At 46.0% G+C, this 106,262-nt stretch overlaps 2 protein-coding genes and 1 pseudogene across 2 annotated transcripts; all 3 read right to left on the bottom strand.

The window, feature by feature from the left end:
* Positions 1-5,591: 5,591 nt before the first annotated feature.
* Positions 5,592-36,402, bottom strand: MLKL (mixed lineage kinase domain like pseudokinase). The gene is made up of 11 exons (XM_063112709.1): positions 36,386-36,402; positions 31,377-31,832; positions 26,764-26,838; positions 25,845-26,034; positions 21,373-21,470; positions 19,936-20,071; positions 17,537-17,618; positions 15,524-15,672; positions 15,269-15,318; positions 14,873-15,013; positions 5,592-5,980 (listed from the first exon to the last, which is right to left on the bottom strand). Exons 2-11 carry the CDS (start codon positions 31,828-31,830, stop codon positions 5,946-5,948), a joined length of 1,410 nt encoding a protein of 469 aa, XP_062968779.1. The 5' UTR covers positions 31,831-31,832; positions 36,386-36,402; the 3' UTR covers positions 5,592-5,945.
* Positions 36,403-40,796: 4,394 nt separating this feature from the next.
* LOC134387713 (arginine/serine-rich coiled-coil protein 2-like) lies at positions 40,797-45,208 on the bottom strand (annotated as a pseudogene).
* A 5,703-nt stretch (positions 45,209-50,911) lies between these two features.
* FA2H (fatty acid 2-hydroxylase) lies at positions 50,912-105,968 on the bottom strand. Its single transcript, XM_063113198.1, has 7 exons — positions 105,699-105,968; positions 73,016-73,108; positions 62,365-62,507; positions 61,656-61,762; positions 55,023-55,195; positions 52,381-52,633; positions 50,912-50,991 (listed from the first exon to the last, which is right to left on the bottom strand). Exons 1-7 carry the CDS (start codon positions 105,966-105,968, stop codon positions 50,912-50,914), a joined length of 1,119 nt encoding a protein of 372 aa, XP_062969268.1.
* Between the last annotated feature and the right edge of the window lie 294 nt (positions 105,969-106,262).

Here is a 106,262-nt window from a genome sequence, read left to right as displayed (position 1 = left end):
AGGCGGGAGAAAATTGTAGGAAAAAGATTTTTCTGTCCATTTTGGAATGAAGACGAAAATATTAAAACTGTGGCTTCTGCTGTTTCTCGCTAACGCTTTAGTGTAGGAGCTATCTTTATCCAAATGATAGTAGCTAGTAGAATAATTTCAAAATATCGCCCTCCGAATTCCGGAGCCTGTAAAGAGGTGTGGGACAATCCCGTTCATATATGTCCTCTCAGGGCCGGCCCGTGGCTCACTCGGGAGAGTGCGTTGCTGATAACACCAAGGCCCCGGGTTCGGATCCCATATACGGATGGCCGGTTTGCTCACTGGCTGAGCGTGGTGCTGACAACACCAAGCCAAGGGTTAAGATCCCCTTTACCGGTCATCTTAAAAAAAAAAAAAAAATATATATATATATATATATATGTCCTCTCAGGGGTTAAAGAGCTCATGAGGAAGAATTTGCCTACAGGATTTCTTCAATCTCAAACGACTGCAATAAATTGCCTGCTAATAAACATCGCTAGACAGCAAACATTTTTCTTTTTTTTTTTTTTTAACAGTTATAAATTTTATTTTGTCGATATACATTGTGGTTGATTATTGTTGCCCCTTACCAAAACCTCCCTCTCTCCTCCCTCTCCTCCCTCCCCCCCAACAATGTCCTTTCTGTTGACAGCAAACACTTTTCAAGCATTTTGCAGAAAGAAGAAATCTCCCTTTTCGGAAGAAGACTTAAAAATCACCTCAGGCAGACTATAAAGATCTCAGGCACATTGCCAAAGTTTGTTAACTCAGCTGTCAATTTTCAGTGGAATTGGTAGTAGAGGACAGCATAAATAATTGAAAGTCACAGCTAACCCAGTAAAGCCCTTTCAATATTTTTCTCCTCCAAACCTGTCGCCAGACCCAGTATTAACATACTTTTTCCTTTTCCTGCCTTCTGAGCTATAGAGTGGCAAAGAGGAGGAGAAAGGAATTTTCTGTTATAAACGGAGCTCCTTGTTATTATGTAACTACTTCACGTTCAATGCAGAAAAATTAGACAATGCAGAAAAACAAAAAAGAAAAATGGCCTCTAGCCAGAGATATCATTATTCATTTTGTGTAAAATCTTCATTTATTTAGATATACAAGAATACTTCAAAAAATTCGTGGGAGGATAGAATTGAAAGATAATCAAATTTTTCCGTGAACTTTTTGAAGACCCTTCGTAGATTAAACGGTGTTTAAACATAAAAGATATCTTGAATTGCTTTCCATGTTAATGAATACATAGGTACATCATCAAATACTGAGTCATTTTTTGAGAAAAATTTTAATTAAATTAATAGGTAATATGTCTTATGGTAAAGGAATTTGGACAACAAAAAGCTAGTCAGTGAAAAGTTTGAGGCCGGCCCGTGGCTCACTTGGGAGAGTGTGTTGCTGCTAACACCGAGATAGGGGTTAAGATCCCCTCACCGGTCATCTTTAAAAAAAAGAATAGTTTATAGACAATTTCTAAATGGCTCTGAAAGTATATTCTTGTTGTTTGTTTGTTCGTTTTTTTAAAGATGACCGGTAGGGGGATCTTAACCCTTGTACTTGCTGTTGTCAGTGCCACGCTCTCCAAAGAGAGCGAACCGGCCATCCCTATATAGGGATCCGAACCCGTGGCCTTGGTGTTATCAGCACCACACTCTCCCCAGTGAGCCAGAGGCTGGCCCTTATTCTTGCTTTTTTGTTTTTTGGTGGCTGACTGGTATAGGGATCCGAACCCATGAACATGGTGTCATAACATGAAAGTATATTCATTCACGATCTACTTAATGACCATGTTTGCTAGATAGGAGAGGAAGAGGATAAACACACAAGCCAGAAATTTAGTCTTGTCTCCAAATGATACTGGAGGACAGGGTCTGGGGAGGCCCTGGGACCCACCCTGTCCTCTTACCAGGTTCTTAACTCTGCCATAAGAAAGAGTTGAAGAGCAAAATCACAGTAGAAAGTGAGAACAGGTTCAATATGATGAATAAGGGATATGGATTTCACAGAAAAAGTGTGGCTTAGCTCCAGAGACTGAGCAGGGCCCACACCAAGTTTAATATAAAGGTAAGAAGTACGTATTCACAGACAAAGTGCAGGCTGGCTCTAGATTGAACAGCAGCCTGCTAAAGGCAGGTTTGATACAAAAAATAAGAAATACACATTTCAGGCAAAGTGCAGGCTAGCCCCAAGGAGAGTGAGCAACAGCCCTGCCTCCTATGGGATTCCACTTTTACAGTTTTGCTATTTAATACATATTCATATTATCTAAATAATATTCAACTAAGGGGGTGGTTCCCAGTGATGTAACATAGTCTTGCACATGTTCAGTTGGTCTCCTTTTAGGGCATGTTCATTGGTCAAATTCTATCACACACACCAGACATATTCAAGAATATTCTGTGCTGTTTAGCACCTCCAGTGGAAAGTCATTCAAAGGATAAACTCCCTTCCACTGAGCAGGCTTCATCATTGGGGTCGTGAAAGCATGTAAAATTCCTTTTATTGCTCATGCTCAGCTACTGGATTTGTATAAGTCTACCCCTTGTGGTCTCAATCTCCCCCTGTTGGTGCCAAAAATAGGTCAAACAAGCAACAGTATCTTTCTTCTAGGTGAGGGCCTAGAGGAAAGGCTTGAGACCTTGGGGAGTGGCTTGAAACCCAGAGGTGTGTCCTGAAATACAAACCCATGGAAACCAACCACCTCCTATCTCACAACTTCCAAAAGATATAAATAGTGAGAAGAAATAGGTGTTGGCTGTGTTCCATTTTAGGCATGAAATTCCCATTTACAACTTTATAGGTGATTACTTAAACACCGGCCTCTCTATTGGCTCATTTGTAAAAAAGACTGAAAAAAAAAATGCACTAAGAATCACTTTGTAGAAGAGTTGTTTGGATGGATTTTTTTTCCTTCACCAAAAGACATGACTAAAAAAAAAAAAAGAAAGACTAAAAGATGTTGATTTATGGCTGGCCTGTTAGCTCAATTGGGAGAGCATGATGCTAGTAACAGCAAGGTCACAGGTTCAGATCCTAGCACTGGCTGGCTGCCAAAAAAAAATTTAAAAAGACATCCGTTCATCTATACTACATTATAGTGACTACTTATATGGACCTGAATGCATAATTTAAAATGTAAAATTTGTCCAGGTAATGGAAATTTTTTATTTTATTTTTTTGGCTGCTGGCCGGTAAGGGAATCTAAACCCTTGACCTCGGTATTATCAACACCATGCTCTAACCAACTGAGCTAACTAGCCAGCCTTAAAATAATTTTTTTTAAAAAACATAGAATAAAAAACACTAGAATGCAAACTAGTTTATAGTGATAGAAAGCAGATTAGTGGTTGCCTGAGGGAAGGGGGATAGAGTGACTGTAAAGGCACATGAAGAAAATTTGGGATTGATGGATATGTTTATTATCTTGATCATGTTGATGGTTTCATGGGTGTATACATTTGTTGACACATCAAATTACACACTTTAAATACTTGTAATTTATTGTGCATCAATTACACCTTAAAAATGCTGTTAAAAATCAGAATTGGGGGCCAGCCCGTGGCTCACTTGGGAGAGTGTGGTGCTGATAAAACCAAGGCCACGGGTTTGGATCCCTACATAGGGATGGCTGGTTAGCTCACTTCAGAGAGTGTGGTGCTGACAACACCAAGTCAAGGGTTAAGATCGCCTTATCAGTCATCTTTAAAAAAAAATCAGAATTGTGAGGGAAGAGAATAATTGGCATAATGGAACTTTCTGGTGTGATGATAATGTTCATTATCTTGGTAAGGATAATGTTCATTATCTTATCTAGATTACTCATATGTGTGCATTTGTCAAAACTCATCAAATAGTATATTTAAGATTTATGCCACTTACAACATGGAAAATTTACTTCCTTATCCCCCCAAAAACTTATAAAGAAGTTGAACTCCAGTTAATGGGATAAATACCGAAGTGTTTAGGAATAAAGTGTACTGACGTTTGCAATTTTCTTTTCTTTTTTCTTTTTAGCCACTGGCTGGTACAGGTGTTAGAAGCACCATGCTCTATACAACTGAGCTAACCAGCCAGCCTGCAATTATCTTTTAAATGCATAAAAAATTGGGATGAATTAATGGCTAGAAAGAAGCATAGATAGATGAATATGTATGTGATAAAACAAATATAGTATATTGCTAATTGTAGAATTTAGGTGGTGGGTGTAGGGTGTTCAGAGTACCATTGTACCAACTTTTTTGTGTATCTGAAAATTTTCATAAATAAATATTGAGAAAAAATTAGGTATAGGGCCTTGGAAGGCATCCTGTGAAGTGAAAGGACCTGAAGATTAAGCTTTATTTATTTATTTTTTTTAATTTTTATTTTATTTTTAAAAAGATGACCGGTAAGGGGATCTTAACCCTTGACTTGGTGTTGTTAGCACCACGCTCACCCAGTGGGCAAACCAGCCATCCCTATACGGGATCCGAACCCGTGGCCTTGGTGTTATCAGCACCGCACTCTCCCGAGTGAGCCACAGGCCGGCCCCAAGATTAAGCTTTATTAGTTTCACAGTAAATCCACCTCTACCTGTGGCTCTGCCAAAGTAATAGTTTAGGGGCTGGCCAGTTAGCTCAGTTGGTTAAAGTATGGTATTATAATACCAAGGTCTAATGGTTCAGATCCCTGTACTGGCCAGCTGCAAAAAAAATAAAGAATAGAATCTCTAACTATTTTTTTTTACTGCTGTCTTCTCAGTGATTGGACAATGACTAGCACATTTGCTATTGAATGATTTGGAATGAGTTGTGAAAAAAAAATGCAATATGTAGAGGTGGGGATTAGTATATTGGAGGCAAAGCAAACACATATAAGAAAGGTATAAAAAATTCAGAACTAATGAGCCATGTGCCAGAGACAGGGGGTTAAGTCTGACAGAGATGAAAAATTTGGCAGATCCTATGCTAACATATTTTGTTTATACTAATAGAATTAAAATAATTTTTTTTTAGATGACCAGAAAGGGGATCTTAACCCTTGACTTGTTGTTGTCAGCACCATGCTCTTCCAAGTGAGCTAACCAGCCATCCCCATATAGGGATCCGAACCTGTGGCCTTAGTGTTATCAGCACCACACTCTCCCAAGTGAGCCATGGGCTGGCCCAAGGATTAAAATAATTTTTTAATGAAATGTCAACCTTTATAAATAGGGACACTTAACAGAAAAACCCAAATTTCTAGCTTCTTTTGACAAAATGGAAAATTCTGGAAATATTGATTCCATTCTTACATGATAAAAAATAGACTGGAGTTGAGCAGACGCTGTTCTTCTTAAAGCTCATCTGTTCACTGAACTCCCCTCCATGCTCAACTCACTCATTTAGGTGCCCTCCCAGGTCCTATAGGCATTAGAGACTGGAATCTCTGGCAGGAGAATTCTGCAACCTGATATGGAAAGTCAGGTTGCAGTCAAAAATATAAGGCTATGGGTATCCAAAATGGGGAGTCTGTACTTAGTTCAATGGGCAAGAGGAAGGATTTTACAGTGTTTGCTTAGTTACTACTGTTGTGTAATAAACCACCCCACAACTTAGTGATTTAAGACAAGAATAATTTATTTTGCTCATAATTTTGTGAATGGTCAATTTGGGCTGGGCTCAGCTGGGTGATTCTTGTGGTCTTAACTGGGCTCACTCATGTAACTAGGTCAGCTGCCAGGCTGGCAGGTCTAGTATGACCTCAGCTGGGACAGTTTGCTTCTGCTCCACATGGTCTCTCATCCTCCAGCATGCTAGCCTAACTTGTTCATGGCTTGTAGGGTTCCAAGAGAGGTAGTGGACATTTATAAGGCCTCTTGAGGCATAGGTGTGGAACTAGCACAGTCCCTTCTTCCATTGTGTTTCTCTCAGCTTCTTGTCCGGGGTCTCCTTGGTTTAGGTTTTGATATGCTACTCAGTAAATATAGACAGTTTCTTTAAGATTTCTGTGAATAAATGAACAGAAAGTTAGACAATAGCAGGGAGCTGAGAGCCAAGCTAGAAACATAAAGACAGTTCTACAGTACACAACAATATAGAAACTGCATTCCCCCTGGTCTGGCTGGTGCCTAAATCACCATCTGCATTCATGCCTCTGTGATATGAAGTTTTCCTCTTACTTGATCAACTTTAAAAAACACAAATACTTTGAGGGAGAGTTAAACTCACATGTTAGTGTGAATTAGTCTGTGGTAATAGGTTCTCTAATAATGGGAGGGCCCTGGGTTGTGAGGGAGCCTGAAAGAGGGAGAAAGGAGACAAAGGAGAGTTTGAAGGAGAGGAAGGCACCATGTGAGTTTAAATCACTGTCAGCTTCTTTTTTTTTTTTTTTTTTTTACCTGTTCAAGCATTTTATTTCTAGTCTTTTATTTATTTATTTATTTAAACTTTTATTTTGTCGATATACATTGTGGTTGATTATTGTTGCCCCTTACCAAAACCTCCCTCCCTCCTCCCTCTCCTCCCTCCCCCCCAACAATGTCCTTTCTGTTTGCTTGTCCTATCAACTTCAAGTAATTGTGGTTGTTATATCTCCCCCCCCCCCGGTTTTTTGTTTGTGTGTGTGTGTGTGTGTGTGTGTGAGTTTATATATTAATTTTTAGCTCCCACCAATAAGTGAGAACATGTGGTAGTTCTCTTTCTGTGCCTGACTCGTTTCACTTAATATAATTCTCTCAAGGTCCATCCATGTTGTTGCAAATGGCAGTATTTTATTCGTTTTTATAGCTGAGTAGTATTCCATTGTGTAGATGTACCACATTTTCCGTATCCACTCATCCGATGATGGACATTTGGGCTGGTTACAACTCTTGGCTATTGGAAAGAGTGCTGCGATGAACATTGGGGAACAGGTATACCTTGGACTTGATGATTTCCATTCCTCTGGGTATATTCCCAGCAGTGGGATAGCTGGGTCATATGGTAGATCTATCTGCAATTGTTTGAGGAACCTCCATACCATTTTCCATAGAGGCTGCAGCATTTTGCAGTCCCACCAACAATGTATGAGATTTCCTTTTTCTCCGCAACCTCACCAGCATTTATCGTTCAGAGTCTTTTGGATTTTAGCCATCCTAACTGAGGTGAGAGGGTATCTCAGTGTGGTTTTGATTTGCATTTCCCGGATGCTGAGTGATGTTGAGCATTTTTTCATATGTCTGTTGGCCATTTGTATATCTTCCTTAGAGAACTGCCTGCTTAGCTCTTTTGCCCATTTTTTAATTGGGTTGCTTGTTTTTTTCTTGTAAAGTTGTTTGAGTTCCTTATATATTCTGGATATTGATCTTTTGTCAGATGTATATTTTGCAAATATTTTCTCCCACTCTGTTGGTTGTCTTTTAACTCTGTTAATTGTTTCTTTTGCTGTGCAGAAGCTTTTTAGTTTGATATAATCCCATTTGTTTATTTCTCCTTTGGTTGCCCGTGCTTTTGGGGTCGTATTCATGAGGTCTGTGTCCAGTCCTATTTCCTGAAGTGTTTCTTCTATGTTTTCTTTAAGAAGTTTTATTGTTTCAGGGTGTATATTTAAATCCTTAATCCATTTTGAGTTAATATGGTGAGAGGTATGGGTCTAGTTTCATTCTCCTGCATATGGATATCCAGTTATCCCAGCACCATTTGCTGAAGAGGCAGTCCCTTCCCCAGTGAATAGGCTTGGTGCCTTTGCCAAAGATCAGATGGCAGTAAGTGTGTGGGTTGATTTCTGGATTCTCTATTCTATTCCATTAATCAGTGTGTCTGTTTTTATGCCAGTACCATACTGTTTTGGTTATTATAGCTTTGTAGTATAGCCTAAAGTCGGGTAGTGTTATGCCACCAGCTTTATTTTTTTTGCTCAGCATTGCTTTGGCTACGCGTGGTCTTTTATTATTCCATATAAATGTCTGGATAGTTCTTTCCATTTCTGAGAAAAATGTCTTTGGAATTTTGATGGGGATTGCATTGAATTTGTATATCACTTTGGGTAGTATGGACATTTTCACTATGTTGATTCTTCCAATCCAAGAGCATGGGATATCTTTCCATCTTCTTGTATCCTCTCTAATTTCTCTCAGAAGTGGTTTGTAGTTCTCATTATAGAGATTTTTCACATCCTTGGTTAACTCAATTCCTAAGTATTTTACTTTTTTGGTGGCTATTGTAAATGGGCAGGCTTTCTTGATTTCTCGTTCTGCATGTTCACTATTGGAGAAAAGAAATGCTACTGATTTTTGTGTGTTGATTTTGTATCCTGCTACTGTGCTGAAATCATTTATCAATTCCAAGAGTTTTTTGTAGAGGCTTTAGGCTGTTCGGTATATAGGATCATGTCATCTGCAAACAGGGACAGTTTGACTTCATCTTTTCCAATCTGGATGCCCTTTATTTCCTTCTCTTCTCTGATTGCTCTGGCTAGTACTTCCAACACTATGTTGAATAGGAGTGGTGAGAGTGGGCATCCTTATCTAGTTCCTGTTCTTAAAGGAAAAGCTTTCAGCTTTTCCCCATTCAGGATGATATTGGCAATGAGTTTGTCATACATGGCTTTAATTATGTTGAGATACTTTCCCTCTGTACCTAACTTATAGAGGGTGTTTGTCATGAATGAGTGCTGAATTTTATCAAATGCTTTTTCAGCATCTATAGAGATGATCATATGGTCCTTGTGTTTGACTTTATTAATAGGGTGTATCACATTTATTGATTTGCGTATGTTGACCGAACCTTGCGTCCCTGGGATGAATCCCACTTGATCGTGGTGAATAATTTTATGTATGTGTTGCTGTATTCTGTTTGCTAGTATTTTAGTGAGGATTTTTGCATCTATATTCATCAAGGATATCGGCCTGTAGTTTTCTTTTTTGGTTATATCTTTACCTGGTTTTGGTATCAGGATGATGTTTGCTTCATAGAATGAGTTTGGGAGATTTGCGTCGTTTCAATCTTTTGAAATAGTTTGTAAAGAATCAGTGTCAATTCCTCTTTGAATGTTTGGTAAAATTCTGCTGTGAATCCGTCTGGTCCTGGGCTTTTCTTTGTTGGGAGCCTTCTGATAACAGCTTCAATCTCCTTTATTGTTATTGGTCTGTTCAAATTTTCTACGTCTTCATGGTTCAGTTTTGGGAGCTTGTGTATGTCCAGAAATTTATCCATTTCCTCCAGATTTTCACATTTGTTGGCGTATAGTTGTTTATAGTAGTCTCGAATGATTCCTTGTATTTCAGATGAATCCGTTGTAATATCGCCTTTTTCATTTCTAATTTTTATTATTTGAATCTTCTCTCTTTTTTGTTAGCCATGCTAATGGTTTGTCAATTTTATTTATCTTTTAAAAAAACCAACTTTTTGATTCATTGATCTTTTGTATTGTTTTTTGGGTTTCAATTTCATTCAGTTCTGCTCTGATCTTAATGATTTCTTTCCGTCTGCTAACTTTAGGTTTGGATTGTTCTTGTTTTTCTAGTTCTAAGGTGAAATGTTAGGTTGTTCACTTGCAATCTTTCCATTCTTCTGAGGTGAGCATTTAATGCAATAAATTTCCCCCTCAATACTGCTTTTGCAGTATCCCACAGGTTTTGGTATTATGTATCATTGCTTTCATTAGTTTCAATAAATTTTTTGATTTCCTGCTTGATTTCTTCTTGGACCCATATGTCATTATGTAGAATGCTGTTTAATTTCCACGTGTTTGTATAGTTTCCAGAGTTTCGTTTGTTATTAATTTCTAGTTTTAATCCATTATGGTCTGAGAAAATACATGGGATAATTCCAATTTTTTTGTATTTATTGAGACTTGATTTGTGACCTAATATGTGATCTATCCTGGAGAATGATCCATGTGCTGATGAGAAGAATGAATATTCTGAGGTTGTTTGATGGAATGTTCTGTAGATATCTGCCAATTCCAATTGGTCTAGAGTATTGTTTAGATCTTGTGTTTCTCTACTGATTCTTTGCCTAGATGATCTGTCTAATATTGACAGTGGGGTGTTCAGGTCCCCTGCTATTATAGTATTAGTGTCTATTTCCTTCTTTAGGTCTAATAGAGTTTGTTTTATAAATCAGGCTGCTCCAACATTGAGTGCATACATATTTATGATTGTTATGTCTTCTTGATGGATCAGTCCTTTTATCATTATGTAGTGTCCCTCATTGTCTCTTTATATGGTTTTTAGTTTAAAGTCTATTTGGTCAGATATAAGAATAGCTACTCCAGCTCGTTTTTCTTTTCTGTTTGCATGGTAAAACTTTTTCTATCCTTTCACTCTTAGTCTATGTGAATCTTTATGGGTGAGGTGGGTCTCTTGTAGGCAGCATATAGTTGGGTCCTCCTTTTTAATCCAGTCAGCCAGTCTGTGTCTTTTGATTGGGGAATTTAAGCCTTTTACATTAAGAGTTGTTATTGAGAGGTGTTGATTTATTCCTAGCATTTTATTGGTTGTTTGGTTGTCTTAGGTGTCTTTTATTCCTTGCTTTCTGATTTGCTGTTTGGTTTCTGTGTTTGTTGGTTCCTTAGGTTGTAGATAGTGTTTTTGTTTGTTTGTTTTCTCTTCATGAATGCCATTTTTATTATACTAGTGGGTTTTGTTTTTTCTTGGGTTTTTATGGCAGTGGTAGTTATTTTTCAGGAACCAAACCCAGTACTCCCTGGAGGATTTCTTGTAAGGGTGGTCGTGTGGTAGTGAACTCCTGCAGTTTTTGTTTGTCTGAGAAATATACTATTTGCCCTTCATTTCGGAAGGATAGCCTTGCAGGGTAGAGTATTCTTGGCTGGCAATCTTTGTCTTTTAGTATTTTGAGTATATCATCCCATTCTTTTCTACCTTTTAGGGTTTGTGATGAAAAGTCTGATGTTAGCCTGATTGGGGCTCCCTTATAGGTGATTTGACGCTTCTCTCTTGCAGCTTTTAAGATTCTCTCTTTGTCTCTGAGTTTTGTCAATTTGACTATAACATGTCTTGGAGAGGGCCTTTTTGGGTTGAATACGTTTGGAGATCGTTGAGCTTCCTGGATCTGAAGATCTGTGATTTTTCCTATACCTTGGAAGTTTTCTGTCACTATTTTGTGAATATGTTTTCAATGCAATCTCCATTTTCCTCCCCTTCTGGGATATCCATGACTTGGATATTTGAGCGCTTAAGGTTGTCTGATATCTCTCTCAGATTTTCTTCAATGTCTTTGATTCTTTTTTCTTTTTTGTCTGCTTGTGTTATTTCAAACAGCCCATCTTCAAGTTCAGAGGTTCTCTCTTCAACTTTGACAAGCCTGCTGGTTAAACTCTCCGTTGTGTTTTTTATTTCGCTGAATAACTTCTTCAGTTCAGCAAGTTCTGCTACATTTTTTTTCAGGACATTGATTTCCTTGTACATTTCCTCTTTCAGGTCCTGTATACTTTTCCTTGTTTCATCATGATGTCTAGCTGAGTTTTCTTGTATCTCATTCAGTTTCCTTAGAATTATCGGTCGAAATTCCTTGTCAGTCATTTTAAGGGCTTCTTGTTCGATAGGATCTAGAGTTTGAGATTTATTAACTTTTGGTGGTGTACTTTCTTGATTTTTTGTATTTCTGGTATCTTTTCTTTGATGTTTATTCATTGTGGTGGGGGGTTTCACAGTCCACCGGTTTGAGACTATTGACTAAATAAGATGTTGCTGTGGTTGCCAATTTGGTATGGCTACCTCCGTGACTGCTCAGGTGGCCTCTAGTGCCTTGTGTGTGTGGTTGCCTCGGGTCTTGGGCCTCTCCGGGGAGCCACCTCTCTGGTCAGCTTGGACTCTGCTGGGCTGCTGGATCACAGGGCAGTACCGCAGGGTGTGTGGTCTCTGCTGAGCTTCCACTTCCCGTGCAGGACTTCTCCCTGTTCTGTGCTCTCTGGCCCGGGCTGTTGGATCACGCAGTGGCAACCCCACAGAGTGTGTGGTTTCTGTCGCGTCTTCGCCTCCCTAGCCAGAAGTCTCCCCACTCTGTGCGCACTGGGCTGGGCTGGGATGTGTCTTCTGCAGCCCTCGTCTATTCGCTGGGCCTTCAAGACCCTGCTTGGCACCGCCTTGCCCAGGAAGTCTACCAGGTTTCTGCTAGGTCACTTTGGGTGCCTTTGTAGCACTGTGTAGATCTTTCTCGGGACTTATCACCTTCCTCCTGTTATCGCGGTTATTTGTGTACTTATCTTATCTCCCACACCAGAGCATGAGCTCCTCAGGGGAGGAGGCTGCAGCACACAGTTCACCTTTGAATTCCCCCGGTGTGGACTGAGTCCGGTGCCCGCCCGCAGTCAGCTCTCCAGCAGGTTCAAGCGAATTCGGTAACTCTCCGACCACACTATTCCTAACCAGAAATCGGTTAGGCATTTTTCCGAACTGATGGCCGCAGAGGTGGTATCTGCCTCCCGGTAACAGGAAGTTTACCGGGAGCCGGAGCCTAGGGTATGGTGGAGTGACAGTCGGCCCAGCCCGTACTTCCTTGCCCTCCGGATGGTGGCTGGGGATGCCCCACGCCACCAGCCCCACCAGAGAACCACAGAGGTAGTGGGAGGGGAGGCTGGCCCGCAGGCCCTGGGAAGCCCCTCGCCGTGGCAAGCAAGTGGGAAGGCTCAGTGAGGAGCCAAGCTGGGCGAGGAGGACAGGCTTGGCCGAGCCAGGCCGGAGGCACCACCACCTGAGAAAATGGAGGCAGCCCTGGGGCCAGTGAGTGGCCTGGTGGGGCAGGCGTCCGCCCCCCGAGCAGGGCCGGGCTGGGGGTCACTCACAGGGCTGTGCCGGGTCGGGTGGCTCCCTCTCTGCCTCTGCATCATCACTGTCCCCGTTCTTGGCCGCTGCCGCCTCGGGCTGCTCACTTGGTCCTGTGGCGCGGCTTGGGCGCTCCCAGGAATCTTCTTTTATGCCAGCCTGAAACCTTGAATCCTGAATAGGGCAGCTGGCCACCTTCAGCGCGGCCCTGGCCTCCGGCATCCTGGCAGCATCAACAGCAGCCCTGGCGCCATGTTCCCTGTTTAGAGACTCGCTTTTGCAGCTAAGAAACAGTTCTTTTCCTGCTCCATACTTCAAAGCTGTTGCCTGTAAATGAGGCAGCCTGTGCTGCCAAGGGCAAAGTGGCGGTCAGCCCCCACGACCGGCCACCAGCAGCGGTCCTCCCTTAAGAGACGGCAAGAGGAAGGTCCACAAGTTTCCTGGCTGCCTAAGGCCCAGTGGCCGCCTTTTCCACCTCAGCTACTCCGTGCCAACCGCCGCAGCCACCGCCATCTTAAGATACTCAGTCTTTATTTCTCAAATCACTGTCAGCTTCTTATCTATCTTGAAAGCCAGTTGTTCAGGAAGTGCCATTGTGTCCTCTTTTCTGCTCTGCAGTGGTGAAGAGAAAGTTTCATATATAATCTTGACCATGATTTTGATATTTCACTCGAAAGGTAGGGATGTGGGTGAAGGGAGAGGAAAGATGAGGGATGAGACACCCTCTCAGGTGCTGTTGGTGTTTCTCGATGGACCACATGATAGAAGGCCTTGAAGAACAGTCCTCATGCCAGAGACTTCTGTAAGTAGTGAAGACGCCCTTGGAAACTGCCTCAAAAAGCTGGATGTCTGTCTCTTTAGTTCCTCTTTCGAGGCATTTCATCTTCAATAATCAGCATGCTCCATCCCCAGGTCTATAACTTGAGTAACTCTTGTATGTGTGGCACAGGAGACATGCAAGAGAATGTTCCAAGAGGCAACATTTAAACACGAACAAAGTAATAGACCAGAACAAAGTACTGGAACAACTAAAATATCCACCCCACAATGGAATGGATAAGTAAGGTGCATGGTTATCTAATGGACAGTGAAAATGAGTGAATTGAAACCACCATGTTAACATGGATGAATTTCAAATCATAATGTTGAGCAAATGAAGCAAGTCATGGTAGAATATTGTACGATGTCATTAATATATAGTCTCCAAACATGGGAAACCAAATAATATACTATTTCTAGGTTGTAAAACAATAAAAAATATACGTAAATAAATGTTTACCACAAAAGTTAGAACAGTGGTTACCTCTGGAAGAAAGGAGAGGAATGTGGAAACCAAGACACTCATAGGTGGTTTCTGAGTAAATGGCTATGTTCCATTCTTTAATGAGGGATGGATGTGTGATGTTCTTTTGACATTTTAACTGCACATACATATATTATACACTGCTGTAGTGTCGTACATATCGTGATAAGGATAAGAAAAAAATCATTTTGTGTTTTTCAACTCGCGGCAACTTTAGTGGAAACACTTCGCCAATCCAGGGATGCTGCATGTGAACTCCTCTCTTTTCTGTCTGGCACTTTGTGGAAACTCTGGGAGATTTGGATCTAAGGTGGGAGAGGGAGATGCTCCCAGGGAGGGAGACAGCATAAGGAAGTTACAGAGAAGCAGCTGATGACATGGGGAGATAAAATTCTGAGTCAAGGAAATAATCCCAAGAATATAGAGAAGAGGAAGGAAGAAAAGAAGGAAGGAAAGAAATAGGCTGGAGGAAAGTCATCTGCCCTCCCAATCCATTTAGACTAAACAATGTCCTTACAGTAGAGTTTCTGAAGCCCTGCACTATTGACACTTGGGCTGGATAATTCTTTGTTGTAAGAGGGCTGTCCTATGCATTGTAGAAAGTTGAGTTGCATCTCTGGTCTTTATCCGATAAATGCCAGTAGCAAACCCCACCCTACCTCCTTGGAGTTGTAACAACCCAAAATGTCTTCAGACATTGCCAAATATTTCCTGGAGGGCAAAGTCACCCCTGATTGTGAACTATTGCCTTGAAGCTTGTAAAAAAGAAATCTTTCACAAATGTGAAATAAGCGTGTGGCTCATGCTCTTTACACAAGAAAGAACCCTACCGTCAACATAGGGCCGCCGGGATGGCTCATAGGCCCGGCACTCATCAATGATCTCCTGCAGCTCTAAAGGGCAATGTTCACCCACTGGCTCCTGCTGCCGGTCCACAGTCACCAGTTGGAAGATCTTCTCAGAATTACAGCCTGGCATAGAAACAGGATGAGAGACTTTAAAAATTGCTCTGGCACTCAAACATGTCTCTGGATGCTGGTGGCTGGCATCAGAACTAGGGATTTCAAATATGGAAAAAACAAGGGCTTCCAATGACTCACTGACCAGCACAGGCAGTTCCCACCTTGGAGAACAAAGCTCCTGGGACAGCACCAATGGGAAATTTCTAGACTATTGGAAGGGGACCCAGTCCCAGCACTGGCTGAACCAGCCTTCACATTCATCACCTTCAAATGGAATCTTCCCAGTGGCGATTTCCCAGAGGACGATTCCGAAGCTAAAAGAAAACCAAGAGACTGAACAACCATAACAAGTTTCCCTTTTCCCATTCCCTCTAGCCACTTCCTGAAAACTCAGTGAATTTTCTGATTACCACCCAATTCCATTCACCAGAGTTAAGATGGTCCTTGGAAGAGGAGTTTGACTTGGGCTTTCCCATCCTGTTCATCTGAGTCAGAATCTGCACGAGAACATGAACGAACCTGTATATTTCAGCTTTTATGTCATATTTATGAAACACATTTTCCAGTCCCTGAGGTGAGACATATGCTGCAGAATTGGCAATCTCTGTTTTTTCCTTAGTTTCCCGGCTGATGGAAGTCTGTGTTTTGCTCAGTTCAAATCCTGCAAGCTAGATAGAGACGTGACTTAGAAACAGCAAGATCTCGGGTGGAGGCATAGAGCACAGGGGGTTGGCACTACATACGATTGTCAGGGAATGGTCTTTTACCTTAGGGATTTATTTCCAATAGTGTCTTCTGCCGGTGTGGCTATGCTATTGGCTAACATTATGAATTTAACTTATCACAGAGCATCCACCAAGAGAAAGACAAAGAGATTTCTTCTCTATAAAATGGGGTGATGGCAATGAGGAATTACTTGAGATAATGGTTATAAAGCACCTGTGAGCCTTGGTAAGTTGTAATTGTTGTTAGTATTACTTTCTTAGATACAGAGTTTTCTCAGTTGAAGACTCAACTCCATTCAGTGAGGGGGGAGAGGGGTGCACAGAGCTACCACATGGCTTGCTTTCTCCCAGAAGCAGATAAAAAATGATGCAAGGACATTCCCTCTGTTCTATTTGACCCTATAGGGGATCAGCTTGTTCCTTTGGATTTACTTGATAAGCGTGAGTGATCCCTGCAGACCCTGTACAGTCACATGGTGTTTTGAAAGAAGCCATAGCACAGTTAATGGGAGTGAATGTTCTTGCTCCATGCACACCTGCCATTAGCACCATCAGTGTGCAGAAGTACCACACTCAGCCAGGTATCCAAATCTAGTGGCAAGGTCAGGAGGAGGATAAGACTCTGAGATGGCCCATCCCCCTTTCATTCCTTCATTTGCTCACGTGTTTAGTGAGCACTGACATTCTCTGACATCAAGCACCATGCTAGATATCAGGGATGAAAGGCTGAATAGCACACGTTTCAGTCAGGTGATGAGAGGATCATGAGAGTGCTGCAGACATAGTGCTTCAGGAGTACTTATATCACCATTGGCGAGGGAGAAAGACATCTGAAAGGCAGAAAAGACCTGTCTTTGGTTAACTGAGGGCTGTCCTTGACACTCATAAGACTGGAAGAAAGAAAACCATCTATGGACGACAGAGAAAACTTTCTTTTAGCACTTGGGAAGTGTGGATACCGACCGAGTTAACAAAACCCTTTCTTCCTCCATATGAAAATCTTGTTTTCAGTTAACTTTTTAGCTCTGTTCCCCCTGGAAACCTGATAAAGATAGACTGTCACCTATTCTCTTTAGTGACATTGCTGATAAAAAAAATGACCTCTGATTGGTTAAATTGCTTCCAGACAGGGTGGGGGGAAGGGGACTACACATAGCAGATACGGATGCCGTGCTTTGTGGCAAGCCTTATAACTGGCAGCTGGCACATCCCTGCAGGGACATTGGAAGGTATGCCTGAAGGATTGTTAGAAGAGATATTGACTCTTTCCAGTCATGGGGCCTCTAAGCCTGGATGACCCCACACCCACCTGATGGGAGCCTTTTAATCTAGCATCTGGGGCAGAGACAAAGAGAATATCTGCGGGATGACGGTGGAGACTCACACTGGAGAGAAGGTTTGGTGCTACTGGCATCTGTGTTTTCTTCAGGATACCCTTCTAAGTGACATTGAATGCCAAGTGTGGCCTATGGCAATACTGTGTGTCTGAATACCCTATCGGCTCTAAGAAAATCCCCTGGTGGGTGTTATAGGGATCCAGGCATCTAAGGGGAAATGACTCTTAGCCTCTCCCTGCTAAGCAGGTGGTGAAGGAAGGTGGGCATTAGAATGAGAGGCAAGGATTGATTGAGCCTGTCCTGTGGTGGGCACTGAAAAGCTGTACAGGCAGGGGAAGAGTTGCGCTCAGTACCAAAATTAAAGCAGAGAAACAAGCAGGCGCAGCCTTTCTGAGACCCTTGTGTACCTCTCCCAGCACCAAACAGACATGCAGGTTTGACTCAAAGAGACCCCTGGAAGGCACACTCACCTTCACTTGGTAGCCATTAGTTACCAGGAAGCTTGCGCTGCTGATGTTTCTGTGGAGTTCAGGTGTTTCTGAATGGTGTAGCCTGACATGACCAAAGGCAGAAAATATTAATGACCTTTGCACAGACTTTCTTGGGGTTTTGACAGTCATTACCAGGATAATAAGGCTGGTCAGTACCATGACTTCCTCATGGGTAGCTATCCATGGAGATGGGAAAACTGGGATGCAGAGGTGAGATTTGATCATTGTGTGCTATGAGTATATAGCAGAGCTATGATGCATTGTACAAGCAGGCATGACAGCTCTTGTGGAGTGCATGCAATGTGGCACCTGGCATCACTTTAGGTAGAAAAGGATGAAAGTGCTTTTCCTGGGTGGTGCTAGGCAGACCAAAGTGCTCAAAGGCATGGCTAGATGGTTGGACCATGCCTAGGACTCTTCTGGTTTAAACAGAAGGTGAAGCTGGGGTTCCCACTGACTTACAGGCAAGTGCTTGGGATTAAAGAAGCCTGTGTCCCAGTTCGGGTTGTTGTCATAATGTCTGCCTGAGGTCAGGTTCTCCCTGAAGTAGATTAAGAGCCAAGGATTTGGGTACAAGTGATTTATTAAGAATTATTTATTTATTTTCTCACCCAGGAGAAATGGGAGAGGGAGTGGAGGAAGCAGGATAGGGAAAGAGAAGAAATCAAGCAAGGCTGTGATTTCAGGTAAAGTCGCAATGTCATCCTGATCTCATGGACACCTCTGGAGCACAGTTACACCTTAGGGTTTGTCCCAGGTGAGCTGGTCTTCTGTTCTCACACCAGCCAGTCAGTGGCTACAGATGGTGGGTGGGGCAAGGATGGGTGGATTTTAAACTCCTGGACACTTTCAGCTATCTATGAGGGTGAATGGGTTCCAGTGCCCATGGGTGATCCTCTGAAGATTGCAGCTATGAACTTTTAGCGGCAAAGCATGAGTGGGGGATGAGTACATGGAGCTGGTAAAGAAGCTGGATGACACTAATGATGTCCCCTACAGCATCCAAAATTACTTCTCATAAAACTCACTAGTTTAGGGAGTTGAGAAGAAATAAGCTTTATAATTTCAAATTAATAGCTAAGACAGTATTTCCAAAAGTATGAGATATAGTGGTATGCAAGATCACACACAGAGAAAATTGTTCTCCTTTCAGTTTATTCCGATCTCTCTGAGTACATCAAGGAGAAAGTCTCAGTTTGGTGTCAGGTGTCCTTAACACCTCTCTAAGTCTGCTAATATCTCCTTTGCACAAAGAGAATGTGGTTCTGAATTACAGAGCTCCCGCAGGCAGCTCATCCAGCCAGAACTTAATTACATTGTTTTGGTTTTCTCTGTGGTCACCTATTTGTGGCAAGCCATACTGGTTTTCAATTTATGGTAGTAGTAGAAAAAAAAAACTAAGTTTAGATTTTTAAAAAGTGAGTTAATTTAAAGAAAAATGTTAAGTAAATAATACTGGTGGTATTAAGGATGTGATAAAAGCCCTACAGCTGGTTTTTGAGTGACTGGCCTTTGGGGACCCTTGACTAAAGGAACCATAGATTCTGCATGAGAAAGTAGGTAGATTTGCCAGATGAAATACAGGACACTCAGTTAAATGTGAGTTTCAGATAAGCAATGAATTTTTTTTTTTTTTTTAAAGATGACCGGTAAGGGGATCTTAACCCATGACTTGGTGTTGTCAGCACCCTGAGCTAACGGGCCATCTCTATATGGGATCCAAACCCGTGGCCTTGGTGTTATCAACACCACACTCTCCCGAGTGAGCCACGGGCCGGCCCCAATGAATTTTTTGTTTTTTACAGTATAAGTACACCCCCGAATTGCATGGGACATAGTTATGCTAAAACAATATTTTGTTTATCTTGAATGTGCTATATCCGAAATCTAGTGTGAATATCCCCCATGCAATATTTAGGACATATTTAATACTTTTTTTTTGTTTTGGTGGCTGGCTGGTATGGGGGTCCAAACCCTTGGACTTGGTGTCATAACACCACACTTTAATTGACTGAACTAACTGGCCAGCCCCATACTTATACTAAAAAATTATTCATTACTTATCTGAAATTCAAATTTAACTAGGTATGTTGTATTTTTATTTGCTAAATCTGGCAACCCCAAGTTTAGGGCCTATCCAACTCTAGAAGAGCAGCCTGGACATTTCAGGACATTCAACCTCCAATTCTGCAATCTGGTGCTCACTGGGTTAATCCTCCTTTCTCCCTTCTATCTGTAATCAGAGTAAGTAGTAAAACAGTGTATGAGTGGGAGACTGTCTGGGGCTACTGGCCTGTTCTCTCGTCATCTCTGGGATTAACAGTGGTGTAGACAGACCCGTCCAGTTCTTCTTGGCACCCTTTCACCCCATCTGGTACCTGTTCAAGCCTCTGGCTGCCCCCAGGATTAGGGCGATGCGCACACCGAATGTGAGGTCCTTTTCCTTATCCAACAGCTCCCTCAGGGTCCCAAGTTCACAGTACTCCATGATGATTGAGAATTGAGGTGGACTCACTGATGAGAAGAAGCCAGAGACTATGAAGACCCAACCCCTCTCCGAGCTCCTACTCTTCGCAGCCCACCTCTCCCCATCTTTCTACAGAGATAGACTCGGCTCTGCTGTGAGTACCATTTCCCCCCAGTCTTCCATCCCCATCCCACACAGTTTGCTCCCTGACCTCCTTGAGTCGGTCAAATGCCCCCAGAATTACCACCCTCTTCTTCATGGTATTTGGCATGTTGTAATTCTACATTTGTTGGAGTAATGTCTTCCTCACTCAACTGTAAACCCCAAGAGGGCAGGAAGTGTGTGTATTCTGCTCACATGGTGCTCACAAACAGCTTAGTACATATGTGTGGAGAAATCGCTGATGCACAGGTGCAGGAGCTGGCGAGGGCAATTCAGACAAGAAGTCCAGGTCTCAGTTCACAGGCCTGAGAGGCAAAGCCAATGCACAAAGTATGTTGGCCATCTCAGCTGTCACCCAGGAGAATAAACGTCTCTAAAAGTCTGCTTTTCATTTGGGATTTTAGGGTCTAAAATCAGGATGGCCTGAGGCTGTGGAGAAATTTCCAGAGGGGATAAGATGGGAGTTGCTCTGTGCTCTTTCTAGGCAAGAGCAGCAAAATAAATATGACCAGCAGGAGAAGCCACACCATGAGAGAAAATGCAGCCATGTTAAAAAATAAAAATAAAGAACCTGACACATAAGGTTCTTGGTAAAGGGACAGGTTAATTCAGTTTTTAGACTTGCTCTACACTAATGATGACCAAGGATGGATTCCTTGTTTGGGTCAGGCAGCTTTACAATGTTTTATAGCAGTGAAATACACCCCTCACCCAGGCCAGCATCTGAACAAGCACCCCCTTGGCTCCAGCGGACTGGCAGGGGGAGATGTGGCCACATTATTGCAAACCAATCCTCAAGCTGAAGCCATGCTCTCCTAAAAGAAGATGGGAACTTGCATCTTGGGATGCAAAAAAAAAAAAAAAAAAAAAAAAACTTTTTTTTTTTATGACAATCACACTGTGTAGATTCCACCCTTTCAGCTATTCTTAAAAAATGCAATACGTTGAAACACAGAAGGTATATTTCAGGACATCAAAAGCTTGATCAAGGGCCGGCCCGTGGCTCACTCGGGAGAGTGTGGTGCTGATAACACCAAGGCCCCGGGTTCGGATCCCATATAGGGATGGCCGGTTAGCTCACTGGCTGAGCGTGGTGCTGACAACACCAAGCCAAGGGTGAAGATCCCCTTACCGGTCATCTTTAAAAAAAAAAAAAAAAAAAAAAAAAGCTTGATCAACCCGTTACCTGTTTCATCAATGCAAATCCCAAATATACGCAGGATGTTGGGAGAATCAAATTTCTTCATGGTTCTGATCTCATTATTGAAAGTACGCCTCACTGCTCTACAAAGGTAAAAGAGGAAATTAGGATCTCAAAACTGGAAGGTCCCTTAGGAACATTTGGTCTAGTGACCCTCTGTGATGTGGGGGTGAGGTATGAACATCAACATCTCCTGAGGGTGACGACTGGTGGTTGATGAGCTCAGCTACTGATGGCAGCATGTGGAGCCTCTTGGATGTACTTGGCAGCAGAATTAGGCCCTAAGGGTCTGTGAAGATAATAATGGGGCTTGCTAATCTCTTTTCAGTATTTCAGTCAGCCTAACAGAATTGTATACTTATGACCTATAAGGTTTTACTAGGCAAACTAAAATGTCAAGTTTTTGTTATCATTTTAGGGATGTAATATTTTGTTTAGCATATGTTCTGATAGACTGTGGTGTGTGCCCTCAAATAACAAAATTGAGGAAATTAGGTATTATTAAGTGAAATTTTATAAACAAGACTCCTTCCAAAGCATGGGCCCTCAGGAATGTGGGCAGGTAAATTATTATAGAGGATCATTGGAACTACCAACTCAATCCAATCTGTTCATTCACTCTCAGTATGAGGCTCTAAGAGAAAAAGGGACTTGTCCAAGGTCTGTGAGAGAATCAGGGCAGGTCCTGAGCCTACAAAAATCAATTGTATTTCTATGTGTTAGCAATAAATAATCTGAAAATGAAATTTAGAAAACAATTTCATTTACAATAGCATAAAGAGAATAAAATATGCAGAAACAAATTTAACAAAAGAAGTGCAAATCATACCCTGAAAACCTTGTACCCAAAACATTGTTGAAAGAAATTAAAGAAGATCTAGGGCTGGCTGGTTAGCTCACAGCTGAGCTCAGTTCGTTTGAGCACAGCTGAGCTCAGCTGGTTAGAGCGTAGCCTTACAACACCAAAGCCATGGGTTCAGATCACCATACTGGCCAGCCACCAAAAAGAAAAAGAAAAAGAAAAAGATCTAAATAAATGGAAAGACATCCCATATTCCTGGATAGAAAGACTTAATATTGTTAAGATGGCAGCACTCTCCAAATCAATCTACAGGTTCAATGCAATCCCTATTCAATTCCTAATTGGCTTTTTAAAAAACAAATATTAACAAGAAGATCCTAAAATTTATGTGGAAATGTGAGGAATCCAGGATAGCCAAGACAATCTTGATAAAGAAGAACAAAGTTGAAGGACTCATACTTTTCAATTTCAAAACTTATTACAAGGTTACAGTAGTCAAGACGGTACAGCAGTAGCATAAGGATAGACATATATTGTAGATCAATGAAATAGAATTGGGAGTCCAGAAATAAACTCATACATCTATGACCAATTGATTTTTGACAAGGTTGCCAAGACTATTCAATGGGGAAAAATAGTCTTTTCAGCAAATGGTTCTGAAACAACTTGATATCCACATGTAGAGAAATGAAGTTGAATGACCACTTCACACAATATGCCAGAATTAACTCAAAGTAGATCATAGACCTAAATGTAAGAGCCAAAACTATAAAACTCTTAGGAGAAAACAGAGGAGTACATCTTTGTGATCTTGGGTTAGGTGATTTCTTAGGCATGACATGAAAAGCACAAGCTATAAAAGAGAAGATTTATAAGGTGGACTTCATCAAAATTATCATTTCTTGTGCCTAAAAGTACGCTATCAAGAAAGTGAAAAGACAATCCACACACTGGGAGAAATATTTGCAAATCATATATCTGATAAGGGACTTGTATCCAGAACATATAAAGAACTTTTAGAAGTCAATAGTAAGACAACCCAATTTTAAAAACAAGCAAAAAATTTGAATAGACATTTCTCCAAAGAATTGCCATTAAGCACATTAATCCCGAAGGAGATGCAAATCAAAAGCACAATGAGATACCACTTCATACCCACTAGAATGACTGTACCCCAAAAGTTGGATGATAACAAGTATTGGAAAGGATGTGGACCAATTGAGACTCTTATACTTGCTGGTAGTAATGTAAAATTGTGCAACCACTCTGGAAAACAGTCTGGCAGTTCCTCAAAAAGCTCAATATAGTGTTACCATACGACCCCAGTTATCTACTCAAGACAAATGAAAACATATGTTAGGGCCAGCCCGTGGCTCACTCGGGAGTGTGTGGTGCTGATAACACCAAGGCCGCGGGTTCGGATCCTATATAGGGATGGCTGGTTAGCTCACTGGCTGAGCGTGGTGCTGACAACACCAAGTCAAGGGTTAAGATCCCCTTACCGGTCATCTTTTAAAAAAAAAAAAAAGAAAGAAAGAAAGAAAACATATGTCCATACAAAAACCTGTACGTGAATGTTCTCAGAAGAATTATTCGTAATAACCCAAAAGTAGAAAAAAAACAATGTCCATCAACTGATTAATGGATAAATAAGATATCCATACAATAGAATATTATTCAGCTACAAAAAGAAATGTAGTACTGACTTCTCCTATAACATAGATGAATCTTGAAAAAATCATGTTAAGTGAAAGAAGCCAGACACAAAAGGCCATTTACATTAAATATCCAGAATAGGCAAATCTATAGCGACAGAAAGTAGAGCAGCAGTTGCCTAGTGCTGGAGATTGGGGGGAAGAGGGTGAATGTGGAATGACTGCTAATGTGTATAGGGTTTCTTTGGGGGATGATGAAAATGTTCCGAAATTAGATTATGGTGATGGCTGCACACTCTGTAAATATATTTAAATTCACCAAACTGCACACTTTATATGGGTAAATCTTATGGTAAAATATATATCAATAATGCTGTTAAAAAATACAATCTCAATCAAAGTCTTAATATGTATTTTGAGGAATGTGATAAAACTTCCTCTAACATTTATTTAGTTAAGTCAACCTGAAAAAGAAGAATAAAGATGAGGAGTTGCTTTACCAGATATTGAAACTTACTACAAAGTCACAGAGAAAAAAACAATGCTAGTGTGTTATTGATGCAAAAACAGACCAATTGATCAGTGGAACAGATTAGAAAGATCAGAGTCAGATTCATTTCTACATAGAAGTTTAATATATAATAAATGTGGCACCACAAATCAATGGGGAAAGAACAGATCATTTAATAGATGGTGTAGAGAAAATTGACTCATTATGTGGATAAAAACAAAACTAGACTCTATGTAATATCATATACAAAGGTGGATTCTAGGAAGATTAAAGCCTGAATGTGAAAAACAAAAGTGTAAATTTAAGGGAAAAGAATATACACTTCCTTTAAGATCTAGGGGTGGGAACTTTCCCCCAAGAGCACAAATAATAAGGTAAAATTTTGGTGGATTTGATTGCATCAAAATTAAAACATTTGATGATGGACACTATGGATAAAGTTAAAATATTGATAATGTGATGAGAGAAGACCTGAGCAACACGTAAAGTTGACAAGTGAATAATTTCCACAAATATTCAAGGGTCTCCTACAAACCATAAGACAAAAATAGCAACTGGGACAGAAAAAAGGGCAAAGGATGTGAACAGGCAATTTATAAAAGAGGAAACCCAAGTAGCCAAAGCACATATGAATAAATGTTCAAATTCATTAGGAAACAGATAAATGCAAAGTAAATTAATTATAAGTTACCACTTTATAACTATAAGGCTGAAATAAATTAGAAAGCTGGATAACACCAATGGCTGGTGATGGCTGCTATAGGAGCTTTCATACATTGCCGGTGGGAGTATAGATGTATATACTCCATTGTGAAGAGTCACCTGGTAGTACTTAGTCAATTTAATATATGCATACCCTATGGCCCATCAATTCCTCTTCTGCTATAGAACAACACACACACACCCCCCACCGCCCCCAATTCTTATACAGGTTCATAAGGCATACTAATGACATCACTATTTTTGGTGGAGGAAAGTTGGAAGAGACTAGATTTCATTACTGGAAAAAATAGGTATAATGTGATCTATATCATGCATAATAGACAGAAGGAAAAGACTCTATGTATAGTACATGTTCCATGATGCCGAGTGGAAAAAGTTAGAAAAGTAGGCAACAGACAACACTACCATTTCTGAAAATTAGAAATGCATACACACATAACAACACACATTTTGTAAGAACATGTACAGATAAAACTCACTAGAATTATTGTCTGTGAAGGGGATGGGGAACTGAGAAACAGGAATGGAAGGGAACAAATTTTTAAAAATACATACATACACGAATAAAAGAAAGAAGTCTCTAGAATCGAGGTGGGAAGACATGTGTTTAAGTCTATACTCTGCTCCTTAATGTAAAGGGCAAGTCATTTAACCCTTTGGAGCCCTGGTTCCCCCATCTAAAAGTGGAGACAATATGCCTCTCTCTGTAGGGAGTTATAGAGAGTAAGTATTGATACATACGAGAGAACCATACAAAATGACTTACCCGATGCTTCTGGCCTGGGGTTTGTTGAATACTTTTATGGTCACTGTAGATTCATAATATTTTCCTTTATAAAGTGTGCTGAACTCATTATTCCTTAGCAGGGTCCATTCTGAAATCTGCTGCTTCTTAATCTCCTTGATTTGATATTGTGGGATCTGCTCCACAGGTCTCCGTGTTAAATCCAAACTCACTCCCAGGACAGAAGGAAATAGACAGTCAGTGAGCTAAGCAAGGTGTCCTAAGGGAAGTGGCATCTTTGTGACATGTGAGTGGAAGCTCTACACCATGAACCAGAGCTGACCCTGGCTGGAGCTTGGTTCCAATGCTTCTGAGTGACCGACAGACACAGCTGGACGGTTAACAGAAATGTGTCACACACTTCCTTTCCCTCCTCTTCAAATCCTGCCTATCTCTCCAGTCTTGACCCCTGTCCCAGACCTATCTCTGTCATGTACTCCTACTGCCACACAGCTTGGCACTGGAGCACCTAGCATCTTGTCTGGTCATCTCAGATCTAGTAGTTAGAGATGTGGTTCAAGCTCAGTGACTTCATTGCTGTTATGTGTTCACTATCTCTCCTCTTCCCTTCTCCACCCCAAGGCCATGAACTCCCCAACAATTTAAATTTCTTCCTGGAAATTCAACAGGTCAATTGAAGCTTTGATGCTATTCATAAAGGAAGTTTTGCACTTTGACAGGTGCTAGAGGATATCTTGCTAGTTAGAAGCCCCTTTCAAATGCTGTTTTATGGGCAGAAGCCTAAGACAGCCATGAGTGCATTCCAAGAGCTGTGGGCTACCTCCAGCCATCTGGCACAGAAAATGGATAAGGCAGGGGTGGGGGGAGACTAGAGCTCCTAGTAAATAGATGACTTCTAGTTTGTGGACAGTCAGAAGCATCAGGGCACTTGATAACTTACACTGCCTCAAAGTTTTCTTGACTTCTTCTATGTCGATAGTCATCAGCCTCAGTGAAGCTTCTATCTTTTCACATTCTGCAGGAAAAGCAAAATACAAACAAACAAACAAACAAACAAACAAAAAAACAAAACCCCAGCAAATACTCAAAAGTAGAAATGCTAGTTATAGCAGCATGCTAATGAAAACCAAAATGTTAATTAAAAGCACTAAGACACCACTTTTTACCTATCATATTAATTGTGGTAGGAATTACTACTGCTCACCAATATTCAGCTTTCTACTTCTCTAAGCACACTGGAAACACTTTGAAGTAAAAGAGATGTGTGTCACTTCCCAGTGGAAGCATTTCATTGATGCTGCTCAAAGTCTCACTCAGCTGCTTTGGGAGTAAGGAAAGTCTGTGTCAACATGGAAGATCCATACTATCGAAAGCATTCTGGAAGGAGGACAGCCACCTTGGAGGTCTCCTGGACTTTGCCTGCATGAGAAACAAACTTGTTCCTTTATGATGCTGAGTTGCCGTTTTTTTTTTTTAACCATAGGATAATCTAACCTATCCTGATTTATGCTCAGAAACATGCTTAAAAATTTATAGCACACTATTTACAGTGGACCAACCATCCCAGCTCGCCCAGGACCGAGGAGTTCTGAGGACATGGGACATTCAGTGCTAAAACTGGGAAAGTCTCTAATGGAAAAAGGATGGAGAAACAGATAATCTCATCTATTGTTGGTAGGAGTGATATTTGTACAGCCTCTGTAGAGGGCAATCTGGCAACTTCTATCAAAATTTAAAATGCCCATAGTCTTTGACCTAGTGATTAAACCTAGTGATTCCACTTCCAGGAATTTCTCCTAGAGATATCCCGAAATATATATAAAGATGCTCATTGCAGGACTACTTAAAATAGAAAAAATTGGACACGACTTACATGTCCATCAATAGGGAGCTGCTTAAACACATCTGGTCCATGCATACCAAGGCATACTAGGGAACTCTATGAATATTTATATGGAAGAATACACAAGATTACCCAATGAAAAAAGCAAGAAGCAGAATAATGTGTTTAGTGTGCTGCTGATTGTATACCACCACCAACAAAATATACATACTTAAGTCTCTGGAAATCTGTTCAGGAAACTGGTAGATTGTGAGATTGTGTCTGGGGAAGGAAATGGGCCCTTGAAGTCAAGGAGAGGGAGATTTACTTCCCACTCTTGGCCCTTTTTGTATCTTTTGAATTTTGTACTTCGTAAACATATTATGTAATAAAAAATGTTTTAAAAATGTAAGGGCAAGAGCAGGAAGTAAATCCTGTTGTCCAGGTTTATGACATTCACGTGTCTCCCACCTCCATGAGGAAGTGGATCAACACCTGCTGATGATCAGGAAAGCTGGGAGCCAATCCTGCCCTTCAGCTGGCTCAGCCTCTCTGAGGTTGCTGGGTGTTTGATTGGGGTATTACAAATGCCTTGTTTCCCCCTGTTTCAGAAAAGGACCCAATTGCCGGCAGTCAACCAATTTACGACTATTAAAAAGCAACAACTGCCAAGCTGGGGCCACTAGAGCCCAGGGGAAGAGGAGGAGAGACCTATGGAGGACATGAAGTGAGGAGAAGCCACGATGAGAGAAAGAAAGGACCACTCTGACCATTTTGAGCCCTGGCCGCTTCAAGTCTGGCCCTGGTGAGCACACAGAACAAGAGCTGGCAAAAGCTCCACCTGTGCCCTTCATATGAAGTTGCTTGGAAGTGGCAGGGGAGAAGAGGGCCTTGGTGGCCTCTAGGCCAGCAAGACCACTGACAGGGTTCCTGTGGACCCACATAGGAGCATGGGGTCACAGACAACTGAAAAAAGGAGCCACTCAGAGTCTGGTGAGTCATCGCAAGGGACCAGCACATGGCCCATCCTATGGGAAGTGTTTGGAGTATGGGCAGTGGGGGAGATGGGCCCACAGGGGAAACACTGGGGCACAGCAAGGACAGCCATGCCCTCCAGTCAGCATAGGCCCACTCAGAGGAGACTAGTCAGGAATATAGTACTGCAAGGGGTGCAGTTTACTGAAAAAACTCAAGCCCAGACCAAAGTTTCCACATAACCCCGGTGTACCAGACCTCACAAGACTTGGAAGTGCTGAAACGGTCAACAATTAAAATCTGAGCTGCACAAAAAACCTTCCCCAGAGAATCAGCAGCAAAGCAGCAATTTAGCTTAATCACAGGGCTCAACTGCTGAATCCCACAGGAAGTTCCCCCATTTTAGAAGTAAGCAAAAGACAACAAATTAGTTCCAGTACAGAGTTTAAGTCGTGGGGGTAGCTGATAATCCAACACAGAACTGAAAGAAAAAACAAAAAACCCACAGATCAGACAAAATTTTGATATTAACCAGTAAGGGTCTAACACCACCAAAGAATATCTATAAAACCTAGAAGAACTGGAAGCCCCCTGGGCTCCCAAGCTGGGGTCATGGGGGGTGGACCTGAAGGCCTCAGCCAAGCCCTCTCCACATCTGCATCCAGCCCAGCCATGACCACCATGTTGCTGCTGGAAGTGCCCCTGGGCTCCTGAGCATGGGTGGTGGGGGCTGATGGCTACAGCAATGCCCACCGGAGACTGCACCCAGCCCAGCCATGACCATCGGGCTACTGCTGGAAGCACCCCGGGCTCCCAAGCTGGGGTGCAGGGGGCTGAGGGCCTCAGCCACATCCCCCTGATGTCTGTACCTAGCCCAGCCATGACTGAGCCACCGCATGAAGCCCCCTGGGCTCCTCTGCCAGAATGAATGAAGGGAGTGCTACGGGCCTCCATCATGCACCCCGCTTCCTTGTCCTCCCACCCTATCTCCCTCCCCTTCCTCTTTCCACCTTCACCCCAACTGCTCCATAATAACATTTTAGAATGTAAAATAATAATAATAATAAATAAATTAAAAAAGAAAAAAGTAAAGGACCCGTTTGTCTGCAGGTCTCCTCCAGATCTGATTTGTCCTGCTCGGTTGTGTCCTGCTGACCTGATTGAGGATGAAGCACCCTCCACTTCAAGAGGAGAACACTTATTCCTCTGGGCTTGAGCACCCTGTCCATCACCCTGTCCTCGCTCCTTCTTTTTCCACCCACAATCCCTACAAGAGGGGAGGGTTTGGAATTCATATCACCAGGATCTGCAAAAGTGTAATGAGTAGCATAGGCTCCACTCCCACCCCCCACCTCCAGCTTAACCCATGACTCATCCCTTGAGGGCCTTGTCCTCCCCTAACTCCAACCAGGGCCACCTTAGTTCAAGCCACTGTCATGTCTTACTAGCCTCTAAAGTGTTTTCCTCACTGGGTTCACACTTCCATTCTGGATCCCCAGTGTAGGTTGAATTATTGGTCCCAATTCTTAACTCCCATGTAGCAGTGTTATACATCCACACCCTTGCCATAGCCTAGTAATGGGCAAATTGAATTTCCTGTCTCTTCACGTTAGGCTTGGCCCTGTGACTTGCTTCGGATGTTAGTGAATATGACACAAGTAAAGGCTTGAAATGTGCTAGCACAGTTGGGCTTGCATTCTTGCAATTCTGCCGTGAAACGAACATTCTCCAGGTACTCGCTGCTCCTTCAGCCTGGGCTCCGGAATGAGACACGAAGAATAGAGTCAAATTGAACCTGGTACCTAAAGCCAAGCTCAGCCAAGTCCACCTGAGATCAGGAAAACCCCAACGGATGTTCAGACCCGTGAGCATGAGCATTACGGATTATTGTTTCAAGCCTCTGAGTTTTGGGGTGGTTTGTTACAAAGTATTATCACATCAATATTGACTAATATACCCCACTATAGTACATTTGCCACATGGCAGCTAGAGTGATTTTCTTTTAATACAAATCAAACCATGACAGGCCCACATTTAAGGACCTTCTTTCACTGGCTTCCTTTGACTCTTAGAATAAAATCTTAATTTCTTCTCATGCCTACACAGCCTTGCATGTCCTGGCTCCTGTATGTGCTAGCCTCCTTCCCCACTTTCATCTGGTGCCACTCTCTCCCTTACCTACTACACCAAAGTCACCCTGGCCTTCTGGCTGTTCTTTGCACATGCCATATTTGTTCCCACCTCAGGGCCTTTGCATGTGCTGTTTTCTTGGCCTGGATTGCTGTTCCCCTCATCCTCGTTTGGCTAGCTCCTTCTTGTAATTCAAGGTGTCTATTCAAATGTCACCCCATCAGAGAGTGGTCACCCTGGCCACATAGAACAGTGCCAGACAAACTGTGCTCAATTTGTGTTTGCTTAGTTAATTCTTCCTCTTGGACAGTTTACATCTTAACTTAGGGTCCTGGAAAAACTAAGGCTGGAAGGAGTGAGCTTCTGGAATTCCAGGTAACACATCAAAGAGAGAATGGAGAGGCAAAAGAGACTCATCAGTACCATCTTCCTGCCCTCCTCCCCGTGTTGACTTCCCCAAATTTCACCAGCCCCCACCATATCTAGGCCCAGAGATGTTAGTAGTTCTGAGCTGCATGTATACAGAACTGCTCAAACTTCTCCATCCTTCCTGCTCCTTTGCTGAATCAAAGTGAGACTAAAATGCTCCCAATTGTACCCTCATCCCCCCGAAAAACCCAACTTACCCCTGCTCGGCCTTTGGAAGTCTTCCTCTGCATCCTGCTGATCTTCCTGTGGCCAGGATGCTCCTTGGCTGATGCTTGAAACAAATTTCCACTGATCAGCCTGCAGCAGCAGCAAGAGCTCCTCCCAGACATCTCTCAGCCTCTCGTTCACATCACTAAAGATCATTTTGTTATGACCTGCTTTTATAAACTTGCGGATATTGGATTCATTACTGAACTTTTCTATCTGCCTCTTAGCTTCCTCCAGGGCAGCCTCAAAATGGTTCAGGGCAGAGTTTAATTTCTCTTCTCTGGGAAGGTTCCTCTTTTCTTGGTTTTGGAGCATCTGCAGAGGTTGGAGCAGGCCACGAACACGGTTCCCCAGACGCTGGCACTGTTTCTGGCAGTATTTCATGTCTTCACACTGTTTATAGATGAAGATGCCTAAGGAAATGATGTACTGCAATTTATCCATACCTGGAACAAATGGATGGAATTTAAGTCCCACATTTTCCTGCATATTTACTACTAGAATTGAAGGTGTTTGTGGTCTAAATGCCTGAAGAAGTCTCTCCACTATTTTCAGGTAAGGTAGATGTAATGGTTAATTTTAAGTGTCAAGTTGACTAGGTTAAGGAATTAGTAGAAACCTGGAAAAGCATTATTTTGGGGTGTGTCTGTAGGGGTGTTTCCAGAAGCGATTAGTATATAAGCCTGAGTGGACTGAGTGGGAAAGATCCACCCTCAATATGGGTGGGAACCATCCAATCCACTAAAGGACAGGAGAGAATAAAAATAGAGAAAAAGGCAAATCTCTCTTTCTCTATCCATGGGAGCTGGGATACACTCTTCTCTCCTGTCTGTGGACATGTGAACTTGAGACTCCTCAGCTTTTGGGTTCCAGGGCTTACACGAGTGGCATCTTTGACTCTCGGGCCTTTGGCCATGGACTGAGAATCACACCATTGGCTTCCCTGGTTCTGAGGCTCATGGACTTGAACTAAGCCACAGGCATCCAGTTTGCAGATGGCCTATGGTGGTACTCCTCAGCCTTCACAATCACATGGGCCAATTCCCCTAATAAATCCCTTCTCATATGTTTATATACATATCCTATTGGTTCTGTCTCTCTGGAGAACCCTGACTAATACAGTAGAGACAGCTTGCTGCCCACTGAAATCTGTTCTGCCCTTCCATAATAACAGAGCCATAGCTGGGAAGTGTCGGTACAGCTAGGACTATATCTCCCAGCTTTTCTTGCGGCTTGTCGTGGCCATGTGACTAACTCACCAATGGGGTGTGAGTGACCTGAGCTGCTTTGGGCTGAGGCAGGTTTGTCTCCTCTACACGCTCCCTGTCCCTCTGCCAGCTGGATGCACAGGATGATGTGACTCTAGGGATGGTAGAGCTCCAAGGAAGAAGGATCCTGGGTTCCCAAATCATTGCCTGGAGGAGAGCTGCCCACAGACCTGGAACATCTGCCACAGACTGTTAAGTGAGTGATAAACTTCTCTTGCATGTAAACTTCTATTTTATTGCATGTAAACTTTAATTGCATGTAAAATATATTGCATTATATTTTGAGGTCTTTTGTTTACATCAGTTTACCCTATTCTAACAAATATATCCTGCTAAAGCATAAGGGTTCAGGGGCCAGGCAGGTAACTCAAATGAGTGAAGTGAGCTGATCTAGGAATAGTGTTTACTGCCACAAAGGAATATGTTTCCTCCCATTTTCCTTGAAATATATGGACCCTTCCTTCCTTCCTTTTTTTTTTTTTTTTTTGGTGGCTGGCAGGTACAGGGATCTGAGCTCTTGACCTTGGTGTTACAAGGCTGAACTCTAATCAGCTGAGCTAACCGGCAAGCTGCCAGCTGTAAACTTGTTCTAACCTCCCCCTTGTACTATGCATCAATAAGACTTCATTTTATAAGTGCTGCCCCTCTCAGAAGCATTTACAATGAAAGATTCAGAGATTTTTCAGGTCCAGAGGAATCATGGTGGACATTAGTATTGCCTAGGAAACATCCATTTCTCTATTTCCTATTACTGGCCAAATTTTCAGCAGTTATCTGCTCCTTCCCATTCAGCAATGTGTTTGAGGGGAGCTGACCTTATCCCTGGTTTCATGGGTGAGACTTGATGAGACTAAGCCAGTGGTTGTCAATCAGGGGCAATTATGGCCCCCCCAGGGAACAACTAACAATGTCTGGAGACATATTTAGTTATCACAATTGGGGGATGGGTGCTACTGGCATCTAGCTGGTAGAGGCCAGGGGTGCAACAATGCACAGGACAGCCCCCATAATAAAGAATTACCTAGCTCCAAATGTCAATAGTGCAGGGATTAAGAAACCTTTACTTAGGCATCAAAGAATCCCTAATAGGCCATCACATGATTGGTCCAAAACAATTTGGGTTGAGGGGAATGTTTGATCCTCTAAGAGAACCCAGGAAGCCAGCTTCTTACTCTCAACCTCTCTCTCTCTGTTCTCTGAATACGGGTGAGAAAGCATGGAGCCCTGATCCGAAACGTGGAATAAGACTAACCTGGAGATGGTAGAATGGAAAGAAAGAAAGAATCTGAGTCTTTAATGACAACATCAAGCCACTGGTTTGAATTAACCCCAAAGTCTACCCTATCCCTCAACGACAGATTTTATGAACCGATAACTTTCTTTATTGTTTATGCCAGTTTAAATCGTGTTTGCTCTACTTGCAACAAAAGACAACTGGGTTCAGTAATGAATGATGATAATAACAATGATGACAAATCTGTCTGTTCATATACTACATGCTAAGTGTTTTGGAAGCATGAACTCTCCATGGTTTTCATTCAACAGATGAAGATACTGAGGTTCAGGGAGGTTGTATGCAAATAAGTACAAGACCATGGAAACAGTTTCCAAAGTACTTTAAAACAAAGCTAATCTTCTCAGCTGCTCGATGAATAGGTAGATTAAATATTATCACCATTTTATGGATAAAAAAAAAAGCTTGGAGAAGATGATTGGTCTGGAACCCAAATCTGGCTTTAAAGCATGAGTAAGACACTGGCAGAAGTGAAACCAAATAAGTGAACAATTGATATACCCTTTTGTTTTTGTTGCCTTTGAGTTATACTGATCTAGCAAAGGAGGTAACAGGTGTTAGGGCACTCTTAAAAATTCATAATGGGTCCCAGTTGCTGAGCAGATGTCCTCAAGGCCATTTCTTGGGACTAATGAGGGCGATAGGCTTTACCCCTTCTCTGGTTCACCACGGACAGAAGCAAATACAAAAATGTTGCTAAAGAAATCTTGCGAATTTCAGCTTCCTAGGTCCAAACTTCAATTGTCTTAACACCAGCCCATCAAAAAGCCATATCTCAGCAATAACTAATCAGAAAGGATAATGATGAAAATAAGCCACTCATAGATGTGACAAAAAATCTAAAATAATAAATTTTACAGGAAGGAGGCTGGCATGGTACGAAGAAAACCACACAAAACAAAACTTGAAGAAAAGTATTATATTTCTGGCTGGGAAGATTAAAAATGACAAACCTGGTAATCCTTCCCAAATGTAAATCCAATTTAATGCAATTCCAATAAAACTTCCAATGGTATATTTTGGGATTGAAACCAAATGATCCTAACATTCATTTGAAACAGGAAATTAGTAGAGATAACCAGGATTTTAAAAAAATAAAAATAAGGGGACTTATCTTACCTATGAGATATTAAAATATTTTAAAACCTGCAATAATTAAGAATTGTCTAGGACTTATTAAGTATATATAAGGATGTCAAAGGGATGAAAGGGAATGTAAATAGACATACTTTGACTCAGCAATTTGAATTTCTAAGAATTTATGCTGCAGAAAAGCTAAGATGTTCATTGCAGTGCTATTTATTATATGCAAAACTACCTGAAGAATATGTTCACATGTTACTTGTAGTAAAACTAGGAGGAAAAAAGTTATTAATTTTAAAAGTGAAAAATCTTAAAATGGCAGTAACAATATCAATCTTCTTCCTCCTTCCCTCCAAGCAAAGTTCATCAGGCATTCCTTTTCTGCTAAGACTCATTACATCATGTTAAACTGTGCCCCAGGAAAGGAAGAGGGCATATGTCCCTAAGAACAGAAATAATCTATCTTGCAAATTTCCCCACTAACAACCTGGAGTTGGTCTGTCTAGGGCGGCTTGGACCGGGCTGAGCCGGGATGCAGAGACCCCTGCCTCTTCGCGATGCCACCCCTATTCCTCGTCCGGCTTTGGTAGAAGGTAGCCAGAGATCAGAGCAGACAGCCCCACCACCAGAGCGGAGGAAACGAAACCAACTTGATCCTGAGTTCTAGGAAATCGCACCGTGAGTCACCTCCCCACCCCCACCCCTACCCCCACCCCCGGTTTTTCCGTCACTGTGCCCAGGAATATGGCTGCAGCCCCTCTGCCCCGCCGCCTGCCTTCCGGGACAGCGCGCACGCCTGGACGACCCCAGTCTCACCCTCGTCCCTCCTTCCCTCCCGAGGGACGTGCGTCCGATCTGTCCCGTGCACAGTTCCAGAAAGACCGCTCCTCCGGCTTCTCTCCAACCACTGCCTTCTGCCCACGGGAGCAGGCCGCGGACGCAAAACCCGCGGGGAGGTCCCTGTGCCTCCCTCCCTCGGGTGGCCCGCGCTCTGCGCTCCCGCTGGCCTTGCGGAACTCCACACGGAGCTGGCGGCTGCAGGGCGGTCCCCTTCCCTGCAGACGTGAAATCTCAGCTGCCGCCCTGCGCCTCAGCGCTACCGCCAACCAGCCTGTGCTGGACGGCTGCTTCTGTCCTGCGCTCCCCAGAGGCCACCACCCAGGTCCCTAAGGCTCTGACAATTCTCCTCGGGGCTTCGGACGCGGCTCCAGCTGTCAGCCCTGGTTACCTGGAACCCCTTTCTAGGCAGCTCAGAGCCAAGGCCCCTTCCTTGCTCCTGATACGCTTCTCCTGCCCTTTCCACACTCTCCCACCTTCCCAAACTTCACTCAGGGGCTCTTTGTGGAGTACTCACCTGTGCCGGGCCCTCTGCTTGGGGCTGGGGATTCAGAAAACAGTAAGGTCCCAGGGAACTATTATAACCAGCACGCGGTATGAGAAGGCCTGGAGGTTGAGCAAAAACCTGCAGAAGCTGGAGAGGAAGTTCGTGGGTCTGCTCCTCTGTGCTGGGTGGGGGAGCGGAGGGAGGGCCGGCAGTGAGGGAAGAGACACATCTAAGTAGGAAAAAACCCCACCACTTCCTCTTCTTCTTCTTTTTTTTTTATTGAATCAAAATTGATTATACATATTTGGGGGGTTCAACATTGAGATGTGTTGATCAAATCAATATTACTAGCATATATATTGTTACAAATCGTAATTATTCTTTATGCCCCTTGTCCAATCTCTCCCTATCCCCCCTCCCTCCTCCTTCCCCTCTAATTAACCCTAGATTTCTTCTCTCCTTTTTAAAAATTTAACTTAATTTAATTTTAATTTTTTATTTAATTTTATTTTTTATTGAATCATAATTGATTATACATATTTTTGGGATTCAGTGTTGACACATGTTGATCAAATCAATATTACTAGTATGTATATTGTTACAAATTGTACTTATTTTTTATGCCCCTTGTCCAATCTCTCCCTATCCCCCTCACCCTCCCTCCTCCCACCACTGATAACCCTAGATTTCTTCTCTCCCTCTGAAAGAGGAATGGTTACTCTATTGTTTTGTTGCCTAGATGATCTGCCCAGTGCAGATAGGTATTTTCAGTTCCCCCAATATTATCATAGAGCAGATGCTTCTTCTGTCACTCTGGCATGGGCTTTGTGGAGAGAGACATCCTATTGTTTTCTATGGTCTCTAATGGTGACTCTCCTTGTGTCAATGCACTCCAGTGGCTGGCGGACCATCTGTGTGGTGGTTGTGGTGTCTAGCCGCTTTTGCGGCAGCCATGGTTATTGTGGTGGCTGTGATGGGCCACCCACATGGAGGTGATGTTTTTGGCATGCTCCTTGGCGCTGGTGGTGTGCCTGGTTGTGGGTGTTTCTGGTCCCTGGGCTTCATACCTCAGGTCCTCGGGCGGGCCCTGAGGTGCTGGCATGGTGTGCCTGTTTGTGGGAGGGGGGTCCAGACCCTGGATCCATGCCTCGAGTCTCCAGGTGGGGCCTTGAGTCACTGGTGGTGTGCCTGGTTGTGGGTGGGGGGGTCTGGACCCTGGATCTATGCCTCAAGTCCCTGGGTGTGCCATGAGGTGCTGGCATGGTGTGCCCAGTTGTGGGAGGGGGTCCAGTCCCTTTTTCCATGTCTCGGGTCTCCGGGTGGGCCCCTAGGCATTGGCGCAGTGTGCCTGGTTGTGGGAGAGGGACCGGTCCCCTTATCCATACCCTGGGTCCCTGGGCAGTCCCCAAGATGCTGGTGGTAAACCACTTCCTCTTCTAAGGTCATTGCAAAGCTTTCTGTTATGGTGAGTCGTGTTTTACTAAGGTTGGCTGTGTTGCCAGCTAGGAAGTTTAAGTAATGTTAGTCATTTACTCATCAGACTATTTTCCTCTGAAAGGAGAACTAGATGTATGAAAAGGCTTCGGGTTGGAAAGGCATGGGTAGAGGATGTCTGAAGTCTCTGTTCATTCATTGATTTCCCCATGCTGTTATTCTCTATCTACTGCAACCTCAATTTTCTTGTCCTAGGTCAAGAGATCTGGTGATTTACGGAGGGAAGGCTCTAGGGACTGGGCATAGGATAGGGCAGAGGTGGGGGGGAAGCTAAACAAGGATGCAGCTCAGGGCAATTCTCCAAGGAAGGGGCAGCTATGTGAGCCATTACCCATCAATACTCTCAGCAGCTGCAGGATGGGTGCACTGGCCTGAGAGAAATGGAACCATACAGTGTACAACCTTCTAGAGTGGAACACCAGCCTGAGATAGCTGAAGTGTGGCCTGAGACCAGGAAAGCCATAGGAGTGGAGCTGTCCACTGTGCAGAGGACATCAAACATGGAGTCAAGGTACACGATTCTGAGATTGTTTTTTACAGTCTGTATTAGTCCGTTTGTGTTGCTTATAACAAAGTACCTGGAACTGGGTAATTTATAAGAAAATGAAATTTATTGCTTACAGTTTTTTTTTCTTTAAAGATGACCGGTAAGGGGATCTTAACCCCTGACTTGGTGTTGTCAGCACCACACTCTCCAATTGAGCTAACCGGCCATCCCTATATAGGGATTGAACCCGTGGCATTGGTGTTATCAGTACCACACTTTCCCAAATGAACCACTGGCTGGCCCTATTGCTTACAGTTTCTGAGGCTGGGAAGTCCAAAGTCCATCTGTGACAGTGGCCCAGGGGCCTCACATTGCAAGACGGTGGAAGCAGAAAGAGCAAAGAGAACAAAAGACAGACTCTCCTCTTCTTTTAAAGCCCTCAGAACCACACCCCTGACCACCATTTTTAATCCATTCACTACTCCATGGTCCTATAATCTAATCACCTCTTCAAGGCTCCGCCTTTCAATTACCATAATAGGATTTCTCACCCTCTTAACAATTACAGTGGGGGCTAAGTTTCTAATATGTAAAACCCGGAGGACATAATTCAAGCCTCAGTGAGTTTTGGGGGGACATTATTCAATTCACTGCATTCCATCCCTAGCCCCCCTAAAACTCATGTCCTTTTCACAGGCAAATATATTCATTTCATCCCCAAAGTCTTAACTTGTTTCAATTCAAGAGTCCAAAGTTCAAAATCCCATCTGAGAAATCAATACAAATTATCTACTTCCAAGATACAATGGTGAGACAAACAGGGTACATATTTGCATTCCAAAAGCAAGAAATAGGTCAAAAGAAAGGTGTAATAGGTCCCGAACAAGTCCTAAACCCTGCAGGGCAGGTGTTGAATCTCAAAACTGGCTAATCATGTACCTTGACTCCATGTTCGCCTTCCTCTGCACACTGGTGTGGAGGTTGGGTCCCCAAGTCCTTGGGCAGCTCTGCTCCTATGGCTTTCTTGGTCTCAGGCCACACTTCAGCTCTCTCAGGCTTGTGTTCCACTCTAGAAGCTCCACAGGTCTGGGGTCTCCATCATGGTCCCACTCTCACAGCTCCACTAGGCATGGTGCTGTTGGGGTTTTTCTGCTGCATCTCTGACCCCATGTTTCCACTTGGCATTGCTCTAGTCAAGGCTGTCTGTGGTGACTCTGCCCTGAGACAGATCTCTTCATGGGCCCCCAGACTTTTCCACAGTCCCACCATCAGTGTATGAGATATCCAATTTCTCCACATGCTCACCAGCATTTTGTTTTGTCAGTATTTTTAATTTGAGCTCTTCTAAAGGGTGCGTAGTAATATTTCAAAGTGGTTTTAACTAGTACTTCCTTAGTGTCTAATGATGTTAAACATCTTTTCATGTGCCGTTTGCCATCTGTATAGTCCCTTTGGTGAAATGTTTGCTCATGTCTTTTGTCCATTTTTAATTTTTTTCTGTGTATGAGATTTTATCTCACCTGCAGCTTTTATATATTTGAAAAGTAGAATCCATGAACTAAAAAATATTGTCCTTCTATATTCCTTTGAAGTTTAATGGTAGCAGGTTTAACCAGATTACAGCACTAACACCAGTATCACTGATCTGATATTTACAGAAAAATCATATTTTTCAATAAACTAAGGTAATAGAATACCCATGCAAGCTAGAATGCTAGCTGTTTGATGAACAAGGACTTGATATCAGAACGAGAATTCTACAAAGTCCCAAACTTTAAAAGTGTGATTTTCTCTGCAGCTGGCCAGTTCAGGGATCTGAACCCTTGACCTTGGTTCCTTGGTGCTATCAGCACCGCTGCTCTAACCAAGTGAGAAAAGTGTGATTTTTTTTTTCAAACTGCATCCATTCCTTGCATTGAAGATGTGAAACTCACACCCATTCCTCTTTATGTGTGTGTTTGTGCTCATGCTGAGCACCTAGATTGCTAAATGCTTCTTCCTGCTGCTTCAAAGTCTTGTAACTGTTAGGTTCGGCAAGATGGAGAAGAGAGAGAGAGACCTGAGCCAGGCTCCATTTCAGCCAAAAGCTTTATTCCACTAACGTGGGGGGGAGACTGAGCCAGATCAGTTTCCCTGAACCCAGGAAAGCAGGAGGTTTATAAGACTTCTAGAGAGGATTCTGACAGAGTAATGGGCAATTTCGAAATCAGTAGTATGCAAGGTGACATAGCCCCTGTAGTCTGATAACATCTGGTCAGTTAGGGCACAGGCTCTTGATTAGCTACTATCTCAGTACAAAGCATTGCAGCCCAAAGCCTGCTAAATGCAGCCCACAAGACATTCCTTTGATGATAACAGTAATGTTTACCCCTTCCCAGGAGAGGAGTTCCTGGAGCAGAAAAGGGAAAGGACAGGAGGAGAAGGGGGAAAGTTGCTCAACCTGGCTGTGCTGATGCTAAGCTAGCCATGAGGCCTAATAGTAATTTTCTTCATTGATTGAGCCACATCCAGCATTAATTTGCTAAGTTTGCCATTTTGGTCCTTTTTCCTAAAGCTCAATTTTTCCCATGGTCTCTGCCAAAGCTTTAGCTTGGAGGGCTGCCATTGAGCTGCCATAGCTATCTAGGGAATTACTGGTGTTCCTCGTGCCGATAGGGCAGCAACACTGAGAACAGAACTTCTAGTAGCTGCAGCTGCTGCAGCTATATCTTACTTTTGTTTCTCAGCCATTTCTTTTTCTCACTGTTCTTGTAATTTCTTCGTCCTTTCCAAACTCCTAGCTAAAGCCTCTTGTGCATCCATTTCTGCCTCTGCAGAGAGGTGGACTAGGAGTCCAGCTTAAACTTCTGCTAAGTCTTCTTGGTTTTTCTATTCTCTTCTTTCTATTTCAACTCCTACTCTTTGTCCTACTCCTGATTCTAGTCTTGATCTTGAGTGGGAGCAAGACCTGACCTGACATTTTCTTTTCCTGCTTCAGGATTGTGATTTCTTCCTCTCTCTGCTTCTGGATCGGGCCTTCTTCTGCTTCTTGCTTCTACCACGATAGTGCCTTTCATGAAATCTAGATCTTGAATAACTTCTGCCTCTTGATGACTTTCTTTCTTTGTGTTTGTGTCTGTCCTCATCATTTTCAGATAAATTTAGTTGCTCTTTTCCTTTGGCAGAATGTTCTTTGTCATTATGCTCCTCCGTCTCATGTTTCTTAGAGGATTTATCTTTGGATTCATGTCTTCTTGCCTTTTTTAAGAAGTTGGTTCTTATCAGGAGGTAGGCTTATTATTTTGCTGAGTCTGCAGTGACTTCATGCAGCAGCATGCTCTTTGCTTCTGCTCTGACTCCTGTGTTTTCTTCCTTCATTATCTGACTTCTGTTTTCTTTCTATTGACCTTGATTGTGACCTTGAATAATGATGTTTGGGGGCTCTAGGAGAACAGATACATCTGAGTGCTCTTTTTTTTCTATCTCTACCTGAAGATGTCATTTCTGGGGTAGTCCATCTTGTTCTGAATCACTAGCTGCTGTGGTCCAGAGTCCTGGCCACTAGGGTACCAACTCCACTGGCCACTTTCAACAGTACCAGCCGCCCCAAAGCTTCACCACAGACTGTTTTGTTTTTGTGTTTTTTACTGTGGAGTTTTGCAAGTCAGATATGTGATGTCCAAATGGTGGTGGAGTAACTGGACAAGAAGTGAACTTGACCCACACCTCATACCTTCTGCAAAAGTGAATGTAAATGAATCATAGGCTTAAATGTAAGACGTAAAACTATAACACTTTTAGAAAGTGAAACAAAATGAACAGAATTAAGTAAAGGATTATTTTCCTACTGAAAAAATATAAATTCTTGAAAAAGATTTAAATGATCCTATTTAATAAGAATGGCTATCCATACTAAGAAATATACACTATTCAAAATAATTCCCACTTTCTTTGGGTTTATCTTGGAATTGCCATTTGAAAAAAATCACACACAGAAAAAAAAACTTTCAGAAGAAAACATAGGAGAAAATCTTCAGGACTTAAGGCTAGGTAAAGGATTCTTAGACACGACACTAAAAACATTATCTGTAAAATAAAAAAAATATCAAACTTGATTAAAATTTAAAATTTGCTCTGCAAAGACCCTGTTAAGAGGATGAAAAGACAAGCTATAGACTGAGAGAAAATATTTGGAAACCATGTATCAAATAATGTGCTTCTAAATAATCAATGAGTCAAGGAGGAAATATCCTCAAGGGAAATGAAAATATACCTTGCTCAATAAACTTAAAGAGATCAAAATTATACAAAGTAGCTTCTCTAATCACAACAGAATGAAACTAGAAATCAATAACAGAAGGAAAACTGAAAAATTTACGAATATGTAAAAATTAAACAACACACTCTTAAATAACCAATGGGCCAAAGAAGAAATCACAAGGGACGTTGGAAAATACTTAGAGAAGAATGAAAGCAAAAATACAACAAACCAAAACTTATGGGATGCAGTGAACTCAGGTCTCGGAGGGAAATCTATAGCTGTAAATGCCTACAATTAAAAAAAAGAGAGAGAGAAAGATCTCAAATCAATAACCTAATTCTATACTTTAAGGAACTAGAAAAAGATGAACAAACCAAACCCACAGCTAGTAGAAGGAAGGAAATAATAAAGATAAGAACAGAGATAATCAACAAAACCAAAAGCTGCTTCTTTGAAAAGATTAATAAAATTGACAAATCTTTAGCTAGACTGACTGAAATAAAAGGAGAGAAGATGAAAATAACTAAAATCAATGGGGATGAGAATGGGGACCTTCCTACTGACCTCACAGAAATAGAAAGGACTATCAGAATACTACGAACAACAGATTAGATAACCTAGATGAAATGGACAAATTCCACACAAAAATTACCTAATTGACTCACTGAGAAATAGAAAATCTGAACATTCTTTTAATAAATAAAGAGGTTGAATTAGTAATCAAAACCCTCACAACAAGGAAAAGTCCAAGCCACATGATTTCACTGGTGAATTCTACCAAACATTTAAAAACGAATTAACACCAATTCTTCTCAAATGCTTCCAAAAATAGAAGTGAAGGGAATTCCTCCTAACTCGTTTTATGAGACCAGAGATACTCTGATATCAAAGCCAGACAAACACACAAGAGAACTACAAACAAATATACATTAAGAATATGGTTGCAAAAATCCTCATCTCTATACTAGCAAACATAATCCAAGAGCATATTAAGGGATTATACACTATGACCAAATAGGATTTATTCCAGGAAGGCATGGGTGGTTCAACACATGAAATCAATCAATGTAATATACCACATTAATAGAACAAAGAGAAAAAACTCCACATGATCATCTTAATTGATGCAGAAAAAGAATTTGACAAAATTCAATACCCTTTCATGATGAAGAATGCAGCAAACTAGAATAGAAGGGAACTTCCTCAACATTATAAAGGGCATTTATGAAAAATCCACAGCTAATATCATACTTAATGGTGAAAGCTTTCCCCCTAAGATCAGGAACAAGACAAGGATGCCCATTTTCACCACTGCTATGCAACATTGTACTGGAAGTTCTAGCCAGAGCAATTAGACAAGGAAAAAAAAAATGTGGTGGCAGGGGTGGGGTGGGCATCCAAATTGGAAAGGAAGTAAAACTCTATTTATAGATAACACAATATTATATATTAAAAAAAACCCCAAAGAATCCACAACAAATTTTACCAGAGCTAATAAATGAATTCAGCAAAGTTGCAGGGTACAAGATCAACACACAAAAATTAGTTGTGTTTCTATGCAGCAACAACAAAAAATACAAAAAGAAAATTAAGAAAACAATTCCATTTACAATTTAGTTTATAAGAATAAAATACTCAGGAATAAATGTAACTAAGTAGATGAAAGACTTGTACACTGAAACTACAAAGCATTGCTGAAAGAAATTAAAGAGCTGTGGGAATAAATACCTGGACCTCTTTCTCCTTCACCCTACCAGTCCCTTGCCAGTGCCCTGTATTTGCAGAACAACCGGCAGCCAATAGGCAAAGAAACACCCTGCTGCGGTTCACACAGCTCAGCCTCACAGAGTACCGAGCAGGATGGGGAAAGACGGAGAGAGGATCTGGAGAGCAAATGGAAGCCATCCAGCACGTCTCATAAATCCAATGTCCAATGTCTCTGTGTGTATGTTTCCACTTCATGTTGTTTCTTTTGGTTTCACTCATTGTGCCTTCTTTCCATGTGTGTTTTGTAAATTTTTTATTTTTATTGTCATGAGTTTATAGTCCTTGGAATTTTATCTGTGGGAATTTTTTGAGGCCTGTATCGAAGATGCATTTCTTCATAGAAATTATTTATTTTTATTTATTAAAAATGTTTTATTGTAACACAGTTGACTGTACATATCTGTGGGGTACGGAGTTGAATATTGTTACCCGTCCGTAGAAATTTTTAAGTGCTTCTTCTGAGAACCCTGTGGCTCCACCAGCCAGGGTTATTTTACATTAAATGCTTGACTTGATGTGTTTCACAACACCCAGTTTGCATGAATCCAGGCTTCAGACCTCCACGAGGGCTGTGCTTGTGATCCTATATCCTCAAAAGAGCGTTTACTCACTCCATGCAGGCAATTTTACTTGCGGTGCTCTGGGAGGTGGGCTTCCTCCTGGTTCACTCTTACCTTGAGCATATAACCCATTGGAGTCTGTAGCAGATACATCAGGTGCTCCTAGTCATATTCCCTCTGCCCACCTCTGGTCTTAACCTAAGTGTGGTAGAAGGTTCTGTGTGAACTTGTCTCAGCTTTGGTTTCAGCCACAGGTCTGGTGGATAGTTTCCAGCAAGCTTGCACTCAACTTGTAAAGACAGCATCGCACTTCAAGTGCACACCTCCATCTTCCTGCTTTTGCCTGAGGACATTTGTCAAAGCCAAGGAATCTGCTGGGCTTGCATGCCAGGGAAGCCCATAAGTGAGGGGGAGTCAATGCCCTTGAAGGCAGTCCTCAACCAAAAAGGGTGGAAGCTGGTGAATAAATGTTCTAGCCTCTTGTCCTTTAGGTGGGCAATTCTGGCAGGTATTCTCTATGCTTCCTAAATGCCTTTGGCAATCTATATAAAAACCTCACATACTCATCCTTACAATGCACCCCCCTCCACCTTTCTCTTTCTAAACTTCCCCAATCCTCACTCTTTATTTGTGCAATCACCTCCCAAATAGACTATCTGCATCCATGTCCTTGTTTTAAGTTTTACTTTTCAGGGAAACTAAATGAAGATAGGGTCCCATCTTTATGCTTTAGCCAGGATACGATTTTTTTCTTTCCAGTTTCTTATTTTTCTCTGCTATAGGTGTCTGTGATGGAGTGAAGATGGGAGTACTGGCATTTTCCGAATTTCACATTCATCCTGCAGCATGCTTTATAGATAAAATGTAGTCACTGGGCAAAGCATCTAACTCTAAGGAAAATTCCAGCTGAAATTTTGCAACCATTATAGCTTTTAGAAAATTAGGACTGGAAAGTTTATATACATAGTTCCAGCTTCCTCTTAAAAACAGTAGGAGACAAGAAAGTAAGTCAAGAGAATGGATAAGGTGGAAAAGTGCTGGAATTTTATCTTTTTTGTGACTGGTAAGGGGATCGCAACCCTTGGCTTGGTGTCGAAAGTGCTGGAATTTTAAACATGGTTAACTGCTTCCAAAATTCTCTATGAGAGCAGGGTTGCATGATGCCATCAGAGGGCAGCAGAGGCCAGGGAACAGGTGGAGAGGCACCTCTGGTGAGAGATCTGGAGACAAGTTTAGCATTTACTGGGCCCTATTATAAGTTGGCCATTGTACTGGGCACAATAAAAAAATTGCACAAAGTTCAAAGGCAGAGGTCAGAGACCAGAACCAACAGAGAAGTGGAGTAGAACAGAATTAAGAGGGCAGCCTGGAAACACCTAAAGACAACATGTTTGGAAGCACAATACCAGAAATAAATACAATGGCTATGGGCCTGTCCTTGGCTGGAGCAGCTGAGCCATTACTGGAGAATAAGGTGAGACAAATTGCTAGGATCATCGAGGGTCAGTCAACCTGCATATCTACTTTACACAGATCAGAATTTAAATGGCCCTTCCTCTGAGCAAACATTCAACTTTCTTGATGATTTTTGTGTCTTCTCTTACTGCAGGAATAAACATAATCATGTCATAAGTTCCAGGCTTTTCCCATCATGGTAGATATGTTGGCATTTTGATAATGTCCTGTGCATGCTTTAGCATCTAGTCTTTGACACACTTGGTGATAAAATCTCCAACTCTTCCAGATGGTCACGGATGTGGGGGATGCACCTTGAAGCCAACCAGCTTGAGGTTAAGGGTCTTGTGGCCCTGCCTATATTTTTCTCTTCTGTGAAAATGCAGGCTTTAGACTATTATTGCCTCTGCATGGAAAGTGGGGCTTGCTCTATCTCTGAGGCCTTGTGAACATTCCTGACCCCACTGGAAAGTTATAGCAGGAGCACTGGGGGAATCTGTCAGACGCTCATTGATGGGTCTTGTCATTTTATTTATTTATTAAGTTCATTTGTTAATATATATATTTTTTACATTCTATGATGTTGCAGAGCAGTTGTGGGAGGGGTAGAGGAGAAGGGGGTTGGAAATAGGACGGGAGAAGGAAGGAAGGAGGGGGGCGTGGTTGAGGCCCATGGCACCCCCCTCATTCCTGCAGGGGAGATCAGGAGGCTTCCAGCAGTGGCTCGGTTTTTGCCAGGCTGGATGCAGATGTCAGTGGGTGTGGCTGAAGCCCTCAGTCCCCCACAGCCCCGGCTCAGGAGACCAGGGGGCTTCCAGTACTTCTAGGTTTTATAGGTGTTCTTTGGTGATGTGAAACCTTTACTAGTTAACATAAAACTTTGTCTCTGATCTGTGAGTATTTTGTTTTTCTTTCAGTTTTGTGTTGGATTATCACCTACTCCCACCACTTAAACTCTGCATGGGAACTAATAGGTTGTCCTTTGTTTACTTCTAAAATGGGGGAACTTCCTGTGGGGACCAGCACTTGAGCCCTGTGGTTGAGCTAAATTGCTGCTTTGCTGCTGATTCCCTGGGGAAGGCTTTTTGTGCAGCTCAGGTTTTAATTGTTGACCTTGTAGGTATTTCTGGGTCTTGTGAGATCCAGTACACCTGGGCTGTGTGGAAATTCTGGTCTGGACCTGATTCTTTTCAGCAAACTGCACCCCCTGCTGATCTGTATTCTGACCAGTCTTGACTGAGTGGTCCTATGCTGATTGGGGGGCAGATCATCTGTCCATGCTGTGCCCCAGTGTTCTCCCGGTGGGCCCATCTCCCCTACCACCCATACTCCAAACACTTCCCATGGGACAAGCCATGCCCTGGTCCCTTACAATGACTCAACAGACTCTGAGTGGCTCCTTTTTTCAGTTGTCTGTGGCCCCTCACTCCTATGTGGGTCCATGGGAACCCTGTCAGTGGTCTTGCTGGCCGTAGGGCCACCAAGGCCCTCTTCTCCCCTGTAGCCTCCAACCAACTTCATTCGAAGGCCACAGCTGTGGCTTTTGCCAGCTCTTGCTCCATGTGCTCACCAAGGTCAGCCTTGAAGCAGCCAGGGCTTGAAATGGTGGGAGCGATCCTTTCTTTCTCTCATCATGGCTTCTCCTGCCTTCATGTACTCTGTTGGTCTCTCCTCCTCTTCCCCTGAGCTCTAGCGGCCCCAGCTTGGCTGTTGTTGCTTTTTAATAGTTGTAAATTGGTTGATTTGTGGGAGAGAGTGACGCTGGGGACTGTCTATTCCGCCCTCTACTTCCGGAACAGGTAGTGGAGCCCAGCTTCCCCTTGGAGCCACCCAGTACTCAGGTGGCCCAGCCCTTGGTGGAAGCGCTGGAGAACACGAGGACTCACAGGGCAGCAGGTAACCCTGGAAGAAGACAGCATAGGAGAAGGCATCGGACTCTGTAAGGCTATGCAGCCCGGCCTCTCTACCGCTGCCATGGACGTGCCCCCAAGGCCTCAGAAGTGGCTCTTGGCAAAGGCAGGTGTCTTGCTGTGCATCCCACGGGGCATGTGTGGGGGTGTGGTTGCGGGGCTATGCGGAGTTTTTGAGGCCCGCTGGACGTGCAGGCCATATGTCTTACTTCTGGGTCTTGTCATTAACAGGTTGGCTTGGTTTTGTGTTTTTGCTTTTTAAATAATTTTTTCCTAAATGGTCTCATTACCATGCTACAAACTCACTTATATTCTGGATTTCCTTATCAATTTTGTTTAATTCTTCTTAAAGAAGTTAAAAACAAGGTTTTTTTTGCTAAAACTTGCTCATCTTAGACTTTTCTCTGTGGACTTGCGTGTTTACACCTAGTTGAGCTCTTCATTTGCTTCTCCTCTGTGTCCTTTCCTTCCCCTTGGGTGTGATGCTCTAGGGACAGATTTCCAGTGCTGTAGAGTATATAGGAGGTTGAGATTTCTGCTGTGTGGATGGGCCAGATTCCAGTGGTAGATTCCAGGAACATGAGTGACGGGTGGCTCAGGTGCCACTTATCTTCAGCTGGAAGCTGCAGGGATAAAGCCGCCCTCACGGATGCTGGGGCAGGGAGAGGCAGCGGGGGTGGGGACTCCTGGAGCTCAACATCATTAGCTCGCTTCCACTTCTGTGTCCTCAGGCAGGTGAATCCCGGGCCAACCCTCTTGGACCTATTGAATTAGACTCCGAGTGTGAGGCCTTGGATCTGCACTTTGACAGGTTCCCAGCTAGTTCTGATAACCCACCTGAAAAAGACATCCTGAGAAACTGTCTCACCGAGACTGAACTGGTCTGAAGTTCTACTTTGTTGTTAGAGCTTCTGCCCCTTTGTTGTAGGAAAGTCAACTGGAAGCTCAATTGGGGTTGACTAATTCCAGAAGAGACCACCCCCAGTGGTGTATTAAGCTGATTGATGGGAGCAACCCCCCTCCCCAGGTGCAGGCAGTAAGGGGAGATGCTATCTGCAGAGGATTTTAAAACTGTAATAAAACTGAGCGAGAGAGTAAGAGTCGGTCAGCTTTTTATTATCATCATCATGTCCCAGCAATTCTACATCACCTGGTCAGTGATGAAATACTCCTCCTCCCTGTTGGACCGACCCCTCCTCTACCCCTCCCCACACCCCTGCCCCTTATTAACCACGATGGAGTCTGATGGGTCCCCTGAGTTGTCTGAGCAACTAATCTTTTTTGGTTTCTTTTCAATGTTTTATTTTTCAAAATATACAATTTATTTATCTTTATTTCACAACTGTATATTTATTTTGTATATTCCAAAATCTTTAAATAGCTCCACGGTAAACAGTACAAATCACAAGATCAGTCAACTTGCTTCTCTTAGTCTTTACGCTCAGTGAGTTTTTAAAAAGTTTCAAGTAGTAATGGTGTGTGGGTAAGAATGGAACGATCTTTTACATAAGCTCAACACGTAGCATTAGAAAGCGTTGTCCGACTGGCTACTTGGTCTGGGGTCAGACAGAACGTTTCTATCGTTTATAAATAAGACCCTCTTCAGAGCAGTGAGGGTTTTGGTTACGAGGGGGAAGGGATGGGAACCTCATCTGTGGGGTCTAGGGTGCGGGGAGGGAGGCGGGAAAGCAGAGGGGGAGATAAGGCACTGCATGAAGGCTCCTCGGCTTCAGGAGGCACTTGCTGGGAGGGTCTTGGTGGGGGGGGGTGCCCATCTGTGCCAGGTGGAGGCCAAGAATGGCCAGAGATGGGCTGGGGCTCCTGCCCATGGAGAGGCCTTTTTAGCCTCCTTTGGGGAGCAGCTTTGTGATTCTGGAGGCAGGGGGAATGGCTAGAGCAGCTGGCAGTTCATAAAGAAAGGGGCTGGGGTTCCTGCCAGCCTTGAGATGATGCTAGCCACCCTTGGCCCAACTGCACAGGCAGGCGAAGGCTGCCGTGTGAGCACTGGGTGTATCGGAGCCTGAGGCAGCGGGCAGTACAGCTGGCATTCGTGTTGGCAGGGGACAGAGGGGCTGCCCTGGGGTATGGGGGTGGCCCATGGGAGGCATCATGCTGTCTTTTCTTGTGAGAGCCTTTCATCCACCTCAAAGCCACCAAACCCTCCCGAGGAAGGGCAGGAGGGGGAGACAGAGGAGATGGGGGAGAGACCACGGGCCCCACAGACCATGCTCCTTGCTGTGAATATTGGTAGCTCCACCATGTGAGGAAGATCCTAGGGAGGCGGAGGTGCTAAGGCCTAGTGGGGAAACAGGCATGGCCCCAGGGGTCAGTTTCCTTCATTCCCCATGGGGCTGCTACTGTTGGCCTGGTCCTGTAGCAGTCCTGCGGGCTCAGGCTCTAGGCTGGGATGCTCCAGGAAAGAGCTGGTCCCTGTGGGCTATCTGGCCACCAAGTGGACGTGACCCTCCCTATGGTGGCTCAGGAGGGCAGCCCTGCCAAAGGGTCTTCTCAGCACCCTCCACCAAGCCCCAGGGCTGCCTGGCCAAGCCAACCTTCTTAGCAGGGCCTGGAAGAGGGGTGGGGGTTGGGGGTCGGGCAGGGGCCAGGGCCCAGCTGAGGGCAGGACAGAGGGTCTGGGAGTTGTCACTGGGTCTTCGGGTGGGCTTCATCCAGGATGAGGGTGTGAAAAAAGTGATCCCACAATTTAGTGCTGATGCCAAATCCTAGAGAGGGAGACAAATGGGGAGAAGATGAGAATCTGTGGAAAGAGCAAGGAGAAATGTGCTTGGGAAGGGAACTGGGGTAGGGCTGGCATGAAGGGAAGATTTCAACATCAGTTCCACTGGGCTTCCCAGCTCCCGGGGCCAGCCTGACAGGAGTCAAAGGCGGGGCACCTGTGTTTCTAGTGTCCCCAGGATATAGTTGGAATAAATCCAAATTCCCATCTGGCCTCAGTTCCTGGCCTGATTCCCTGCCTGTCTCTCCCTCCCTCTCACCTCCAGCTTCTTCCCCGTCCTTGAGGAGGCCAAGTTCATTTCTGCCTCAGCTTTGCACCAGTTGCTCTCAGGACACTCTTTCCTCAGACATTGGATGTGGGCTTCTCTTCATTTGGGTCTCAGCTCTAATGGCATCTCTGCAGTGACACCTTCCTGGACCATTTTATCTAGAGCTTTGCTGCCCAACGTGGTAGCCACTAGCCACATGTGGCTATTGAGCACTGGAAATGTGGCTAGAGCCGTGGAGGAACTAAATTTCTAATTTCATTTAATTCTAATTAATTTAAATTTCCATGTAAAAATGGATACTTGATTTGGTTACTGGAAAACTTTTAAGCATGCTGGGAGCAACTTATGTATGTGAATCTACTTTTTTTTTTTTTTTTTTGTCTTTTTGTGACTGGTAAGGGGATCACAACCCTTGGCTTGGTGTCGCCTGAACCACGCTCAGCCAGTGAGCACACCGGCCATTCCTATATAGGATCCGAACCCGTGGCGCTGCGCTCCCAAGAGCTGCACTCTCCCGAGTGCGCCACGGGGCTGGCCCTGTGAATCTACTTTTTTAACTGCACATTTTATAAAGTCTAGATACAGATCCAGTATTTCCAGTGAAAATATAGCATCTGAATTGAGATGTGCTGTAAGTGCAGAATATACCAGAGATTTCAAAGACTTAGTATAAGAGAAAGAATGTAAGATACCTCATTAACATTGTTTTATATTGATTAGATGTTGAAATAAAAATATTTTGGTTATATTGGGTTAAATAAACACATTAAAAATCTTTTCACCTGTTTATGTTTAGTGTGGCCACTAGAAAACTTCAAATCATATATGTGGTCCACATATTTTATTGGACGGTGCTGGACCCCTCCCCCCACCTATGTGGTTCCTTGAATATCACCTTGCTTTATTTTCTTTATGGCATTTTTCACTGTCTGGCATTATCTTTGCCATTTATTGATTTCCTTGTCTGTCTGTCTCTGCACGGCCACCTGCACCAGCAAGCAGGAGGGAGCCCGCTAAGTGCCCGGTGGTCCGTGGAGTCTCAATGGTAGCTGTCAAATAGATCAGTGAACACACAGGGGAGACTGGGGGGTGCCAGCCCGTCCTCACCTGACTTCTGATGTGCAAAGTGATGCTTGACGTGGTGGGCCTTCATGTTGTACAGGTAGGAGCCCTTGTGTGGCGAGCCAAAGTGCAGGTAGTAATGGGTCATGTCGTAGAGGACGTAGCCCAGGAGGCCCCCAGCAAACACAGTGCCCCCCACTGCCTCGGGCAGGATGAGCCGTAAGAGCACATAGAAGAAGGCGATCACCAGAGAAGCTGGCACAGGAGGGAAGACCAGGCGGGAGCCATCGAAGGGTGCCTGCGGATGGAGAGGCTTGTGTGTCAGGACATAGCCCAGAGCCGTGGGGCCTGTCGGTGGCCACAACGTGCCAAGCCAGGGACACTCCCTGCAAATGATGGAGCAGAGCAGCCCAGACATTCTGTGAGAGGGCAGCAATCTGTCATAGGTAAGCTTGGCACCTTTGGTGGCTTTGGGGAGGGCAGGGCACCATACTGAAAGACCTAGAGAGATTGTCCTACTCCCAGTTTCCAAGCTAGGATGGAATGTGGCAAACTGCCCAAGAACACGGGGCTGGGTGTGATGTGGGGCAGGATGCCCGGGTGTGCTGACTTGGCTCTGGAATTTGCTAGGTGCCAGACAAGAGCCCCACTGCCAAATACCATGCCCTTGGCTGGAGGGGCTTTCTGGACACAGGGTACCTAGACGGAGGCCTGATGCTGTCTGGGAGGATAACCCATCGGCAAGCTGAAGTTAATACAGTTTTGCAGGGGGATGATCCTGGAAGTGTTAGTAGAGATGTTCTCCCCACCCACACATCTAAACAGGAGGCCTTCCTTGTTCAGAGGGCATGGTGTCACAGTGACCCAGAAAACAAAAGAGTCAAACCTTTTTGAGCTTCAAGAGCCAATGGCTTGGCAAAGAGGGAAGATTTCAGAGACTGCTTGGTGAGTATTCTGAGAGAGAGAAAGCAGGCCACGTGGATAGTCATGTGGTGGTGTGGGCCGCCCTCCAACAAGACCAGTGGTGAGCTGTAGAACCAGCTCTCAGAAAAGGGAGGGAGGGTGGAAAGGAGGAAGAGTGAGCCTTGATCTGCAGGGTTTTGCTAATTCCTGTGGTGTAAATACTCCCACCATGGCTGATTTCAAGCTACCGATGTGACGTCACTGACAGTGAAGCCAGGAAGGGGTTTGCACTATTTCTCTTGTGCGCTGGTATGAGCCAGCTGCAGGTCAAGACTGGATCAAGACCCTCAGATAGATAGATTCGCAGATCTGAGAGTCGGTGCCTGATTGGAGCTCAGGTGCACCACACAAGCTCCTTGTATCCTCTCGGTGTGGCAGTAGGGGACTGGGTATATTGGTGTGGAAGTGTCTTGGAAGGGGGGGTCTGAGACAGCCCCTGGGATGCAGAGTGGCCTCGAGAAGGTTCTTCTGTCTCCTGAGGATGGGAAAGTTAGTTAATGGGGGGCAGTGGATCTGAAAAGGTATCACAAGTGGGATGAGGTACACGGTGGTGACTCAGCTAGCCCTGGAGAAAAAAGGCCAGATGGGGGCTGAACGTCGACCTGAGAGCCTGGACTGTGGTACCTCTCAGAGCATACCTGAGCAACAAGCTGGCCCAGGACTGGACACCCACCCTGACACTGGCTGCTATGAATGCCCCTGAGAACACAGATCAACTCTGCGGAGAGCTGGGAGGGCAACAAGCCTGACCAATCTGAGGAGTCTCTGAGTCAGCTGATAAAGTCCTGAACTTGGCTGAGCTCCTTCGGACGAACTATTGAGTAGCTGCTGGGAAATGAGGGTGAAATCTAAGTTGAGTATCAGCAACGTGAGGGTCTCTTTTGGTTTTGTTTTCCACATCTGAACTTGTGTCCTGAAAGTGTCAGATCTGCCACATTTTCTCTGATTTACGCCCGGCAGAGAACAGAATTTCGGGGGAAAGTACTCACTTTTGAGGAGATGGGAATGTAAGGAAAGTCAAGAGCATGGGAGCTGAATGAGGGACACTCTAGGACAGGCCAAGGACAGCACAGTGTGGGGACAGAGAAGCTGCTGGGCAGGAGGAGTACAGCTTCCTTTGGGCAGTCTTGTCTTCCAGTCCCAGGTTCTGGGACTGTCATGTAGTCCTTGAAGAGCTCCAGGGTGGCAGGTGGGTGGGTGTGAGCACAGACTCTGGAGTCCACAGAACATCCTGGCTGTGCCAGGTGTGACCTGGGGTGAGTTTCTTAGTTCCTTAATTTCCCCAAGCCTCAGTTCCCTGCTCCGTGAAATGGGGAGAACTGTAGCAACATCTTCAGAAGGAAGGTCCACACAGGCATGGGTTTTTGTCTGTTTTGTTCAGTGATGTCTAGAACAGTGCCCAGCACGTAGTAGGCACTCAATGAACATTTGCTGAATGAATGAAGGAGTTGTTATGAGGATTAAAGATGATGCAGAGTGCCTGGTATTAATAACAATGGTGTGCACGCACACATGCGCACGCACACACACGCGCATGCACGCTCTCTCTGTCCCCACCTGGCTCAGATTAGGATGCCCGACCCAGCCACCCCTCTGAGCAATATCAAACAACCCACGACCAGACTCCCAGGAAGACCCACAGCTCGCGGGAGCTGGTCGTAGCAGCAAGGCCCTGGGGGCAGGTTGCCTGGGGTGGGCCTTGGGGTGGGACCCCGCCCGCTCACCTTGTGGTGCTGGCCGTGCATCACGAAGTGCAGTGTGATGAGGTAATAGCTGTCGCTGGGGGGCTTCATGTGGAACAGGAAGCGGTGGATGAGGTACTCGACGAGGCTCCAGAGGAACATGCCAAGCATGAAGAGGCCGGGGAACACGGACTCAGGCACCACCACCGAGTACTCTGCAGGGGCAGCAGAGAGAGGCAGGTCAGGGCCGACAGGTCCCCATGCGCAGCAATGGCAGTGGCTCCAGACGTCCCCACCTCCCAACCCCGGTCAGCCTGGGAGCTGCAACCCTATGTCCAGTGTCTCTGGGGCCACACTATCGGAGCTCTTGAGTCAAAATGGGAAGGGAGCTGTGAGAATCTGTCCTGGGGGTAGGAGCGTCCTTTGCAGGAACGGTGGAGCTACTGGCCAGAGAACAGATTTTCCTTAGAGGGACTGTTGGAGGAGCAGCTATGGCCAGGCGCCGGATCTTTGCCTGGAAGGGTGACCTTGCCTCAGTGGCATGAGGGAGGAGAAGAGGACAATCCCCATGAAGCCAGGGGGTTACTGATGGAAGACGTGAGCCACCAGGGACTGTGGGGCAGGAAGGACGGGAAGCACCAAGCACGGAAATTATAGTGAATGAGGAAGATTTGGAAAACAGATGATCAGCCTGGATGCAGACCAGAGGCCTGGGGCCGTGGCATCATCGTCACGTGTGAGGCCCCAGTATCCAACCCTCTGATGACAACCCGCAGTCCTTGCAGCTCTCATTTCTTTTCTCCACTTCCTTTGTTCTTTGACTTCATGGGGACTTTGGCTCTTGTCCCTGTTTTTTTCTCTATCTGTCCTCACCCTCTTAGCTTTACTTCTTTCCTCCACGAGCCATTGCTTTGGACATACTCTTTGTCTCTCTCTCTCTCTCTCTCTCTTTTTTGGTGGCTGGCTGATACAGGGATCCAAACCCTTGACCTTGGTGTTATAACACACACTTTAACCAATACTCTCTTTTTAATAACAGTTTTATCAAAATATAATTCTTGTACCATACAATCACCCCTATAAAGTGTACAATTCAATGATTTTTGGTGTATTCACAGAGTTGCATAACCATCACCACAGTCGATTTTATTTTATTATTATTTTTATTTATTTATTTATTTTTTAAAAAGATGACCGGTAAGGGGATCTTAACCCTTGACTTGGTGCTGTCAGCACCACGCTCACCCAGTGAGCAAACCGGTCATCCCTATATGGGATCCGAACCCGCGGCCTTGGTGTTATCAGCACCGCACTCTCCCGAGTGAGCCACAGGCTGGCCATCGATTTTATTTTATTTTTTTAAAAAAGATGACTGGTAAGGGGATCTTAACCCTTGACTTGGTGTTATCAGCACCACACTCTCCCGAGTGAGCCACAGTCCGGCCCTCACCACAGTCAATTTTAGAACATTTTTATCACCCCCTCAAAAAACCCTGTATTCATTAACAGTCACTCCCCGTTTCTTCCCAATTCCTCCCAGCCCTAGGAAATCATTCATCTATTTTCTGTCCATTGGATTTGCCTATACTGGACCTTTCATATGAATGGAATCACACAATATGTAGTCTTTAGTGACTGGCTTCTTTTACTTAATATTTTCAAGATTCATCCATGCTGTCACATGTATCAGAACTTCATTCCCTGTTAAGGCTGAATAATATCCCATTGTATGGCTATACCACATTTTATGTATCCACTCATCAGTCAGTGGACATCGGGGTCGCTTCTCCTTTTTGGCTATTGTGAAGAGTGATGCTATAAACATTCATGGTCAAGTTTTGGTGTGGACAGATGTTTTCATTTCTCTTGGGAACATGCTTAGGAGTGGAATTGCTGGGTCATATGGTAACTGTTTAACCTTTTGAGGAACTGCCAGACTGTTTTCCAAAGCTAGCCATTCTCCTTGGACCTTCATTCCATCTCTCTCACCTGCATCCATGAACCCCCCCCAACTCTGGATCACTACAAGAACCTGCCTCTCCACCCCTCACCCAAGCAGCTGAGCACAGAGGGAGATTCTCACAGCCATGGGTCTGGAGCCTTCAACCTCAGCTGGACCCCAAACCCTTCCTGCTGATCCTTTTATGTCTCCAAGTACAGCTCCCTCTCCACTGCCTTCAAAATTCTCCACTCTTCTCCATCCCCTCTCCTTCCACCCAGCCTCCCACTTCACGGAGAAGAGAGGCCCTGGGTAGATGAGAGGGAGGGAAGAGCTGTTCCCTCCACAGCCTCCCCTCCACCACCAGCCCCCACCCCAGTACGTCCTTCTTGCTCCTCAGGGAAGAGGCATGCACCCGAACACCTCCACGTGGTTGTCCACAGGGTCCCCAAAGTCAGCATCTCCCAGATGAGGCCAGTCATCTCCCACTTCCCTCCTGCCCACCCCAGCACTCCCGGCTGCTCCTCTGGGGTTCCCTCCCTTAATGAGGGGCACTGACCCCCACACATTACCAAAGGAGTCAGGCTCAACCGATCCCTCTCCCCACGTCCAGCCAGTCACAATGCTCTGCCAGCTCCGGCTCCTTGAGATCTCTTGGCAAAGCAGATGAAGCCAGACATAAAAGGCCACAGAATGTGTGATTCCATTTATATGAAATGTCTAGAATAGGTAAATGCATGGAGACAGACAGCAGACGGGTGGTTGCCTGGGACTGGGGGAGAGGCAGATGGGGAGCACGTGCTCAGCAGGTGCAGGGTTTCCTTTTGGGGTGACGAAGATGTTTGGGAACTAGACAGAGGTGGTGGTTGCACAACATTGTCAATGTACTAAATGCTGCTGAATTGCTCCCTTTAAAATGGTTAATTTTATGTTATTGGAATTGCAGCTCAGTTTAAAAAAATATGCATACATTGGGCCAGTTCACTGCTCTCAATCCCATTACCTTATCACCTCTTATCCCCACGGCAGCCATCAGCCTCCAACCCCACTCCCTGCCTCCACATGCTATGAAAACCCTTCCACGGTGCCGCCTGACTTTCAGGCAAAGTCCAAGCCCCACAGCATGGCACCCAAGGTCCCTCAAGACCTGGCCCTGCCAGTCACATCCCTGCCTTTTCTCCCCGTCACCTGTGCTGGGGCCAAAGCAAGCCACTATGTTCCTTAGATCTGCCATGTTCTTCCCCCAGCTCCATAATTTTGCTCTTGCTTCTCTCTCTGGAATTCCCTCCCTGCCTTTGTCCTTGGAGATTCAGCCCCCGCGTGAAGCCTGTGCCGCTCCCCTCACCCCTGCCCAGGTTAGGTTCATGGCTCCTGCTCTGCCACCCCCACCCTGACATCACCCTTTACATGCTAATCTGTGGCTGCCGTTTTGCTCATTTGTTCCCCATGGGCAGGGTCTGGCTCTTCCAGTGCTTAACAGAGCAGGTGCTCTGAGACTTGTTAGGAGAAGAGCAGGTGAAAGAAAACCTCTCTGAAGGGCTGACATGGGTAAGGTTTACTCTGTGCTGCTCTAAGGGCAGAACCAGGCCCAGAGGCAGGCGGCTTCGGGTTCAGTTATGGAAGTCCTTCTGAAGGGCCCAAGCCACATGCATGCTGTGGGCAGGCCCAGGACAGATGGCCATAGATGGCTGCTGAGGAAGGGAGAAAGCCCAAGAAGGCAAGGAGGGGCAGGTGGCCCTCCAGCTCTTTGGGCCATGTTCCAGGCTGAGCCCCATTCCGACACAGGGTTCTAAACAAATCTCTGTGCAATGAAAAGATTTTTCAACCTCACCTGGGAACTAACATGTGATGCAGCCAAGATGCAACCTCTAAAGGCTCCGTCTGTCCCCATCCAGGTTTTAAACTGGTTTGACCCCTCTCATCAGTGGGCCTGCCAAGTCCACATTTGGCACAAGAGGCTTGCCTGACAGCTCTGCTGGCTTTGACTGCACGGGGCCACTGGGCTGGGGCTGGGCTGCTCTGGTTGGTGAGAGGCCCTGCTTGTAGGGACACCCTGACGCCTCTGGGGTCCTTCAGAACACTCTGGTGAAGTGCAGAGAGCATGGGCTTTGGATTTGTAAACTTAGGTTCAGATCCTAGCTCTGCATTAATGATGTGTTATAGTTTTCTCAGGAGTAAAATATCCTGCCATCGTGAAGAGCTCTTGTTAGGAGGCAGGTCATCTAATACGTGATTCTATGGTGAGTATGAATGTTACATATGTATATTTCTTTATTTTTGATTATACATATTTACGGAGTACAGTTGACTATCAGTGTTTGTGTACAGTATGTGATGATCAAATCAGAGTTATTAGCATGTTTATCATTGCAAATCGTAATTACTTTTTGTGTCCCTTACCCAAATACTCCCTAACCCTCTCTCTCCCTCCCCATTTTCCACCTGTAGTAACTATCGGTCTGTTCTCTTTCTGAAAGTTCAATGTTTTATTGTGTTATATGAGTACTTATTCTAATAATATAATACTCCTGATATTTAACAAATAGCTACTATAATTTCTAAACATAATGAGTCAAAATACATCTGTGTTCCAATAGCAGTTCTCCCCTCGATTCTCCTTGCAGAGCTCTAGAGGGTCCCTGGTTGAGGGTGGAAGAGTTTCTCAGCATCCTGCCTCTCCCCCGACTCAGAGCTGCAGTGCCTTTCCTTGCTGCCCAGCTCTTCTGTCGGCAGGGAAAGGACTGGACATACAGGAGCATTCCCTGGCCACAGACTTTGGTCTTGACCTTTGCTGGGGCTCCCACAACACCATCCCATTAGAGGCTGGCATCCTCCTCTAGGATGCCACTCGGCACTCATACAGGCTCCCAGGAACTGCTCTGGGGCCCTCCTGAATTTGCAGAACACCACTGGCTTTTCATAGCATTTTCACATGTGCATCTGGGAATTTCAGCTGGGAACTGGTGTCTCCATCCAGCTCCCACTGCCCCCTGGCACCCTGACTCTCCTGCATTGTTCCAGCCCGTCCTTTGTCCAGCAGCTGCACTGGGACCCCACCGAGTCTTCCCTCGCCTTGCCTTGTGGGTGCTTATGTTCTCTATCTGTGGCTTGTGCCTTGCAAGACCAGCTGTGGGACGAGGGAGGCATGTGGGGGCGTATCTCTCATGCCACCATAATTGGCATCACAGTCACAGGTTTACTAGCTCTCTACACTGGACCTTTATTAGACAGGCACATTTTAGCTGTCTGCAGAGGCATGTGGTGCCGATGGAACCCTCAAATCACCCTCCCTGCTGTGCAGAAAAGTCCCCTCCTATAGGTCAAGCCTCTGCCCGCCTCCTCACCCCAGCATCACCCTTGTCTGTCCATCCAGCTGGAGCTGGCACTGAGTGGCATCTCTGGAGGAATCCAGCAGAGGGACCTGGGCCAAAGCTTCAGCATCCCCTGCCCCCTCCAGCCGCCAGCGCTGGCAGCCCTGCCACTGTTGGTGATTGTTAGGGCAGCTCTGGGTGGACAGTGGGCGATTCAGAGAGCAGGCCTTCTGAGCAACAAGCCCTGTGCTGTGCCTGAGCTATTCAGCGTGGGCAGAAAAGGGTAACCTTGGCTCATGGGGCACACGTGGTGACCCTCAGCGATCAGGCACAGTTCTGGACTGGGTTGAGGGGGTGCTTTCCGCAGCATGCTCATCCCCTGCCCCTTCCTGGGTGAGGTGGATAAACAGAAACTCCCAATGCTGCCGTGGCTATGGCTTCTCTCATCTAAGCAATTCAGGCCCTTGACTGGCTGCTCCCAGGAGAAGTGGGTAGGAGAGAAGCCTGGGAGGGTGGGAAAGAGGAGACGCACCTGGGAGAGCGAGTGGGGCTCAGAAGGCCAGGAGTCAGGAAAGTGGGGTGTGATCAAGAGAGGGAAGCCCCCTAAGAGTCACATTACTCTGGCACTCCCTGAGGCAGGCTGTGCCGGGACAGACCACTTGGGCAGGTGGCATGCACCTGGAGGCCCAAGGTAGACAGTGAGGTGCCCCACTGTCCCCTGCCCCACTACTAGAAGCTGGGGGGCATCTGGTATCCACATGCTCACCATGTGACCATGAATCACTTGCTTGACATCCTTGAGGCTCCATTTTCTCAACTCTAAAAGGGGATAATGATAGTACCTTTCTCATGGTAACCATTTTGCCTGGATGGTTAAATGAGACAGTCCCTGGAAAGCACGTGGCCTAGCGTATGTCCTGGCACATGATAAGTGCTCAGTAGAGGTGAGTGGGTTGTTATTCCCAGTCTGGGGTTCTGCTGCATGGTACTTTGCCTTGGAGACACACTAGGATACTCCCAGATCTTTCTCTGCTAACCTGTGCTATTCATGGATCAGTCCAAGTCCAGCTCTCGGCCATACCATCTGATGAATTGATTTCATTTAGTTTCTTGACAAAGAATCCCAGGTCATACATTTTCTGGAATTAGATTCAGCAAGAAGCCCTCCACCTCTTTATTGATGTGCCACCTGATGAAATCATTTCATTTAGTTTCTGCTGATGTGTTGCTGGTTCTTGTATCCATTTGCGGGGTGGGAGGAGTCTGACAAAATTTTTCTTTGGAAGACTATTTCTACAAACGGGCTTCACTTAAAAATGTCTGTGATGTGGTTTTGGGTCCTGTGTTCTCAGAAAGTCAGGACTGGGGAGAGGTCTCCTGCCTCCAGAATCCATGGGAGCAAGTCAGGAAGGAACCTGGTGTTACCTGTTGTGAATGACGTGAAGAGTCGGACATTGCCCTGGGCGAGGATTCGATAGTAGGACCAGCTGAGATACAGCATCAGGGGCACCCAGATGATGGGGACACTGTACCTGCAGGAGGACCATCAGGATGTGAGAGATACACGCACAGGGGCTCGACAGGGTCCAGCTTCTCTAGAGACACACATCTCGATTAGAGGGGACAAGATAACACCAAAGCACATGCAGAAAGTATATGGAGACCTGGGGCCAAAGGGACACTGGTGTAGGGGGCAGGGGAAGAGGAAAGAGGAGAGAGGGTGTGAGTCCATCTGCCCCTGTCTCTGAGATGTTATTGGCAGAAAAGAACTGTGTCCCCGTGGCTACTGACTCTGTGCTGCTGGACAGGTGCTGATGTCTTGTGGCAGAGGAGTTAACTGCAGGCAAAATCCTTCCCATGGGCATTAGAGGCTGGAAAACCCTCATAAGAGTATGGAATAGAGCAGGGGTGACATTCAAAGTGGTTTCTGGCTACATGTCAGGTTGTCCCCCATTTGGTGGACAAAATCGTGCAGAGGAATGGATTATGCTTATGGTATGTTCCACCCTCCCCAAGAGCTTACAGCACAGGCCTGGGCTCTGGGGAGGGATGCAGTTGTTTCTTTCCCTTCCATATCTGATTGGCATCATCAAGAGAGAGGGACAACCCACCACAGGCTTGGAGCAGGGCTCACCAGACAGTCTTGGAGAGAGCCTCGATGAGGTCTGAGTGGAAGAGGCGGATGGGCCTGGTGACTGGCTGGTGGACCCATTCATCATACTTCTCTCCCAAGTGGCCCACCTGCCACAGGAGAGGCTTCTTCCAGTCTACCAGGTCCTGCAAGAGACAAAGTCAGCACTTGATATTCATGCCCTCCTACATTCATTCTCCCATCTCCTGGTTACAGTGTCCCATTCCCACTCCACCCCCTCCTGTGGTCTGTGTGGGGCTACCCACCCTCCTGCTTCAGTGACCCGGAACTGACCGAGCTGCTCATCACAGCCCCATGGCCTCAGCCATAGGATTCACAACAGGCCCGTGACCTAAGCCGGTGCAATGAACCATCAGGCACCTTCTCTTCCTGCTGCAGTTGCTAAGTTGTCAGGGTGAGCCTGGAGTTGTAGGTAGAGCCTTCCTGAGGATTCAGCTAGCTCAAGCCGAGAGCTAGAGAGACAGATTTCTGGTGATGATATGTGAACACCCAGATTCAGCCATGCCTAAAGTCTTAATCAGGACTCTTTAGGTACAGGAGACAGTACATTCTGTATCAAGAATGAAGTAGACCCTTTCCCTTCCACCACAGACTTTCTCCTTGGTGTTGCCCTGGATAATTCTTTCACTCATCCATTCAAACAATCATTTATTCAACAATCTGTTTAACATTATATATATATGTATATGTGTGTGTACATAATACATATATGTATGTGTGTATTTATTTTATTTCTATGCCAGGTGCTAGGAAGAATCAATGGGAATGTGGGAGATCATCTTTGCTTTGTATAGCTTAGTGCTTAATCAGAGTTCAGAATCTGGGGTTAGGCCAGGGTACAAATCCTGGTTCCACCACTTACTATGTGACCTTGGGAAAATTACATGACTTCTCTGAGCCTCTGTTTCTCCAGTTATAAAATGAAAGTGGTGATAATGGTACCTGCAGTAAGTGCTCAGCAAGATGAGGCATGCTAAGCAAGCTGGTTTAGTGGTGATACAAGGCAGGCTGAGATCCAGAGGCAGAATGTTTGGTACAAATACCCGGGTCCAGGGTAGGTAAGGAGGGCTTTGCAGAAGATCTGGGGTTGGGTTGGAGCTCACACAACATGGAGGATTTGGCAAGGGGGAGAGGGAAGAGAGGAGGGAGATCATGGGCGTAGATGTGGAGTTGAGAACGACTGTGGTCTATTTGGTTCCCTGACACTGCTCTGTGGATAGCAGGAAGAAATCCACTGAGGACTTTAGAAAACAGAACACCCTGTATCAGGCCCAGGAATGATGCTTCATCCTCCAGGCCAGTTGTGTCCAAGGCAGGGACTATGTGTACCCCAGAGGTACTCACAGGCTGATCCCCTGAGGCAGGGAGAAATTAGAGCCCCTCTTTCTATTTGTGGTATATTTATCTCATCTCTAAACCACATTTGAATGTATGTGTTCTAATGCACAGAATAAAAGACTACATCAGCACATGCAAAACTATTATAGATCATTCAAATGGACATATAATGGAGAATGTGCTCAAAAAGTTTTACTCATAGGGATGCAAGATCAAAAAAGTTTAGAGGCCACAGCTCTAGGCAATGGGAAGCCTGTGAAGATTTCTGATGAGTCTGTGTACTGAAGAAGATTAATCTGGACCCAAAACAGTAAAGCACAATGAACTTGGAGTCAGCAGACCACCTTCAAAGTTTGCCTCTGCCAACAGTCAGCTGTGAGATCCTGAGCAGGTGTCCTTACCTTTTGGGGGCCCCCATTTCTCTCATCTGTGAAGCTGGTGGGCCCCACCCCAGCACCCACAATCAGAGTGAGCATGGAGTGTGGCATACAGTGGGGGCTTAATTAATCTCCAGTACAGGGGAGACAGGCGGCCATTGCAGGCAGGCAGGGTAGCAGTGACAGGCAGGAAAGAAGAGGATCAGGAGCTGTAAGTGGAGGAAGAACACACAAAAGCCTGGGAGAAAGAGCCAACAGGGATTCCGAAAGCCTGCTTTCCTGTGGCACTGGCTGGAATCTCGTCCCTGCCCAGGCCTCCTCATCAAAGCTGGCTCAGCCCCAGCAGGCCTCCCAGGAACCAACCTTCATGTGCTCCCAGTCCCTCTGGAGGTGAAGCTAGTCTCACCATCAGCCTTGGAGCAGGGGCATAGGGGGACTGGAGCAAGCAGGCAAGGTCACTGAGCATTCACTCTGTGCTTGTAACCAGGGGGAAAGGCCCAAGGAAGGTTATGGCTCCTGCCATGTGAATTTGGCAGGTCCCAGGTGCTGGCTGCCTTCCTGCAGCAGTAGAGGTCACTTCCTGCTTCTCAGGCTGGAAGACGACCCAGATCTGCCCAGAGCCAACCCACCCTGGCACCAGTTAAATAGGCGATCATAAACCTGCCTAGTTGCTGGTCCCTTCTGACCCCAGTCTCCTTGACCTCATTCCTTGGGTCTAGCAGCAAATGGGTTCATTAGATGTATGCTGTCTCATTCCTTCCATTTGTCTGTCCTAGGTCTCTAAACATACACATGCAGACACGTGCACACGCGCACACACACACACACGTCCCTGCACCACCATCACCAGGAAAAAGAACTGGAGAAACCAGCTAGCAGCTTGTGTTTACACCTTATCTTGCAGCAGCCTGCAGAGCCCCACCTCAGAAAAAGCTGGGCCAGGGTCATGGTGAGAGCTTGAGGCTTTGTCCCAACTGCAGTAACACAAAGAGCTAACACAGAGCATTTGTTGTGTGCCAAGCATGGTTCTAACACATTACATGTATTGAATCATTTGACCCTCACCATACTAGGCAGGTACTATAATTATTGTCATTTTGCAGGTGGGGAAACTGAGGCTGAGGAACTTGCCCAAGGCTGCCCAAGTATGTCTTCGTGGTGAGGTGGCCTCTTTACCATTGGGAAATAGCCATTTTGGTCCCTGGTAATACTCCTTTTCCTGAAGTCCACTTTGATATTAATAGAACCACACCAGCTTCCTGAAACTTGATGTTTGCACAGTCTTTTTCCACTCTTACTTTCAACCTGTATATGTCTTTACATTTAAAGTGCATCTCTTGCAGACAGCATATAGTTAGGTTTTACTTTTTATCTAGTCAGATAATCTCTGCCTTTTAATTGGAGTGTTTAGTCTATTTACATTTAATGTTAGAGTAAGTCTATCCTCTTGCTCTTCTCTCTCTCTCTCTCTCTCTCTCTCTCTCTCTCTCTCTCTCTCTCTCTCTTTTTTTTTTGGCGACTGGCCAGTAGGGGGATCTGAAGCCCTGATCTTGGTGTTATCAGCAGCACACTCTAACCAAGTGACCTTACCGGCCAGCCCTCTCTTGCTGTTTTCTATTTGCCTCCTCTGTTCTTCCTTTCTTGTCTTCTTTGCATTAAGAATTTAAAAATATTCTATATAATCTTCTCTATTGTTTTTTTGGCAATGCCTTTTTGTATTTTTCCCCCAGTTGTTGCTCTAAAGATGACAATATGCTTCCTTAATTTATCACCATTTACCTCGAATGAGACCCCAGATTTTTATAGGTTCCACTTTTGCATGTTACACATGTCACCCCCATGCCTGTGTTTCATTTGTACACTTAATTCAGACTTAGCTACCTTAGACAATGAACATTTCTAGCTGTAGCACAGGGTTGTGGCCAACCAGGTTTCTCTCTCAGCCTAGCAGTGGTTTGGGCAAATTTTTACCTATTGATCCATTTTGCCCTTATATGGCAAAGCAAGCAGAAAACAGCATAGAATTTATAAGTTTAATTCCACTGAGACATAAGAAGAAATGTTTATGTGAGTGGCAAGCAGGGACTCCAGCCTAAATCTCACACCCAATTGTGAAGGAGACAGAACAGAAGGACAGAGCAGGTATGGAAAGCTGGGGTTAGGTTGCCAAAGAGGTGTTTGCAAGTATGGCAGGAACAGAGCCTACTAACACAGGGGTCTGTCATTTGACATCCTGTTGCCCATTTGACATCTGGATATAATTTTGGCTATTTCCTGGGTAGACCAGCGGGCCCTGGCCACCTGTACAAATGGCAGGCTGGCATCTAGAGTCAGTTCCAAGGATGCCTCTGTCTGCCTGTGGCATTGGAGGGCCTTGCACCCCAGCTCTGTGTCTAGCTCACACTGCATCTCCGTATGGCAGCCCAGGGAGGGCCACTTTGCACTGGGGCTGAAGGACTACCCTGGAGGAACCCCAAGAGGGCCTCACTCTCTCCCCTGCAAACATTCTCCTCAGTCATCAAAGGCTAACACCTATAATTTTACCACCGGAGCCTTAGTCCCGCTCTTCCAGGGGAAGTAAAGTGAGCCTTCCACGTAAGTACAGAAATCCAGGCTGCTGACCTTGACCCCTTTTTATGGATGAGAATACTCTTGAGATGGGTTTGTTTGGTCCTGGAGTGGGAACCTCCTTTCTCCCTTCCCTCAGCTTATAGCAGCCTCCACACAATTTCCCAAGAACTGGGACATTCACCCTGTATGCTCTGACTTTGATTTAGATGTTCTACCCACTGACAGAGTGTCCTTTCTAGGTTCTCCTCCAGTCCTAATCACTAAAGGAGAAAGTCTCAGATGGGTGCTGATTGCTTCAATGACTCTCCCTTGCTGGTCAATTCCAACACGGCAGCTGGCTGGAAACTGGTTTTGAGAAAGGAGGATAGCAGGGGAGGACTGCTCGGGACCCAGTGAGATGGGAAGGACTCCAGGTGACCTTCACCTCCTACTCTACCTGGCCAAGGTCCCCTTGGCCTCTGGGCCTTCCCACACAAATGGCTCTTTTCCTCCCAGCTGATTCTGTCCCTGGCCCCTCCCATCCCTTACTTCCTAAGGCTTGGGGGACACAGGGTAGGCATTGGCAAAGTCTGTGGCCTCTCTGGGAGGTTGGATGGGGAAAAGGAGGGGGAACAGGCCACTGATCACGCCTCCAGTGCCTGGGCATCGGGGGCTCCCATGGCTACCCTCACAATAGTAAAGCCTCATTTTGTAACTGTGGAAACTGATGCTCAAAGAGAGCATATCCAGCACTCAAGCCACCCAGCTAAAGCCGGGGTGCGTGGATGGCCGTGAGAATATGCTCAGAAACTGCTCTAGAGAGGCAGCTTGTTGGGGGTTGGGGTGCAGGTCTTTTGGTGATTCAAAAACCTGCGCAATAGGCTGGGTCCCAGGAAGCCGATGCAGGTTGGGCTGAGTTTGGCTGAAGCTCTCGTGCTTCTCCCCACCCAGCTCTGCCCCGGCCCCAGTGAGAAGGGGGAGGGCCTCCCCCGGGCTATGCCAGGAATGCAGTTTGCAGCAGTACCCGGGAGGGGGAGAGGACAGCCTGCTGCCCAGATGGTGGGCAGAAGGGCATGCTGCCAGGGTGGGGAGGGGGCCTCCTCTGCTCTCCCCATCTGCTTCCCAGTCCCCCTCCTCCTGGGCAGCGCAGGGACCGGGTGTTACAGGCCACTTTCCTGGGGCAGGCCCAGCCCCGGAGCAGTGCACTCCAAATCTGCTTCTCCCCAACAGGGCAAATGTGGGGACTGGGGGCAGCTGCTTGGTGCCAGCAGCTCCACCCACCACCAATTGTTTAAAGAAATGTCCAAATGCCCACCCAGCGCACATAGCTCCAGGGCAGTGTTCTGAGCCAGAGAGGAGGAGGACGGGCTTCCAAGCAGCAGGGGCCTGTGGGGAGGGGAGTGGGGACAAGAAGCTCAGCAAGAATCCTGGCTCCATTTTCTGTGCCCTTGTCACTGGCCAGCCTAGGCGTAGGCCTCATGTCCATTAATGTTGAGAGATGGGGACCCTGACCACCTCACTTTACAGATGGGAAGACTGAGAGTCAATGCTCAGCCATAGGTGCCGCAGCAGAGCCTGAGCCCAAGTCCTCACCACCTGGCCAGGAGGCCTCCTGTCAGCTGAGGCAGGACTCCATGCTGTGAATTCCTCAGCATAGAGGCCACGAGGAATCCTCACGCAGTGCCTGGCATGTGCTCGGTGGGGCGGCAAGCAGGGCTCTTTGACTCTGTCCTGCTCAGTCTAACTGGGACAAGCTCAAGTCCACAGCGGTGGCTCTGGACCACCTGCCTCCTCCCTCGAGCCCTGTGACCCTCCCCTCACCCAGGTGACATGGTGGCTAGGAGGTGGCTTCAGGCTCACCCCTGGGAGGGTTCAGGGAGATGAGAGTAGACAGGGAGCAGGGGGTGAGGGGGCCAGAGACACAGGGAAGGAGGAAAGATGGCCCGAGTGCTGTGCAGAAAGCCCATGTGACCTCAGCCCCCGGGACTGGAGACCAGCAAAGAGGGCCAGCCTGTGTTCCCATCCAAAGCCAGGTAGGGTGGCCTTTCACTTGCATCCCACTTTCTGATACCCCTTTGTATGCTCCACTAGATCCTCCCAACAAACCCCATGATCCTGGGCAGCAATAATCTCCTCCGTCTTACTGATGCAGAAACAGACCTGGAGTGTAGATGGTCACCCCGCGCCACCTCTTGGCTCCCAGCCTGCCCCATCCACTGGCCTCCCAGGGATGCAGAGGACAGTGCCTGGCCTACCTGCTTGGTTTCTGCCCTGGGGTACTTTGGGAGCACTGCCAAGCTCTTCTGAAGAGGGGCCAGGAACTCTGGGCAAGGAAACATACCCGGGACTCTGGGGCTCCCTCCAGGCAGCTGGATCCTACAGACACCTGCTCTGGGGGGGAAGGGTTGCCAGGAGAAAGGAAGGGCAAAGGGTTCCAAGGCGACCAGGGAGGCAGAGTGCCTGAGGTGAGCCGGGCCAGCACCCACAGCGTGGAGGTTCATCCTCTTCCTCTTGGGTTGGCTAAGAGGACCCTTGTTCTTTTTTTTTTTTGGCAGCTGGTCGGCATGGGGATCTGAACCCTTGACCTTGGTATTACCAGGCTATGCTCTAGCCAGCTGGGCTAACCGGCCAGCCCCTGAGGGCTCTTGTTCTGATCCAGGTGTTTCCTGAGTTTACCTGAAAGGCTAAGACCCTTATGGCCAACACCAACACTTTTGCCAGGCCCTGGGGACTCTGATGTCAAGGGTTATGTGTGCATGTGTCAAGTGCAGAGACAGGGAGTTTGGGGAGGTGACTTTTGCATTTTGTTTTGTGACACACTTGGCTGGCTGATTCTACCTGTCTCTTGAGGGAAGAGCCTATACCCACGGAAGGCCTGGGAGCTGGAAGGAAGCTGGTTATGCTGGAATCGGGCTTAGCATGAGGCAGGATAGGGAAGAGGCTGTGGCCAGGCTTTGAAGACACTTCTGAGACCTGCTCGGCCTCCTCTCTCCCCTGTGTCGCCCCCTCTCCTAGCCAGGGTCTTATTCTTGGCCAGCTGTCAGGGTGGAAGGGTTCCAGGACACATGATGGGGAGCAGCGGAGGGGAGGGGGCCTCGAAGCACCTGCCAGCTGGCCACTAACCTGCCCACAAGTGACTTTGGGCAGGAGAATTAAACTCTTCCCTAGTTAAATCAGGATAATTTTAATCCTTATCTCCTTGTGTTGTTAGCAGGACTAAATGAGATAATAGGCAATACATGTACAGTGCTGGGCACATGACAAGAGCTCACTAGAAGTGTGAATTTGGGGCTAAATTCACTGCCCAGGGAGATCTGGGCAGGGAACTTCTGCAAACCCCTCAGATCACACTGGTTCCATCTGGTTCCCAGAGGCTGGTCCCCAAAATGAGAAGGGTGGAGAGGGCTCCCAAGGGAGGGCTCTGAAAAGGACACAGTCAAGTGGCACAAAGAGGCACTGGGACAAGTATGGGGCAGATATGCCCAGAAGCCATGAGCAGTGGACAGCTGTGGCCACCTGACCAGAGCAAGCCCCAGGCTGGCTGGGATCCAGAAAATGGGGAGAAATGTTCAGAGTGAGCAGCTACAACCTGGGTTCTTGTCCCACAAGGAAGCCTGGGTCCCATCTCACTGGGTGATGGAAAGGACGATTTAGAAATTGTTCTGGTAAAATTCCATGCAGAGCCCAAAGGTCAGACCATTCCTCACCCCTAAGCAGGGCAGGGTTCCAGGGTTTGCTTCTTGGCCTTTTCTGCTGTCTTTTCAGATCCTTCTACCCTTCTGTCCTTCTACCCCCAGCACCTCCATGCCAGTCTCCCCTCCTCTTTCCATCATGGCCCATTCTGTCCCCCAGCTTCTTGGGCTGGGGAGGCTGGACCCTGGGAGCACAAGACCCCCTTCCTCAGCAGTGCCCAGAATGCAAAGCACACAGGGTTAATTTGGCAAGTCCCTTTGCCCCAGGAGTGGGTGTGCAAATCCTCCCCAGACCTGGGGACCCTAAGTGCAGACAAAGCTCTGCCTCCTTGGCGCCTCTCTATAGCTCCTCAAGGCCCAGACCCCATAGACCTGCCCAAGTTCTCTGGCCTGGGCCGGAAACAGATGCAGGGCCGCTGGCTCTCCCAGCCTCTGTTCCCTCCAAAGAGGCTGGGGATTGGCCAAGCGGAGGATGAGACAGGAGTAGGACTCTTTGTTTTGAAAGTAAAAAAGAAAAAAGGAAAGCACTGTTCACCCTTCCTGGGAAGCCCAGCTCCCCATGCTGGCTTTTCTCAGGGTGCTGGGGGAGGCATCCAAGCAGACCCCAGTGGGGTCTCCACATTCTCTCCTGGGCCATCTCCTGCCCCTCCCTCTCAGACAGGGGCAGCGGAGGAAGGCGGAGGAAAAGAGAAAGTGCATGAAAGAGAGAATGAAAGAGGGAGAGAAGGTGAGTCAGGCTACCTGGAGGTGCTGGCCAGCCCTGGGGAGGAAGCACCCCTCCTCCCCTGGGGTGCAGCCAGTGATGGTGGAACAGCTCCAGCCCTGGGTGCACTCGATCCTCCCCTTGCCTCCTGCAGTGATGGGCTGGGTCAGCCCTGAACCACAGCTCAGGGAGAGGTAGAGGAATCTCCCCCAGAGCAGGGCTGGCCACGTGGGATCTCAGCCTCAGTCCCTAGCCCTCTGTCCTGATGGCTGCCACATTTATCCTGCCCTGGTCAGGTCTCTGTAGAGCATTTCCTTTCCAACATTCAAGCCCTAAGCCAAGCCCACAGATGTCAGCTCCAGGACCCTTCTCTGCTGCTACATTCAGCACGTGCTAAAGCTCCCCCTCTGGTCCGGTCCCCATTCCCCAGACCCTCCTCATTTCCCTCTGAAGCTCCTCCTGCTCCAGGGCAGAGTCCTGACTCCACCAGGCTAGTGGCTCCACCTCCATCTTGCCTACATGCAGAGCAAGCCCAAGTCCCCCAAGGCTTCCAGAGAGGTCTGCCATTTTACCAAGACCCCTGAAATCTCGGTCCCTGGCCTGGGCATCATCCATGCCCCACACTGGCCATGAGCACTGTAGACAAGCTAAGGGTTGAGGCCAGGAAGCCAGGGTCCAGTGAGTTGGTTGGGAGGCCCACTGTGCAGCTGGACAAGGCTTTCCTCTCATTGACCTTCTATTTTCCGTCTGGTTATGTGCCTCTTTGAAGGGGATGGGGCACAGAATAACTTCTTCAGGCCCCTCTAGTTGGATACCCAAAGGTGTCTTTGCAATGGGCCGATGGGTTCTTCCCAAGGCAGTGGCAATTTCACGTGACAGGTGCAATCTCTGAGTTCTTGCAGTTAGGGCCTCAGGAGTCCCAGCCAAAGGGATCCAGCAAACGGCTTTGTGGAGTCCCCCTGCCCCATCTCCTCTGGTCTCCTGTGTTCCTTGGGCATGCTTCCCACATCTCCTCATGTTGTAATAACTGTTTATGGGAGTGGGGAGAGGGGCTACTGTCCTCTCTATCAGGTTGTGAACTCTCAGGGGGTAGGGGCATGTTCTGTTTGTTTCTGTGCCTCCAGTGCCCAGTGTAGGCAGAAGGCATATAAGGTGAGTGCTTATGGACATGTATACTTGTGTCTATTCCAACAAGAAATGGAAACGTGACTTTGGGACAGTCTCATGACCCAAGCTGGAGGGAAACAGCACCAGAGCCTCCTGATTCCCAGGCAACACCACCTCTCCCCCTCCCCACTGAGTTGCTCCATTTCCACCTGTGATTGCTCAGCTCCTCCAGGGCTCACCTCACCAACAAATAGAACCCGCCTTTTTTTTTTTTTTTTTTTTTTTTTTTTGTGATCCTTGTTATAAAGTGGCACAGAAATTGCTGAATTGTGTTCATGTCCTAGTGTTTTGTGTAGGGATCTGCTTAACCATAGCAAGGCACTGTCCTCTAAACAACAAAAGAGGTTTGCTGTAAGGCTCTGCAGACACCTTCAGCTTCTCCCAAACATTGAGGATGCTCCTGCCCTGTCTCCTGCCTGGCCTTAGCAGGCTCCTGTGCCCTTCCTGTATCAGCCAGTGACTCTGAGTGACTGCAGGTGCCTGGGACAGCCCTGCCTTGTACATTGGTCAAACTGGGCATATCTGGGCCTGCTGACTCTCATTGTCCTTTCTCACCTTCAGGGGTCCTGGTGGGAGAGTCGTTCTACAGGGGTGTTTGGGGCCTGGCTCTGTGCAGAGACCTCATGTGCCATTTTTCCCAGCTCCCCCACAATCTCTGCTTGGGTTTGCTGCCCCAAAGTCATGCTTGTGAGCACCTGCTTTCCCATCCTCATCTTCCCTGGGCACATGTCACACATGCCACAGCTTTTGGCTCCTCACCCCTAGTGGCCCCCAATCATGACCCCACTCTATCCTGTGCCAGATACCTTGTCCCAATCCACCACTTTGAACCTTGGTTCAATAGCAGGGTCTGTCTTCTGAGTTTCCGCAGAGGCTACAGCCCCATTCTCCATGGAACCCTGGAAAGAGAAGACATAAGGGGATTACTTACAGCAGATAAGGAAGTGAATGAAGCCCTGAGCTGCCCCAAGATGAGGCAGCCAGGAGTGGCGAGAACCCCTGGGTAGGGCAGGGTGGGTGAAGATCAAGGACACAGCACTTTCGAGAACAGAGTTGCTGGTGTGGGTGTTATTATTCTCTGTACTTTTTTCTCCCTTAAAAAAATTCCTGCAAAAACAAAAGAGGCAGAAAGATCTGGGAGAGGAAGGAAGCTATAGGGGAATGAGAGCGGTTAGTGAGGATTCTCTTGCAAAAGAGGTCCCTTCCAGTCGTCCTCCAGGTCCCTGGAAGGTGTCAGGCAAAGGGAGTCACAGGGTGGCATGAAGGACACCTGGTGGGGCTCACAGTGCCATGCCTGATGACTAGCCCGCCTCCCTCTCTCCCTCCCTGCCACCCTTTCTTGTATTCAATAGAACCCATGAGTCACAGGCTGGGGTTCCCAGGTCCATGTGCCTGCAAGAAAGAAAGGTAGCAGGGAGCAAGAGAGACTGTCCCTCCAGCAACCCCCCTGTGTCGGTCAGCAGCCACATGTGGGGCGGAGTTGGCAGAGCCAGTGGGCTCAAGGTTAAACTGAACTAGCAAAGAGGTAAAGTCAGAAGGAAATGGAATGTGCTGGGAAAATCACACAGCGCCAGCTAGCTCTGATGTCACATGGGGTGAGGCCAGAGAGAGCAGGCTGGCATGTAAGTAAAACCCATGCTTCCCTGAAGGCAGGGCAAGGAGAGTGCTTGCCACCAGTGCTTCCCACTGAGTCCCTGTGACTAAAGGAAACCACAGTGCTGGGCGATGGAGGGGCCCTCGGAAGATGAGTATTGGCAAGAGGCTGAGGAGACTGTTTGAGCAGCCAGTTGGGGTTTCTACTGTCACAATCCTTAGATTAAAAAAATTTTTTTTTCTTCTGAGAAGATAACTCCAAAAAAATTCTTACATTTTTGTTTCCAGATAAACCCAAGAGAGCCTGATGGTGACAGTGACCATGTTGGCATTTTTTGGAAGACCCATATGTAACCCAAATAAAAGTGGGCTTTTGTGGTCCTGTCATGGTATGTATATCTCACTGTTATTTAGTCTGTGTCATCAAGCTAATACCTGAATTTTTTGAACAAAAGCATTCCATGCTCTTGGGAGGACAAAGAGTAGATTTAATAGCACATCACACACAGACAGTCCCTAAATGTCCAATATAAATTTCTTCCCTCTTCCCATGTCGGTAGTTCAATAATAATCTTATTCCTTCCAATACTGTTTTAGCCTCAACATACCCCAGAGTGCCCCCAGTTACTGAACTATTGACCCTCCTCGCTTCTGGATAGTTATTTTCTCCTGGTCACCCCACGTCCTACCTTAACTAGAGTGAGCTACCCCTTCTCTGCACTCCCAACCCCACTCACTGCAGCCCCATCTGCCACTCTCAACAAAACAAAAGGGTCATCTTAGCAGGGAAAGGGTTATTGTGCATATTATCATTTAGTGTTTTTGTCTGTGCTATACTTTTCAGACATCCTGGAGTGGCAGACATAGATCCGCTTTGGGCACATCCACTGGAAGCCTCTCAGCACTGGCCACGAAGCACTCATCTATCCAACTTGGGTTCCCAAGGCTTGGAAAGGTCTCCCTTGTGCTCAGCTGGCTGTCTTCAGGTTTCTCAACATTACTCCTGCTCTTCCCCTCTAGGGCTGCATGGGCCCCTTCTCTCTCACCTGACAGGCCTATAAATATTTAAGATCAGGCAATACTCCCACTCCTGCCGTCTGTTTTTCTCCAGGACCCTCTTGGGACACATGGTCTCTAAGCATGCCAGTTGGTCCATGTTCCTCTTCCAAGGCAGGTGTGATTGGATCAGTGCAGAAGCCATCAGGGCTCGTCCCTCCCTCACATGGAACATCATGTTTCTGATCATGGGAACTGAGCAACCATCAGCTCTTTTGGCCACCACCTTACGCAGCTCATTCACTTAGCCTGTGGCCACCCGAAGCTTTTTTTTTATGGGCTACTGCTGTTGGTGTGTGGGTGCAGGGGGAGATCTCGACCTGTTCACTGGAGGGCCACAAAAGACGTGTGATGAAGACTGGCATGCCCAGCATAGTGGTGAAGGGTGAGCAGTAGGCAGTGAAACCAGGGAGAGCTTGAGAAGTGAGATCATGATGTAGTTTCCAGGGACAGGAAGCCCCGCTGCAGATCAGCCTCTTCCTGAGGGGCTGGTGGTCTCACTGAAGTACCACTATGGCCCGGTCCTCTTCCCTCAACTCTTCCCTCCCAAAAGGATCTCACTGATATCCACTGCTTTCATCACTCACACTGACACACACGTCTGAGGATCCCCAATGTGCTAGAAGCATCAGGTCAGAAGACTCTCGAATGTCCCTCTCTCTGACACTGGCCTCGCTCCTTGCCGCTGGAGAATGTTTCCAACTTCCCACATCACAGTCTAACCTGAAAGCCCTGCTGTCACCTCTAATACAACATTCCCCAAAGTGTCATCCTCAGCAAATCAGCTTATCCATGATTTCCCTAGATGAGGGTACTTCAGAAAGTTCATGGAAAAATAGAATTAAAAGATAACACAAATATTTCTGTGAACTTTCTGAAGTATCCTCATATTTAAAGACTTTCCCCTATATTTCCAAACTCCTCTCCTGTTACGCCCTTGGATTAACCCTATTTTTTTCTTCCAGCCAGAAGGGACAACTTGCCATTTTCTAAACATGCCTTACATTTTTCTTCTCACATGTCACCCTGCCAGGATGAGGACAGAGGTTAGCACTGCATGAATGCTTACTATATGCCCAGCCCTTTATTCTTCCTAACACGATGCAGTGGGCACAGTTACTATTATCTTTTGGCAGATGAGGGAACCTATGCATGGAGCCGTCTCACAGCTAGTGAGGGGTCAAGCCAGCAGTAGGATTCTGGAGTATTCTCTTTACCGTGATGTCCTTCTTCCCTAACCATTTTAGCCAGAAACAATGTCTTCATTTTCCAACTTTTTAAGAATCATACTTTCTGTGTGTGCAATGAACACTGCCTCAATTGGTGTCTATAATTTCTTGCCTCTTATTTTTAGAATATTTGGGTAATTACTTTGCTTGTACAATGGTGTTACAGATTCCAGTAGGTCAGGGACATTGTGGATTCCTATTTGCTGTTTCTCCTGGTGCCCAGGATGTGCTCTTGCAAATACTGGATGTTCCACCCTGCTTCCTTCAGTGGGCCATGTTTCAATATTGGGTCTTTGCAAAGCAGCCAAAGCCGCAAGACTCCTGCCATGCGGTGGGCCTGGAAGCTCTGCAGGGCTCATGCTCCTTGGAAATGTGAACCAAATGGAGTGGGGAAATATGCTCTCTGCCCGGGAGGGGTGGCCCAGGACACCAAACATGCCATCATGGAATGCCACTCTGGGCAGTGCCCAGATTCAAGGATCAGTTCCAACAATCTAGACCATAGATTCTCAGTACCCTTTGTCCAAGTACATAGGACAGGCATGAGCAGAAATAAAAGTATATAAGACTGATAGGATGTTGCAAGCATTTTACTTTGCCAAATAAAAAAAAATTTTAATTACTATCAGCAACATTTCATAAACAAGAGGAAATTTCAAAATCAAATATATAGAAAATACTTGTTTGCAGAATAAAAGGCAGTTCTTTCCCAGGAAGGGCAGTTGGCAATTTTATACTGATATTAAAAAAAAAAAAAAAAATCTATTTAAACATTTATTATTGCAGAAAATTACAACGTATATTTTGTTTTATGAGCATTAATGGTACGGAATTGTTTTGTTGGTTCAAGGTGGTTGATGTGTGGTTCTATCTCTAACAGGAAGTAGATCAAACGTTCACTATGTTCCAGTTCTAAGGTTTGACTTCAAAAATCATGAAAATCCAGTTTCACAGAGAGATGTTGGTTAAAAATAGAAGCAGCACCTTTAAGTCTTTTCTATTCAATTGGAAATATTCTGAGGGAAATGAGAGAAACAGAGGAGCCACTGCTCCATGGCTTTCTGCCCCCTCCTGAGAGCCAGGAGGACAGGAGTGGCTCACACGCGAACAGGGCTTGCAGGCTAGCATCCCAGCACGGAGCAGGTGAGGATTCTCTCTAGAGAGATCCTTTGACTCACAGACCAGTGCCAGTCTGAGGGCTGGCATTGGGGGCGCCCTGCCTCTGGAGGAGGAGCGACAAAGGGCAAGGTTGCAGGCACTGTTTCCTCCTGTCCTTTTCCCCCTCCTCCTGCTGCCCCAGCTGAATCACACACCAAAGGTCCTGGAGCCATCAGGGCGTAATGTCACGAGTGATATGCTTTGATAAATAAACCCCCGACTGACCATATAAGCAAGGTGGGGACTGGATGGTTAGTTCAGTTGGTTAGAGCATAGTGCTGATAATACCAAGGTCAAGGGTGTTTGGTACCAGCCAGCTGCCAAAAAAAAAAAAAGGTAAGGTGCTTTCTGGGTGGCCTCATCGGGACCACACCCCTCCCTGGCAGAAGCCCAGGTTATTATCACAAGACCGGACACACCCCAGTTCAGGAAGAGACTCCGAGACCCAGAGCCAGCATCATGTCAGTGTCATTAGCAGCAGGAATCCTCTTGGGCACAGGGAAGTGTCCTTCAGTGCATCTTTCACCGACTAATTTTCTTGAGTCTAGTTGTGAGATTCCAAAAGGTCTAAAAACCTTCTACACATGTACGTAAGACAGACACTCCCAAAGAAGGTCTCCCATTCCCACCTGGGGGACTCCAGGAGCTGAGTCCTGCCAGAAGCGGCCATACCACACAGCACTCACACCGATCTGGGCCACGTTTTCTGGACTGCCACGCTCCAATGTTTATTTTATAGTTGAGCTGGGCTCACCCTTGAATTCCACAGGCAAATACCATCCATGAGTCAGAAGTGTGTAAAGGTCATTCCTGGGTACTGGGTACAACCCCAAGTTTAAAAAGCTTTTTTTAAAAATTGGAAACTTCTACAATGCATTATTTAAAAGATTCTCCAGATCCTGGAAGCAAGCCAAAGGGAGCTTTAAAGACCAAAAAGCATCCCAAAGTGAAGAATACATGTACTCTTTCCCAGTATTTAGAAGTTGTTCTAGGAGATGCTTTTGGATTGAGTAAGCTTCAGAATTTGGTATGGGAAGTGAGTATTTCTGTAGTCAGACTTATCCTGACTTTCACGAGCATGACCAGACAGTGCTGACGAGCGTGACTTCACAGGGTCTGTCCAACCTACCTCTCATTTCCCTCAGGTGACAGCCTTCTTAGAGGGCCCACCTGAGGGACCTGAGACTGTCCTGGGGCAATGAGAATGGTGCTGAAGACTGACCCGCTCACTCCAGCCTCCTGGGCCTCCCCATCACAAGGCAGGCAGGGAGGGCACCGGCCACACTTCGTGGTGAGGCACTCAGGGCTGAGAGCCTCTCACTGTCCTTATGCTGTGTGTACCTGTCACTTGTCACCCCAGCTTGCCGGGGAGCTCTGTGAGGGGAGAGACCCTGCTTGTCTCACTCACTGCTTGGTCCCCATGCTTGGCACAGGTTGGCACTACATTGCTTGCTGGATGATTCGTTAATGAGTCGATGGTGGCCTGTTTAGGTTCTGAGAGCCCAGGCCTGGAGAGGCCACTGAAGTGTGGCAAGCAGGCAGGAAGAGAGCTTCCCCAGTGCCTTCCACAGGCCGGAGAGAGAAGGGCAGGCATAGGCATGGCCAATGTGCTCCACTGAGGAGATGGGGCAGGAGGCACTGCCCATTCCGAGCCGAGAGCCACTGGACATGTGGGCAATGTGGTGGGGAGGGGAGGAGGGCGTTTTGACTTCCTTAGGTCCAGCCACAGTCTAAGGCCACATGGGAGAGGAGCCTAATAGGACCAACCCTAGCTTCCCCCAGCAGGATGCCAATTCCTGGTGGGTCACGAGGTGTTATTTCCTCTCTGGTCAGCCCAAACCACAGCTCTCCTCTCAGGAAGATGGTCCTGTTGACACCACTGCCCCCTTTCCTGGGCCCCCTGCTTTGCCCACCTCTCGTACACTGAGTACAGCACCTTCTGACCCAAATGCACAGAGCACCCAGGAGTTGCTCCCTGCCAGCCCCTGAAGTTCTCAGCTAGGTCCCCCACCATACCTGTCCCTTGGGGAGACAGCTCTCAGGGGACAGCCAGGGGTAAGCAAAGAGTCCAGGGCCAGCCATCTAGCTCTGGACTCTATAGACTCAGCTCTAGACTAAGGGACACAGTTCTAGACCAGGCTCTCTTACCAACTTACTGTGTGACCTCAACATCTTCCTATTGGAACAAGAAGTCGCTTCTCTCTGGCAAGAGCACCCCACTTCCTGCTCTGCACTCAGAGATCGGGCCGGCGACACATTCGAGTGAGGCAGGCAGGTTATGGTTCACAATACAGATTCATTTTGTTTGCATATTGAACATGTGGGATTCTTCACTTCCACAAAGAAAGATGCTCAATTCACATTTTTCTTAAAACACAAGGCACCAAGAGACAAAAATCAAAACCATGAGATACACTTTTGTTAGAGACACTGGTACAGAGAAAACAAAAAGGCACCAAGAGCAGTATCAGTGGTCATCGTCACTTGGTCTTTATATCAGGGAGGCCTTAGGGAATGGAGGGGCCAGGCCCTGTTAGAAGGGTACAGTCCCGATACAGGTCCAGGTCATGGGAGGATGGGGGCCCAGTGTTGTCAGACCTGATTTCTAAGAAAAGCTGGAAAACTTTTTGTGTTCTTTTTTTTTTTTTTTTTGCAGCTGGCTGGTACAGGGATCTGAACCCTTGATTTTGGTGTTCTCAGCATCACGCTTTCCGAAGAGAGCTAATCGGCCAGCCCCCCAAAACTAGATTTTTATGTGAACTCTCCAGATTTAAAAATTTGACTTGCAATTAAAACAAACAGGACTGGCCAGTTAGCTCAGTTGGTTAGAGTGTGGTGCTGATAACATCAAGGTCAAGGATTAGGATCCAGACAGGCCAGCTGCCAAAAACAAACAAACAAACAAACAAACAATGTGGGCTGAACCAACATGTCTGAATATAAACACAGCCCTTAGCGTACCAGTTCAAAACCTTGGGGAGAGCTGCAGGCCTCCTGCTCCACGGGGTGCCCCATTCAGAGGGAAGGATGGGCAGGGATGGGCATGAGCAGGCACAATTCCCACAACAGGGGCTCTAGCCAGGGAGCCCAGGTGGCACCCGCATGGGGCAGGCCTGCAGGGTCAGCTGTGCCAAGGCCCTGAGTGGTAGGTGACCAGGGGATCCAGAGCCCCAGCTGCTCTGGCTCCTCTTCTCCCCTCCAGTCTACAGTGGTGAGGACTGGCTTCAAGAGGAACAGGGGGTCAGGGAGCAGAAGTGGGTGATGAACACCAATTTTTATAGGTTCTCCTCCCCTTGTGTCTGGAAAGGAGATGAAATCTGTGAGGGTGAAGGAATCACAATGGAGACCCGGGCCATGCGCCAGGGATGTTGTCTCCAGGGTCTCACTTCTCGGCGTGGAGGCCTCTAACGGGGTCGAAATGTGTTCCCCTCACCTGCAAATTCATATGGTGATGTCCTCACCCTCAGTTCCTCAGAATGTGACCTTATTTGGAAAAAGGGTGATTGCAAATGTAATTAGTTGAGACGAGGCCATTAGGATGGCCCTAATCCGGTATGACTGGTGTCCCTATAAAAAGGGGGGATTTGGACACAGGTGCACGCACGGGGAGAACGCCACATGAAGGTGAAGGTGGAGACGGGGATGATGCACCTGGAAGCCAAGGAATGCCAGATTGCCAGTAGCCACCAGAAGCCACGGGAGAGCCTGGAACAGACTGTCCTTCACAGCCCTCAGCAGAAGGAACCAATCCTGCCCACGCCTTGATCTCCAACTTCTGGCCTCCAGACATGGGACGATGTTTCTGTTGTTTACACCACCTGGCCTGTGGAAGTTTGTGATGGCAGCCCTAGGAAACTAACCCAAGGCCTGAACCAGTGTCCCCTGAGATCTGGACAGGCCACAGAAGGGGGGGGAGAGTGCCACCAGGAGAGAGAGGAGCCAAGCAGGCGTCCTTGGAGATACGAGCTGGGAGTCCACGTGTGGTCCTATGCTGAGGCAGTGGCAGAAATCAGAGTGTCACAGTCAACCAGCCCTCCACCCAGGCAGCTCAGGGGGCTGGGGATTCAGGGCCTCCCTTCCTAGGCCACTGCTTCCTGTCTAGCAGCCTGGCTCCCCTTCCTTAGGGCCTGAGAAGTCACCCCCATAGGAGGCAGCCTGTGATGGGCGGCGTGGGGCGAACCCAGTGCCACCTCCTCAGCACAAACCTCGCTCTTCTCCGTATTCCTCCCACCCCCACCACGTGGCTCCTGGGTCAGCCCTGCCACCCCCGCGGTCAGTGCCTCTACCACAGGGCATGTGTGGCCAGCACCTCATTGGTATCGACCAACTCTCCCCAAGAGGCTGGCAGGAGACACTCCACAGAAGGGGAAACTGAGGCATGGAGGGACCAAATCACTCACTGAAGATGTCTCTGAAATAATCACGGGTTGCGGGGGGAGGGTAGACAGGAGCCCACGCCCAGTGCTGTCCCCAAGAAGATTCTTCATGCACATTCTCCTCTCCCCTCTCGGGGGGCTCACTGGGCTGCCCCTGGCCATGGTCTCTGCTTCAGGCCCCTGCCCTCCTCCAGAGCCCAGACCCTGTCTTCCCTAGAGGGGGTTTGAGTGGAGGGTGCATGGGGGTAGAGGACAGAGAAGAACAACAGAAAGCCTGCACTCTGCCCTGCAAACAAACAAGTGCAGCACAGAGGCTGCGTGAAAGGAAGCAGTGTGCTGGGGGGCCGCGGGGGTGGGGCGCAGGCACAAAGGGATGCTGTTCGCGAGAGCGGGGCTGGGCACCGGGGGACAGACAGATGGCCTTTCATCCCACAGCTTGGGTTGTGCCTGAAAACCTTTTCTCTGAAATGAGATGGTGCCCCAGGCCCTGGGTCCAGCTGCCCCCACCCCATAAAGCCCCAGAGGAAGGTGGGGTCCCAGGTGTCCCACCACACCTGGGGAGCAGGCCCAAGGGGGAGATAGGGGCGCCAGGGCTGTCCCAGACATAGCAGTACCAAGAGTCATCTTTGCCGAGAAGCTTTTGTGTTAACAAGCCCACCTCTGGCCCACAGGGAGCAATCTCCTCAGGGCTGCTGGGTTTTGGTAGCCAGAAACTTGTGGCTACGTGAGGGAAGCAGGATCTGCTTGCTTCCATCTCGAATAAGCTGCCCTTTGCCTGCTGAGGCCAAATCAGAAACCAGGCTGCAGAGGGATGAAGTCCTGTGGCCTAGGGAGCCACACCTGCCAAGTGACGTGCCATAGAGCCCTTAAAGCACACGTAGCCCTTGCCCTCCTGGCAGTCCCTGTGTGGTGACTATCACTGTGCTCATCGTAGGAAGAGGAAAGGAAAAGTAAACAAGCAGGAAACTGCATCCGAGGTGTGGCCAGCCTCTCCCTTGCAGATGTGGGGAGAAGGACAAGATGACAGTCCCGGTCCCCTGGGTCTGTCCTTGGCTTCGGTTTGCCATGGACCTGGCGTTGCTTCTATTCCTGAAATGAGCCCTCTTTGATGCCATCGCCAGCTACCATGTCACAGAAGCAGAAGCCAGCATAGGTGGGCACTCCAGGGCACCCAGGTAGAGGGTCAGTGGTTTGAAAATACCTCACCACTCAAAACTCACGAGGGTGCCCCCACGAGTTTTCAGGCTGCTAACTTGACTCTGTACCAAATCCTGCCATGGACCTTCTGCATCCACATGGCTCCTCTCCTCCCTGGCCACATTTTCAGGGATGCACTGAGTTAAGTAGACACGGGGTTTTTTCCAATGAAGACCTGACTTGTGGACTTGGAGAGGCCCAAGGGGAAAATCCCCCTACTGGGAACATGGCTGTGGGGGTGTGACCTGGGCTTGGTCAGAGTAAACAAGGGGATCTCTCTGAGTCTCACCTTCTGGGTCATTCCCTATAAAATCCTGCCTTGTGAGGCAGTGGGAGGATGAGTTTCAACGCTGATGAGCAGTTTGCAGGATGTGAGCTCCTCAAAATATATCCTTTTGTAGGCTTAGTAAGACTGTTCCCAGGTGTAGTGTCTCAAGGCTTAGACCTCAAGGCCCCCTGAGTGGGCTTATAGGATGTGTTGTCCACCAGGAAAATACACCTTAAATATAGTATCGCCTCGCTGACTCATCTTATACAGAAAAACAAATTTCAGATTTATCATGTAACACCCCAGTCTGTAAGGACTGTCCTGACAAAACTGTTTTGCATTCATATTCTGTATTTTTAAAAGACCATTGATTACAAATAACGTCATAGATCACTATTCCAGAAACAATATCTAAATTTGTCTTTTATAATCTAATAATTTAAGAAAGAAAAATAACTGTTGTTCTTGCTTTGCTTACAAAATGGCCAATGATTATGTTACAAAAAACAAGAATAGTCACTGAAATGTTTTGTTAAAAAAACAAAAACCACCACCACCACCACCACCACCACAAACAACCTGACTCACTTCTTCTCAACCTACTACTTCTTTTTACTGATTCTAGCAATTCTCTCTCCCCCTATCTGGCCACGCAATCTCCTCTGCGTTACATTGGAGGACGTTTATGCTTAGTGAAGTCGCTGACTTGTCTCCGGTGGCATCGTTAGTTCCTGAACACAAGTCTGTTGGACTTAAGCCTATGTCCTCTTTTCCACTCTCTTTTAATGTGACAACTTCCAAACCCACTGTGTATTTCTTAAATTAGCAAAGTCTAATCAGTGAGCCCTAGAACTGGTAACAACTGGGGACTCCTGGGGAGTGACAGCCCATACTCCAAGTTTTACACTCATCTCTATAATGGTGCTTCAGCCCCAGGAGATGATTTCCTTGAATGACTCCAGGGCAACTTGTCCTTCTGGGTGGTCCGTGCCCGTCAGACATGAACACAGGTGAGGGGCATCACTGAATACACCTCCCAGTGAGGTCAAGTAGAGAGGGCAAGAAGCAGCCATTTGTGAATGACAGGGGGACACCACCCTGGAGCAGAACGACCAGATTAGGGTGCCACTATCCTAGAGGGAAATATCTGTGGCTCTGGGCCACCGCTCTAGATGAATGCTGAGCCACAAAACTTTCTGCAATGATGGAACTGTTCTGTATCTATGTTGTCCAATATAGTAGCCACTAGTCACACGTGTTTACTGAATACTGGAAATGCGGTTAGTGGCTGTCATATTAGACAGCACAGTTCTGGATTCACATATTCAACTACTACTTGAAATCTCTACTGGGGCATTACCTTGGCATCTCAAACCTAATGTGATCCCAATGAACTTTGATTATCCCAGCCCAAACCCAGATCCCCACCCCAATATTAATCATTTCTATAAATCAAAGCATCCAGTTGCTCGGTCCAATACTGAAATAGAGCTCCCTATACCCTCATAATGTACACTATCTGCTTCTGTAGAATTGCTTGCTTAACCTAAGTAACTCCAGTTTGCCCCCTGTCTGACCTGCAGACTACACCCCACTTCTGCATGAGAAACCATTGACCTTCTCATCGAAACAATAACAATTGCATAGAAACAAGAGCCATACACAGTAAATTATTACATGGGAACAGGAACCATACACAATGAAAACTTGTACGCTTGATTGCTTGAACAGCTCATTCTTGGCATCTGTGACCTAGCTCCCTAGCTTGCTTTGTGCACCTGGATAAACCCATGTGCCAACAGGATGTAATTTTTGCCCTTAAAGACTCTACAAGACCAAGGCTCAAGGCCGCTCTTCCTTGGTTGCTCCTTGGAAGATGGTCGCTGGCCAGCTGGAGTGAATAACTGCCCTTTTCTGCACGAGTGGCGTGTGAGTACATTTCTTGTGGGAGGGTAGCTCACAACACTTTGGGGGCCCCAGTGAGATTCTTTCTGTTGTGAGTATATCCCTCCCTGCACTTATCTCCTAGGAGAAGATAGAGAAGCTGTTCCTCTTCTCCCTGGAGGCAGACGGGGCACTTTACTCTCTCCTCAGGTAGATGAGATCTCAGGAAGGGATGGTGCACCAATGGTTGGACTTAGTGGGAGGCTGGACGCAGCATTAACTCCCCTAGTCCTTGGGCTCCTGAGACGTTGCTGGTCCCAGTGGTGATTTGGATTTGGGACTTGCAAGTCAGTTTGGGTTTGGGACTTGCAAATCAATAGGAATTGTGTTTAATTTGGATTTGGGTTTGGGACTTACAAGTCAACAGGAATTATGTTTCTGTGTTTCTTGTTCATGTTTGTCATTGTGATTGCTGTGTCTGTGGATATCTTAGAGTAATTTCGGACATGGCCACTTGTCTGTCTTTTGTGTGTTGCCAGTTGTGTGTTTTTGTGTGTCATTAACTGTGGTCTTATATAACAAATGGGACAAAATTTCTCTGAACAAGTCTATGGGACAACCCCCTTACATACAGATTTGGATTTATATAATCTCTGACAAGCTGTCATGACTAAAAAGGTGCCTTAAAAAAAATGTCCCAATGTGAATGGAAATAGAACACCATCTGTGCTTTTAACTAAGCCTTCTCTTCCAGCTTCTCTGAAGAAGGCTTCAACCCCCACAGCACCTCCCGTACTCTCTGACACCTCTGAAGACCCAAGGTGGCTTTAAAAATTGAAAATAAGCTAAGAGCATTTCCTTTAATAATTTCTTCTTCCTTCACTGGAGAAGATTTTAAAATTTGGGGGAGGTTGATGATAAGTTAAACAGCAGTAGTTCATAACAGCAATGGTTTGATCTCTGAATATACTGTAACTAAAGAAAAGAATTTGAAAAACTGTTGTAGGACTGCTAGATTAGTCCCAGGATGTCAACCTCATTTTTGATTTATTGGCTTTTGTTACTTTATGTCATGCTGACCTTATGGTTAAACACAGGTTTGTTTGCATTCTTTCCACTCATGGAGAAAATGGGAAAACATTACTTTTAAGTTGGTTGAAAGCATTAACTGACAAAACACTTCAGAAAAATGTGAATTAGGCAGCTAAGAAAGCATCCTCTGTTCATTACTTTAAAAAAATATACAGCCTTATTAACTCCACAGTGTAACAGTTGTCAGAGTCAACATTTAAGTAGATGTAAATGAAGTATTTAAATGGTAGTGTAAATAGTTTTCAGGGCATACACATAGCTTTTTCCTAAAGAATTGCTCTGGCAACTTTGTTAAAAACCAATTGACCAGAACTATGGGTGTATTTCTGGACTTTCTTTGCCTGTTTCCCATACTCGGAGTGGCACCGCCTCTCCCTGCCATTCCTCCAAACCCGCCTCTTGCTCCCCCACCTGATCCTGGAACTCCTTCTTTCTCAGAAAAACCTCAGGGCCTCATATCCCTCTTGGAGACTGTTTTCTTTACCCACCAGCCTACATGGGATGATTGTCAGCAGCTCCTGCAGACTCTCTTCACGTCAGAAGAACGCAAGTGGATCCAGAGGGAGGCCCTGAAAACTGTTACCGGTCACGATGGCTGACCCTCTGATGACCCCTTTCACCTCGAATGTGTGTTCCCCTCTAACAGACATGGGTGAGACCCAAACACAGACCGAGGTAAGGGGGCTCTCAACCTGTATCGCCAGACTCTTCTTAGGGGGCTCCACACAGCAGCCCAGAATCCCACTAACCTATCGAAAGTAAGTGAAACTATTCAGGGACCAAACAAAACCCCCGCTGCTTTCCTGGAATGCCTTAAAGAGGCTTACAGGACCTACACTCCTGTGGACCCTGAGACCCCAGAAAACCAGCAGGCAATAAATATTGCCTTTGTTACCCAGTCAGCCCCAGACATTAGGAGAAAGCTTCAAAGACAGGAAGGATTTAAAGGAAAATTGTTATCTGAGCTGGTTGAAATTGCCCAGAGGGTCTTTAACGACAGAGATAGTCCAGAAGAGAAACAAACCAAAAAGCTTGATCTCAAGGATGCCTTCTGCAGCCTCCCACTGGCTGAAGTAAGCCAACCTCTCTTTGCCTTTGAATGGACTGACCCTGGGGGAGGATACTCTGGACAATTAACTTGAACTCACCTCCCCCAAGGATTTAAAAATTCCCCAACCTTATTTGATGAAGCCCTTCACCCTGTTTGTTGCCGAGATGTGAGGCATTGCCAAGGGGTGCTCACCCAAGCCCTGGAACCATGGAAGAGGCCTATCATCTACCTCTCCAAGAGGTTGAACAGTGTAGCTACAGGATGGCCAAACTGTCTGTTCACTGATGGAAGCAGTTTCATCTCCAATGGAATCAGGTAAGCCATGGTAACTTTAGATCAGGTCATTTGGGCTCCAGCCTTAAGCCAAAGAACATCTGCTCAAAAGGCTGAACTCATGGCCCTAACACAGGCTTTAAAGCATGGAAAAGATAAAACTGTTAACTATACACTGACAACAGATATGCTTTTGCCACTCCCCATGTTCACGGGGACTTATACAAACAGAGAGGACTATTAACATCAGAAAATAAGTAAATAAATAATAAAACAAAAATACTAGTTCTCCTTAAGGCCATATGGTATCCAAAAAGAGTGGCCATCATACATTGTCCAGGACACCAAAAAGATAACTCGTTTGAGACCCAAGGCAATGCTGCTACAGATTTCACAGCCAAAGAGGCCACATTAAAACCAGTGGAACCATTTGACTCTTTAATAGTCATTCTGGCACCTCAATTGCTGCCGACTCCCCATTATACTTAAAAAAAAGTAAAACATGCTAAGATCTTAAAAGCCTCCAACAATGCTATGGATTAGAAAATTCTGCCAGACTACAGGATTTATTTGCCACAGGCTCTAGACAGATTGCTGATTAAACAGATACATCAAGGAACACACCTTAGATCCACAAAATTAACTGAACTTTAAAAAAATATTATTACATCCAAGATCTTGACAAAATAACAAAAGACATTGTTACCAGATATGAAATTTGTTCACAAGTAAATCCAGGGCCAAAATCAAGGCTGCCCATTGGAACCAGAATGCAAGGAACCAACTCTGGCGAACACTAGGAAATTGACTTCACTGAGGCAAAACCTGGACAATATGGGTATCGCTACCTTTTGGTGTTCATAGACACTTTTTCTAGATGGGTAGAAGCCTTTCTTACCAAAACTGAAACCACTCAAATAACACTAAAAAATTGTTACAAGAAATTGTCCCCAGATTCGGCCTACCTGTAACCTTGGGGTCTGACAATGGCCCGGCTTTCACAGCCCACATTTCCCAATTATTAGCTAAAACATTAAAAATAAATTGGAATTTACATTATCTTTATAGGCCACAAAGTTCAGGACAGGTAGAACGAATGAATCGGACTTTAAACGAAACACTTACCAAATTAAAACTAGAGACTGGTGAGAACTGGGTGAGCCTCCTTCCCTTTGCCCTCCTAAGGGCTAAATGCACCCCCTACGTACAAGGAATTACACCCTCTCTGTTGCCCCACCTCAGAGATGAGAAACTTGCTGAAATCACTAACCGTAACCTTCTTCAGTCTATGCCAGATTCACCCCTTGGTCAGAGAGGACTACCCACTGACAAAAGCAAATGGTCAATTCCTCAAAAAGGCCTCCTGGAATTTGAGAGGGGTTACATTGAATCTATCGATCAATTTGGGAAGAATTGACATCTTAACAAAATTGTCTTCTAGTCCATGAATATGAAATGTCTCTGCATTTATTGAGGTTGTCTTTAATTTCTATTAGCAGTATTTTGTAGTCATTAACAGACAAGTCTTGCATGCTTTTGTTATATTTGTTCCTAAACATTTTATTCTCTTCAATGCTATTGTAAATGAAATTGTTAAGTTCATTTTCAGACTGTTCATTGCTAGTACATAGAAGTACAATTGCTTTTTTAAATTTTAATCTCAGGTCCTCAAATTTGCCAAACACGTTTAGTTCTAGTAGCTTTTTGTATGGATTCCTCAGTATTTTCTACACACAGGACCATACCGTCTATGGATAAAGACAGTTTTACTTGTTCCTTTCCAATCTGGGCCTCCTGCTTTGTCATGAGCAGTTTGGCTGGCATACAATGCTGGCCCCATACAATGCTGCACAAAAATGGCAAGAATAGGCATGCTTGCCTTATTCCTCAGTTTATGGGAAAAGCACCCAGTTTTTCACCATTTAAGTATGATGTTAGCTGTGGGCTTTTTGTAGATGCACTTTATTAGATTAAGAAAGGTGCTTTCTATTCCTAGTTTATTGAGAGTTTTTCCAATTAAATAACAATTTTAAAATGTAAAGTACTTTGATCAAAAAAAATTTACACCAAATAGTCAATTTGACAATGTTGTAAAAAGTTAACTTTGCTGTGGTCATTGTGTCCTACACAGAGGCTGGACCTATCTAAATGCGCAACAGCAGCTGCACCCGTATATAATCCACACAATCAGACTAACAAGGTGAATTATACATGGCTCTAGGGAAACCTGTTGTTTCTATACCAACCATTCGGGTGTTATTAAAAACAGCCTCGCATTAGTCAGAAAACACATTTTAAAAAAAAGTCATATAGTAATGATAAAAATTGGTTTGAAAATCTTTGACAATCAGTCAAACTCCTTGTTTTACATACTAAGGACAACAAATTAAGTACCAATGAATCAATGATTTGATTCCTTCCTAAAGAGGAGTTGGGAATGAAATAGAGCTCCCTACACCCTCATAACATACGCTGTCTGCTTGTGTAGAATTGCTTGCTTAAACTAAGTAACTCCAGTTTGCCCCATCTGACCTGCAGACTGCACCCCCTTCTGCATGAGAAACCGTTGACCTCATAGAAACAAAAAACAATTGCATAGAAATAGGAACCACACACAGTAAACTATTACATGGGAACAGGAACCATACACAATGAAAACCTGTATGCATGATCGCTCGAATGGCTCATTCTTGGCCTCTGTGACCTAGCTCCCTAGCTTGCTTTGTGCACCTGGACAAACCCATGTGCCAATGCGATGTAATTTTTGCCTTTAAAGACCCTATAAGATCAAGGCCCGCGGCCGCTCTTCCTTGGTTGCTCCTTGGGAGATGGTCACTGGCCAGCTGGAGTGAATAAACTGCCCTTCTCTGCACGAGTGGCGTGTGAGTGCATTTCTTGTGGGAGGGGGCCTCACAACAAAACCTTGGGATCATCCTCAACTCCTCCCTTTCCCTCACTGTTGACATCTAATCCATCAGCCGTTCTAGCGGGTCTATGTCCAAGACAATTCTAAATTCTCTCCATCCTTGTGGGCACCCAGCCCAGGCCACCTTCCTCCTCCCACCCCCCATCAATAGCAGTGGCCTCTTAGCTCTCTTCCTGCTTGCACTCTTGACACCCCTCATGGTAGCCAGAACTATCTAATGAAATGTACACCAACTTTGTCAGTCTTCTGCTTAAAACCCTCCAGTGGCTACCCACTGTTCTCAGAATAAAACCTTAATCTCTGATGATGACCCACGAACCGGACTGAGACAGGGCTCCTGCTTACTTTCCACTTCACCCCTCACTCATCATCGCCCACCAACGGCAGAGCCTCCTTTTGTCTCTGGCATACCTCAGGGCCTTTGCATTCACAAAAGAATTCCTCTGCCTGGGATGGTTTTTACCCAGTTCTTATAATAGCAGCCCCTTGGGGAGGAGCTTCCCTGGCCACTGCCAGCAGAGGCTGCAGCCACCACTCTGTCACAGCCCCCTGGCCTAAAATTATCTATTCTGATGTATAATGTATATAGGGAATATTTATATTCTGTTGTAGCATTTGCTGCCACTTGTCATTATTGTGTCAGTCTCCCTACATTGGTAAGTAAGCCCTGTGAATGCAGTGACCAGTTGTCTTTTTATCCCTAGCACCGAGCACAGGGCTGGGCATAGAAGAGACATCACATGTTTGTGGTTACATAGAGGAAGGAATGGTGCAGAGGGGAAGACAGCTCTGTGAGCCCCTGGGACCACCTGGGGACCACCAACCTCATCTTTGGAGACTGTCCTTCCCTGACCAGGGTGAGTGTCCCAGGTCCAGCGCTGCACCTGTCCAGGTGAGGACAGGAAGAAGACAGCAGGTCAGTGCAGACCACACTGGCCCTGGCCAGAGAGAAGGGACAGCTCTGAGAGACCAGCACGTCATCATTCCCCAGCTCTTCCAGGAGGTAGATGGTCTTGCCCGAGAGGGTCCAAGCACATTGCAACTCAGGTTCTGAAAACATCCATCTCTCACCACCTAGCAGAAATCTACCTCCTTCTTAGCAGAATTTGGAGCTGAAGGGACTCTCAGTCCTCCAGTATCAGTTTAATCTGCATGTTCTGTTTTCCAGATCTCATAGGATCTCATTGTAGCCACACAAACCCTGTGGGGGAGACAGGGAACAAGGAAGCCAAGACGCTGAGACATTAAATGACTTGCTCAGAGTCATAGTCAGTAAGCTGCAGAGCCAGGACTAGAGTATATATATAGTCTTTCGGTTCCAGGTCCCAGGCTCCCTCCTCCGTCCCAGAGGGCAACAGGGTGGGCTGCCTGGTCAGTGTCCATGGTGCAGCCACTCTGCACCAAGTTCCACATTGGGAGCTTGAGGATGCTGATTCTTTAATAACCTGCGAGGTCTGCTCTCGAGCCACTTCCAGTACCTCCTGTTTCCCACCTCCGTTTTCCCTCTGCCTTTAATTCCAGAACAGTGGGTCACAAACTTTATGGTACTCCTGAGTCACGTGGGTACTTGTTAAAAATACAGATTTCTGGGGTCTTGCTGCCAAAGATTCTGCTTTTGTAGGTTTGGGGAGTGGCCCAAGAATCCTTTTTTAAAATATCACCTTATACTAATTAATTCTTTAATTCAGTTACTTTTTTTTTTTCTTTAAATAGGTGTAAGAGCACTTCAGAGAGTCTTTGAAACAGTTCTTATCATAGGCACGTGTGCGCGGCGGCCCTCCCTTTCAGCCTCCCAGCTTTATTTATTTATTTATTTTTGTTAAGAGTGTGACCCAAGTGAACTCCTTTTTGATTCTGACAACTTTCACATTGCTTTCTGTGTCTAGTGAAATCTACAGAAATTAGTAATGATGATGATGACAGCTAATATTTACTGAGTGCTGAGCACTGAACCAGAGGCTGTGCATACGTTAATCCACATGACTATAAAAAGCGGGTGTTAACATAACTATCCCCATTTTACACATGAGGGAACTTATGATCTGAGAGGCTAAATAAATTGTTCAAGGTCACGCACGACTCGAAAGTGCCAAAGCCAGGATTCAACACGCGATCTGTCTCTCCATCCTCTGAGTCCACAGGCCTCGGGTCTGTTCACAGCTTACTTGACAGTTATTCACTAGGCTCCAGACACTATAAGGGCCTATCAAATAACAGAAGTTTACTATTTTCGGAAGAAATGAATCAATCAATCAATGAGTAAATGAAGTATTTGATTTCAGAGCATGGGAATTTAACTAGAACATATACCCTTTTAGGGGTTACTTTTTTACATCTTTGCTCCTTGCCATAGCCGAGAAGGGAACCAAGGCACACTTTTTTTTTTTTTTCATTCAGGTGAAGCATCAAACTTTTCACATAAGTCTTCAACATTGGACTCTGCCGTTAATGGAGTCATTTTTCTGAAACATAACACAGTTCTCCAGTGGGCATGATGTTCACTTCCATCTAACTTGTTCGAGTGGTAGAAGCTGTAAACAGTGACAGCTGTACTGGGAGAAATAGTGTCTCCCCAAATTCATGTCCATCCAGAACCTGTGCATGTGATTTTATTTGGAAATAGGGTCTTTGATATAATCAAGTTAAGGTGAGGTCATAGGAGATTAGAGGAGGTTCTAACTTCAATTTGACCGATGTCCTCATAAGAAGAGGGAAGTTTGGAGATACAGACATAGAGCCACAGGGAAGAACAGCTTGTGAAGACAATGGCAGAGGCTGGAGTGATGTAGCCAAGGGACACCAAGGAAGGCAGCCCCAACAGAAGTCAGGAGAGAGTCACGGAACAGATTCTCCCTCAGAGCCTCCAGAAGGACCCCATCCTGCCGAGATCTCCAAGTCTAGCCTCTAGGACGGTGAGAGAATAAATTTATGCTGCTTTAAGCCACCCAGTGTGTGGTGCTTTGTGGTAGCAACCCTAGGAAACCAATGTAATATCACCAGAAATGTGGTCCTCTGCTGCATATAACCACACACGTGCTGTTATTTTTTCATTCATCCTTTAAGAATGTATCTGTGAGTGATTTCCACAAGATAACTACTTACTATTTTTTCCCAACATTTCATTATGAAAAATTTCACACATAGCAGCAAAGCTAAAAGAATCTCACCATGAACACCTGCGTCCCCTCTACCTGGATTTCACCATTCACCTTCTCCTATTTATTTTTTAAAGGAATCTTTAATAGGCTTGTGTATACCAACATTTAATTCCTGCAATTGGGAGGTCACATCCTTGGGAATGATTATGAGATCTGTGTTAAATTTATTTGCCTCCCTTTCTTTTTACATTGGGTATGATTTTCATACAGGAAAAAATGTACTCGCCTTTAGGGTATAGTTTGATAAATTTTGACAATTATATACCTCCTGTAGCCAGTGCCCAAAGCAAGATATAGAACATTACCATCACCCCAGAAAGTCCCAGGAATCTATTTTTAATAAGCTCCTCATGCGATTCTGATGAAAGAAACGGGGAAGAGGTAACGTAGTAAGTATCCAGTTCCCTTGGCCAGAGGGATAAGAAACTTGAGATTTGCAGGGCTTTCTGAGAGAGGTGCCAGGTTCCCTGCTCGCAAACATGCTGCTTCCCCACTCTCCTAGCCTCCAGCTGTCCATGCACACATAGAATTTACCTGCAAGCCTCTCCTCCAACCACAGGCTGAGAACACAAAGCAGGAAAGGTATGCAGGACCCACCTGAATGCTGAGTTCCAAGGACAAGGCCGCTTCCACATGCTCCTTCATTCCCTTCCCATCCCTGTATTCCCACGCTGCAAGCATTGCTTTCCATGACTGCTTGGACAGACCCCTCGTCTGGGCACCCACCTACCCCTCCACAGGCTTGCTGAATGGGGCTCGCCCCCTGCATGGGTCTCCCTGAGGTGGTTTCTTCCTTTCTCTGGCCTTATAACCTTAGGGCCCAGGGCAAGCAGGGCAGCCCCGGCCTCTGAAAGTCAAACTCGACTGTGTTTCCCAAGGGCAGCAACATGGCCCAGAGTGACTGCCATCTTCTGTCCTGCCCTTTGTTTCTGTAGTGCAGCAGAATCTCAGCTGGAAGGGAATGAAAGGAGGAAAATACTAATGGCCTAATAAAAAAAAAAATCATTGATTTCACTGGTACAGAACAGAGTCCCAAAACAGACCTAAACATACATGTAAATGATTGACTGATATATGATAAAGGTGTTTTTTTTTTTTAATCAATTGGAAAAGATAGATTATTCCATAAATCTACTGGGACAACTGGTTAGCCATCTGGAAAAATATAAACCAAAAATAATCCCTATCTTGTTCCTTACACCAAAAAAATTCCAGGGAAGTAAAACATTTAATCAAAAACAAACAAGAAAAAACACTAAGCATAAAATTAGTAGCAGGATACCAAAATATTTTTGTTTTTATATATAAAATCTTCACGTAGGGGAGGTCTTTCTAAGAATGATAAAACTGGTGTCTTTTACTACATGGAAAATTGAAAGGTTTGCATGGAGGGGGAAAAAAGTTAAACAAATCAAAAGACAAACACGAACAAAAAGTGGAGGAAAAATAGTTATATAGATGATGGGAAATGGGCCAATATCCTTTATATCTAAGGAGCTATCCAATAGAAAGGTGGACAAAGGACATAAAAAGGCAGTTTACGCAAAATGTGCAAATAGTTTAGAGACATATGAAGAGATATTGATCCTCTCTCATAATATACATAAATAAAAATTCAAACAGGGAGCAACTGTTTTCACCCATTAGCAGAGATTTAAAATACTGACAATATATATCTTGGTAAGAGTGTGGAGAAATAGGCATTCTTATACATTTTTGGAGGAAGTTTAAATTGGTTCAACCATTTTAGAAGGCAATTTGGCAATATCCATCGAATACAAAATGCACATTAGTTCGACCTAGAAATTCCAAACCTAGAAGCATTAGGCTCTGTATTACAAATTTATTTGCACATATATGCAAAATGATTGCATAAGGATGCTTCTTGTAGCATTGATGTGATAGGAAAAAACATCAACAGGGACAGCTGTTAAAAAGAATAAAGTAAACCTGTATTGCTGATACAGAAAGAAGTACAAGATATGTCATTAGGTGAAATAATCTGCAAGTTGCCAAGCAGCATGTATCATATGATTCCCTCATGTGGGAAATAAAAAGAGGACAATACATGCATGTGCATGTATAGAATATTTCTGAGACCACATGAGAAATTGTTGATGGTATTTATAGAGGGACTAGGGTAGGAGGGATGTTCAATTTTTTTTTCCTGCTCATTCCTTTTAAATACTTAAAAATTTAAGTATTAAATACTTAATTACAAAAATATTTAAATACTTAAATACAAAAATACTTTTTGTAACCTATGTTCATGTGTAATTATGAAAGAGAAAAGGGGGGAAGTCTGTAGACAAATTATAATCAACTGTGCTGGATAGACAGGATACTGCTGAATGTAACAGACCTTTGACATCTACCTCTAATGAAATGCCCTTAGTGAGTATTGATTAAGGACAATTAAAATAAGAATTTCCAGAGCATGATAAACTTGAAATGGCCCAGGACCAAGTCCTTTAGCAGCTCTTTCAGGGGAGACCTCCTGAAGGCCACAGGATCTCAGCTGCATGCAAGGCTCAAGCCGGGTAGTTCCCTGCAAACTCTGCTCTCACCATTAGCTGCCCAGCTCTGTAGCCAAGTTCATGCCTCTCCTTGGTCCATTGCCCTATCAGGTCAAGCCCCTCTCCCCTGTACCCAGCAGCTTCCCCCTTGACCCAGCTCTAGGCCCGATGTCTAGTCTAGGACATTCTTTACACTCATCCTATCACAGAGAAGATACTTAGAAAAGGCACGACCAGGAGTTAGAACTCCAGGATTCATTTATTTCTTTAAGGGAATTTCTATGTCAGTCTGTAATCTCTCTAAATGCACACATACGTACATGTGTTACATTCACAATACCTACCTCTTCCTGCCTCTTCCTGTCAGATGAGCCACCACCGCAGGGAAAGCCTGATTGATACTGAGGGCCCTAGGTCTGACTGCTTGGACGGGCTTTTCCTGGCTCTGGGGGAGTAACATGCCATTGGCTGGGAGCAGCTCTAATTCCAACCCACCTTTGTGGGTGAGTTCAAATGTGGATGAAGAAGAAAGAGGTCACCACTCCTTTTTCCCCCCTTCCTGCTGAAAACTTTGCTCTTAAATCTGTTTGATGAGCTCAAATGTGTCACCAGCATGTACTTCAATGTTGTTTTCTTTCTTTTTTTTTTTTTTAGCTGTGCTTTATTTACTTATTGGTGCCTGGTCAGTACGGGGATCCGAACCCTTGACTTTGGTGTTAACAACACCAAGCTCTAACTGACTGAGCTAACAGGCCAGCCCCTTCAATGATGTTTTCTAAAGGACAAAATCAAGGGAAACCTAGTTAGAAGAGACTTTGAAAATTCTCTTCCTTCTCCTTAGAGGGTCACTTCTGCCAGCTTGGCATTCCAGAGGTAACCACAGTCATGGATAGTGCTGGTTACCTAGAGAGTCACCACCATGCTGGCCTGGAAGGTGGCTACTGGCTTAAAACTCTGCATGACCATGGGCTGTGGTCTGGTGCAGCAGGGGTCCTGACTAGGGAGTGCTTGCCCAGACAGAACTCACATCTTGGAGAGAAGAAGTAGCAGTTACCTCCTAGGTGTCCCCTCTGCCTCCCTCGGGATCTGCTGGAACACTGGTGAAAATTTCACGCGTTGCAACTCCATGGCAAGTTTTTTGGGAAGAATACAAAGACCTACAATGTCACCTGGTCCTTAAATATGCTTGCCAATCTGACCCTTTTTATGATCATGTTGTGAATGTCCAAAGTGGAGTTTAGAATGTCACTTTGTGCTTTCATACGATTTTGTTAGAAAAACTATCCATGTGCACAAATACAACATTTCTTGGTTCATTCTTTGTTCAATTCAAGAATCAGCGCCCAACTGCTATCTTTGTTTTGAATATTTTTCAGGTTCTTTTTTAGAGAAAAGCAATTCCCCTTTCCTAACTCCCTGTGCCATCAACCATGAAATTTTGGTCTTCATCTAAGGCAGGTTCACTTTTTGGGCCGGCTCGTGGCTCACTCGGGAGAGTGTGGTGCTGATAAGGCAGATTCCCTTTAAGGGGGCTTTTATCCTAGGATTTGAGGACTCTTCTATTTAGGTCCAAGGAATGACTGGATTTTTTTTTTTTTTTAACAGCACCCTGTCTCCAACCAACAGAAGCCATACACTTGGCACTCCAAAGGGCCTTGCCTGGGACAAGAAAAAGCAACCACCCAACCAGGTTGTTCTGGCCTTTTCCCTGGTTTGGGGAAATATGGGATCACGGGAGCTGTATTTATTCAGCCCAACGTAGGCACTTATTCCTCCACAGCAGTCTCAAAGGGTAGACCTTGAACTGACTTAATTCAAGGTCTTTCTTTGATCTTTGTGAGTAAACGATGCCCTTTTTCATAGACTTTCATTATTACATAAGATGAGATGCTACTTAAGAGCAACTAAGTGGGTTATTATGGGTTATTAACGTTTGGAATTCATAAACTAATACCATCCATTCTTAGAGATCTCTGAAAACTCTGATTCCATTTTCCAGTAGAAAATCTGAGCATTATACAGTGCTCAGCAGCACTGAAAGGTCCTACTGGGCACAGCAGAAGGTAGAGAACTAGAATTCTACTCTTCCTTTTAAAAGAGAAAGTAAGACTAATTCACTTAGGTAATTATCAACCAAGTTTGTTGAAGACTGTGTGCTGCACTCTAAGTATGTAATCACATGTACGTGCACCAGTGGAATTTCTGGCTACTAGCTTTCCTGTAAGAGGACTGTAGGACATTTTGTATGCATGGTGTTTGAATATTTAAAGTAAATCCCCCCAAATTTGCTTCTCTGGTACTGCTATTTGAATACCTTGCAATATACTATCAAGATAAGAAACCAAAGTATTTGGATAATTATGTTTTGCGACAATGTTTCATAATATAAAATCCCTAGTATGAGATTCATATTTCTCAGTTATGAGCTTCACAAGTGTTACTAGCATCAAGTTTGTTGTTCTCCAGTTTTACTATGACTGAGCTCTTTTTCCATTGGAGAGAAAGAGCAGGTGGGGAGAGTGGTCATTAGAGTCTCCTGCCCACCCTAGATGAATAGCAGTTAGAGAAGATTGAGAACCACTGTTCTGAGACGACACGCTTTACAGAAATTTGCATGAATAGACACCAGAGGGAATAACAGGACTGGAAATCCAGGCAACCCGAGTCACGCCTGTGCATGTCATTCAGGCACTTACAGCCACATGGGGACTGGTCACAGCCCTAAGAGCAATGTGGGTCTTGAATGGTATTTTCTAGGTTAACTTCACTTCTAACATGTGTAGGGGACTCATGTGAGGGGTGAACTGCAGTAGCCTGGTATGGAGGATGTTTTGCTAACTCTCTCTGGCTGCAAATACCTGAGGGCAAAGGCAGAAAAGAGTGACTCACTTGATAGCCCTCCATCCTTTCCATCAATTCCCAACTCTTTTAACTAACAAAAAAACAAGAAAGATTTTTTTTACATTTTAATTTTTCAAGTATCCCAGATGTTAGTATTACCACTTTCCTTTTTTCCCTCACTTTCCAATTATGCACATATCTCAGTTTTCCAAGCAGCTCACTTATTCATTTATTTGTTCCTGTTGGCACTCACCAGTGTGCTAGTGTGTCTCAGAGAAGAAACCCAGATGAATCAGACAATTCCAGTCCTCAGAGAGTTTATGATTTACTAGACAAGATTAGATAATAGAGAAGATAAGACATGCAGTAAAAATACATTAAGAAAAAAGCATTATGAGTGCTGTAAAATTGATTAAGCGAGTGCTATGAGAGTTTAGGAGAAGAAAAAAAGACAGGTGTAGATGAGGAAGTACAGAGAGTCTCTGTGGGACAAAAAGCATTTGAGCTGGACTTAAAGGATATGGCAATGGGGAGCCATTTGAAGACTTCAGAGCACTGCCATAGCATAACCAGGTTCACCTTAGAAAGGGTCCTAGGCAACAGAGTGCAGCGGCAAACCTGCCCAGGAGACTGCTGCAATGATGAACAGGGCTCTGGCCAAAGTAGGGTGGTAGTGCGGGAGATGTTCCCGAGGGAAGACGAAAGAAGCTCCAGGATCAGCATGTGGTCTGTCCAAGTCACTGGCTCTTCTTTTTCCAGTTATTCCCCATTTTTTCCCTTCTAGGATAGAGCAGGCAATGGAGATAGTTGCCGTTAAGAGTAAAAAAACAAAAAACACTGATAATCTCCTAAGCAAAATGTTGAGTGAAAGAAGCCACCCAGCAGAGTGCATGATTCCTATATGAAGTTCAGAGACAGATAAAACTACCCCACAGGGATAGAGGTTAGGACAGTGGCCACCTCTGCGAGGTGCTGTTGACTGGGAGGAGGCAGGAGCCGGCCATAGGTGCTGGAAGTTCATCTGGGTGGTGGTGGCAACAGAGGTGTTTACCTAGATAATACATCGCTGAGCTGCACATTTAAGCTTTGTGCACTTTTCTGGGAAATGAGAAGCTAGAGAAACTAGCTATGGACACTGAGAAGTCATGACCAGGGGAACAGGTAGTGAAGTGGAAGATGGAGGTAGGAGAATCAGAGTCGGAGAAGGAAAGGTGGCAACGGAAGCAGAGGCTGGGTGATGACATTGCTGGCTCGGGGCCATGAGCTAAGGAATATAAGTGGCCTCTAGGAGCTGCAAAGGCAAGAAGATGGATTATCTCTTAGAGCTCCAGAAGGAACACTGCCCTGCCAACTCACTTTTCACCTCTGACCTCCAGAACTATAAGATAATAAATTCATGTTGCTTAAGTCACTAGGTTTGTGGTAATTTGTTACAGTAGCATAGAAAACTAATTCAGAAGGGCATGGTGTCCAGAAGCCAAATGAAGGAAGAACATCAAGGAGTGTGGAATAGGTAACTGTGTCCAGAGCTGCTGCCAGGCCAGTAAGATACGGTGAGACGTGACCACCAGGTATAGGGAGGTGAAGGTCCCAGCGACCCTGGCAAGGGCTGTTTCAGTGGTGTGATGAGTTTCAGAGAGAATGAGATGATTATTACCTGTCTGTCTAAATAAATGAAGATTACAGATGGATCAATGATGAGTGTACGTCGTAAGAAAAAAAAAAAAGGAAATGTAAGATGATGGATCCTGCTTGGGCATCAGTTTGGGTTCCTTCCCGAAAATATTTCCAAAGATGATTACTCTCATGTGTCTCTGGGATTCCTATTTGTTTCTTTTTATTCCTCCCAAAGAATCCTAATTTCTGAACTTCCCCCCAATTCTGGGTCTTGAAGCCCCTGCACTCACTGAATTCTGGGGTGACACCAGGGAGCACTTGTGGAGCCTGTGCTTACATGGCTGTGAACATGGAACCATAGTGACCTGGTCCCTGGATGTTGTACCTGGCCCTGGGTTCATCCTCCAGGTAAGCCTCACCTGGCACCACAGCAGGACAGAGCTTGGAAATCCCTGATGGGTACTGAGGGACAGTGACTGCTGACTGATCAGGCAGACTCCACTGGGACACTCTCTTATAGGTCAAGTGAATCTCACGCCCCTTCAGTTAGCTGACTTCTCATCTCCACTGCACTCGGCAGGCAGGGGCAGTTTAGCAAGTTCTCCAAGCATCAGCTTCTGAGTTCTCAGCTCAGACCAGCTTTCTTTTTTCTTTTTTTTTTTAAATTTTATTTTGTCGATATACATTGTGGCTGATTATTACTCCCCATCACCAAAACCTCCCTCCCTTCTCCCTCCCCCCTTCCCCCCAACAATGTCCTTTCTGTTTGCTTGTCGTATCAACTTCAAGTAATTGTGGTTGTTATATCTTCTTCCCCACCCCCCCCCGGTTTTGTGTGTGTGTGTGTGTGTGTGTGTGTGTGTGTGTGTGTGTGTGAATTTATATATTAATTTTTAGCTCCCACCAATAAGTGAGAACATGTGGTATTTCTCTTTCTGTGCCTGACTCGTTTCACTTAATATAATTCTCTCAAGGTCCATCCATGTTGTTGCAAATGGCAGTATTTCATTCGTTTTTCAGACCAGCTTTCTAAGTTGGGCTGTGCTTAAGATGTTCTGGGGCCTGGGATGGGAAAGGGTGGGAACCCCAAGTCTTCCTGCTCTTAGATCTCCTCCCTATTGTCCATCTCCATTTAACTACTCAAGCTCTGAAGCTCCAAATGGCCAGGCCCTGATGCCAGGCACAATCACATGTGGCAGAATCTGTGGACTTCTCAGCCACTCAGAGACAGAGACGTACCATGGAGGATTAGAATATGGCATCCAGAGACCTGCAGACATCTGGGTTACCCCAACACCAGTGGCTGGGCAGTCCAGGTTTGCCTTCCTCTAGGGTCCTCTTACACAGAGGGCTTTCATCCAGCTGGCATCGTCAGAGGTTGGCCCAAGGGAGGACCTCTCTAGGTCTATTTGTGTGGGCTGGGGATGTAAGAGCCACTCTCTGACAGTTATCATCCCCTTGGTGGCAGGTTTGGGATGGAGGAAGGACACCAGTTGGACTGTGATGAAGCTGTAGCTCTCTCACCAGAAAAATGCACCTCCACACACGTTCTGCATACAACTGCATCTCTTTCGTTCATCCCAGAAAATGATCCACAGAACACTGGGATTAAGAAACCCTGCTTTGTAGGTTTCCCAAAGTGTGATATATGAGGGTACTTCAAAAAGTTCATGAAAAAATTGAATGAAAAGATAATACAAATATTTCGATTAACTTTTTGAAGCACCCTCATATACTCCCCTGGTGGTGCCCAAGATGATTTTAGGGGATACTAGGATGAGTATTTCTTATTCTAATAGTTCTGTATTTATTTTAAAGTGCATTGAAACCTTTGATTTCACTGGTATTATGGCCTCAGGTGAGTAAATGGTAAAATAAAAAGTGAGTCAATTTAAAGATAAGTATCAAAAGTACAAGTAATATGCCAACTTGGAAAAAACTGACAGTGATTCACAGATGACAAAAGTCTGGGATACATAGTATCTACTGCCTTGGCAAGAGCTTTAGAACCAAAGTCCTTTCCTTGTCTTTCTATTACTTTTTTGAAAAATGCCAACTGCAGCTCAGTAAATGGACTTCATGCCCCACTAAGGTGTGCCATGGTTGAAAAACACTGCTCTTACCTGAGCTTGGGGTGAGGAGCTTGACTCCACTGGCCCCTGAGGATCGGGGGCAAGAAGAGGGCCTGGCTTCCCTACTCAGCCATGGCTCCTTCACTTGCTCAAGGTGGGCAGTTCAGCTTCTGCAAGTGCAAGGACATAGCCAGGACAGACCTCATCTCATGCCCCCAATCGTATGTTGGGCTCAAATGAGTTTGGCTTGTTTTGTGTGTGTGCCTTGGTGTGAGTGTGAATGTGTGTGTAAGTGTGTACATAGAGGGGGTGTGGCCAAGGGGAGAAAAGGGGAAACGGGGCCAGGCCTTCTCCCTGGAAGTCCCAGATGCTCCCATCCAATGACTAAGCTAGGGAACAAGCGCCCCTAAGAGTGGCACCATTTAGAAATGAGACCCCCAAAACACAGCTGGCTCATGGCATTCCTCTTCCCCAGCACACCCCTCCTGATCCTCACACTACAGGGCCGGGGCTTTAACCTCAAGGGTGGCAGCATCCTTGGTCCAGCAGGAGGAGGTAGAGAAGGCAGCTTGGGGGCTGCTAGAAGAGCTTAGCTAGAGACAAGAGCAGAAATGTCTTATCACCTTCCAGGCTTCTTTCTCTCTGAAAGGATACACATTCCAGGTTTTCCCTTTGACTATCTCTCTCCCCTAATTTAAAAACAACCCTGTACTAGCTCCTAGAATAGAAATCTGTAGACAGAAGCCAACAGGCAAGTGGAATGTTGGGCTAGTGTAGTCATTGGTCAAATTTGGGCCATGGGTTTGCCAGTGCATTGCTAGTTTTTAGTTTTTCCCACATCCTCAGGTTGGGGCCCAGAAATAAGGATGCCTGCTATGTGGCTGGCCACACTGGGACTTTTCGGGGAACAGGTGAGGGCAGGGTTTAGAAGCAAATGTGGACTCAGTATTTCCTCTGCATCCTCCCCGAGGGCCAGATGAGGCAAAGAAACACCAATCCAAATCATAGTGCTGGGTGGTTAGCAGAGCTGGAGAGCCAGGGCCTTGGAGGGCAGCTGGCCAGGAGGGATACTCAGGATGGAGCTGGGAGGAGAAGCCACAGCCTACGGTTCCTGTCTACAGGACACAGTTATGAGGTAGGGTGGGACCCATGAGCCATCACAAGCCTGACAGTCTCTAGCATTCTGGTCCCAACTTTTCTTATTTCCTGCACTCAGTTTCTCTTATATCTATGGTTAAATTTTCTGCCCCTTCAGCATGTCCTGACACCAAACATCAAATTCCAAGATTAAACTGGGCTCCCACACAATGCTGAGTCCTGGCATTTTACCTATGAAATCTCCCAAATTCACCCTGTCTCTCCCCTTGGCCACAGCTACCATAGTCAAACCATGTGGCAGCCTCCTGCCTGGTCGCCCCACATCACTTGGCCCCCTCCATTCTTTCTTGGCACTGCAGCAGGGGACTCTTCCAAAGACGCAATTTTGACCATGCCGCTGCTTTTCCTTCCTGGGCTTCCCATCGTTTTTAGAATGAAGTCCCAAATCCTGACCACAGTCTACGAGGCCCTACGTGCTCTGGCCCCAGCTGACCTCTAGCCTCCTCCCGCACCCCTCTACTTGCTGCCCATCAGCCTCTGATCACATTGGTTTTATTTCTGTCCCTTCGCTGTACCAAGCTCTTCCCCTTCAGAGCCTTCACACATGCTGTTCCTTGTATCCGGAATCTTCTTCCCTCCACACTTGGCCTAGCTAAGCCCCATCCATCAATTAGCTCTCGGCGTAAATGTTACTTCCCTGAACTCCTCCTCTCAGATCCACACTCTGATAGCACCACGTAATTAAATAATTATCATGTGATTAGTATGTTCCCAACACCTCTCCATTAGCCTGTTGGCTCCATGAAGACAGAAACCATATTAGTTTTGTTCATTGGTGCCTCCCTGTGCACGGCACTGTACTGTTGACACATTAAGGAACCAAGTAAGTGACTGAATAAGTGATTGACTTATTAGGCAAGTTGGCGCAATGAGGAGTCACCTGGAACAGCAAGTGGTAAGTTCTTTCATCCAAAGATCTAAAGTCACTTGCTGGGTTCATCTCGAAAGCAAAAGCTAGAAGTAGGGGACAACTGTTGGTTTATATCCAAGTATGATGGCACCACTATCACCAGTCCTATAGCCAGGCCCGGGGAATGCCCAATGAGTCCCTGAGCCTAGCTGGAGCCCTATGGATAGGGACTGTCTCTCCTGCCTGAGGATCCTTGGGTTGGAGACAGCATTAATGTTGGAGTGTGATACACTTGGCTTTTCAACTAACTAGCTATTTGACCTTAGACACATTTACAGAGCCTCTCTCAGCCTCAGTATCCGCATACTAAGATGGGGATAACAAAATCTACCCCAGGATCAGTTGAAGGCTTAAATACCACCATAAGCCTGGACCACACGGCAGGGTGCAGTTTAGCACACAGTCTGTGCTCAAACTGCTAATCTCTTTTCTTTCGCAAAACCGGCTTATGCTTTTCATTTCATTCTTCTGGACACCCAAGCCAATGTGTGAGACAAGAAATAAAACGAGGTGTGATGAGCTGGAGGACACAGTCCACCCAAGACACTGCCGGGACCTCTCCACCCATCCGGGGGAGCCCTGGTGCGAGACGCGGGTGGCACCAGGAAATCCAAGCCGGTGAGAAGAGCTACTGGTCTGTGCCTCCGAAGCAGGAGCGGGGTGGGACGGAGAGGGGAGGACAGGTGAGCCTCGGAAGCTATTATCCAAACAGAAACGGAGAGCAGTTGCAGAGAGGGAGAGGCTGATATGAGAAAAGGAAAGAAAGACTGGGAGGGGGCTGGGGGGGCGGGTCGCAGCTGGAGCCAGAAACGCGCATCCAAGTTGTCAGAGGGCAGGGACTGCAGAAGGGACAAGGTGGCAGGAGGGCGCAACTCGGGGGGTGGGAGGCGGATGGAGGCGGGCCAGGGGGTAATGCAGGGAAGCAAGCGCAAGCTCGTGGGGAGAGGAAGGGGGCAGTGACCTGTTACCTGGAGAGAAGAGAGGGGGAGCGGAGGGAGGGGGCGGCGAGGCTGTCACCTTGGGTCCTCCTAGAGGGCAGGCGAACGGGGCTCACCGGGAGTGGAGAGTCGGGGGTGGGGGCGGAGGAGGGGGTGTGACCCCGGCCGGGCCGTACCTGCGGGTCCCCTCGCAGCTCGCCCACGTAGTACTGCTCCAGCCAGTGGCGCGCGTTGGCCGAGTGCCTGTGCGGTGGCCCGTCCAGGTCGGCGCTAATGTCCTGGCCGGCCCTGGCCCGCAGCAGCTGTTCGCCCCCCGGGTGGTGCCGCACGAAGCCCGTGAGGTCGTAGAGGCGGGCCCCGCGGCGGACCCAGCAGGCGCCGGCCGCCAGGCGCCGCTGGACCTCGGCGGGCGAGAAGGAGGCGGCGGGGGGCGGAGCGGGGGCCATGGCCGGACACCGAGCTCGCAGCTGGAAGCCCGGGCGTCTGCTCGGCGGCCGCCCAGCGCGCCTCTAACATCCCCGGAGCCCGAGCCGCCGCAACGGGCCAGCCGCCACCGCACCTGCTCATTTGCATGCCGCGCTCCCATTGGCCGCTCAGCGGGATGCGGCCCGCGCCCGGAGGGGCCCCTCCCCACGGGCCGGCAGGACGCCGGGGCAGAGCCGAGGGGGCCGGGCCGGGCGCGGCGTGCTGCGCGCCAGGTGGTCCGGGGCAGGTAGGGGGCGCGCCGGCCAGGTGTGTCC

The sequence above is a fragment of the Cynocephalus volans genome, chromosome 10, assembly GCF_027409185.1.
Source record: "Cynocephalus volans isolate mCynVol1 chromosome 10, mCynVol1.pri, whole genome shotgun sequence".
Taxonomy (NCBI): Eukaryota; Metazoa; Chordata; class Mammalia; order Dermoptera; family Cynocephalidae; genus Cynocephalus; species Cynocephalus volans.
This window is presented reverse-complemented; position numbering and strand designations above follow the sequence as displayed.

What these genes read in the sequence shown, in the direction of transcription:
- MLKL (XM_063112709.1), bottom strand. Translation starts at nt 31,830, where the DNA reads ATGGATAAATTGCAGTACATCATTTCCTTAGGCATCTTCATCTATAAA. An exon ending in ATAAAAGCTGAAATATACAG is followed by an intron (nt 15,319 to 15,523) that starts GTTCGTTCATGT and finishes GTTTTCTTTTAG; the next exon opens with CTTCGGAATCGTCCTCTGGG. An exon ending in TGGGAAGATTCCATTTGAAG is followed by an intron (nt 15,014 to 15,268) that starts GTGATGAATGTG and finishes TTTCTATGCCAG; the next exon opens with GCTGTAATTCTGAGAAGATC.
- FA2H (XM_063113198.1), bottom strand. Translation starts at nt 105,968, where the DNA reads ATGGCCCCCGCTCCGCCCCCCGCCGCCTCCTTCTCGCCCGCCGAGGTC. An exon ending in AGCTGCGAGGGGACCCGCAG is followed by an intron (nt 73,109 to 105,698) that starts GTACGGCCCGGC and finishes TTCTCTTTCCAG; the next exon opens with GGTTCCATGGAGAATGGGGC. An exon ending in CTTCACGTCATTCACAACAG is followed by an intron (nt 55,196 to 61,655) that starts GTAACACCAGGT and finishes CTGCCCCTGCAG; the next exon opens with AGTACTCGGTGGTGGTGCCT.